The 115,175-nt window shown below is 42.4% G+C and overlaps 1 protein-coding gene and 1 non-coding gene across 5 annotated transcripts; both read right to left on the reverse strand.

Moving 5' to 3' along the window:
• Window positions 1–23,640: 23,640 nt before the first annotated feature.
• Window positions 23,641–102,277, reverse strand: DPY19L3 (dpy-19 like C-mannosyltransferase 3). Of its 4 annotated transcripts, none has more exons than XM_039231915.1 (19): window positions 102,040–102,276; window positions 100,211–100,352; window positions 97,191–97,324; window positions 74,638–74,728; window positions 67,976–68,097; window positions 66,866–67,011; window positions 65,289–65,412; window positions 64,612–64,746; window positions 52,535–52,666; window positions 50,373–50,474; window positions 48,532–48,605; window positions 48,199–48,357; window positions 45,090–45,212; window positions 44,612–44,723; window positions 43,774–43,830; window positions 40,115–40,197; window positions 32,131–32,263; window positions 29,078–29,236; window positions 23,641–27,446 (listed from the first exon to the last, which is right to left on the reverse strand). In XM_039231915.1, the coding sequence occupies exons 2-19, from the start codon at window positions 100,311–100,313 to the stop codon at window positions 27,285–27,287; spliced, it is 2,151 nt and encodes a 716-aa protein (XP_039087846.1). In that variant the 5' UTR covers window positions 100,314–100,352; window positions 102,040–102,276; the 3' UTR covers window positions 23,641–27,284. The 4 variants fall into 4 exon arrangements, with proteins under 4 accessions (XP_039087846.1, XP_039087845.1, XP_039087848.1 ...); XM_039231914.1 differs by having other exon boundaries at window positions 97,191–97,327; XM_039231916.1 differs by lacking the exon at window positions 40,115–40,197 and having other exon boundaries at window positions 27,327–27,446; window positions 97,191–97,327; window positions 102,040–102,277.
• LOC120231742 lies at window positions 31,033–31,139 on the reverse strand. The gene has a single exon (XR_005528400.1). It is a non-coding gene; the product is annotated as a U6 spliceosomal RNA (small nuclear RNA).
• Window positions 102,278–115,175: the final 12,898 nt, after the last annotated feature.

The following is a 115,175-nucleotide window of genomic DNA, read 5'->3' on the forward strand; positions in this document are numbered from 1 at the left end:
GGTTGCTTGGCTATTTCTATATGTAGTAGGGGAGGTGGTTGAGGTGGCACAGGGCTGGGCTTTGCCCCGTGCTCAGTTCAAGATATAGAGCATGAACCTGGTCTAGAAACAGAGGGCACGACAGACAGTGCTCCCACTGAGTCACTCCCAATGACTGGGCACATGGATGTGCATACTCTTGGTTTAATTTTAAGAAGATTTTGTGCCAGTGGCTGATGTCTCCATAGCACTTTAGGCTTTCAGTATGATGGCCTCGTTCAACAGCCAACTTTGCATGTTGCACATCTGATGCAGATAACCTCTCCCTTGGTGGGACGGGCATCCCAAGAAAATGGTGGTCTGGGCTTCCTTGGGATCAGTGATCCAAGAGAATTATTAAATTCACCAGTATCCATATTGTTCCCTCTTTCAAGCTGCGACTCTTGGAAGATTTTACTTCCTCCTTCCTCTCCTGTTAAGGTCATAGGGAACATTAATTTAACTGAGACTTTATGTGTATTAGTATCTTTCTTCACTGATGTGTTCACTAATTTCAGGTGTCTAAAATTTCACTGGTGAATTCTACCAAACACTTAAGGAAGAAATAATACCAATTTTCAACAATCTCTTCCAGAATACAGAAGTAGTGGAAACACTTTGTAACTCGTTCTACAAGGCCAGCATTAACTTAATATCAAAACCAGGTCAGGGGCATCTGGGTGGCTCAGTTGGTTAAGCGTCTGACTTTGGCTCAAGTCATGATCTCGTGGTTCGTGGGTTCGAGCCCCGCATCGGGCTCTGTGCTGACAGCTCAGAGCCTGGAGTCTACTTCAAATTCTGTGTCTCCCTCTCTCTCTGCCTGCTCGCGCTCTGTCTCTGTCTCAAAAATAAACATTAAAAAAAACAAACAAACAGGTCAGCGGAGTCTGGGTGGCTTAGTTGATTAAGTGTCCGACTCTTGATTTTGGCTCAGGTTATGATCTTACAGTCATGAAATCGAGTCCTGAGTTGGGCTTTGCACTAAGCATGGAGCCTGCTTAAGATTCTCTCTTTCCCTCTCCCTCTGCCCCTCCCCCGCTGAGGCTCATTCAAAACAAAACAGAACAAAACAAACCATGTGAGACTTTACAAAACAGGAAAACTGTAGGCCAGTATCTCTCATGTTTATGGACTTAAAAATCCTTAACCAAATATTAGTAAGTCAAATTCAGTGATAAATAAAAAAATATATACAGTAAAACGAAGTGGGGTTTATTCCAGGTTTGCAAGGCTAGTTCCACATTTGAAGTAAATCAGTGTTATTTACCATATCGAGAGTCTAAAGGGAAAAAAAAAATCATGTGACCATATCCACAGGTGCAGAGAAAGCATTTCACAACATCTAACACCCTTTCACGATAAACATTCTCAGCAAACATAGCATAGAGGAAAACTCCCTCAACTCGATGGAAGACATCTACCCCAAATCCTACAGATGACATGGTACTTATGACACTGGAGAAACTAGACACCTGCCCCCTTAAAACGGGGAACAGGGCAAGGGTGCCTCATTCATGACCCCTATCCCACAGCATATTGGAAGTCCTAGCTAGTGCAGTAAGACCCAAACAAAGAAAAGTAATACAGGTCAGAAAGGAAGATACAAGATGATCTTTATTCACACATGATATGATTATCTATGTAGAAAGTCCTACAGAATTTACACAAAACAAAACAAAGCAACATAGACGTACCGTAAGGTCCAGTAATTGTGCTGCGAGGTGTTTCCCCAATGACTCAAGAATGGATGCCCGCACAGAGGCTTACACACTAATGTTTACAGCGGTTGCAATCATAATCACTCAAAACTGGAAGCAACCCCCATGGAATACTTTCTGCAAAAGGGACTGTGATAGCAAGCCGCACAAAGCTGTGGCTGAATGTTAAACACTTACCACTTAATGAGAGAAGACAGCCTTCAAAGACTACACACTGAACGATCGCAATTAAGTGATGTTCCGAAAAAAGCAAAACTATAGAAATGGTGAGCAGATCAGTGGCCGCCAGGGGTTCGAGTGGGGGTTTGGATGGGTGAAGCACAGGGGATTTTTAGGTGTGACCTTCTACCGTGTGACACCGTCATGGCAGTGGGTGGGTACATGGCACTGCATTTATCAAAAGCCACCAGGTAGTTGCTGTCCACTGTAAAGTTTGAAAAGTGCAGGTCACCCTGCCCCACTTTTGCAGCCCCAGGACAGGGGGAGAAGGGTCCTGTCCAACCATCAGCTGTCACATCCCTCTAATCCCTGTCACCCCAATTTGAGTCATTGGCCCATCAAGGACAGGAACCCTTCAGGTGATCTGTCTAAAAGCCAACCAGTGTTTTTTAGAGCTCTCGCTCAGGCGGGGAGCTGGTTTGCGCCTAAGTAGTCCAACTACTCAGAGACCACCGGATGGTGGGAAAGCCCAGATGAGCCACGTGGAGAGAGAAGTGCCCCACCAGCACCTCGCTGCCGTGGCCATCCTGGCCCGGGTGCCAGACACGCGAGTGAAAAAGTCCTCACAAGATGCCAGCCCTAGACATCACCTAAGGCAGCAGCGTAGGGCTGGGGACCAGACAGCTGAGCTCGGTCACCCACAGTCCGTCAGACATAGTAATAAATAGCTGTTCACTGCACTCCAGTACCAGGATCTGTAGGGCCGCAGTGGATAACCAGGCCAGAGCTGGAAGCCTTTGCTGCATTCTGGGGACACCTGCAGAGTTGCTCTGCTGCCCCCAAAGAGAGAAATCCCTGAAATATGCGAGAGCAGTGGGGAACCTCTGCAAGCAGCATTCCCAGGTCACTGGCAGGCCATTGCTGCAGCCCACTCCCCGCCCCCCTCACCCGTTCCCCAGCAGCTGAAGGAATGAACAGCTATTTCATTGTCAGTGGGTCCACAGCTAGTTCTTCACCTCTCTTTCTTTGGGAAGCATGAAAATGGTGCTCAGGTGATCGGGAAAGAAGGGTGATGACGTCACACATTTCTGGGGCTGGCGCAGACACAGCCATCTGTTCAGCGAGGACCGGAAAGGAACCAGCATGGGATGCAGGCATGCATATCAAGAAAATGGGGGTGGAGAGTGCAGATCAAGACTGCACCCTTGAACAGGAATTAGATCACACGACTGAAGAGACATTTAGATAAAACCTCCCCAAACCCTCAAAGAAATTAAGCAAGGCACACACGTCGGTGTAGCAAGAGTTCAAACAAAAAGAGGGAACAATACAAGAGCATCAAATAGCAGAAAAAAGGAAAGCGGATCTTGGAGAATGAGCGGAGGGGGAAAAGCTTATGAAAGGAAAACCGCCTCAGGAGCACCTTGGAATCAAATCTGTGTGGCCACCACTGGGATGTGGGGAAAACTGGGAAGGGCAAGGGGCAAAGGCGGAGCAAGTGTACGGATGGTGGACGGAGAAGCTGATATGATGAGACAATGGCCCTAGGGTTTCCTGGCCAGAGCGGGATGAACGTAGCAAAGCCAGATGTACAGATAAGACAGAAGGAAGGTCCACAGTTTGCACACCAGAAAGGGTTCTCTTCCTGTAATGGGACAAATCAGCATAAAGCCATCGGGCCCGGTGCAAATTCTATAAGCATCAGGGCAGGGTGAGGTCAGCTGGTCATGGGGAATTTCAGGGTGGCTTCAGACTTCTCTGTGGAGCTCAAGATGCCAGAAAAGATCAGAACCGTTGTTTGCAGACCACGGTGGGGGAAGGCCTTCGAGCTAGCAGCTCACAGATGCTCCGTAAACAGCATGCTTGAGTTGATGGAATACACAGTAGAAGATGAATCAAAATAAAGAACTCACAAATTTGGAGAATGAAGTTTGTGGTGAGCCCTGAATAGAAATCAACAAAATTATTAGGTTCACATGACTGGCAGTCGTAGCCATAAACCGGCATCTACTTATGAAAATGCTATCATTTTTACATTATGCAGCTTATTCAAGACACAGAAGAGGTCACAAAATTCCCTTCTGGTGCCAGGAAGCGTAATGGAAGGAGAGAGAAGGGGAAAGAGTCTTAGCCTCTTTGCTTTTTCTATGAGGGGAATGTCTTTGTCTATTTAGGCTGTCAGAGCAGAGTTCCACACACTGGGTAGTTTATAAACAACAGACATTTTTGGGGTTACAGTTCTGGAGACTGGAGATCTGAGGTGAGGGCACCAGCATGGTCAGGTGAAGGCTCCCTGTGTCCCCGCATGGTGGAAGGGGCTGGGGAGCCCTCAGACATCTCTTTGATAAGAGCCCTAATCCCACTCATGGGGGCTCCACTCTCATGATCTAATCACCCCCCAAATTTCCATCTACTAATACCATGATCTTGGGGGACTAGGAGTGCAGCACAGGAATCTGGGAGGAAACAAACATTCATGCTATAGCAGGGAATCCACACTTAGTAGTTGATTTTTAAAGCTAGGAAATATGCTTTGACTTTTTCATATGCACCCCTGACTTTATTTTATTTCAAAAAAATTTTTTTTAAGATTTTATTTTTAAGTAATCTCTGCACCCAACATGGGGCTTGAACTCATGACCCTGAGATCAAGAGTTGCAGGTTCTCCCAACTGAGCCAGCCAGGCGCCCCTCAAACCCTGATTTTAATTTTTTTTTTAATGTTTTATTTATTTCTAGGAGAGAGAGAGAGAGAGACAGCATGAGCAGGGGAGGGTCAGAGAGAGAGGGAGTCACAGATTGAAACAGGCTCCAGGCTCTGAGCTGGCAGTCAGCACAGAGCCCGACGAGGGGCTCGAACCCACAAACCGCGAGATCATGACCTAAGCGAAAGTCGGATACTTAACCGACTAAGCCACCCAGGCGCCCCTCTCAAACCCTGATTTTAGACAGTCACAAACTTTAAGAAATTCCTTCCACATATGTATAAATAATAAAACCACTTCTCTGTCTTCATATGTATTTATGTACTTGGCCTGACTGGTTTTGAGAGAGGTAAATTGTCCCTCTCTGCCGTTTTCCTCAGCCCCCTCTCCGCTCTCCTCGTAGGTTTTCTTCATTCTTTCCAGTGCTATTTGGTGCACGAAGTACATGATGGTGGGGGCGCCCTGGTGGCTCAGTCAGTTAAGCAATCGACTTTGGCCAGGTCATGATCTCACGGTCTGTGAGTGCGGAGCCTGCTTCAGAGTCTCTGTCTTCCTTTCTCTCTGCCCTTTGCCCGATCCTTCTCTCTCTCTCTGTCTCTCTTTCTTTTTCTCTCTCAAAAATAAATAAATACACATTTAAAAAAGTACATGATGGTTATCTTCATTGTGGTCTCTAACCTTTGTTATTATAACGTGTTATTATAACGTGATCCTCTGACTCATTTAATGCTTTTTGCCTTGAGTTATATATTTGATGATATTTTTGCCCCACCCATGCTTTCTTCTGTCTGCATTTGTTGCCCCCCTCCCATGTGTGTGTGTGGGTGTATTTCATGTTTATTTTTGAGAGAGAGGGACAGAGCACAAGTGGGGGGAGGGGCAGCGAAAGGGGGAGATACAGAGTCAGAAGCAGGCTCCAGGCTCTGAGCTGTCAGCACAGAGCCCAACGCAGGGCTAGAACCCATGGCGTGTGAGATCATGGATGCTTAACCGACGGAGCCACCCAGACGCCCCAAAGGCATCAATAACTTTTTAAAAGTAGAGGGCCCGCTGAGTGGCTCAGTCGGTTAGTCATCCAGCTCTTGATATCAGCCCAGATCATGATCTTGTTGTTTCTAAGATCTAGCCCCTCATCAAGCTCACCACTGACCGTATGGAGCCTGCTTGAGATTCTCTTTCTCTCTCTGACCCTTCCCTGCTTGCTCACTTTCTCTCAAAAATAAATAAATAAACATTAAACATTTTTCAAAGTAGAAAGCAATTCTATTTTTAGGATCATGCTCTTGACATATTCAATCATGCTCAAAGAACAAGAAAGTTTTTCAAGCATTATTTGCATTACCAAAAACATTAGAAAAATGGAAAGTAGGAGACTGGTTAACTAAATTGTGGTATAGCTACCGTTTGGATGGCAAGAGAAAGACTTCCAGCTTGAAGGAACTTTAGAAGGAAGGGTTCACCACCCTGCGGGGAGCCCCAGGAAGGACTGGAACCTGGGTCACGAATGCAGCTAGGATTCTCTCACTCCACCTCCTCGGGGCATGCTGGCTCTGCCTTCTCCCCGGCTTCCTTCCCTTGGAGGAGAGTGTGGGCTCACGCCCTTGAAGCCAGCAATGAAGGGCTCCATAGAAGGTCCATCTTGAGAAAGTACTTCCTGGTTTGGATCCAGAAGTGCCATTTCTGTTTCTACGCATGCCAGCGTCTGCGCCTTTGCAGGTGTTTTCCCCTGCGGGCAGCACAGCACCGCAGCCGTGCTCCCTACGTGGAGGCTTTCCGGCAGCGAAGAGCAGGAATGTTCCATCGTGTTCCAGCCTACAGCCAGACTCCTCTGTGAGAGGCCCGAGGGTCCGACATGCGGGGAGAAAAGGGCAGGATGAGTCCTGGGAATGGTCATTCCGAAAACAAATCTGTTCCCTTCCAGGCTGAGATGTTCTTATAACAAACGTCTTCCCGCTTAGAGGTTGCAAGTTGGATTTAGAATTTTTGTCCGTGAACGAATCTCTGAAGATGCAGATGCCCTGTGAGGGCCCTGCGCGCGGAGTAAGGGTTAACAGTGGACTCGAGCCAGGGGACTTGCGTGGGAACCCAGCTCCAGCACGGACTAGCTGCAGGGCCTTGAACAAATGAAGTGGTTGAGTTTTCTCATCTGCAGATGGGATTTATAATAGCACCTTTGTCACAGGGTTGTAGTGAGGATTAAATCAATTAATATATGTACAGTGCTTAGAGGGAACCCTGGCAGATAAATGATGCCATGGGAATGTTAAATGCAGTAAATACAACGGAGAAGAGGAAATAGAGTTAGTGCCTGAGCGCCCTCCATTTTTCTCCTTGCCGGAAGCTGTGTTGATTTCCGTCAGCCTTTGCCTGTTCTATCTTCATATACTGGGAGCGAAGCAGTAACTTTGGGGGTCAGATAGAGAACCTGGTGTCTAGTTCCTAATTCTCTGGATGGAGACAGTGCCTCCTTGGACCCAGTTTAGAAACTCCTGTGCACCAGACATAGGTTCTGAACTTGATTGGATGGAACTTTTGGATTCCACAGCTCCCCCTTTCCAGGCACACTGTAGGGTGCACTTTGGGGCCCCCTGGTGGTTGAGTGGGGCCTTGGCACTATTCTGGCCGATGAGTTGTGCGCAGAAGAAATCTGTATCACTTCCAGGGCAGAGCATTTAATTACTAGTGGAAAGCCCCCTCTCCCTCTACCAAAATGACCAGGCACATCCCCACAGGGCGTTTTCATCAACTGGTCTAGGAGGAGGGACAGCATGATGGAAAGTGGTCAACCTGCTGGGTACGTAGCAAGAACGGGAAATAACCATTCATTGCATCAAGTCACTGAGAGTCACTTTAAGTCACATGGTTGTTTGCTTCTGCAGCAGAATCAGCTCTGTCCTGAAGATATAGATATTGTGAAGGGAAATATTCCCTTGTATAAATATTCACTTGTATAAAATTACCTCGCCCTCCATGTCCCTGTTTTGGGGCCCAAACCCTCACCAGAGTGGAATTTGCACAGTGTGAACACACTGTCGATAGCCAGGAGGTGGTTTATGATTGGTGGACGTCTTATATTTTATGCCTGAGATTTGCTTCCGTTGGACCTATAAGGTCTCCACATAGCTATTATTAGAACATAAATTGGAATAGACTGCTTTGCAGTGACAGGAATATAAAAGTTGGTAACTTAGAGGCACTTCATTTTGAAGCCATTTGGACAGCTCCCATTCAGGTATTACAGCAGAGGAGTTATAAGAAGTGATGGGGAGGAGGGGGTGGAAAGCAGATGTGACGACTTTGAAGGCTGCTCGCATCACCCTGAGGGGACCCCAGCCATCTCAGTATTTACTACATGATGAGTGCTGAAGGAAGGCAGATGCTTTTTAGCACATCAGTGTCCAGTGATGGTTTTCTTGTAGACTAGAGAAGGGGTGGAGTAAGGTCATGGTGTAGTCAATTGTTGGGTGTGGAGCTGGCCAAGTTCAAAATCATAGATTTTTGTAGTGACTCCTCTCAATCGCCCTACAAAATGTTTCTTTGCCTGCTATGCACCATCTTCGTAAAGGCTTCATAGTGTAAAGTCGATGCTCTTAGTGCATGTGGTTTAAAAATGTTTTTAATGCTTCTTTATTTTTGAAGGAAAGAAAGACAAAGCATGATTGAGGGAGGGGCAGAGAGAGAAGGAGACACAGAATCCGAAGCAGGCTCCAGGCTCTGAGCTGTCAGCAGAGTCTGATGTGGGGCTCAAACTCATGAGCCATGAGATCATGACCTGAGGCGAAGTCGGGACACCCTACTGACTGAGCCACCCAGGTGCCCCTGCATGTGGGTTTTAATAAAGACCGTGCTCCTAAGAGCAGTGAAAGGTTGAAGAAGCCGGAGAGGCAGCATGATCAGATTTGCATATAGAAACAACTCTGCAGTGTGGAGGCTGGATGGTGGACCCAGGAGTGGGTGCAGACAGACAGGAGGCTGCTGGAGGATTCCAGGTAAGAGGGGACACTAGTTTGGTCAAGAGGATACTAGGCTGTGGTGAAGAGGGAGAAGTGGACGGACACCAGAGATGCAGAGGAAGGAAAATGACTTATGGGTGCGTTGGATTCTGGGAACAAGGATAGTCCATAGGGTTCCTGGCTTGGACAACAGGAGGGATGAAGGTGCCATTCACAGAGCTGGACGTGGTGGGTCACATGTGGCCTGTGAATGTGACCTTATTTGGACAAAAGGCCTTTGCAGGTGTACTTAAGTTAGGATCTTGAGAGGAGATCCTCCTGGATTTTTCCAGGTCCTTCTAAGAGGAAGGCAGAGGGAGATTTGAGACATGTCAGGAGAAGAGGAGAAAGCCAAGTGACGATGTAAGGAGCGCAGCTACAAGGTGAGTGCCTCGGAGCCACCTGCAGAGGGAGGAGGCAGGGAAGGAGTCTCCTCCCCCCGCCCCCCCCATCTAGTCTGCAGAGGGAGCCTTGGTTTCAGACCTCTGTCGTCTGAAGCCATGAGGGAATAAACTCCTATTGTTTCAAGCCACCAAGTTCGTGGCAGGAGACGAGATGATACCAATTGCTACAAAGAAAAGGGGCATAAGGGATACAGTGAAGGGGTGGGCTTGTGTCCTGGGAGGCCAGGGCAGCCCACAGTGGGATCTGGAAACAGACAAGGGAGCGGTGAACAAGATAAAGTCCTTGCCCTGCTGAAACTGACATTGTAGAAGAGGAGATGGAAAATAGAAGAAGCCAAGTGGACTTGTAGGGGGCTGAGTTGGGGTGAGCAGAGTTGAGCGCAGTGGGGGAAGAGCCATCAAGCGAGAGGGAAGACAATCACAGGTTGAGGGGGTGCAACACACATGGAAACGCTCTTGGTGCATGGAAGGTTCCCGTCGTGGCCAGAGCTCTGGGAAGTCAGATTTGCTTTGCGCTAATGGCACGAAGCGCTTCAGAGTGGTCATGGAGCAGGACCGGGTGGGCAGAAGTGTCTGTGAATGGATGGGTCAGCCAGGTCAGGGGTAAACATTTTACTCTGTAGTGTAAAAAGAATAATCACACAAGCCGGACTGCCTTTTAAGAAGTGTCAAAATTGCGTTAATAACAGCAATAAATATTTATTAGCTGCTTAGTCCGTGCCTGGCACTGTTCTAGGAGCTTTAAATTATTAACTAATTTAATCCTTTCAGAAACCTTATGGGACGAGCCTATTGATTTAATCTACTTACAGTTCAGGAAACTGAGACACAGATAACGTGCCCAAGGTCACACTTCTGGCAGGAGGTGGCGCAGCACGGAGTCCTTCACCGCTGCGTCGCCTTTCTCTAGGTCTCTTGGAGTAATATTAGAAAATATTAGCGAGTAACGTGCATTATAACCTTAATGGAGTGCATTATATACGTGAAGGGAAATCTCATTTCAAATATCTTAATGTAACACGTACTATTAGATTCTTGGTCGTCAGAAGGCAGCTTAGGTTTTCCAGACAACTCAGGACTTGTTTTGTGTTAGAATTCTTAAAACATCACACACCGAGTTTCCATATTAGCCTAAAGGATTAGATTATTAATGGGCTAATGATTTATGTCAAAACCTTAGCCGGTAATGTGCTGAAGCCTTTAAAATATTGCCAATCTGGAAAAACTCAAACTGAGCATGGATGGCAGTAATTCTTCATGTTTTATGGTTTTTGCTGCTCTGTGTCAGGTTCCAGTACTCTGCGTTTTATTCTCTTTGTTAGTTTGGAGCTCAGTCTGTTAATGACTGATTTTCATTGAACTTAAAAAAAACAGACTTCACTTTTTCGAGCAGTTGAAGTTCCTGGTGAAATTGAACAGAAAGTGCAGGGATTTCCCATACGTGCCTCCGCTGGCCACTCCCCCCGCCCCCGACCTCAGCTTCCTCCACCACCATCAGCATCCCCCACCAGAGAGGTGCACTTGTTACACACGGTGAGCCTATACCACACATCACCGCCCAGGGTTCACTCCGAGTCCGTAGTTTACATGAGGGCTCGGTCTTGGTGGTGTGTGTCTGTGAGTTAGGTTAGGACAAATGTGTAATGACAAGTATCCACCATAACGGCGTCATACAGGAGTCTCACTGCCCTAAACATTCTCTGTATTCTGCCTATTCACCCATCCTCTCCACCTACTTTCCTGCAAACTATGATCCTTTTTGCTGTTTCCATAGTATTGCTTTTCCCAGAATGTCATATAGTTGGAATCATACAGTATGTGCATTAAAGTTCCTCCATGGTTTTTATGGCTTGATAGCTCATTTTTTTTCTCATTTCATTGTATTTAATTAGAAGGTTTTTAATGTTTATTTACTTTTGAGAGAGAGAGAGCATGAGAAGGGGAGGGGCAGAGAGAGATGGAGACACAGAATTCAAAGCAGGCTCCAGGCTCTGAGTTGTCAGCACAGAGCCTGACATGGGGCTCAAACCCATGAACCATGAGAGGCGAAGTCGAACGCTTAACTGACTGAGCCACCCAGGTACCCCAATTTTATTTTATTTTGAGAGAGAAACAGAGACAGAGACAGAGAGAGAATCTCAAGCAGGCTCTGCACTGCCAGCATGGAGCTGGATGCGGGGCTCGAACTCATGAACTGTGAGATTATGACCTGAGTCAAAACCAAGTGTCAGATGCTTAACCTACTGAGCCACCCAGGTGCCCCCCCCTTTTTTTAAAGTAGGCTCCCTCCACATACAACGTGGGGCGTGAACTCACCACCCTGAGGTTACAAGTCATGTGCTCTACTGACAGAGCCAGCCAGGCGCCCCAATAGTTCATTTCTTCTTAGCGCTGAATAATCTTCCATTGTCTGGAGGTGCCGCACTTCATGTCAGTTCCTCCCAGGTTTTGGCAGCTGCAAATACCGCTGCTTTAAGTACCCAGGCACAGATTTGTGCGTGGATGTAAGTTGCTGACACGTCTGGGTAAACACTGAGGGGTGTGTGCGCTGGGTCATGCAGACTGTGAGGCAGAGAGAGTGGCCCACTTCTGAGTGACAGCTCTGCTGTAGGAGCGGGACACCGGGGAAGGGGAGAACTTCCAGCCTGCCCTTCCTCTGCCTATACAGGGCCTGGCGTTTTGTGTGCCGTCCTGAGCCTCCACCCTCTTGGCCACGCTTGCCTGGAACTTCGACCCTGCAACCCGTCGCTGGGGCTGCAGGCGAGAAACCCTGGCGAGCTGCCCCTCCTGGAAGGACACGCGGCAGCAAGGGGGCCGGAGGAGAAGGGGCCCTGCGTGCTTGGAGCCACCTGCTCGGAGCGCCTTCCGGCACCCAGAACTTGGAGGGAGGAGGGCGACGGGCTGGGGCTCAAATGCCAAGTTTTAATAGATTTTCTCGAATGAATGTATCTTTGTTTTCCCTATGCCCTTAAGATAATTTCCTTAAGATAAAGGTAAGACTGTAAACAGTTGGCTTTTAAAAAATAATACTCCCAGTTATGCTTGTTTCTCTGAGGAGCAGGTTCGCAGAATTCCTCCTTGCTGCCAATGTGGGATTAGAACCCTCTGGGGAAATTTTTTTTTTTTTAATGTTTTTTATTTCTGAGAGAGAGAGAGACAGTGTGAGCAGGGGAGGGTCAGAGAGAGAGAGGGAGGCACAGAATCTGAAACAGGCTCCAGGCTCTGAGCTGGCTGTCAGCACAGAGCCAGACACAGGGCTCGAACCCACGAACCGTGAAATCATGACCTGAGCCAAAGTCGGATGGTCAACTGACAGAGCCACCCAGGTGTCCCAGGAGACGTTGTTAATAACAAGTTCAATTTTATGAAGACACGAATTCTCAAAGTATGGTAAATAGCTACATCTGCATCCATCCATCTGTCTGACTATTTATCTATCTATCTATCTCTCTATCTATCTATCATCTATCTATCTATCTATCTCTCATTATCATCTATCTATCTATCTATCTATCTATCTATCTATCTATCTATCATCTACCTATCGTCTATCTATTGAGAGGGAGAGAGAAATTGCTCTAAGGTTTACAATATGCATCTTTACACCTTCAAATAATACTGTATCACTTCAGGTGAATTATAAGAGCCTTACAACAGGTGGGGACATGGGTGGGGAAAGAGCAGTAAACCGAGTGTTATGGCAAAGTAGAAAGATTGTCAGCTAAATATTGGAAGAGAGAGAAAAAAGGGAAAAGTAGAATATGATCACTGATTGTTGATCAGATAATGGGTAAGAATCAATATGTATCTTTATTTCTTTATTTTTGTGAGAGAGAGAGAGAGAGAGTGAGCATGAATGGGGTAAAGGGGCAGAGAGAGAGAATCTAAGCAGGCTCCATGCCCAGTGCGGAGTCTGACTCTGGGCTCGATCCCATGACCCTGGGATCATGACGTGAGCCGAGATCAAGAGTCAGACGCTCAACTGACTGAGCCCCCCAGGCGCCCCAACACCAATCTTTAAAACTGAGGTGCCAGATAGTAAAAGTTCAATGAGTTTTTCTCACTTATGCCTAATAAAAAGTACAAAAGGTACAAATACCAAGGTACCCAGCGGACCCAAGCACAAGTTTTCCTAAATAAAGAAAGTAATTTTAGAGAGAAGTTGACACACCACATCACAAAATACAGTAAATATGATACACACAGTAATTATAACAAAACAACATGAGAGCATGTGACAAAACATATCAATAAATGTCAATGAGCTTAATTTTGACTAAACAGCTCTTAAAGAGAATGAGTAAAATCTGAGAAGATATGGGATGATGTCTAGGATATACTGTTAAGCAAAAGAGAAAAGTGCAGAAGAATATATACTCATTTTGTGTAAGGAAAAATGGGAAATAAGGAAACATACATGCATCTACTTATTTTTGCAAAAAGAAACAAAGGACAAACCAGAAACTAATAAAATGGATTATGTACAAGTCGGGCAGAGTGGGATGGAAGCACTTTTCTGAGTATAATGTTTTGATTGTTTTTGATTTTTTGACTAATATTAATGTTCAAATTATTAAATAATTAGATGAAGTGGTGGGAGTAGAATTAATTCAAGTGACATTTAAACATAGTACTTTGACTATATACCCTCACTTCAAAAAAAAAAAAGAAAGAATAAAAGAAATGCAGGGCGCCTGGGTGGCTCAGTTGGTTCAGTGTCCGACTTTAGCTTGCGTCATGATCTCGCAGTTCATGAGTTCGAGCCCCGTGTCAGGCTCTGTGTGGACAGCTCAGAGCCTGGAGCCTGCTTTGGATTCTGTGTCTCCCTCTCCCTCTCTGCCCGCCCCCCCCCACTTGTATGCATGCGCTGTCTCTCTCCCTATCAAAAATAAATAAGTAAACTTACAAAAAAAAAAAAGTTCAAATTAATATTGAACTCTTTTGAGTAGGTGTGGTTTTCAGAGTGATTTATAAGAATAGCAATTCTGAAACTATTTTGTGATTTTTGTCTTTTTAGAAACATTAACAAACATTTTTTTTTCTATTTTAGAGACAGAGAGCATGAGCGGGAGAGGCAGGCAGAGGGAAAGAGAGAGAGAATCTCAAGTGGGCTCCACGCTGCTGAACTCAGAGCCTGATGCCGGGCTTGATCCCATGATCCTGGGATTATGACCTCAGCCAAAATCAAGTCTGACACCCAACTGATTGAGACAGCAGCACCCCCCCTCCGCCACCAAAAAAATTTTAAAGTAATCTCTACATCCAACATGGGGCTCGAACTCATGACCCTGAGATCAAGAGTCATATGCTCTACTGAGCCAGCCAGGCACCCCTATTTTGTGTGATTGTGAATTGATAGTATTGACAGCAAGGGTTCTCGATGTGGACATTGGGAGATATAAATATAAACTATTTCCAAGTTCACATTCTCCCAGATTTGAACAGTAGAAGTCCTTCAAGCTGGCTCTTGTGTCTTTTTTACATCATTTATCTTAGCGTTTCCTCTCTTTCTGGTACAAGACCTCCCATGCTTACTTTGTATATTCCCTTCCCTAGCCCCGTAATCAACCATTTCTCCAGGAAGCCTTGGTCGTTTTAGTGGGAAATAGTATTTCAAAATCAGAATCTGAATGCTAGATGTGCCCCTTGCTATTAAATGTCACAGGCTTTTAGGCGTTTTTGGTGGACGATGTGAGGAAATTGACAGAGACACATGCATGCGAGCACAAGGAGATGTGTATACATATATGTGTCTACATGGATACATGTGTGCACGTACACACACACACACATGCACACCTCTGAGTTTGTGCTAATGTAACCAATTCCAATCCAACTACACAAGGTTCATCCTTGCCTTCTCTAAATAAAAAATCAGCCCATGAGTGCATTAAAATCTAAACGGACTGACTACTCCTATTAAAGGGAAGAAATAATCAGAATGCAGATCCCCTCCAGCTATATGTTTATGACACATATCACAAATACAGGAATACAGAAGACTTCCGAGAAGGGTAGAAATATATATACGACACACAGACTACTGGCATGTCTCTGCTAATGTCAGACAAAGTGGGCGAAGGCAATAAGCGCTCCTTACACATTAAGTGGAGAATTTCACAATGTCAAAGAGATTTGTCCGCCATTAAGTAACAGCAGTTCTAAATCTTAACGTGTCCAATAGCTTTGCTTCAAGACATGTAAAGCAAATTAATAGGACTAAGCCAAGAAATATACAAATCCATAATCACAATGGGAGGTTCTAACGCCATTCTCAACAACTGACTGGAAATGATAAAGAAATAATTATATAAACACATATGAACATATAAAATATCTGAGCAAAATTAAATTTGGCTTAATTAATAAATATTATAGTAGACCCAATAATGACATAATAGATCTCCTACTTAAATGGATATATAGTCTGTCACTGGCAAGTTTGGCTTTTTTCCCTGACTGTTGACTTGAATGCCTGGATATTTTTTTTTTTATGTTTTATTTATTTCTAGGAGAGAGAGAGAGAGAGAGAGACAGCGTGAGCAGGGGAGGGTCAGAGAGAGAGGGAGTCACAGACTGAAACAGGCTCCAGGCTCTGAGCTGGCAGTCAGCACAGAGCCCGACGCGGGGCTCGAACCCACGAACTGCGAGATCATGACCTAAGCGAAAGTCGGACGCTTAACTGACTAAGCCACCCAGGCGCCCCTGCCTGGATAATTTTTGAGTGGAGTTTCCATAGTCGTACGATCCTCTTGGAATGTATAGTGGATCAATTTCTTCAGTTGGTAGCAAGAAAGGAAAGTTGGCTTGCCAGGCATCGTGGTCCATGCTCTCATTCTGTTTCTCTCCCTGGGGGAAGTCGGCTGACTATAGCTCACTGAATATTATTTAATCAGATGGACTTTATGCAACAAACCTTTATGACACACTCATTCTGAGCGTCCATTGGGAACTTGAAGATGGAAAAGAAATAGCTCCTGCCCTCAGGAAGTTCATGGCACAGTTGAGAAGGGTGGAAATGTGTAATCAACCAGAATTCAGGGTGGTAAGTACCATGTGCACTGTGTGGAAAGGGAGTTATGAGAATAAAGAACATTAAAAAAAGATGTCTGCCTCAAGAAAATCAGACTCATGAGATCTCTTTGCCTTCACTAGTAATTCCATCAGGAATCATTTGGTTATAAAGAGTGGACACTCACACTAGCTCAAGTCAAAGAAATAATTTATTGGAAGGGTAAGGGGCACTTCATGGAACCCAAGGACAGTGAGGGAGGCCAGCCTCAGGAGAGGATACAAGTAGGTGCTGGGAGTGTGCGACCTTGCGCTTCTCTTTCCTCTGCCTCGAAGGCTGAGGTGGCGGGGGCGGGGTGGTGGTGGCCACATGGCTTCGCTTCTCACTGCTTCTGTGTCTGCTTCCCGCAGTCAGCAGGCTGGCTTTGCGTTGGCCTGCACACGGCTGCTCCAGTCCTGTGACTATGTAAGTCACACCGCTGCTGGGGAGTGGTCAGGCGTCTAAGTCTCATGCTTTTGGCATTTGCCAAAAGCAGCAGCTGGGAACCCGCTTTGGGTAAGACGGCTGTGGGCAGGGATCATGAGTGTGGTCTCTTGCCTGTTAGGCAGAGGCTGAGGGGCCAAACTCTGAGAGGAGATGTGGGCCATGTAGGGAACACACCTGTTCAGATGGGTAGACCCTGGGTTTTCAGACATCTCTCTACAGAGCTATTATAGCCATGACAGTGGGGAGAAAAAGTACTTATTTTCACAGCTTCTATCTTGAACTTGCCAAGATAAATCTGTGGGTGAGTAAAGGCTACATACGTGACATCTCTGTCAATTTTAGCTGGGATTATCAGTGTTCATAGGGATTCCATGAAGGATGGGATTACCACTGCAGTGGTGCATGCAAAGTGCCAAGGATGGTGCTGGACCTGTAACAGGAACTGGAAAACGGGACGTGCATCTTCCAGCATCAATTCCCGCCTTCTCTCTTCCCAATAATACTCTGCTTTTCCCAGCCATGTGATTTCCATGGGATTGGTCTCACATTCAACTATGGAAGGAGAAATTGGCTAAACTGTTAACATAACTCATCCCCATGGTCTTAGTGATTGATTGTAGGGTGGGCATATGAAGCAGGTCATGTCAGAAAGATTCTCTCTTAGACCTTTGAGTTATCTGGGAAATACTCTCTCTCCCCTCTGAACCTGGACCATGGAGCATATAGACCTTGAGAGCAGCTGGCAGCCATTCTAGAAACAGGAACAGGTCTGTGGGAATGAGTGAGTAGGTTAATACTCACTGAAGTAGAGCAGTGAAGTGGGCAGAGGCACATACACTTTCTGGACACACCACTGATTAAGCATCTCAAAAAAAATTTTTTTTAAAAATTTTTAGAGAGAGAGCAAGCAAGTGAGAAGGGTGGGAGAGAGAGAGAGAGAGAGAGAGAGAGAGAGAGAGAGAATCCCAGGCCGACTCCACACTCAGTGCAGAGTGGGGCTCCATCCCATGAACCTGGGATCATGACTTGAGCTGAAATCAAGAGTCAAAGAAGTAATTTATTGGAAAGGTAACGGGTACTTGATGGAACCAGCCAACTGAGCCCCTACATCTAAATTTAACATGGCAAATCCATAACACTTGATTTCTGTTCCTGTAAATGGCCTGCTCCTCCTCAGTATGTTAGGTCAGGATAAGCAAGGCTGTGGTACAGTAACAAAGAGTCCTGACTCTCAGTGACTTAAAACAATGGAGATTAACTTTTAAGCTGCACGTTGAATGCAAGTCAGCAGGAAGCGCTCTACTCCACATCACCCTCTGCCCACCCAAGTCTAATTTCCACACAGCATGTGGTAGGCTGAATATGGCCCCCTGTCCCTAGTCACCATTTCCTAATCTCCAGAACCTGTGAATACATCATGTTACTTGGGAGACGGGTCTTGGCAGATGTGACAAAGGTTACAAACCTAGAGATGAGGAGGTAGCCCTGTCTTTGTCGGTGGGTCCAATCTAATGCTGCATGCCCTTCAAAGTGGAGAACTTCTCCCAGCTGTAGTTAAAAAGATACAGGAGAGGGGTTAAGTAGAAGAGGTGCAGCAGGTGGGCACCCGACACCTTGTTGCTGGTATGAGAAGTTGGGGGTTGTGTGCAAGGACCCCTGGGGAGGCTTCTAGGAACTAAGGGTGGTCCCCAGCTGAGAGACAGCAAAGAAATGAGAACCTCGGCTCCACAAACACTTAGAACTGAGTTCTGCCAGTAACCTGCATGAGGCTGGGAGCAGACTCAGCCCTCCAGCCCCCAGAGCGGGGCCAGCTTTCCTCCTCATGAGACTCCGGGCAGAGAAACAGCTGAGCCATGCTAACTGCCGGCTCTGCGACAGAGAGACAATATATCTATAATGTCTTAAGCACAGGAGTTTTTGGTATGTGATATGGCAGCAATGGAAAATGAATGAATACAGCATCCATAGCCATGTTTTATGAAACATAAATCAAATTATGCCACTACTGTGCTCAAAACCCTCTAGCATTTTTCTATCACATTTGGAGTAAAATTCAACTGAGTTACTGAGGCACATGTGGTCTGACTTCTGCATGCTTCGACTACTCTTTCCCTTCCCCATATTTTTATTTCTGACCCTTGACTGCACCGAGCTCCTCCCACTTACTTGCAACCCTTCTTCCCTTGGGTGTTAGCATGGCGACCTCCTTCTTGCTGGTCAACTTAGAGCCCAAAGGTCTGAGAAGCCTTTCTGAGCACTTAAAGAACCAGAGTTTCACTGTCACAGCTCCTTATTTTCATCCTCTTCAAACATTTGGCGTTTTCTTACGTGTTTATCTGTTGTCTGTACCCTCCACTAACACATGAGTTCATTGAGACCGTGGACTTTGTCTTGTACACAGCTGTGTTCCCAGTGCCTAGGGTCTCAATAAATATCGAGAGAATGAATTCAGTCAGTGGGACATTAGATTAAGTCTCACCCAAAGGCCTAAAAAAAACAGTGAACCATGCTAATAAATTCTTTTATGATTGCAACCAATTTGAGTTGGGGATTCTGTAACTCCCAACATGGAAATGCCTAATGGGTACATCCTTTGTTTTTCTCTTCGAGGAGTTTTTAGAACTCTGTCAAAACATGTCATCATGACAGTTTTATTCAGTATAACAACAGACACTTTAAAATTCGTGTTTATAGCCAGGGCCTCTCCTACCCTCCGCTCTCACCCTTCTGTAGGGTAGGTGCTCCGTAAGTTCTCCTGTAAGGAATCGCTGGGCTGAATGACAGCGGGAGGGCTGTGTTCCTGATGTTCATAAGCCACCAGGCTCTTACAGATACTCAGATTCTGAAATGTACTGTATTAAAGAAACAAAAATGCCCACAAGGACAGAGTAAAGTACTTGGACAGTAGGTCCCCTCATAATGGTCTTGTCTATTTGTCCTACACCATTAATTATCAATAATCCCAAAGTACTTCTCTAGCCAGAGGGAATCTACTGTGAGATCAGGCGTTGTAAAAAAAAAAAAAAAAAAAAAAAAAAAATTAACAGCAGTGAATGCTAAATGAGCACAACTTATGTAAATAATCTTAATAGCAATGATAAGAGAGATAATTGTTTACAGGTGTCATTTCCTGGGGAAGAAAAATTCACCTTTTCTCACAGGAGGAAATGCTAATAGTTTCATTAAATGTATGAGCCCTAATTAGCACACTGCTGCTCTAATTACTGTGCCAGCCCTGAAATCACATTATTTTACTCCTTGTCCTTTCTAAAGCAGATCCATGCACAATCAGATGCTTCTACTTTCTTTATTTGTGTATATCTTGGCAGGGCTTTGACATTTATCTTGAACATGATAATGTCTCTTCCAAAACCATGCAATCAACAGCCTCTCATACTTAGTCTTTGTCCACTCCCCTCCCCCCCATATACACACATACACACAGACACAGATACATCTCTCCTTGTGATGTAAATACAGCCCTGAAAGATTACTAAGAAGTTAGTTTCCTGACAAACTGCTCTTGTTAATCTTCTAAGCCTGTAAAGAGTTTTGTTTTTTAATCTCTTTTCTACAGCAAGAACAGTTCACATAAAATTACTAAGGGCTCTTTAGTATCTGTCTGACTCATATAAGTTTGTTCTTCAGACATTTTTCCTTGACATTCTAGTTTGGTAATGATGACAATGACGATATGCTATGGCTCCCACCTACTGTACTTACCATGTGCAAAGTATTTAGTCTAGTGTTTTAAATGTTATCTCATTCAATCCATTCACTGACCCCATGTGTAGATTATTATTGCACTTCCATTTACACACAAAGAAACTGAAGCTGAGTCTAAGTGGCTTGCCCAAAGTCATTTAGATCCGTTCTCTTTCCTTCTCTTGTGGGGCTTCAGTTATGCTTCCGAGATACAGTGACAGACTCTGATACATCTCATGCTTTTTCCTTTTTCATCTTTTCCTCCCAGGCTTTGGTCAGGATATTTTCTTCCAATCTATTGTCCGGTTGATCAATTCTCTCTTCAGCTGTGTCTAATTTGCTATTTAATCCATTACTGATTAATTTATTACAATTTTTAAAAGTTTGAGAGAGTGCATGTACACAAGGGTGGGAGGGGCAGAGAGAGGGAGAGAGAGAACCCCAAGCAGGCTCAGCTCTGTCAGTGCAGAGCCCCATGCGGGGCTTGAACTCATGAACCAGATCATGACCTGAGCAGAAGTCAGATGCTTCACTGCTTCACTGACTGAGCCACCCAGGCACCCCAATTTATTATGCTTTTCGGTTTTAGTATTTCTATTTCTTTTTTTTTAGGGTTTTCAATTCACCTCAGTTCTCCATCTTGTCATTTACTCTCTTAAATAAGCATAGTTAGTTTAAAGTCTATGCTTTACCCTCCAGTATCTGATTAGACTGTGACTGTTTCTATTTCAATTCTGTTTCAGTTTTGTTTTTCATTATTCCTGTTTTTTAATATTTTTTTAATGTTTATTTTTGGGGAGAGTGCTAGTGGGGGAGGGACAGAGAGAAAGAGGGACAGAGGACCCAGAGCAGTCTCTGTGTTGACAACAGGGAGCCTGATGTGGGGCTCGAATTCATGAACCATGACATCATGACCCGAGCTGAAATCAGACGGTACTGCAGAGTACATACTCCTGGTTGGCTTTGATTTCGTGCTATATATTATACATTTGGAAACCTAGAGATAACTTGAGGCCATGGATTAAGTTATCACCCTTCAAGGCAGTCTTACATTAGCTTTTGACAGGCAGTTAGGATAACGGCTTCCACTCCTAGGATAAGGTATATAGCCTTTCTGGTGTGTCAGTTCACTGGCTAGAACTCTCCACACTGGTTGGACCACGATTCTTATGTTTCCTCAGCACTGTGAAGCCTCTGAAGTCTCTGTTCAGCTGTCTGCTAAGCCATACGCATACGCAGATTGGGGATTAGCCAAGGACCCAAAGGGAACTTCTCTCTCTTTTTTTTTTTTTTGCAACACCCTCCTCTCTGGTGCCCTGCTCCTCCAGCTCCTCCCAAATCCCGGCCACCTTAGCTATGAACTCCAATCCATTTCTTTCAGTAAGACTGCCATTCTCTGCTTGAGCCCCGCTTCCCTGTGCCATGGTGTGGAAGTCTCTAAGAAGAGAGCAGGGTGAGATCGGCAGTCTCCTGTGTGCGTCCCTTCTCTTAAAGTTTGTCGTCCGGGTTAGGTGCTGTCAAATACTCAGTTTTGGCTAGACCCTAGTTTTCTTTTTAACGTATCTGGTAGGCAGTATCCTAGAATGGCCCCCAACATTCCCACCCCCTGGTGAACATGCTCTATGGAATCTCCTCCCCTTGAGTAGGAGTGGGCCCTGTGAATACAAGGGATGTCATTCTCATGATTATGTTACACTATCTGGCAATGATGAAGGGACTTTCCTGATGATGTAATTCAGGTCCCAAGTCAGTTGATTTTGAGTTAATAAAAATGGGGATTATCCCAGGGGGTCTGATTTAGTCAAGTGAAAGGCTTTAGAGGCAGTCGGCCATGTTGTAAAATGGATGAAGAGGAGTGGCCTCCAGGAGCTAATGGCTTCCTGCAACCACAAGTAATTCAATTCCGCTACCGATTTATTTTTTGCCATAGAATTGTATACATTATTTCATATAATTCTTTAACCAGTTCTGATTCTGGGATTGTATCTTCTTTCACATTTTTTTTTTTTTATGTGTTTTTTGAGAGAGAGGGAGAGGGAGAGAGGGAGAGAGGAAGGGAGGGAGAGAGAGAGCAAGTGAGTGAGCAAGCAGGGAAGGGGCAGAGAGAGAGGGAGAGAGAATCCCAAGCAGGCTCTACACTGTCAGCACAGGGCCTGATGTGGGCTTCGATCTCATGTACCATACAGACCTTGAGATCATGACCTGAGCCAGAGCCCAAGAGTCAGACGCTTAATGGACTGAACCACCCAGGCATCCCTTCTTTCACATTCTTAAATCATGTATTTTTTATCTTTCTTAATCAGGTTTACCAGGTGTTTATTTTATTAGTCTTTTCAGTCTGCAAATATGTGAGTATAGCGTCCAACTTCGGCTCAGATCATGATCTCGCAGTTCATGGGTTCGAGCCCCACATCGGGCTCTGTGCTGACAGCTCGGAGCCTGGAGCCTGCTTCGGATTCTGTGTCTCCCTCTCTCTCTGCCCCTCACTTGCTCACACTTTGTCTCTTTCTCTCTCTCAAAAATAAATAAACATTAAAAAAAATAAAAAAAAACGACTTCACAAAAGAACCTTCCCCTTCTCTCCCTTTCTTTTCTTTCTCTCTCTCAATCTTCTGATGCTGGTTGTGACCCACTAAACTGCTTTCATATTATACTATAGTTCTATTATCTGCACTTGGAAAAACAATCGTATAAAGCAAATTTCTAAGTATTAAGTTAGCTGAAAAGGTTTGAGATGAGTTTCAGATCCCACTCTTGAAAGACGAGACAAGAGAAGCAGCATTTCAACCGCTACATGCCTGGTGTCACAAGCCAAACCATTCACGTCCCGGTCACTCCTATCCTGAGTCTCTCACTTATCTAAGCTGTTGGTTAGGCTTCCGGTGCAGAGACCATTCCCGCGGAGTGCATTCAATAGCTTAAGAGCTTCACAGCTTTCTACAGCTTTCTAAGAGTCAGCACAGAGTCCTGGAGGCCCCACGGCCAGCTTCTTCTATTTAGAAGTGTACCGGTCTATTTCTGCTTCAAATTTTAATATCTGCTTTGGACAGTGTAGCAGTCAAGCACACGTGTTATCTATAAACTCTTACCAAAATAGATACCACCCGTCTTCCCAACTTACTGGGGATTGAGAATTTAATCAAGAAGTGCAAATGACTCAAAAATGAAAACAAATAGCATATATCTCCTGGAGGATAAATCCTGCTGATTACAGCCTTCTAAATCTAAACTAGAACCCTGGGGTTCAAGTAAAACAAGGAAGCAGTGATCAAACCAAATTCCATGAAAAAAAAGAAACTCCTTCAACATTACCAAGTCCAGTTAAGACCTTGCCACACCCCTCTTTAGTGACTGGACGCCATTTAGGACACATTTCATACACTTCAATAAGCTGGCTCTTGGTTTCTGCCCTTCAAAGAAAGGAAACACGTTCACCTTGTGTATTTTAAAAGAGCTTTATTTAGTACATAATCTCCGTACAATTGAGTACAACAAATTATAAAAGCTCTTTGTAAGATTTTACCCTTAGGATGTTAAATACAGAAAATCAATTGCCAATTGCCACAAGACAGCAAGCCACTCTCATCTTAAAAGCTTTTTTCCATCAACAGATAAGCACTCTCTTCTAGGTCAAAAGGTTGCCATATAGAAATCCTATGAGAGAATGCTACGCAACGTACAGGATCTGAGAACGTTTTAATATCTTCCTAATAATCCCAAGGTTTGAAGGAAATTTAAAAAATGTAATATTTCTATGTTAACTCAGGGAGGTTTTGGCCAAAGGTGAGCTAAAACTGGTATGTCTTCAACTAAGTTCGTGTGGAATCAGAATAAACATTTTTAGTTAATCATGAAGTAAAGATGCAGACCGGATGAAATATCTACACATATCCTTGCCATGTGGCGGCACCTGCCCAACACACATACACACCCACACACGCATGCACACGTACACACACGCACACTTGGCGGATCTTACAAAGTTCAAGAAAATCATCTTTAAGTGACAACAAATGGCCTAGGTAAATACCTAAGTACACATCTGGCTAATATATCTGATGAATCCCTATTTTTCAAGTCTGTAATAAAAGTGACTGGAACTTTTCAACTATGGTAGGATCTCTGTTAGCCACTGTGATCAGGGTCAGTCATTTCATCAAGTCATTTAATGAAGTGAGTAGGTTTAGGCAGGATTCATAACTTTAAATGTATAACTGTCCATTCATTTACTAACCTTCTGCTGTGAAGCCAAGGCCCTTCCTTTGCAACAAGGGTTCAGTGATTGCAGTTCTGTTCTTGTGTAAATTACACAAATAATATGATTTGAGTACATCTTAATACCTTCTCATCAGTCTAGACATTTTTAAAGGTGGAATAAGGACTTAAATCGATAAAGCAATCTAAGCTTAGAAATGTTCTGGAATCTTATGTTTTCCCAATATTTTGTAATTTTTCCAACCACACCTAATGTCTTTAAAAGCAATTTTTACTAGCAACTCAACCTTTATCATATCTTACCAAAGCATTCAAGTTAATTTTCCCAGAAATAACCCTTTCTTTCATATACCCTCGTCTTCTCAGTCTGTGTTGAACAGCGTACTCCCAGGAGGAAGCGGAACCTGCAGAGAAGCTGTGCACGGGCACAGCGCTCACAGGATGGAGCATATGCCGCAGGCGGACACTGGGCAGCGGTGGGCAGTCGGCTTCCAGGAGGGACGGGGACCGCCGGGGAGGCCGGTGGGTCACATTAAGTGGAGGATAATTAAGAGCACTTATTGTACGTAGAGGTCCTTCTAAATGCTAACTCTGAAGCAAAATCGAGTGGTTATTCTGTCCACGGAAACCAGCCACAACGTGAGGCCATTACCAAATATTAACAGAGCGGCCGAGACCTGCGGGCGGGGAGCGAGGACTGCCCCAGGGGACGAGCCGTGGCTGGGTAGAGAGCCAGGAGTCCGTCACTCTCCCTCTGTCCTCCCATGGACTCCAACAAGAGGGGCACAGAAGAGATAGCTGACGAGCGCTAGGAATGTCTGACCTGACTTGTTGACAGATTTGGTCATCAGGACATGAACATGTCTACCCTACAGGGTCACAGTGTTTTAGGAAGAGCAAATGTGTGGATTCTGTCCTGCAAGACTATTTTTTTGGCACTTTATATTTTTCACAGAAGACTGAACACTATGTTTTGGCCAGTGGCACCGGGACTCTGAGGAAGATTACGGCGTGCCGCCATGGGGGGGAGGGGAAGCATAAACATTTAAGTACATGTTTCTTGTACTGAGACTCTACGTACCCATGCTGAGATGAAAGCCTACAGAAATACTTAAAATAAAACTGAGATACATCTGGAAGGTAAGAGAGGACTTTAAAAACAAAACTACACAGTTTAACATGTACCTTACATGTGCTTCGTTTCAATTAAGAGTAAGGCACTCGCTGAAGGATGTACTGACCCGTGCTGTCAGCCACGCCGGGCATGCATCATCACTGGCTTAATTAAAGTTTTAGTACTGATTACAGTGTTTTATTATTGTATTATCCTAAACTGCAGTGGTCTCCAACCTTATTAAGGGATACAGGAAAGACATAACTCAGGAGTTTCAGCTGCATAATTTAGTAACCCAGCCAGTGTCATTTTTTTTAATTTAAGTTTTGATTTAAAAAGTCGAGTATCCTGGAGTCCAACGGGACAGTGTAAAATTTCTTTTTGAATACTGTTGAATAAGTAGTAACTGAATAGAAAATCATTTAAACATGTGATAGATCTGTCTCGATGCCTGGGGCAATTTACTTCAATACAACTGCAAGGAGAAACCTTTAAATCATTTCCAACTGGCAAGTACAGGGGAGAAAGCTAATTTCATTAGCCATCTTGATTTAATTAAACATGCAATATGCTTTTATCAGCAACTTTTACATGTCCCCATCGTTAGAAATTAATTATAAAAGCAATTATCAAAAAATTTTTGAACATGTATACACAATCTCTTTGTTTTTTTACAAACAAGCATGACTTACAGGCACTTGGTTACCTTTTAGTAAGAAAAAGAATCCCGCTACTCAGGCCCTCACAGCAAGATTGGAGACCACAAATCAAATCTGGTATGAAAACGCTCTCTGCCAAAAATACTGTATTAGTGAGTTAGTTAAGATACGTTTTAAAAATATTCAGACTTTGCAAGGTTCTAGGCTGTAAAAAATACAAAGGCTAAAAACAAAAAGTTTACAAAATTTTGCAAACCTGGTAAATTTAAATGAGTAAGAAAGGAAGAAAACTGTTCTTACTTGCAGGATAGGTTGAGTAGTATCGATAGGTTTTAAAATAACATGAAACAGTAACAAATTCTGCTTGGCTACATAACAGTTTTGCTCCTTGAAGGACTCACGATAAGGAATTTGTCACACTTTTCTGTATCCGGCACTGAAACATGCACCCGCGTGCGTGTACAGACGCAGACCCACACGCACGGGTAGGAGGCATATGCGGACGTGCGAAACAGCACAGTTCAGACGGGGCGCGACAAAGGGTTTTAGATATATACAAAGGCCTAACATGATTTTTTTAAAAAAATATTAAAAGCATGACAGTTGGAAACCGTTATAAAAGTTTTTAGGTGAAACAGGACGATAAAGGGCTTTTTAAAAAGCCACCAATTGTTCTTCACTAATGAAACAATGTGAGAGAATCGTATTCCGCATCGCCTTGATTCAATGCGACCACAGCGGTCTGAAGCCAGTTAGCTCGGTCAAATCCCAAACGGCCTCTGGGTTTGCAACATGATGTGTGTCTGTCCAGGCTCCTATGGAACACTTCCTGTCCTCCCCACCACCCAAAATTCCAGATCACTCTTAGCAAGCTGAGAACGTTTAGGCTACAGAACGTTAATGAAACAGGACAAAAAAGACTGACGCTTGTGTGAGATACTCTCCAGGACGGTAACGCTTATGTAAACATCCCTACAGCTTACTTATATCACAGCTTTGTGGTACAGGCTACCCTAACGACATATGAAATGTTACCTGTTGAGTTTCATCGGGATGGAGTTTCACGTATCAAAAATAGAGAGTGAACAGAGAGCTTGGTTACTTGTTTCTAGAGAGCTTGTAAACATGGAATGTTTTGTTCTGGAACACTCTAGTGAAGTATGCTGTGTAGGGTGGCAGGTTTCTCTTTATCTCTTCGCAGAAGCGAGGGTGGCCTGCAAGTTTCAAATCGGGATCATTCTCTCCTGGGCCATCCATCATCTAAACCAAAACAAAACCAAATACAACTTGGGAAAAACTATATTTATAGGAGACAAGAGAAGAAGGAACAAGTTGGGCGTGGGCTTCGTTGAGAGTGGTACATTAGCTGCGCGTAAATCATACTATTTCAACGCCAGTGGCTGCTTAACAGTGATCTGGCCCACCTCTCTGCCCTGACAAAGTATAAACCATGGCTGGAGAGTTCAATGTCACTCGCTTATCCCCTTTAAGGGCAAAGCAAGAAGCAAGCGTGGATCCCCTTGTTCTTAGGAATGTAACACGCTGTGGATCTCACAAAAATACTGAGAAGAATGACTAGGACCAGAGGAAACCCTCCAACTCAGCAGGCGGCCTAGTTAGAAAAAGTTACACACAAATCAAAATTTAAACGTGTGTCTTTGGTCTGTACCTCCCAGGAGTTCCAGATGGTTATGGACAGTTACTGTCCTTGGGCACAGATCTGAATCTTGTGTTCTACCCCCTCTCTCCCCACCCCCCAAGACTTACTGAGGCATAACTGACATAAATTGTATATACTTAAGGTATACAACTTGATGATCTGATACACATGGACATGGTGAAATGACTGCCACAATCAAGTTAATTCAAACATCCATGTTACTTAAAGGGACAAACCTGCAGTTATAAGGTGACTGAGTTCCGAGGCTCTGCCGTACAGCTTGGGGACAACAGCTAATAACACTGGACCACATACCTGAGATTTGCTGAGAGAGGAGATCTTAAGTGTTCTGAATCTCAAATTCTGTACAGTCTTTTCAGTCGAGTTTTTTTCTCCCCCACCTGTTTCTTAAATATCTATCACCTTTTATACCAGATAATTATAGCACACAGCACCTCTAAGGGTGAAAAGCTTCTACTTGTGCTAATCTGAGACCTGGCAGGGCCCCGAGAACACTCGCCGCAGAAGGCTGGAGGGAGAAATAGTTTGTTTTTCTGCTCTCGAGTGTAGACTTGGCCACAGAAAGCCATCTTGGTGGCATGGTGCCAGTGGGCAAAGGGGACTGATGGGAGCGGTGCCTGGAAGGGGAGATGGGGGCCCTGCTGTCATGGTCATACTCATGTGCCAGCCAAAATGATGCTCTGGGGCAGTGGAGTTAAGAGGCTGAGGTTCTGCTTTGAACGGCAAAACCTTTTAAAATGAATTTTAGGGGCGCCTGGGTGGCTCAGTCTGTTAAGCATCTGACCGGCTCAGGTCATGATCTCATGATTCGTGGGTTCGAGCCCCATGGTGAGCTCTGTGCTGACAGCTCAGGGCCTGGAGCCTGTCTTTGGATTCTGTTTCTCCCTCTCTCTCTGACCCTCCCCTGCACACTCTCTCTCTCTCATAAATAAATAAAACATTTAAAAAAATTAAAAATGAATTTTATACAGAGCTTTATGATACAAATCAGCTAAAGACAGAGCTGCTCTATTTAACGTGAAGTTGGGGCCTGAAACCCCCTTATCTGTCCCCTCGCTCAGCCTCCACGGCCGTCAGTGAAGTGCCAGAGCCAGGAACTGTGTGGGATGCTGTGAGATGGGTATTTGATTCCCGACATCATTCTCTAATGTACAGAGTCAGACTGCCCCTCCCCCCACAAGTCCCGCACGGGGCGAGAGGACATGCTTACGTGCCCATTGGCGATGTCCAGCAGGTCTCGCAGCCGGCAACCTCGTTGGTGCCTTCGCTCGTAGCAGATGCTGTCCTCCAGGATGACGTAGTCCGCGCCGAAGGACCTCAGGAGGGCGTACACATCCTCTGGGGACCTCTTTGCGTAGATCTGATACACCTGAAAAGCGGGATGAAAGTGGCATAGGGGAAAATACCACTCAACTGCCAGGGAGTCAGTGGAGGAGTAGCTAACAAGGTAACATCCCACAGCGGCTTCCTCTAAGACCCAGGCCCCTAGCTCCCCAACGGAGCTAGGCCGCACTTCCCATGCGGCCCACTTGCTCCTCTGCAGTCCTGGGGCGTGGGGGGGAAATTTCCGAAAGACTACTGTAACCACTCAGCTCTGGGAAGAGGAGAGTGAGCCATGCTGAGTACATCTGGCTTTAGACGCCAAACAGATGTGGATTTAGAATGTGTTACTGGGTGTTATTCATCTGTAGGTGCCCATTCTAAGGATGCTTCCCTGAGGTAGATCAATAGCAGAGTAGACACAATCTCCATGTTTCAAAAGGGTCTTTTCACACAAAAAGGTCCATCGGATATGACAGTATGGTTTGGGGGCCCTTTACTTGTGAGGATCCTCAGCCTCTGACAACGGCAGTTGTGGAAAAGGACCGCCATAGGGTCCTCGGTGCTAGGCTGCCCCCCACTTGACCAGAAGGGGCCCCAGCCTTCTTTCTCGGGCTTCCTGGAGCAGAAGCTCCCGCAGCACCAGTGGCAGTTCAGTGGGGGCACCTCCTTCCAGTTCCCCAACAGCGTCCCGTACCTTAGGTGACAGCACAGAGTGTGTGTGTGTGCGTGTGTGTTGTGGGGGTGGCGGGTGGAGCATGGACAGGGTGCTGACTCCTCCCCTGCACACTGATGTCTAAGGATGTGTTTCTGACCGAAGAGACTAGGCGCCGAGGGCTGGTGTGCCTGTAAGACAGCGAAGCACCAGGGAGGTGGCTCGCTTCTGCGACAAAGCCGGAGGCCATCCTCGCCGTCGCTTCGCAGTGGCCTTGCACTGAAGCCGTTCCCAGGACTTGAAGTCCATGACTGAAGACGGGTGCCAGGATCTTAAGGACACGTTCTGTCAGAGCACAAAACTGTCCCAAACAAGGGCTGGATCTTGGAGAGGGTGGCGCGTGGAGGGGCCCCCTGTGTGCCTGAAGCGTCCCCTCTGCGCCTTCTCCGGAGTCTGAGAGTCCGGGCCACACCAGCCGCCTCCCACCTGCACCCCGGGTCCGTGGCACCGGTGCCCTCCCTGCTTCCTCCAGCTAACATGGGCCCATCTCCAACACTTGCACCAACTGAAAAATGCCCATGCTCACAGGAATCTAGGTTCAGAGGATTCTCATAAAAAACAGGGGACTTAGTAAAAATCATGTGCTTTTAGGCTAGTTAAATCTCATGCCAAAACAAGACTTTTCAGCAACTTTTCAGCTACTAAGATTACGAAATGACTCATTCAAAACACGAAAGTCTGAGCCCACTGCTGGAGGGCTGAGGGACACCGGTACTGCTCTGCACTGCTCGCTGGGATGTATCTGGTATGATCTGTACGGAGGGCAGTTTAGGACTGTCTAGCTCAGTCACAAATGGCCATACTTTCTGCCCTATTTTATTTCATCTATAAGAATCTTTTTTTTTGGGGCGCCTGGGTGGCTTAGTCGGTTAAGCGTCCGACTTTCGCTTAGGTCATGATCTCGCGGTTCGTGGGTTCGAGCCCCGCGTCGGGCTCTGTGCTGACTGCCAGCTCAGAGCCTGGAGTCTGTTTCAGTCTGTGACTCCCTCTCTCTCTGACCCTCCCCTGCTCACGCTGTCTCTCTCCTAGAAATAAATAAAACATTAAAAAAAAATCTTTTTTTTTTAATAGTTCATTGTCAAGTTGGTTTCCATATAACACCCAGTGCTCATCCCCACAAGTGCCCTCCTAAAAATATGGAACACTTCACGAATTTGCATGTCATCCTTGCGCAGGGGCCATGCTAATCTTCTCTGTATCGTTCCAATTTTAATATATGTGCTGCCGAAGCGAGTACCATCTCTAAGAATCTGATGTACAGACACACTTGTATCTGCGCACAGTGATACACATACAAGTCTACCATTTGGAACACTGTGTACATAATCGCAAAAGACAGGGAAACAGCCTAAATGGTTAAATAAAATATGCTATGTCTGCATAACAAAATTTTTGTAGATTTAAAAATACAACGCTGATAATAATGGATATGGGGGGCGCCTGGGGGCTCAGTCAGTTAAGCATCCAACTCTCAATTTCGGCTCAGGTTATGATCTCATGGTCGTGAGATCAAGTCCTGTGCTGGGCTCTGCTCTTATGATTCTCTCTCTCTCCCTCTGCCCCTGTCTCCCGTTCATGCTCACTCTCTAAAAAATAAAATTAAAAAAAAAAAAAACGGAAGGGACTAGTTAAAAAAAAATAACGATATGAAATGAGCTGTGAAGTATATTAAGTGCCAAAGAAACCAAGATTTAGTATGTTACTTCTTTAGTAAAAGAGGGGGAAAGAATATGAATGCAGTGTGTATGCGTGTGTGTGCACGTTTGTACATGCGCGAAATGCCTGTGGAAAGACACACAGCAAAGCACCTGTCTCCTGTGATGGGACCAGTAGCTGGGAGAGGGTGGGATGCAGACTTTTCACTGAGTCCCCTTTTGTTTATTCTGAAATTTGAACTATGTGGCTACGTCACCAACACACACACACACAATGGTCCGTAAAATAAGTGACCTGTGTGCCTCTACTCCTTTTCTTTCCCTAATCCAAAAGCTTGGAGGGTTTTGTTCCTAAGTGTTCTTTTCTGTACACCTCAGCTGTTTTTCTTGTTACTCTAAGCAAGAGGAATAGATATGTTGCCTTTAATGGATGTGGGGCAGGGCAACGCCTGGACTCGGGGCACAGGCCCCGTGCCTCGGGTCCGACCCCAACCCCCCGCCCCCGATGACCCACAGCGGCCGGGAGCCACGCCGGCCCACCAGAAGCGAGGGAAGGTGCAGATGAGCCCTCACCGCCTTGGTCCGCTCTCTCAGGCTGTTGTCTTCGTAGTGCGGGTGGTTGGTTAAGGTCCTCCCCGTGCACAGCTTCACTCCGGCCAGCAACTGCATGCTCCCCGCAAACACGGCCTTTCTTGGGGTGTTGGTGCTAGAAGATTCAGAGTCTGAATTAACTCCACTGCCAAGAGCTCCTCAAAGACAGCAATGATGACAACACGGCGCTCCCAGAATCACCCGGCTGCGTCAGGGAGGGCTGAGACTTCGGGGGAAAACACAGGAGGCTGCTGGACGTCTGCAAATTGTTTTGTGAAACCTCTCCTGTCTGTTCCTGACAATGGTTGGGAAACTTCTAATTAATTCACTTCTCTGATGGGTTTACTCTTATAATGAATGATCTTAGGATGTAGGCATCTCCTGGCTAAATCCCATCATCCCCTCCCACTCTTGCTCCAGAGGGCCAGATTCTGACAAAAAGGAACTTACAAGACTGTCATTCTGTTTTGCATTAAACTTAACTAACAGCCTGCCTAAAGTAAAAGAAATTGTAAAGCCAGAAACTGCAGCTAATCACGAGTCAATTCCAATGGGTTTTATCTGAAACAAGAAAAAAGGTCACAGATATCATGATAATGAGCTTTCCAGAAAAAAAAAGTCAGTAGAAACAAGAGAACACAGAAGATTCTAAAAACGCAAAAACTTATCACTCCGTATGGGGATGTACCCCGCTTCTGATGTGGAAACACCAGTATCTCCCATGCTCCTCTCCTTAGCCCTGATTACAAAAGTCTGAGGAAGCTGAAGGAACACGGGCACTGTGGTGTCATTAAATCATGGTCTTGCTAAGAGCCAACAAGCTGGGGTTCTCTGCCTCTCCAAGGGGCGTGAGGGACAAGGATGGAAGATCAAGGGAAGACCCCCTGCTTACAGTGAGCCTGTTTTTCCTTTTCCCTCTGGAAAAAAAGAATCTTAGTAGTTGATTTTAATTCCCTTCCAGTTTTTGGAGACCTGGGAGCGCCTCGCAAATCAGCGAGGTGTCAGTCTATCGGGAAGAACCCGAGCGCCCTTCTAGAGTCCTCAGTGCAGTGCTTCCTGCAGAGGGCCGCCCGCCCCCCGTGTTGAGAAAAGAGCGGCCCGGCCTTGCTGCGGGGAGGGAGAGGATGCAGAGGGTTTTGAGTAGTCTTGCTGAAATTATTAAAACTCGACATACTCTAGAAAAAGCCAGAGCAGGCCATTCTCCTTGGCGTTTTTGGAGTGATCAGGGCAGAAACCTACCCAGGTGCTAAGTTCCTAAGAGAAGCCACATCACATTCCTGTATCGCACGCGGATGATCGTTTCCTTCAGCGCAATGCTAAGACCAGGTCTCAATGCCATCCAACAAAGGCCTCGTGGTACCTCCTACCGTTCACGCTGCAACGCTCAGAACTTACTTGACGGACTCAGGTTTTCTAACAATGACCCTCTCACTCGGATGTCAATGGGCTTTCTCAAGTGACGAAATGTAGACGGAAAGCCCATGGGCAACAGAAACGACAGGTGACCTGCGTCCTCCCTTACGCACGCCAGAGCCTAGCGTATGGACTAGTACAGAACAGGGTTTTCAGTGAGCCTGACTGTGCTGGGTGGGCGGTTATCGTTCTAACAAGCAGACCCAAGAGCGCAAGAACCAACAGATGTTTGCTCTGCCCTCTTGAACTGGCAATTTACAGGGAGTTCCCGACATCTGTCCCATGTAGTCAGCGGGTCAGGAGAGTTTCAATGACAAAATGTGAAGGTGCAGTCCTCCTCAGCGGGAGATTTTAGTTTAATTCAACTGACACATAAGCACTTAGTCTGGGCCACCCGTCCTGTGCCACCCTCGTCACGGCGCGCCAGGCTTGCAGGAGTCCCCTGTGGAAACAAACCCTAAGAGACTCCTAACAATGGAGAACAGACTGAGGGGTGCTGCAGGGAGGTGGCTGGGGGACAGGCTAGATGGGTGATGGGCATTAAGGAGGGCACTTGTGATGAGCACTGGGTGTTGTGAGTGATCAGTCCCTGAATTCTACTCCTGAAACCAACACCTTGGGTGTGTTAAGGGATTTAAATAAAAATTTAAAAAGAAAAAAAACGGGCACCTGGGTGGCTCAGTGGGTTAAATGTCCGACTCTTGGTTTCGGCTCAGACCATGATCTCACGATTTGTGAGTTCAAGCCCTGCATCGGGCACTGCACTGACAGCACGAAGCCTGCTTGGGATTCTCTCCCTCTCTCTCTCTCTCCCTCTCTCTCAAAATAAATAAACTTAAAAAGAAAAGAAAAAAGAAAATGAAAAAATGGAAAACTTGAAAAAATAATTGCTAAAGAATAAATATGGACAAATATTAATTAAAGTGTCATTGTTTTTTCAGGCCAGTCTTCCTTCCCTTTTGTATACTCTTAACTGGCTTAACGCATTCCACTGCAATAAATAATATAACGATGTCCTGTATTAAATAATGGCCAGAAGTGGCAGCCTTGGGGGCCTCTGAACTGAAGAAGTGCAGTCCGGTCTCCAGGTCTGGCAGAGCACGGGGTAGCAGCGGGAGCTGGCCGCAGGCGGGCTGTCCTGGTTCATAGTCTTACTGCCTGAAGCATGCCAGCCTGGCCTTCCCACACAGGTGACAAATCTGCAGCAGAGCTGGTAACATCCATTCAAATCTTCAGATGCTCTTACCATCACCACTTCGGGCTGGAACAGGAGGCAGCGTCAGGGGGAGGCACAGAGCTGCTTCCAGTGTGTATTTTATAACGGTGGCAGACACAGGTGACTGACCTATGATCTGTTATCTACTCAACGGTTAATGACCCAGGTTTCATATCTCTTTGTAGACTATAATCATACTGCTTCGATGAATGACGTAGTTCACAAAGGTTTAAAATGTCCAAAGTCCTCAACTGGTTGCTGGGAAGCTATAAAGCTATTCTTTATTCAGTCGAAATATATTACTGAGGGCCTACTGTGTGCTGGGCTGGCAAACATGGTATGATGGTAGCCTGGCTTCAATAAGCCTTCTAGCCAATAAGCTAACAGAGCCAGACTCTGTTCCCATTACAGACAGACACTTGGGAATAAACCAGTAATTTGTCTAGTACCTATTTACTAGTGCTTTCTGTGCACCTTGAGCGATCCTGGAAACGAAACACACGGACTCGGCTCACTCCTGGCAATTCCTGCCTCTCCTGCCTCTCCATGCTGGGTGCTCAGAGAGCATGAGAGCGCCTCCACCCCACTCCCCCCAGGGTGCGTGATGCGCCAGACTGTTTAGGGGCGCTGCGAGAAAAATGAAGTAAACCACATTCTTCCGTGATATGTTTTAACTTTGGCCTCTTTAGCAGAGTTAGAAAGCTGTCAAGCTAATGTGCTTTTAACCAAAGTCAAGGAATCTGTCTCAGCCACTGGTGCAAGAATCCTGGCGACCATTAGCAGAGTTTTCCCTTGGCTCCATTTTAAAGCAGCAAATACAAGTACCCCGACCCCTAGAAATGAACTAGAAATAGTACTTCTTTGAAAGCTAGGGACTTCTAAGCATAGCAGAGATGATGTTTATTTGTCTTCTTCTAGTTACTTGGTTTTATAGGCTAGCCCCATGGCAAACCTGGGACGTTTCACAGTTGAAATATTCAAGTTTACCCATAAAGCATGTGCAAAATACAGCAAACAAGCAAAGTGGAACAAAATGAAAAACAATCACACGTTTTCTGAACTTTAAAAACCTGGCTTCGTTGTGGGTCATACGTTCTGTGGTGAACTCAGTAGGCAAAGGGAAAAGGCACCCTTTGTCCTTAACTTCAGCTACGCAGTGGGACAGGTGTGACGCTGGGCGTTCTTCCTGCATAGATGCTTCTGCCGACACAGTCTGTGGTCTGTGTCTAAAACAGCTAATGTGCTTTTAACCATTGAATGACACTTCTCTATTATAGAAAAACAAAGCAATTTTTACCAATGTTTGAACAAATGATGTATAAAATGAAAGGATAATTTGTTTTTATAGCCCTCTGCCAAGCTCTATAGCAGGCTGCCCAACCTGCAAACAATTTATTCTGTAAGAAATGTCACTAAATAATGACAAGGACTCACAGGTCAAACAGATTTACATTACATAATTTAAATGTCATTCCAGGAAGACCTGATGGCATTTTGAACAAATAATCTCATTTACTTTTGAAGCTCTAAGCTTCAACAAGCTAATTACTGTTGAACTAATGGGTAAACTGAGCATTATAATATAATGTGTGAACATTTGCTTTATCTACCCTTCAAAAATTTATAGAATTATGCAAATGCCACAAAATGATTCATTAAATATAAAAGAGGCTTATAGGCATTTAAGGTCTGAACTTAACCTTCATCATATTTAAAATATATAGTAATTCTTTCTGCTTTGATAAAGTGCTAAGGAAGTGTGATCCGTTTTCTTAGTCCCATAGAGAATATATTGCACACACAGGCTTCATCACTGAAAAGGGACTACCATTAGTGAAAAATCTTCTAAAACCCCATAGTTAAAATGTCACATCTCAAAATATCCAAATCTACATGCGTGTCTTAACCGCACAACGTCAAAGAAGAATTTCAGGAGCCAAGAACGAAACACTCAGGGGCACAAAGGAACGGCATCTGAAGCACTGGTGCCATGGAAGTAAACCTCCTTCCTGGTCACACACAGAGCACAAGTACCAGCTGGGTCTTGCTGAAGGAGCTACCAGAAGGTGATATCAACCAACCAACCAACCAATCAATCAACCAGTGGTGTTTCTAATCTCTGTGTGTGGGAGGTCCGCAACCTGCCGGGAAGCGAGCACATGGCACTCAGCACCGTGTGGAGGGCAGGCGGCCGGGGGAGCACAGGGGCCGGTGCTGCGGGAGGAGCGGGGTAAGCGGCCTCCCAGTTCACCTGGGGACGATTCTGGGGCCGATTTCAACAGTGTTCTCACTGATGAACGAGGGATTGCATCTCAAAGTTCTATTAGTTTTATACTTAAATTGAAATCTCTAAGGAAGTAAAGATAGGAAATGTCTATTACTAAAAATCAGAAGTATAAGAAAGTTTTCAATTGAAACTTGATAAGGCTCTAAAAACCCTAAATTGGAGTCAATAATAAGAATATGGAAAAAAGGAATGAAGACAGTAGTGCTGAGACTGGACGCCTGCGCTAGTGGAGAGGTGGTATAGTGGAGGGCCACTCGACACTTACACATTTAACATCACTTTCTATGGATCGCGTGTGCTTAACAAATAACCTGTTAAATTGAATTCATAAGTACACAAGTTCAGATATAACTTTACACATTAAGGTGTTCAACTGTTTCTCAGAAACCGAATCCCTTCGGAACGGCCCCTCTCCTATTAACAAGTGGTATCCTGAAACCATGCCCTTTATCTTCCCTGGAGGCTGCCTGATGAGCCAAAAAAGGGTCACAACCGAGCCCCTCCAACAGAAGAGAAAACAATTCCTGCTGAGGCGATAGAATCTTTCAACTTATCCTCCAAGCCTGAGAAGCCCAAGTGAATACTTGGCCAGCTCTAACCTCCAAATGGAGGCTCAGTGTCCTCGAGCGCAAGGGTGACGCGTAAGGCTGATGTGTGGTCTGCCCAGCATCGAGTATGCAGAGCAGAGACCAGGACGTGGTGCGCACGCTTCTCAACACTTCACATAGGGTGCCTGTGCCATAATGGAGGGTCACTGAAGGTGTCCCCCAGAGCTCCTGTAGGTCACCGTTCCTCATCCTGGCTCGTCCTGGCAGCCATCCTGTGATGGAAGCTACATCCCGTCCCCGTACACGCTGTTGTGACCTCCCTGATGGAAGATGGATGTGATGCTGTCTGAGAACAGCGGCAGAAGACATGAAAAGAAGGGGGCTGAGTCCCCGCCAGAGCTCTGCTGGCTGCCCTCAGACAGTTTCAGACCAACCCTCCGTAGGCCGCAGGCTATTCCCGGCGCAGCTGGGGCCTGCTAGCATCACGGGCACGGGTGACTAGGCAGAGTACTAAAATGAAAGCTGCAGGTCATATGCTATGTTTCAGAAACAGAAGAAATCAAGGCGAGTTCAAAGAATATGAAGTACATTTTCCCTTGTGTTTGGAATTGAAGACTACAGACCAGAGCCGATTTCAATGTTGATTTAAACAAATACATCTTGTGTCTAAATAGACCCAATTTTGGCATATATTCATCATCACTTAAGCTTATTTCACAAACGTGCCCAGCAGCTATTTTTACAAAAACAATCATTTAGATTTGAAGAATTCCAAGGGAAAACAAGCAAGATTAGATCACAATGGGACCAATATTTTGGAACAAGACAAAGCTTTCCAGTGGCTGAGGAATTTTTAAAAAGTAAAAAGAATATGTTTACGTACAGGGAGAGGATCAAGGATCGTGTAAGTAAGAGGATAAAGTAAGGAGTGAAGATCACTTTCCCGAAGGAGAGAAGTAACAGAGTGTCTTCTTTACATTCGGAATATAATCTCTCCTCCGCCATCTCTCGGACCCTGAAACGTCACTATGAACAGTCTTGCCTGAGGACAAGCAAGGAAATACAGGTCCTGCAGCCAGCACACCAGCCTGATCCTGCCAACGACCGCCCGGGCTCAGCCAGGACACACTCTTACCGCCGCTCCGATTCATCCCCTCCGGAGGGACTGGGGAGTGGAGGCGGCAGCTCGCAGGAGTGACCCAGGCAGGCCCGCCAGCTTCAGGGCCCTTCCAGCAGCAGGCGCCCTGAGCTCTTCCCATCAACAGTGTGACTTTGAAACGAGAAGCCACCAGCCTCACCTTCACAAGGTACGTGCCATAAATTTCCGGTTGACTATAGTTAATGCAGATGTAGTTAGCTTTTCTTTCTATGAATAACCCTCTTTTCCCTTACACAATAAATACTGAAGGAATTATTTACTCTATAATTGTCTGCCATGACTTAAAGTTAAATAAAGACAAAGCACTGCTCAGTAATCTCAGCACTGGAAATATACGAAAAATGATACAGCATCCAGTCAAAGCCAGTCTGACAGAGGGACCAAAGGCACATATATATTTTCAACATCAATCTCTATAAAATCCATGGATTGCACTCAAGAGACCTAAGCTATCAAACATTTACCATCTCTTAATATACAAGCAGTGCTAAACTGTACCAGTTAGTAAAGAGTAGTCATGAGCAAGTGCCAATATGGCTACTAAAATCCTAAGTGATGGAGACGATACCGCTGATGCCTTCAGAACATGTCACACAAGATTTGCGACATCTATTTACATGTGAATAATCACACTGCAGCTTTTGGGTTACAAGGTAGGGAAATGCCCGGGACTCTGGGGCCCGGGAATGCTGCCCCAGGTAGCAGAGCTGATTTCTGCTGGTGGGCGGCAGGTGTCATTAACAAAGCTTGCAAACACATGAACCTCATCCTGATGCCGAGCGCTGAGGTGAAGCAACAGAACGCAGGCAACCGTGAGCACAGGCAGAATGCTAACCATGACGGTGTTTAAGAGAGAAAGAGTCTGTATCTTTAGCTCTCTTTAGGCCTAGGCTCGGGCAGTGTGCTCTGTTAAAAAGAAAGGTGCACGCAGCTGGTAGGACTCTGTCGTTTACAGTATACTTTTTCAATGATTAACAAGGAAACAATACTTTCACGTGTCAGCAGAAATAGAAAATCTGGATGGTCTCAAAATGAAAGACATGATGAAGGTAAAACTGGCCTAGACTACGAAGCTTTCTCTCCCCTGCCGCCAGCGGCCTGGGGTACATCCTCCAGCTCTGATTTCCTCAACTTATGAGCATTTTCCCTTTTTCCAGAGATTGTGCTTAGAGAGAATATTTCTTGAATAGGAAGAAACTATTTCCAAATGCAGAGTTTAAAAACTTGGAAATGAATGTATCTTCACAGTTAGATTCAGAAAAAAAGAAAACACCAACTGAGGTCTATGATGACTTTTAAAAGGCACTTTAAATTTTAAAGGTTAAAAAAAAAAATCCTCTTACTTAATCCAGTTCATCAGCTCCACTGTATCTGGATCATAGAATTCTCTCAACTCGGAGAGTTCATCCATCATTCCTGGCCAGAACTGAAATTAAAAACAAAACAAAACAAAAACAAAATCCACCCCCACGCCCACAGCTATCACTACCATTAAAAAGAAAGGGGAGGAACAGCATATAGCTTGTGAACTAAATACATACGCCACCTGAGTGTCTGAACTATTTCCCTGTGACAATGGCCCTTCCCAGCAGAAGTGAGCCAAAGTCTGAGAAAAGTTCCCAGAATTATTTTGAGCCAAAGCTAACCAGGGCTAGAGGGGTTGTCAACTTTTCAAAATGAGCTTTTATTTTACTCTAATAAGAAAATTGTTGTACATGGTGTTACTACCTAGTGAAATGTACATTTGGATAGGGAAGGAATGGCAACTGCGAGAAAGTTCACACGGTGTGTGAGAAAAATAGAACTTACATCATGTGATCTACCCTTCAGTGCAGAAGGTGCCCTTACAAGACAGCAAGCACCACGTCAGAGCTGTGAAACTGCTCTGGGACACGGAATCTCACTTCATCCCCACAATTTTAACCCAGGGAGGAAGTGGACGCAAGAAGGCCCCATGCCTACTGCTATTTACGTTTCGATAATCAACATACGTCCTAAGGTGAACAGCGGAACTCTTATGTTGGAAGAAGGCCAATGACAAAGTGTTTGTGCCTCATTAATGTTGAAAATATAGGACTTTTATTTAAGAACCACTAACTAGAACCAGAGTGGCACCTGACTGCTTGGAGGCTGTGTTTTTAGCCCTGTCACTTTCTTATCATCTCATCTTTGGCCATTTTTTACTGCTCATTCTCATCTCGCGTCGTGGGTGGGTGAATCCAGAAAATTGCTGGTGATGGAAAACCAGGTGTCAGCACTACTGGCTCAAAGTTTTAGAAGAGATATAATCATAGTGATTCAATGATACCTATATGATATTTCAATTTTCCCTATCACTTTGGATAATCCATAGAATACCAACTTTTTAATGATATGTCCAAATTAAATTATTTTGGTATAAAACATATTTTGAAATCTATCAATTCAATGGATAGTAGTTATTTTTCTAGCTTGAAAGTTGCCGTTGTTAATTCTGAAAATGTTAAAATCTAGTAACACTGTCTTGTGGCAGACTTCTTAAACAATGTGAAAATAAGTGCTTAATTAACTAAATGCTGTTTCTAAATGACTAGCAATAATGTGGGAATTCGGCAATGCAGATACATTAATCAACAGGAGGGTAATAATAACTCCTGATTTTACAGTGAAGTGCACGCTTTTCCCTTTTGAACAGGATTATCCTAAAGAGACACATAGCAAAATTGCTACTATGGAACAGAAAATTTGAAATCCTTGTTACAATTGTTCTATGAAACTCAAATCAGGCTTTGAAATACATGAGTTCACTTTACTTATTGGTAAATTTGTTCAATAGTTGGGAAACAGATTCAGTTTCCAGATAATTCTTAATATACATAACACCTTTATTTTCTTTGTGATTTTAAATGTTGAGAGGCTGGAATATCTCAACCGTTTTGTACAGTGAAAGCCGGACACGTTAATGTTTCTCCTGAAGCCCAATACTGAGAGGGGACACTCATGCTAGGCAAGTCTTTGGAAGGATTCTTTAGAGTTACTAACTCTCTCACTCAAAGATATCAACACAGACTTCCTGGAAATGATGGCTTTTTTGGTGCTACCACTGGTTTTTCTAGAGCAATGGTCTCAAGAGGGGAGAGGAGAGGGATTTGCCCCGCTCCCAAGGGGATGTTTTGCAATGTCTGAAGGTTTTTGATTGTCCCAACAGGAGGGAGGTGTTTTTGGCTTCTAGGGGGTAGAAATTAGGGATGCTGCTAAACATCCTACAACACACAGGACAGCCCCCTATGACCAAGAATTTAGCCAAAATGTCAATAGTGCAGGGAAGCCCTGTTCTGTGCATTGGCGCCACCTAGAGGGCCAGGGAAAACACATTTCTGGGCTCCACTCCCGGGGGTTCTGATTCTGTAGGTCTGGTCTGGAGTGGAACCCAAAAATTTCTATTTCTAACAAGTTCCCAAGTGATGCTAATGCTGCTTCTCTGGGACCACACTTTGAGACCCAATGCTGTATAGCGTAGTTTATATCTTCTACAATGTCCTTCCTCAATTTTACCAAGAACAAGAGACTTAAGTCCTCAAATAGCTGTAAAAAATGAACACAATTCCAAATACATAGCTGAGACAAGAAAGAGCTCGGCCTACACACAGAGAGACTGTGGAAAAAGGATTGCTATCATGTGCGTACATCTTTAGCATGAGACAAGAAGCGTGATGAGCTCTTTTCTGGGAGGAAGGGGTGTTATCACCCAGAACCAATGTGTAGAGGGAAAGTTGCCTCATTCCTTTTTAAGCGTACATTCTATTTAATCTTCGGTTGTTGCTTTCCAGTTGTTCTAAAGAAGTTTCATTTATTTACCCAAGGACAATAAAATTCCCAGAGGCAGGGTGGTAGAAATAACCTTTTCTATGTTTTCCAGTGTCTGAGTTAGCACCATGCTCTGTCTGTAACAATAAATGTCTTGATGGATAGAAACATGATAGAGCATACTTTTTTGAAATATTTACAGTAGAATCATCCAGTAGAGTGATTATCAAATATTATTTCTAGCCTAAAACCTCTGGCTTTGAATAAAATCTTCTATGAAAGCATAAGCAAAACCCAAAGCTAAGCTGCTCTCGCTGATCCTCCCCGTGGCTGAGCTCCCTCCTCCCATGAGACCCCCCCTCCCAAACGAGGGGCGATACACAGTAGAATATGAAATCTATTGTTCGTTCTGACATAAAATCAAATTTGAAGGAAAAAAACCTAAACTTAAAAAGAGATGTAAGCTTTTTGAAAGAGAGGGTAAAAGCTCAGCTGGGTGGCGTAGTCTGGGCTCCCTGCCCAGGTACTGATTCCAGCCTCTAAATCTCAAAGATGTGACAAGAGTCACCAAATAGCCTGGCTGGCGACTCCCTGTCTCTTGCGGAGGATTCTCCGAACTGAAGCTATTACAGAAGTTAGTCAACTGAGAATATGAAGAGTTTCATTATTTCCTATTGAACCTGAAGGACAGATAACGAGGCTAGTCTGGGGCTGCATTTATTTACATAAGCCCGGCCTCTTACGAGGTGATTTTAAGCATCTAATGAACTACGTAGGTTAAAGTGAGACGCATTTTAGGATCTCTGACTCTATAAAGCAGGTAACAGGGACTTATTTTTCTACTTAATTTACCTCAATGTAGGTCTGAAAACATCTTTCGGAATTTGCATCAGCTGAATAGTAAGTCAAAATCAAAATTAATTAGAAAAATTAACCTGTAGTCGTTTTTGCCTGTTAAACATAATATTTATAAACATACAAATATAATGTTATAAAAATAATTCTGCTTGTTAAAAATAATGTTTTCACTTGTTAAATACTCTTTGGGAAATACATTGGTTTTCCTATCAATGCCACGTGCCTTTATAAGAAGTGAAGGAGAGGTCTGTACCCTCCGCAAACCATTCTGTTTGCCAGTAACATACAGAATACACTGACTCAGATCAATTATCCTGCTAAACTGATAAATGGCAAGAATGAGGAAAATCGGTCTTACCTTATAGCACAGATACAGCAGTATTAATATCGGTACTGAATATCGCATTATACATATCTATGTAAGAAAGACATTATTTAGATCACAGGTATTTTGAACACTTTGGCCTTACAGTTTTGTTTTGGAAACATATGACTTTTTCTTTTTCAAACAACAGAAACATCATTTAATGGAGCACAAGTCTCCAATATGCCAGACAACTGGGTCCACGTAAGGGTCCCAATCACTCATGAGATACTTGTAGCTTCTACCACATCGCTACCTTGTGAGTTCACAGGGGAAAACAACTCAAAACTGCAATTATGGGCCATTAACCATAGTCATATGCTTATTCATAGTTGCTCTTTTCTATCCCCCCATTATTAGTATTTGTTTTAAGGTATATACTTTATTACAATAATAGTGATAACTGGATAATTAGGTTCTTGGTGATTTTTAATTTTTCCTTGTGTACTTTACAGTATTTCCAGGTTTGGTATAATAAGCATATCTAATCTGGGGTTTGGGAAAAATAAATGATTTAAAAAATAAAATTAAGAATAAGATTATTTTAGAAATAACTCCTTAGAAAATCCTAAGGTCTAGGGTCATACCACCCTGAATGCTCCCGATCTCCTCTAATCTTCGAAGCTAAGCAGGGTCGGGCCCCTTAGGGTCGGGTTACTATTTGGATGGGAGAAAACCATAGGGTGTCAGTCATCTAATTTCTGCTTCAAATTTTAGTATCTGTTTCATTGGACTGATGTCTGGGCAACTACTGAAAACAACAAGAATGGGTGCGAAAGGATTCCCGAAAGTCATAAAAATAAAAGTGAGATGGCAAAGGGACGGCACTGACCCTCTTTGGGTTATAAAGACGGATCGACTTCAGGAGTAACTCCCATATTTCAGGGCTGCATAAGCCAAACGATGCGAATACACACATGTGTGACGTCCACAGGTACTTCATTCTGTAGGAACAGAAACGGGCAGAGGTCGGCGAGGGCGAGCTGTGGAGAGGCCTGTGGTGCGAGACAGCTGTACCGTCTGGGACAGGAAAACCTGACCAAGACTGTGCAGGAAACGCCTGCTAGAGGGTTAGTTAGGACTTTCATTGTCTTTTGAGAGCCATCATATAGGTAAAAAATAGAGGCATCTTGGTAATTAGGGGAAAACTGGTTATTAATAATACTTTGTACTGGAAAAGACAGTAAAGGAGAAAAATTTTATGGCAACCATGATCATCAATGGAGTTTCCAAGTTACATTGCTAAAATATGCCAGGTAAAGAGTGGTCAACTAAAAAAATTAACCAAGCAAACATATAAGACAAAATACCTCATCGTACTCAAGGCCAAGAATCCAAACAGAATGGTATGTATTAAGTTGTAGGCGGTTTCTGGTTTCAAGATGATCGTGCACTTTCCCACTTGACCCATGGATTGTTGATTTGCAGAGTCACTGAACAAAACAGCGCACACACACAATTAAAGCTGGGTACATAATTTTTAAGTTAGGTAAATATTTTTTAAAGATTTATGCCTTCATATATATATAACTGTATTTAAATAGAGACTTATCCCTTCATATGTTTAGAAATGTATTATTGCTCTAAGGTAAAATGAGTCAGCCTTAATCAATTTTGAATTTGTAAGCCTAAAAGTGTTATAATGCACAAATAACTAAAATTCGACCAATTTCATTTTAAGTAAAAATTAGAGTACTTCAACCTTTTATAAAAAATAGAAAAAATAGTCTTTTGGAATCCAAAAGATAAAGATGTCTTTAAAGATATTTCATGGCTTACTAGTATTTTACAAGTTTTCATAAATGAGAAAAAATAAAAATGTGTCCATAAACTTGGCATTCAGTTCCTTTATGAACAAATTATGACATTTTAACATATCAATACCTCATTACAGATGTCTATAATTTTTTTTTTTGCCTGTTTGTTGTCACATTTATTCTTGTTTTTGTTTTTGTTTTTTTTTTTTACAAATAGTTTATTGTCAAATTAGTTTCCACAAGATGTCTATAAATTTTAAATCAAATATGGCTACATTAAAATTACACCGATAATATTAACAATAATTCTTTATCATGTAACACCCAATTCATGTTCTATTTCCCGTTTACTGCCATTGCTTTTCTCAGATGGTTTCTTTGAATCAGGACCCTAAGCTTTCACACTGCATTTCGTCAACATCTCTTTCAATTCTCTCTCAATCAAAACAAGTATCCTCTGCTTTGAGGCCATTTATTGGATGAAGGAAATGTCATGTGTCCTATAACTATTCCCACCGTCTGGATTTGGCTGATTTTCTCCTTGTGGTCGTGTTTAATACATTTCTCTATTCCCAGGCTCCTTATAAACTTGTAATTAGATCTGGAGGTTAATTATTAGAGTCAAGTTCATTTGTTTTGGCAGGAACACCTCATGGGGGACCTGCTGTACTCTAAATTGCATCACACCGGGAGGCACATACGGTCCTCTCTGGTGGTCTCCACTTCAGAGACGCTGAGATGGACGAGTGGGTTCGGATGTCGTCCAATGTGTTGTCAAGGGGATGAGGAAACAACAGGAAGGGCCATCAGTTTAAGATAAAAATGATACCTTTATAAAGGCCCCACTTACCCTTCATGAAACCCAACACTCCTGGGTATGTATGAGGACTCCATGTAACTAGAGAACTAGTCTTTCCTGAAATCCTTCCAACCACCCTAGATTCATATGCAAATTAAATTGGTATTTGAAGGTAATTTTCCCCACTGGTAATAATCTTTACTTAGATGTCATATACAACCCAAGCCCCAGCTTCTATGTTGCTACTAAAAGATTGCTCCTGACAAGGAGAACATATGTTCTCATTTTCCCTTGATACCTGAGAGAATTCTGCAACACCTCTCCCCATCTCCCTGGCCAAGCTGGAAAGCTCTTACTAACACCATGAATACAGAGCCCATGGGTTAATCCCTTTGCAGTCGTATCCTTTACACTAATGCAGTTGGGTTGTGTGAACACAAGAATACCATCCTTCCTAGTATGAAAATGGTAGAGATCCTTTAAATACTTGGCATTGACAAAAATATCCTTCAAATTACTTAGAAGTTAATATTGAGATACCACTATTCTTAAATTACTTTAATTAATGTAGTACTTTTCCTCTAATAAGGTTCTAATACCCCTACCTGGTAGATGAGGATATTCTAAAACCTTTACCTACAATCATACACCAAGTCAGCAGTCAGAGACGGCTCCTAGATTCACAGTGAGCACGGCAGACATTTTCACAAAATACTGCAGGCCAACTCAACTTCCTGCTTTGCATGCAGTCTAGAGTCCTGTCGACACTTGGCGTGTCTGGAATAATATTAAATTACACTGTCTAGAATAATTTCCATCTATTTTCACAGGGCTGGATTTTATCTTGGGCTAGAGATCAGGCTAAGAATACTTCTGAAAGATACTAAAATAGTTTATAGTCAATGAAGTATTTTCATGGTTCAATGTTGCTTCACTCTCTTAATAATCATAAAACATCTCAACTGATCTGGACTCATTTTAATGCCCTTTCCCAGCACAGCTCTCCGGTGGCTGCGAATCACAGCCCCGCAGCACCTTAATTGGCAAGATAACTATGGAGAAAAAGGGTTTCCTTCTGAGCTTCATTAAGTTTTCACAAATGACAGCAGCTTCAATTTCTTACACTTAATTTTCTTTCAATTTAACACGGGCAGTAAATGCAAGAACCTCCATCAGCCTTGTAGGCAGGTATTCCACAAGTTTAAAAAAAAAGTCTTTATACTCCCTAGATCATTCTTTTAGCAAATCAGTAGACATGTTAAGTTTTTAGAAACAGCCAATTATTGCTGAAGACAGTGCTGGGCTCTAACAGTTATGGTCTGCTCCAACCTTACAAGCTCTTTAACAACGTGCAACAAAACAAACAACAGTTAACTCTTGATATTTCATGAGAAATAAGAAAAGGCAGCTAGAGGAAGAAAGGCAGAAAAACAATAGGAAAACTAACAGTGAGAACCAAAGAGAGACTACGAGTCAGTAATAATACCAGAGAATGACAGCTAAAATGTACAGAATGTTCCAGGCATGAGGCACCATTCTAAGCACTATATATTGTTTTAACTCATTTACTTCCTACAAACCCTGTAGAGTGAGTCCTCTGAGGATCCCGCATCTATAGAAAGGGTCATACAGAAAGGGCCCAAAGGGGACAGTCTGTACTGTGTTGCTTGCTTTTTGCTATCTCTTAGCTGGTCCATAGTTAACGACTGAGAGTGGAGTCCACTCTAAACTGGTGATGGTTCCCCTTTCAGCTAAACAATAACGTGTCTGTGTCTGATAGTTTGATTTTCAACTGAGCAATGTTTCTGCAACACAGAGCAAGTTGATTAAAAGCACAGCACAAGTTTCTGAAACACGCCATACCTGAGGTTATGGAAGGCGACCGCCAACGCTGCCATCACTGTGATGGACAGAACAAATATGTAAGCATAAAAAAGCAGAGTATCTGAGAGCCTTCCAAATGTATTAAAAGGTAAGAGGCCAAACGCTTCTTCACACAGGTACAAATTTGCATCAAAATCTCTAGGGAACAAATGAAAAGCAAAGTATTAAATTCAAAACAAGATAGGCAAGCCACACATTTTCCCTCAAAATGAGCCTGGAATTAATAGTTGAAGGCACGATGATAACTGAAGTTTGAAAGTCCCTGCTGATTTAATATAAAAGAGCAAACATAAACTTTAAATTCAGCCATACCTTGTTGCTCCAAAGCCAAATTTTGCCTTCAGAAATTTAAATATGTGTTCGTCTGACTTCAGATTAAGAATTTTCTATCAGGGAAGGAGAAAATGAAAATTACTATTAGTGCCTTATGCATGATTTCCTGCTATTTTCCCAATGAACACATACATTCAGTGTCCAGTTTCATAGGACTGTGTGTGTATGTGTGTTTATAGCAAATGTTCTCAATAGTTGTCAGAGCTGAGGAATTCTAACACAGGGACTTTTACACACCTTCCACCCCCTACCCCTTTTTAAAGCAGAATCATTTTTTCAACCTTATACTTATGTTCAACATGAAAATAGATAAAAGATGAGCTGCTTTGGTCTCAGGGAGAAGGAGATGGCTGAAGCCAGGTGAGTACAATTTTTTTGATCAGAAAACCAGTAATTTGATGATCTGAGACCTCAAGTAGAGATAGAACCCACAGGCCCTCTCTGGTTTTGGGGTCTCTGTCTGGAGACACAATTGATAGAAGACTCATTCACACAATGACACCTGAAGGCTCAGGGGTGACCCTCAGGGTGGACAAATACCAGTGCATATCATCAGGGATTATAATTTTAATTCACACCATTTTGTTTTTAATATATGCCTTACAAAAATCCATAAAACATAAGTGGGTCAAGAAATTCTGTCAAAAGGAAAATGAAGATAGAAAAGAAAGTAAGATGGATCCAGCAGTGAGGTTAGTACATAAAACATATTCACTAGAGATAAGCCACAAATCTGGGCTTACACATTCTACTAGCAAACGCAAAGGGAGACAAAAGCACAGGTCATAAGATTAAAATTAGTTGCTCAAAACAGATCCCAACACTCCTGAAACGGAGACTCAAGAGAAATTTTCCCCACGGGTACAGTGAAAACAGCAGAAACAGCAGGAGTCTCAAAGACGAATTTTCCCCAATTCCTCTCATTGTATGTAGTCGGCAAGACATCAAGTACAATTCAATAGATGTTATTCTTTGGAAAGTCAAGAATCAATGGTCCAGCTCTCTACTGGCTTCACCCAGGCACAGATGACTAAAGATCTAGAGTAGGGGAATGGATGAACTGCGTTATCTTTCAGCCAGGCTTTCAGAAATGCTGATTGCTCAGCTCAAATAAGCTTTTGAGAAGCACTGCACTGTGTGGGGTTTAAGAATACAGTGACAAGAACCTGGAGTGGAAGTGTTTAATGTGACCGAGTGAGTGAGAGTCAACAGACAGGAAGAGGGACTGCCATTCTCTTATGGGAGAGAAAGAGTCTGTCACGTAAATGCAGATGTCTCTGGTCCTGAAACCAGCTTGCTAGGAGGGGCACAATCAATTTCAATAAATCACTGTGGTTCTGACAGTGAAGCTAGTTTACTTATCCCTCTTCCTTTCTTTTGTTTTTAAGTAATATTCTATAACGGGGGGCTTGAATTGATGGCCCCGAGACCAAGAGTTGCACGCTTCACCAACCGAGCCAGCCAGGCTTTATTTATTAACTTAACCCTGCCAGTTTATTTATTAATTTAACCCAATAAAAATCATGTCATCTTTTTCTCTGTACCATCGTGCAAGAAAACGCTCTCTAAAAAGTAGAAGTTTTTAAATTTAGAGAAACATTTGCTTAATGCCTTTAGAGCTTAGCTTTAAAAAAGTTTAATTACTCACAAAGTGAGTTCAAGTTAGAGCACATTAAGAATGAGCAGAAATCAATGACTGAGATCAAGAAAATAACTGACAGAAACAAAGTGAAACTGAGATTGTTAAAAGGAGAAATGACCATTCTTTAGGTAACCTTTAGGTAACATTCAGTAAGTTAAATGTCATTTTATTAACCTACCTTAATAATGTTGTTGAGAAAAAGTGTCAAACATAAAACCGCAAATAAATGTAATAATAGTTTCCCAAGCCTGTTAAGGAAGCTTCCAGTTTTCAGATTTTTCTAGAAATGAAAACAGCTGAGTCTTAACTCTTAAATTACTTTATAAACATTTAAGATTAGATTACTTAAGGATTTAAAACATGAGATCATGCAACATACTGGTAATATATGTGCAAAATATCACCTACTTTTCATGAAGTTGCACGTCTTAATATTTGTAAATTTTGAATATAGTTGTAAATGAATCCCTTAATAATAAGCTTCCTATATCAGAAAACTGTCCTGGTCTTTTTTTCTTTTTCTTTTTTAAGACCTTTGCAGAGTATGGTGTCTGCCAGAAGGTACTCAGAACACAATGAATGAATGAATCTTGTGATCATTTACCCATTAATTCATGTATCACAGACAGAGCAAATTAAAGACCTACCAGCATAAAAAAAGATAAATTGTGCTCTCTGATCTATAATAGTTTTCTTAAAACTGTTAGATTAACTTTACAGATTACCAAATATAATAATATCTAATAATTCTGAAGAATTAAAAATGCATGGTATTTATTTAGAACTAAAGTTAGGAGGATGAATGAGAACTGCTGTTTTAGATCCTGTTTTTAAAAATCTTTGTGACAGCTTGCCCATGACAGGATTTCTTCTTCCTAAAGCAGAAAGTAAAACAGCTTCTTGATTTAAAAGTACTTATGAGAAATGTTTCTCATAATCTCATGCAACTTTAAGAGATTTAAATTAAAAACAAAAGATCAGTTCAATGTTTTCAGACGTGACACTCTAGGAAACGTCCCCTTATTTCTGAATGTATGTATCTGGATTCTTAAAATTCTCAGAGTTAATTTTTTGTTTTTTTTTACAAATAGTTTATTGTCAAATTAGTTTCCACATAACACTCAGTGCTCATCCCCACACGTGCCCTCCTCCATGCCCATCCCCCCTCCCCCCCACATCCATCAGTCCTCAGTTTTTGTCAGCATTCAAGAGTCTCTCATGGTTTGCCTCTCTCCCTTTCCCCCACCATTTCCGCCCTTCTTCTCCCCCTTGTTCCTCCGTCAAGTTCCTCCTAATCCTCCTATACGTGCAAACATATGATATTTGTCCTTCTCTGCCTGACTTATTTCGCTCAGCATAACACCCTCAGGGTCCATCCATGTGGCTACACATGGCCAGATTTCATTGTTTCTCATTGCCATGTAGTATTCCATGGTATAGATAAACCACATCTTCTTGATCCATTCATCTGTTGATGGACACTTAGGCTCTTTCCATGTTTTAGCTATTGTGGAGAGTGCTGCTATGAACATTGGGGTACATGTGCTCCTATGCCTCAGCATTTCTGTATCCCTTGGGTAAATTCCTAGCAGGGCTATTGCTGGGTCATAGGGGAGTTCTATTGTTAGTTTCCTGAGGAACCTCCACACTGTTTTCCAGAGGGGCTGTACCAGTTTACATTCCCACCAACAGTGTAGGAGGGTGCCAGTTTCTCCACATCCTCGCCAGCGTCTAGAGTTCTTCTCAGAGTTAATTTGAATTCACTTAAAAGTCAATACCATGATATGGAACAACGGGGTAGAGAGTAGTACTGCTGTATCACCAATATTAAAGTGTCCTGCAACTTGAGACTCGCTGGGATGAACATATGTCCCAAGAAACAAGTTCTTTTTACTCTTGAATTCACACACACACACACACACACACACACACACACACACACACAGTTAAACATTTTTTTCTTTTTTATTCAACTTTAAATCAATGGCATTCAAGTAAGCATCTCTGGCTAATCCCTGAACTGAGATTCCAATTCTCTAAGAAAAAAATAAATGTCAAAAGAAGGGATGGTGGGTCAGAAAGCCTGAAAACAGAAATGCTATACCATGCATAAAAACAAACAAAAACCCCAAAACCCTCCCCCAAAAAACCAAAAGCCAAAAACCAAAACCAAACCAAAAACCCCTAAATAATGGGTCTAGTGTTTTTCAGTGGGAATCTGGTCATAAATTTTCCTTTGTGTGCAGTATGAAAAATAAGGCCCAACCAGCCATACAATTTAAAAAAGCGTTTGCTTCAAGGACCAAAAAATAAAATAAAATAAAATAAAAAATGTCCTACCTGAAGTTTTCTTGCAATCAATACTGAAAGATTGAAACTGATCAGCAATGATCCAAGAATCATAGAATTAAAAAATTGAAGAATGCACACCAAGAGCAAGCCTGTCATTTGTATGCCATACAGCCATGTCGCCTGCAACAAGCAAAGATGAGACAGTTAAAAATGACTGTATCAGAAGAATACCTCATGCTGACCCGTGGGCAACTAGCCAGCTGGACATGTTTCAAGTTACAAATAAAGCAGAAAGCACACCTAGCTTCAAGTAATTCAATCTAAAAAACCCCAAAATGAAATCATATACATACTGTGTATTTACCTTCTAATATGCAGCATTTTTTAAAACCTTATAAAATTAATTAAAAAGGAAACAAACAGATAATATGAAGTAGAGGAAGCAGACAATGGCATAAGTATATTCTAGACATGGGCAAATGCAGTCTGCAATTTTCTTCTAAGTTCTTTTACAGTTGCTATCTACAATATCTTCTGGTATTCTGTTATTTCTGAATTAACCACACTCCAGAACTGTCCTATATTGCTTCATTTTCTCTGTGTGTGCACCTAATTCCAGTAGGCTGAGAGTCCCTCCTGGAGCAAGGCCTTCGACTTTCCACCTTGGGATGGGTGTGTGTGTGTGTGTGTGTGTGTGTGTGTCTGTCTGTCTAGCAGGTGGCACAGTACAACAGTCGAGAACACGACTGGGGTTGGGGAACCTGGGTGGCTCAGTTGGTTAAGCGTCTGACTTCGGCTCAGGTCATGATCTTGCAGTCAGCAGGTTTGAGCCCTGTGTTGGGCTCTGTGCTGACAGCTCGGAGCCTGGAGCCTGCTTCAGATTCTGTGTCTCCCTCTTTCTCTGCCCCTCCCCTGTTCATGCTGTCTGTCTCTCTCTCAAAAATAAACAAACATTAAAAAAAATTAAAAAACAAAAAGAACACGACTGGGGTCAAGAGCACCAGTGCTAGCGTGCACAGTCTGACATGAACCAGCTGTGTGACCTTAATGTGCTGGAACTGGCTCACCAGCAAAAGAGGGATGTTCATACCTTGCTCAGAGCTGCTGGGAGGCCTGGTGGAAGGACCGGATGTGGTAAAGTTTTAAAACGCCCAGCACATGATAAGCACTCACTAAAGACAGCTCTAGCTGTATAAGAATTGTTGACAGGTGGATATTGAAAGAAGCAAAACTTATCAACTTGAACACAGAAAATATGCCACAAAGAAAAAAAAATGACAGCCTCTAATAACGAGTTGATACTTTCTCTCCTCTTTGGGATTGGACAATTCCATATTCACATCGGCATATGAAAAATTGCACTTTTATTCAGCAGCAAACCAGATTTCCCTCATAGTTTTGTTTTCTTATCTTCAAAGGAAATGAACCTATATCAAGCATTTAGAAGGCAACACCCTGCAATGGTTCAGTGCTTTTGCTCGGTGTTCACACAAATGTGGATTTTAGGATTATAAAGACACGATATTTCATTCTAAAGGATTTAGAAAAGCCAGGAAAACTAAAAAAAAAGAAACAATAATGGATAGAAAAGTGGGTTCTAAAATAGAAATCCAATATTACCTACAGAAGTAATACTGATTTCATAGTGGTGGTAGGATATTTCATGTGGCATTCTCCTTAGTTCACATTATATTGTACCATTTTCTCACATCAATGACTGTTCTGTGAAAACTTAATTTTAAATGGTTACATAACATTCTACCATATGCCATAATTTGTCTGCCAGTGGATCATTTGTTTCCAGCTTTTTCTTTTATTGTTGAAATTAATGTTATTATGAACATCCTTTTGAAAAAATCCTAGATCATTGTATCTGATTACATTCATCCACCTTTAGCTGCGAGGGATCAGCTCCAGGGCCCTGGTGGGCTCTTGCCTACGCATGCCTGAAACCACAAACGCACTGACGGATCTGAACGGATACATGGTGTGTTTCCTCCTGTGCATACATACCTATGATAAAGTGTAACTTCTAAATTAGGCACAGTGAGAGATTAACAACGGTAACCAATAATAAAATAGAGCAATTATAACAATATACTATACAAAATTTATGTGAATATGGTCTCTCGCAAAATACCTTCTTATACTACACTCACCCTTTTTCTTGTATGATATAAAATGCCTACGTGATGAGATGAAGCGAGATGGGTGACGCAGGAGTTGTGACACTGACTTCTGACGTTCTCACTATAGATCAGAGGTGGATTATCTGCTACTCACCGTGGCTGACATATAACTGGAACCACGGATGGGGGGAGGGCTACTGTGGGTCCTTAATTTGTTCATTGTTGCATAGCTGGCATCTAAAACACCCCCACTAGGACAGTGGTGCTCAATAAATACTGGAGGGACAAATGAATGAATGCATTTCCTTAGGACAGATTCTTAAATGTACAATTACTGGATAGCTAAGAAATAGTTTTTCTTTTTTAATAGCTTTATTGAGATATAACTCATATGCCATAAAATTCACCTTTTTAAAGTGTACAGTTCCTGATTTGTAGTATTAATAGTTGTGCAAATATCCCAAAATCTAATTTTAAGATATCCTCCTCATCTCCCCAGTCCCCTCCAAATTCCACAGCCATTAGCTGTAACTCCTTTTTTCTTTTTTTTCCGTCCTCACTTCTTATTTCCTTCCTGTCATTCCTGTCCAACACTAATCTACTTTCTGCCTCTAAGGATTGGCAGAAAATCCAATGTCCTCTAGACATTCCATACAAATGGAACCACACAATGTTTCTTTTTGTGTGGTGGGCTTCATGGCACAGTGTTTTTTTTCAAGGTTCCTTCATGTTGTAGCATGTATCAGATTTCATTCTAAATTTTTATTGCTAAATAATATTCCAAGGTACCACATTTTGGTTACCTATTCATCAAGTGAGGGGCATCTGGTTATTTCCTCTTTCTGGCCATTCTGAATCACACTGCTATAAACATTCATGTACAAAATTTTATGTGGATGTATGTTTTCATTTCTCTTGGGTATGTACCTAGCGGTGGAATGGCTGGATCACATGGTAATTCTATGTTTAACACATGAGCCAATGCTAAATTGTTTTCCAAAGTGGCTGCACCATTCTATAATCCCTCCAGCAATGAGGATTCTAACGTCTTCACATCCTTGCCAACACTTGTTATCATCTGTCTTTCTTCTTGTTGTTTTTAGATTTTAGCCATCTGAATGAGGGTGAAATGGTATCTTATTTTGGTTTTGACTTGTTTCCCTAGTGAGTAATGATACTGAGCATCTTTTCATGTGCTTATTGGACATTTACATATCTTCTCCGGAGAAATCTCTATCCAATCTTTTGCCCATATCTTAGTATTGAAAGAGCTGAAAGAGTTCTTTATATATCCTGGAAGTGCCTTATCAGATATATGATTTGCAAATATTCTCTCTCATTTTATGAGCTGTCTTTTCACTCTGATGGTTTGTTTTGAAGCACAAAAGTTTTTAATTTTGATGAAGTCCAGTTCACCCATTTTTTCTTTAGTCACTTGTGCTTTTGGTGCTGATTCTTGCAAGAAGGCTTGGCCTACTCCAAGGTCATGAAGAATTATTCCTGTCTTCCACGTTTTATAGTTTAGCTCTTAAAGTAGGTCTATGCTGTACTTTGAGTGAATTATTGCGTATGTGGGGTGGTGTGGGGAGGGAGGGATCCAACTTCATTCTTTCACATGTGCATATCCAGTTATTCCAGCACCATTTGCTGAAAAGATCATTCTTTCTCCATAATTATCTTGGCTCCCTTGTTGAAAACCAATTGACTGTTTATTTCTGGTGAAGATTTATTTCTGGTCTCTCAATTTTATTCTACTGAGTTATGTCTATCCTCTACTAGTATCATATTGTCTCAGTTACTGAAGCTTGGAAGTAAGTTCTGAAACTGGAAAGTGTGAGTCTTCCAACTTTATTCCTCTTTATCATGGCTGTTTCAGCTATTCTGGGTTCTTTGAGTTTTCACATGAATTTTAAGATCGGCTTGTCAATTCCTGCAAAAAAAAAAAAAAATCTCCTGGGATTCTGAGAGGACTCGTGTTGAATCTGTACATCAATTTAGGGAGTGCTGCCATCTTAACAATAGTAAGTCTTCCAATCCATAAACATGAGTATCCTTCCAACTTATGTAGGGTCTTTATAACTTTCAGTGTTTTGTAGTTTGCAGCATAGCATAGAAGAAAGTTTGAATTCTTCTGTTCAGTTTATATGAGAGTATTTTATTCTTTTTGATGCTTTTCCTTCTAGGAAGCATTTGTATATTTTGCTCCCTTTCCTTTTGGAGTGTGAATATTTTTCTCGTTATCCTCTTTAAGTATAACAAATCACTCACGAATACAGTTTAAAAAAATAAGACAATTTTTTGTTTGCCTTTTTGAGTTATGGTGTTTTTTAGTGCTGCCAATTTTTGTGTCAAGTAGGCATAGTTCTAGGGGGAAAAAACAGTCTGTGTCACAAGATTGTATAGTTTTATAAATGTGATGTTATTCAAGCTTCATAAGAAACATTGCCAGTGAGCCACAGGAATGTAACATTAAGCAGTACTGCATAGAAGTCCTAAATCATCAGGGGCAGATCTGATGTTTGTTCTCAGATTTTGTTAGTCCAGTAGAGTTTAGAAATGAGGTAGCAGTACATGGAAAGAGCCTAAGTGTCCATCAACAGATGAATGGATCAAGAAGATGTGGTTTATCTATACCACGGAATACTACATGGCAATGAGAAACAATGAAATCTGGCCATGTGTAGCCACATGGATGGACCCTGAGGGTGTTATGCTGAGCGAAATAAGTCAGGCAGAGAAGGACAAATATCATATGTTTGCACGTATAGGAGGATTAGGAGGAACTTGACGGAGGAACAAGGGGGAGAAGAAGGGCGGAAATGGTGGGGGAAAGGGAGAGAGGCAAACCATGAGAGACTCTTGAATGCTGACAAAAACTGAGGACTGATGGATGTGGGGGGGAGGGAGGGATGGGCATGGAGGAGGGCACTTGTGGGGATGAGCACTGAGTGTTATATGGAAACTAGTATGACAATAAACTATTTGTAAAAAAAAAAAAAAAGAAAAGAAAATACAGTACTGGGGCACCTAGGTGGCTCAGTAGGTTAAGCGTCCGACTTCGGCTCAGGTCATGATCACACGGTTCTTCAGTTCGAGCCCCGAGTCGGGCTCTGTGCTGACTGCTAGCTCAGAGCCTACAGTCTGTTTCAGACTCCCTCTCTCTCTCTGAAACTTCCCTGCTCACGCTGTCTCTCTCTCTCTCAGAAAAAAATAAAACATTAAAAAATTTTAAAAGAAAAAAAAAAAGAAATGAGGTAGCAGTAATATATTCTTTCTATGTAGAGTAACTGGAGTTTTCTTCAGTGGATCTTACTCATACTCTCCATAATAATTTTTTAAACATTTTTTTAAAGTTTATTTTTGAGAGAGAGAGAGAGAGAGCAAGCGAGCGAGCATGAGCAGGGGAGGAGCAGAGAGAGAGGTAGACACAGAATCCAAAGCAGCTCCAGGCTCTGAGCTGCTCTGAGCTGTCAGCACACAGCCCAGAGCAGGTCAAAACTCACGAACCACGAGATCATGATCTAAGCTGAAGTTGGACACTTAACTGACTGAGCCACCCAGACGCCCCTCTCCATAATCATTTTTAATTAGCCATGGTTAACATCTGTGTAACATTTATAAAATACCAGGCAGTGTTGTTCTAAATGACTCAAATATATCAACTCACTCAAACCTAGGTGGTCTTATTCCAGAATCTGTGCTTTTAATTAACTACGCTATAATGCTGGCTAGAACAAGGACTCAAACCTTTGGTATCAAAATTAGTTGAGAAGGAGTTTTTAATGCTCCAAGGCTATTATGATGTCTTGCTAGAGGTTTGTTATTTTGCTTTTGAAATAACTAACTTTTAAGGTATTTTTAAAAAATATTTTCTTCATTTAAAATAATCTCTACACCCGACTTGGGGTTTGGACCCACAACCCTGAGATCAAGAGTCACATATTATACCAACTGAGCCAGCCAGGCACCCTAGGAACTAGCTTTTTATTTCACTGATTTTCTCTTGCTTTTATGTTTTCAATTTCATTGATTTTTGCTTTATTTTCTTCCTTTTGCTTGCCATGGTTTATTTTGTTCTTCTTTTTCTAGCTTCTTAAGGTAGGAGCTTAGATTACTGATTTCAGATTTTTCCTCTCTTTTAACGCGATACACTTCTCTCTTAGTGCTGCTTTAGCCATATCCTACAAGGTTTTTGATACATGGTTGCCTTTTCATTGTCATTGAGTTTAGTGTTATCTCAAGGGTTCCTCTTTGACCCATAGATTATTTAGAAGTATGTTGTTTCGTTTCTAAGTATTGGAATTTTTAAAAATCTTTCTGTACTGATTTCTAGTTTGACTTTATTCATTCAATCCCTTGGCTCTTCTGCTGCTGCTGGGTGTGGTGTTCTAGAAATATTCCTTGATGGTGTTAAGTACTATATCCTTAATGATTTTCCGTTTTATCCGTTGTTGAAAGAGGGGTATTGATGTCTTCAACTCTATTTGTGGATTTGTCTACTTCTCCTTTCAGTTGCCAGTTTTTGCTTTACACATTTTGTAGCTCTATCGTTTGGTGTACACATATTTAGGATTGCTATATCTTCTTGGTAGATTAACTTTTTGTCATTATATAATATCCCTTTTTGTCCTGGTAATTTTCTCTGCTCTGATACCTACTTTATCTCATATTAATATAGCTACTACTACTTTCTTTTGATTAATGTCTGCATAATGTTTTCTTTCTCCATCTGTTTTACTTCCAATTTACTTAATGTCGTTTGTTTGAAATAAGTTCTTGTGATGGGGCACCTGGGTGGCTCAGTCGGTTGAGCATCTGACTTCAGCTCAGGTCATGATCTCACGGTTCGTGGGTTCGAGCCCCGCGTCGGGCTCTATGCTGACAGCCAGCTCAGAGCCTGAAGCCTGTTTCAGTCTGTGACTCCCTCTCTCTCTGACCCTCCCCTGCTCACGCTGTCTCTTTCTCTCTCTCCTAGAAATAAATAAAATATTAAAAAAAAAAAAAACCACCTCTTTTAGCCATTTTTTAAGGTAGTTCCATGAGCAATAAACTGTTTTCCTTCATCTGAGAATGTTTTGATTTCCCCCTCTTCCATGAAGGATATTGTGTCGGGCACAGGACTCTGAGTTAACTGTTCTTTTCATTCAGGACCACTGTTTCTGATGAGAAACCTGCTGTCACTCAACTTAGCTTTCCCCTTTGGATAAATATCATTTTTCTCTGCTTTTAAGATTTCTTCTTTATCTTTTTTTTTTTTTTTTTTTTTTAAAGTAGGCTTAATGCCCAGCATGGAACCCAGTACCGGGCTTGAAATAACGACTCTGAGATCACGACCTGAGCTGAGATCAAGAGTTGGATGCTTAAGTGACTTAGCCACCCAAGTGCCCCTCTTCTTTATCTTTAGTCTTCAGAAGCTTGATTGTCATGTGTCTTGGCATGGATTTATTTGGTTTTATCCTGTTTGACATTAGCTCAGCTTCTTGATTCTGTAAGTTTCTATCTTTTGTGAAATTTGGGAAATTTTCAAACACTCTTTCAAAAAATACTTTTTTTCAGTCTCACACTCTCTCCTTTGGGGAATTTGATTATAAGAATATTAGAGTTTTTGTTATAGTCCCACAGGTTACCCGAGGCTGCTCACTTTTTTCTTCCAGTCTATTTTCTCTTGTTCAAATTATGTAATTTCTAAATTGTTCTATTTTCAAGTTCACTGTTTCTTTGTTTTTTTTTAAATTTTTAATGTTTGTTTTTGAGAGACAGGGAGAGACAGAGTGTGAGGTGGGGAGGAGCAGAGAGAGAGGGAGACACAGAATCTGAAGCAGGCTCCAGGCTCTGAGCTATCAACACAGAACCTGACATGGGGCTTGAATCCATGAGCTATGAGATCATGACCTGAGCTAAAGTAAGGTGCTTAACTGACTGAGCCGCCCAGGCGCCTCCCATTGGTTCTTTCCTCTGACCATCCCATCTTGCTGCTGAGTCCGTCTACTGAGTTTTTAATTTTTGTTACTAGAGTTGCTCAGCTCTGAAATTTCCATTTGCTCCTTATTTTTATCTTCTGTATGTTTGTTGCGAGCTTATATTTTTTCATTTGTTTCAAGTGTTTGTATGTGCTCAAGGAAACTTTTTTATAATGTCTGCTTTAAATTTCTTGTGAGATAATCCAACTTCTGTGTGCTGCTGTTGGCATCTGTCGATTGTCTCTTTTCACTCAAGAGAGATTTTCCCAGTTCTTAGTATAAGAAGCAATCTTCAATTGCATTGTATTATGTTACTGGACTCTGGATCTTACTTAAATTCGTGTGTCAGGGGGCCTCCTCTGACACTATACCAATGCCATGCCAGTGGTGGAAGGATGCTCTGTCATTATTTCCAGATGGATAGGATTTTTCACTTGGCCTCTGTTGATTTGGGGAGACAGGGGACAGAAGTGTCTCACTGTTGGGAGGTGGTGAATGCTCAGGCTCCCTACAAGGCTTCTGCTGATACCATCCTGGCTGGGAAGGGAAGGGATGCCTACCTACTGCTCCTCACACAGCCTTCACTGACACTGTTGGGGGTGGGGGGGGCGGTTGGGTGAAGGGAGCCTGTTACTTTTTTTTAATTTTTTAATATTTTCAAGTTTATTTATTTGAGAGAGAGACAGAGAGGGAGCACCTGTGGGGGAGGAATAGAGAGAGGGACAGACAGAGAGAGAGAATCCCAAGCGGGCTTTGCACTATCAGCACTGAGCCTGATGTGGGGCTCAAACTCATAAACTGAGATCATGACCTGAACAGAAATCAAGAGTCAGACACCCAACCAACTGAGCCATCCAGGTGCCCCAAGGCTTGTTGCTTCTGAATGGTGGTTAAAACCCCGGCTTCTCTCTTGGCCTTTCTGACACCATCCTGTCAGGGAGGGGAAGGGATATCTCACTACTACTGGATGAGGGCTGAAGGTTCTCCATGTGGCCTTCACTGGTGCTTCTGGGAGACAGTGAAAGCACTGCCTCCCCAGTAGATTTCTACTGACACAGCCCCAGTAGGCACTGAGGAGTATCTTATTACAGCTGGGTGAGGGTGGAAGTCTAGCTTCCCCACTGAACTTCTGCCAGTGGAGGTGGGAGTGAAGCTGTTGTTTTTTTCTGTGGTGTTTGGCTAAAGTACTACAATTAATGTCTAAAGGTTTTCTATCTTGCTGGAGATATCCTGCCTCCCCCTTTCTGGTCCTTCTGGCTTATCTTGGGACTTTTGATGGAGTCCACTGGGGTTTCCTGGTTGCTGACTTTTCCAGCACCTACTCTGGGATACAGGAGGCAAAAAGGAAATCCAGGGACCTCACTGGCATGTTCTTCCTCCAGTCACCAGGGCTGTAAGCAGCCTGCTTTCTTTTCTTCACCACATAAAATCTTCTCATGTTTGCTTTATATATATTGTCCAGGGTTTTTAGTTGTACTTAGTGGAAGGAATAGGGGGAAGTGCATTTACTCCATCTTGTCTGGAACCATATGGAAAATTTCCTATAAATTTTCTGTAAATTACTGTAAAATTTCCTCTTAGGTAGTGATCATTAATGGGTCTTGTTGTCTTCACAATGGGTTAATAAAACTTTATTAGCCTCCATATTCTTGGACTTTAATACAGTAAAAGCGTATGCTTTATAATACCAGCTGCTGTTTTGCTCTATAGTTTAAAAGCCTATACACATTTCTAAGTGAAACTTGAGCTTTTGATGGTTGCAGATTTTCTTTCCATTGACCATGAAAATATGACACATACTGAAGAGGATACTGCCTCCTGTCACCACATCAGGCTCGGAGTCTGCACTACCTTTTTCTGTACCAACTTTTCTGACTCTCCCATTTGACACGATCAGAGATCAGTGATTCCAATTTATAAAGACACGAAGGGTCCAAGAAGTTAAACCACCTGCCGAAATTCAAAGAGCTAACGATTTTCATACTTGATAACAGCAACTTGGGTTTACAACTCAGGATTCTTCCCTTACTAAGCTGTTCCTCCTTCAATTTTGATACTTACAATGACTACCACTAACATTAACATAGTTTCAACAATAAAAGTTTAACAAAGTGTAGCACTGAATATGACATAAATCAACTGTGTTATTCTTTAGTTTTGTGTGTGTGCGCGCACACGTGTGCCCATGTGCCAAAACTGTATCTTTTATTCTGTTGTCTATTTTAAAAGAATTTAAGAACACCAATCACATAGCTGATTGCTAATACTCTGAGGTATATCTTTCCAGAAACTTTTGTCACTTTCCCTATGTGTTTTACTTTTAAAAAAGAGACAGGGACAATTCTGGTTATGTAATATCTGTTACACTGACAGACCATGTTTATTTAATAATACTCTACTGCTATTGACTTAGGTTGTTTCCAGCTAGGTTTTTCTTATTACAGTACAACTAAAATGAACATGGTTGATTATTTCCTTAGCATAAATCTCTAGAGGTTAACGTGTCAGTGAAAGGGAAAGCACATTTTTAGACTTTTCTGTGAAATCACACTACAGAAGAGTTTTGTGTATTTGTTTTCAAAATACCTCAATGTGTTAACTTTTTATGTGAAAATGTACAGAGTTCTTTCGAAAGTACTTGTTGGAAAGGGAGGAAATGTGCTATTACATACAGAAAGAGAAAGAGAGAGAGAGCGAGCGAGCGAGCGAGCGCTGGCCCAGGAGTGTGGCCCAGAGGAACAGAGGCATTCAGGCTCCCCTTCCCCGAAGCCTACAAGTCACCATGACCAAAGAACAAAAAGTTACAAAACAGGAGAAGCAAATATAAACAGACTCATTTCATTTGTACACGAGGCTGTTCAAGGTGCCTGGAGTGCTAGAATTATTACCTAGTAGCATATGCATGCACTTTTCTCTCTCACACACACACACACACACACACACACACACACACACCACTTTACTTTGCTCTATCGACCTGCTTTCCTTCCTGTATTTTACCTTCATATCCCGCCCCCTCACACTCCATCCAAAGTCTATTCTTCTCATTTGTGGCCCAGCCCTAGCCTCCCATTTCTGTGAAAACTTTCAAGCCTAAAAAGAACCTTATTCTACATTTTAGCACTCCCCACTACTACAAATTAACCTTACAGACAGACATTAGGTTGTTCTAGTGGTCTATATCTTTATCTCCCATGCTGTAACAACCCCCCCTGAGGGTGGGACAATGTTTCATACGGGTGGCGATTCTCTGTTGTGCCTCTCCTATTCTAGCTGCCCAGGAAACGCACAATGGACAACTGCTGGCTGACTTTAATGTTTCCTAATTCAGGTTCAGTCAGTCTCTAACGATTGTTGCATTGCTTCTGACATGGAATAAATGAATGTGACTCTTCTGTATTCAACTCTATTGCTGCCTTAGAATCGGAGACAATACTTTGTTACACTGGGAGAATACTTAGTTACTGTTACTTAGGAACAACGAACAAATTTTAAAACATACACAATACATTAAACCACATCTCTGCACATGAAAAACACCTTGCTATTGAATGCAACAGCCCATACCGCTGTCACACACCGTGAGACACACGATGGCTTCCTTAAACTTGCCATTTCCCATGTGACCTCTGGCCAGGCACCAGGGATTCCCACACTTGTTAAATATAACTGCGAAAATTTTATGAAATACCACAGAAAGGTGTTGTATACCCATTGATTTCCTTGGGGGTAAAGGCAATACATCAGACATTTTACAAGAGCTATCTTCGATTTTAAAATTGAAGTCATCTCTATAAAGGACAATTGATCTAGACATCTAGACTCCATCTTTTAATGTAAAAGAAACAGAATCAAAGTTAAGATGGTCAAATGAGGCTGCACAGATTACTCGATGTCAGCGGGCCACAGCAGATTCATACGGTAGCTAAGAAACGGCTTCAACATCATTGCGAAGCACGCGTATCTCTGGGGCTCGCTCTGTGATACACAGCACTAAACGACAATGGTCTCCCCCGAGAGGAGAAGTGCAGCTCACCTTTGCTGCCGGCAGCATGTCCAAGGAGTCCAGGGTGAAGAGCACTAACGCCTGCATCAGCATCATAAATTGATTAAATTGCCATGTCAGACTAAAGAGAAAAGTTGATACGAAAATGGCAAGAAGTGTCAGCCTCTGTAAAGAGAAAGCCTTTGTATAATTTACATGTCTCTAGTAATAAGAAGCCTTGCAGACAAGTTTTCTCAAAAGCAGCCAATGTCTGTGTAAACCAAATAGAAAAACCATAAACTGTTGCTCTGAAAGCCCTTGCACTTGTTATTTAAGCTCTAACTATCCTAAAGTGACACGGTGCACAGAAATATTCACATAAGGTGCGTGTCCTAAACAGGATTATGGAGGCGATAATGCACCGAATCACATCTCAAAAGCAATGGCTTAAGAATTCTGACAGTTTCGCAGAAACTGTGTGTGGGTTTGCTGCAACTATTTAAGGGCAGATTATGTACAGTATAATTTTAACATCAAAAATGAAAACATTTTCTTTGCAAAGTAAGAGAGGGCTCAGGAGAAGAAAACTTCATTTAACTCGAGTTAAAACATTGGTCACGGAATAAGACTGCTCCCATGCAAGGGGGCACTATGCACGTCACTTTTTTTGAAGTTTCTTAGACAGAACTGGGGAGTTAAAAATATACATAAAGTATTATAAAACTTACCTCAGAAAGAGGCTGTAAGTTTGGTCTCAGGAAATACGTAATTGCTGCTATCTGAATTGCAAAGAATGGAAGAGCCCAATTCTCCCTCAAGGGGATGGTAAACTCAACTCTTGTAGTATCTATTCTGCACAGAGAAAACAAAAATGGCCAAAGTAATCATTTTTACTATAATTACCTGAAAAATTTCCTAAAGTGAAAGATATAGGACATTACAGATATTTAGATTCCGGTTATCAGTTCTCAACAATAATGATTTGTCCTCATCATTATTATCCCTGTAATGCCAACTTGCACTGAGAAAATTTAAGAACCTGTCCTCAGGTATGCAGCTAGCTAAGTGGTAGAACTGGGATCCAACCCAGGGCAGTGTGATTCTGAAACCCAGGAGTACCCATGCCTAACTGCCTTGAGTGTTTATTTCCCGCCAACTTCACGAATGCAAAACTGGCAACGTTTTGTATTCTCCCCATCTGTATTTCTCTAGTGCTTCAGTATGAGTCTTAAGTTTGTCGTTGGTGATACTTTTTGAAAGCTTCTTGTCCCTCTGGAATGTAAACCGCCAGAAGGCAAGTACAGTTGAGTTTTCACCTTTGTATACCAGGTACCAAAAGCATCCACACAAATACCGGACACTCAATCCATGTCTTTTATTTACTTTAATAAAACAACAAATTTGACTTTCATTGATTCATAGCAGGGATGATATGTTAACATGTTATGAGGCAGCATACTCTGGGTGTTTTCATACCCTGCATATGAATTCTGACCGAGACTTAGCTGGGTGTGTGTGTGTGTGTGTGAGACTTTATCAATATATAAATATACATGCCTTAACTTTTTAAGTAATGTGTGTGTGTGTGTGTGAAACTTAATCTTTTAAGCTTTAATTTTCTCATTGTTAAAATGGTGATAATAGTATCTACCCTATAGAGTTGTTAATATATATAAAGCATTTTGTAAAGTGGTTGGCATACAGTAAGCACTCAATAAGGGTATAATAAAAAGTAATTTGCTTAGGATTATAATATAAAATCAATATTAGAGCAAGTATTAAGACTTGTACTGAATACTGGTGTTGCTACTATAGATCAGGCAATAAATCAGTATATCTTGACTATTTTTTAAAATGCTATTTTGTGCTCTTGTATTTAGAATAATACATACTAATTAAGTAACATAAGAACTTCCTTGCATCTGAATAGTCCTTTGTGCTTTGTTAATTATGAGCAACACACAGCCCTATTAAGGTTAATAGTAAAGATATCATTAAACGTCTTTAAGAGATGAGATATGAGGCTGGAGAAATATTGATCACACATCAAACTGTAATAGAACTGGAATTATCATGGTGATTCTCTTGACCTATAATTTAATGTTCTGTTCCTCAGCTGGAAATATACACAAGCAGGACTTTCTACCTTGCTAAGTAAGACAAGTACACACCACTACATAAACCAAAGAGAAAATACTCTCCTATAAACAAATGTGGCAAAACAACTTCCTTTGAACTGGTAATGAAGTAACTTCATCTTAACTTCATCTTTGAAAGGGAGATGAGGAAACAGATTCCAACTCACCTATTTGTGACATACCAGAAAGCTGCCAGCAGTCCTGACAGCCATGTGCCACTAAGGAGCCAGCTGGTTATGTAAAGGGCTGTGACATAGATTGCCTGCAGTCCAAACAAGGTGTAAATATAAAAATAAACCGGCTCTAAATATTTCTGTAGAAAGGAACAATAAAAAATATTTATTACAGAAACCTTAATCCTTCTCACTGTCACTTTTTAAAAAATGACAGTAGAGGGGTGCCTGGCTGGCTCAGTCAGTAGAGCATGTGACTCTGTCTCTCTCTCTCTCTCTCTCTCTCTTTTTTTTAATGTTTATTTGTTTGAGAGAGAGAGAGAGAGAGAGAGAGAGAGAGAGAGGGAGGGAGAAAGAGAGAGAATCCCAAGCAGGCTCCGTGATGTCAGCAATGGAGCTCGATCTCATGAACCATGAGATCATGACCTGAGACAAAATCAAGAGTTGGCTGCTTAACTGCCTGAACCACCCAGGTGCACCAGAGCATGTGGACTCTTAATCACGGTCATGAGTTTAAGCCCCAAATTGGGTGTGGAGCCTACTTAAAAAAAATTTAAAAATCTATGACAGTGGCAATGTAATATTTGGAATCTTGGTGTTAATTACAAGCAATAAACATACATCAGTCCTTTCTGTGCAAAAATGTGTCAGCAGTCTTTCTTCCTCCCAGCAGAGTGGAAGAGGGAAATGAAGCCCTCGAGGCCTCTGGCTTCATTCTTTAGACAAACTTTACATCTACCTTTGCCCAAGACTGCCTTATTCACACAAAGTGGTCACTGTCATTTGCTAATCTCTCATTTTTAAATTTCAAAGATAACTGAGGAGTGATTACATGTTTCTAAATGAAAATATATATCAGCCTCTAGACTGCACACATAGACGATAGGCCAGGAAGCATCTTATGTAAAAAAAATCTTATAAAAACATAAATAAAAAGCAAAGTTCACACATATCTGGAGAACACTGGGATACTGGTGCTTTTTTTTTTTTTTTTTAACCAAGCCAGCTGAAGATCAGAATAACGTATGTGAAAGTTTCAGCTTAAAATAGCAGATTTTGACTTTCATGTGATATTAACAACTCAGTGTCACGAACATAACATACCTGTATGGGTAGAACTCTATATAAAATACTGAGAAAAACTTCTTGGTAAATATTCATTCGTTGAAGAAGGTTGATTGTTCTCATAGACTCAGTTTTGTTATCATATATTAAGCCATGAAAACCTAAGGTTGATATTTGAAAGATCAGGAAAGAATAATTATAATTATGAATTATTCATTCATTTAAAACTATCCATAGATTGTTTAGCATGTGTCAGAGAATGTGCTAGGCACTGGGGATAGAATAATAAGCAAAAAACATAGTCCCACCCTCAAAGAGCTTACTGTATATTAGATGGATATTTACATGTTTACACAAACAGAGGTAAATTGTAATTCTTGTGAGTACAATGAAAAAATAAAAGCCCATATGTTCTTTTATAAAAATTTAGGCAAGAGGATTTTATATCCCCGCTCTGTCTGCCTGCCATGAGACCTACAATACCTCTTTTGGGGGTGTAAGTAGCCTCCCCCACTTCCCTTAGATGGGTTTGGCCATTTGACTTGCTCTGACCAATGGCAGTGTGAGAGGATGTGACATCTTTTAAGAAAAGATGACGCCTGCTTCCACCAGCAGTGTGGCTATTTCCCTCTGTCATGACAACAGCCAGTTCCAAGTAGAGGCTGGGTAATAAAAGCAAGAAATAAGCCACAGAAATTCCATGGCTATGTTGAGGTCATACGGCACTGCAACCAAATTGAGTAATTAACAGAAGGTATGAAGAGATAGTTCATAGAAGAAAATATGCATACAGTCCTTGCACATATAAAAAGATGCTCAACATTGCTTCTACTGTAAGTACAAATTAACACTACATTGAGATACCATTTCTCACCTATCAGCTTGGGGGAAAAAATTAGGTCTGACAACCAGGGCACCTGAGTGGCTAAGTCATTTCAGTGTCTGACGCTTGATCTTGGCTCAGGTCCTGATCTCATGATTAGCGAGATCGAGCCCTGCATTGGGCCCTGCTTGGGATTCTCTCTCTCCTGTTCTCTCTCCCTCTCCCCCACGGTCTCTCTCTCTCTCTTTCTTTCTTTCTCAAAAAAAAAAAAAAAAAAAGCTTAAAAAAAAAGTCTAACAATACACCCTGTTAGTGTGGTTCTAAGGAATTAGGTTCTCTCATACACTACAGTTGGGAAAGCAAATTTAGCACCACTTAGCAAAATTACATGTGCGTTTACCTTTTGATCTGGGCCTAGAAATCAGTACTGAAGACAGACTGGCAAAAAGACAAAATGACACAGGTCACAGGTCATTCCTCCAGTGCTATCTTTAAAAGCAAAAGATCAGAAGCAACCAAATGTCCATCAGTAGGAGGTGTTTTGGACTGCACTGCATCTGTCTAAAATCCTATATTAGGGCCCAAACCCAATATGTACTTGGACAGGGTCTATAAGGAGGTAATGAAGGTGAAGAGGGGTCATAAAGATAGGGCCATAATACGATAGGACTGGTGTCCTCAGAAGAGGAACAGGCAAGAGAGAGCTCTTTGGCCTTCTCTAAGCACACGTACAGAGGAAAGGCCAAGTGAAGGCATGGCAAGGAGGTGGACATCTACAAGCCAGGAAGAGAGGCTGTACCAATAACCAACCCTGGAAGTACCTTGATCTTGGACTTCAGATTTCAGACGTGAGAGAAGAGCAATCTGTGTTGTTTATGCCACCCAGCCTGCTGTGGCAGTCCTGCCAGACTAACACAGGACTGCCACAGACTGTCCATGTCCCCCCAGAATTCCTAAGTTGAAGCCCTAACCCCCAAGTGATGGTATTTGGAGTTGTGGCCTTCAGGAGGAAATTAGGGTTGGACAGGGTTATGACAGTGGGGCCCTCATAATGGGCTTAGTGCCCTTGTGGGAAGAGACACCAGAGAGCCAGCTCTCTGTCTGGCTTCCATGTGAAGGTGCAGAGAGAAGTGGCTAACTGCAAGCCAAGAAGAAGCTCTTCACCAGGACCCGGATTAGAACTCTAACCTCAGACTTCCTGCTTCCAGAACTGTAGGAAATTAATTTGTTTTTTAAGCCACTCAGTCTATGGTATTTTGTTATGGCAGCCTGAGCAGATGAAGACAAGAAAGCTACCTGAATAAACTATGGGTATACACACAAATGGAGTACTATGCAACTGCAAAAGGAATAAAGAGTCTCTTTATTTTATTTAAAAAAATTTTGTTAATGTTTTATTTATTTCTGAGAGAAAGAGAGAGAGACAGCATGAGCAGGGGAGGGCCAGGGAGAACGGGAGATACAGAATCTGAAACAGGCTCCAGGCTCTGAGCTGGCTGTCAGCACAGAGCTCGACGTGGGGCTCGAACCCACGAACTGTGAGATCACGACCTGAGCCAAAGTCGGACGCTTAACCAACTGAGCCACCCAGACGCCCCTAAGGAGTCTCTTTACAGTCTACTGCAGAGTGATCAAGATTTTTGGTAAATGACCAAAAAAAGCAAAAAAAGGAGAACAGCGTATACAGTAATCAAGGGGAATATGTGAATATATAAAGTATTTGTTTATATTAAAAATGCTGAGACTAGGGGAAAAAATACTGACAGTAGAAGAATTAGACAAAACCTAAAAAGAATGGTTACCTAAAGAGTGAGGAAGGAAACAAGATGGAGGGGGCAGGGATGGAAGGACACCTCCCTGAATGTGTCCCTTTTTTACAGTTTGACTCTGGAACCATGTAAATAAACTTTTTTGTAGAAGTATAAAAAAAACAAAAGTTTTTTTTTTACAAAGCAATCCTTAAAAAACCAAAAGCAAAGTAAAATAAACCTATTAAGTTGGTGGCTTGGTCACAGAGAAAGAACTCTTTCCAATGGCTTGAAGATAGAGGAATGCGAAAAAAATAGATATAGATACAGATACAGATAAAGATAGATAGATATAGACACCTACTTGATTTTATCTTAAGGACAAAAAGAACTACAAAGACAGCCTAAATTGTTTTCAGGTAATCATATTAGAAGCAATCTAACTACTGCTTCACTGAATGGTGTGTGTGTGTGTGTGTGTGTGTGTGTGTGCGTGTGTATGCATACTGTGTGTATATGCACAGTTGTACAAAACAGCTAAATGATTATGTCAGTATCATAAGAAACATAAATTTTCAATATAAGGAAAGAGATACAAATATAAAAGCAAAATAGTAAAAACCCTGTTATACTAACTTTGAACTGAAAATAACTATATTCCTATTTTTTCTTTGGAAAAGAAATTCACAGCTCCTACCTCTTCTCACTAAAAAGGACTGGAAACAAGGACCAATCTAGTAGTAAAAAGTACCCCTACCATCATCCAGATTGTGGGCTCTAAATAGCCACTAAAGAGAACTGGCTTCCTTGGAGAAATGGTGGATCCTAGATCAGGGTAGGAAATACACAATGTGGATCAGAAATAGCTTGTCACGCCAAAAAGCAAGGGCATTTTCAATGACTATTAGAATCATGTCAAAAAGCAGCCAATCTGAAGGGCATCCTATTGACCAAAGATTGGACAATTTAAATAAGAAGAATAATGCAGAAGACTGAAACATATCAAAGATGTTAAAAACCCATGTTTATGATGATAAATAACAATCAAACCCTTTAGGGGATGCAAGACTGGCAACTCTCTAAAATACAGGGAAAGGAGCAATCCAACCTTTCCTTTAAGAGCTGAAACTCTGAGGGGCACCTGGGTGGCCCAGTCGGTTGAGTGTCCGACTTCGGCTCAGGTCATGATCTCACAGTTCGTGGGTTTGAGCCCCACGTCGGGCTCTGTGCTGACAGCTCGGAGACTGGAGTGTGCTTTAGATTCTGTGCCTCCCTCTCTCTCTGACCCTCCCCTGCTCTCACACACACACTCTCTCTCTTTCAGAAATAAAAAAGGGGGATACACACACCCCAATGTTTAAAAAAAAAAAAAAAAGGAGCTGAAACTCTGAGTTAGCAAACAGCTGAGGAGAAATCATTGTTCTCTAGACATCAATTCCATCTGATAATCATGGAAGGAATTACAGAATTCAAGTATTACTGCCCTTACCAAGTTAACAGATTTAGGGAATGATCACCAATGGTGCTAACTCATTAGGGGAAAGTCTAAATGAGAACTTAGTAATGGATCAGTTTAACCCTGAAAGAGACAGTGCACTTATGTGCTCTGATGTGGAAGTGTGCACCACCACGTGTCTGACAGAACCTAGACCTGAGCAAGCCTCCAGATCCAACTACCAATCAATAGGAGATGCAGGCAACAGAGACTCATGAAATGACACCACGGGACTCCAGCAATATCCAGAAAGTGAAAAATTATCAGACAAATGAATCTGGGTTTTCCACAAAAAATTACAAGAAAAAAAGATGGAAAGAAACCTATAGATTAAAGGAAACAATGAGACAGAGCAAATGATTGCAATGTGTGGACTTTATTTGGAACTCAAAAACTGTATTAAAAATCTGCAAGACAATCAGGAAAAAGAGAACACTGACTAGATATCTGATAGCAAGACATTTCCTAATTGTGTTTAGCTGTGATAATGGTAACGTGGTAATACTTATGAAAGGGGTGGCCACCCTTTAGAGAAATTTACTGATATATTTATATATATATAATTTACAGATATATATATTTACAAATGCGGAATATGATGTCTTGGGGTTTTTCCAAAATAGTCCTGAAAATGGTGGGTAGAGAGAAGACAAGATTGGTCATGAGTTGGTAACTGTGGTAGCTGGTGACAGACATGTGGAAATCCATCAGAGGATTCTCCCTACACTTTTATATGTTTGGAATTTTCTAGGAGGAAGTTCTTAACAAATGACTTAAATGAAATGAAACAGATGAACCACTGAGTTTGTGATGACAGAAAGACAATACTCATTATTTACCTTTAAGAGCAGAGTTTCTCATTGTTAACACTATTGGTATCGACACTTGGGGCCAGATAATTCTTGTTGTAGGGACATTGTAGGATGTTTAGCAATATCCGTCACACTTCTGTCCATTCTGGTAGCACTATCCTTCCCAACCCACCTGAGCTGTGACAACCAAAAACGTATCTGCATGTTCCAGATGTCTCCTAGGGACACAACTGACCCTCCATAAGAACCACCACGTTAGAGGATGCTAGAGAAGCAAATCACAACTTTGAGAGCTCACTGACTCGTTTTTATCAGTAGTTATCTTCTATATTGCAGTGAAAACTGAACTGGAAATACTGAGCCCTGTAGGGAATACAAGGTTATGTCCTTATGAGCCTCTGGTCATCGACTGATTGACACGTCACCTTGATTTACGTGCTTCTGTTTAAAGACATCTTCTTTAACATATACTAGCAATTCACTACCGTTGAACACGTGGCCAACAGCACTCTAACTCCTAATTGAACAAAGCTTATCTGACAAACATGTTTTCTTGGTGTGCCTTCTTCACAGCCTGCTTGCACTTAGGAACTCCACACAGCACTTTAGCACTATGCTGGGGGCCATTTTAAACTGCAAAATCACCAACAAAAAGCATAAATGCGAAAACTGGGCCTTAGGTGGACTGTGAACAGGACGCCATAGAAGGAGAGCTGAGACAAGATGGCAGTGCATCGCCTTGTCCGACCTCAGCTGGGAACAGGCCAGGCAGGTGATGAAAAGTTTTCACTGCTCTGCATAAGCCTGTGAGTGACTGCAAAAAACACCACAAATACTGATTCTGGGGTCACAAATACATTTTAGTGAGTGACTGAGTTTGGAAATGGACTCCATGAATAACGAAGATCAACTGTAGAAAGAAAATCAACAGTGATTCTGCCTTTGCTGTATAAACCATATCTCAGGGTCACCAGATAGTTGATGAGGAAAAGATTTCTTAAGTAACAGAGTTCCAGCTAACAAACACAAGAGGAATGCAGAATGTCACTTTTGTTGACTACTAAGATAGTGGATACAGGCAATAAGCATCAATGGTGGCTAAAACCATTCAGTGAAAAGCTGATGGGTCATTAGCCTTATTGCATAGGAACCAACTGATTAATATTTATGGCACACAAAGAAAGATAACCTTTCATGTCTCCCACTGTGACAAAATCAGAAATACAAAACATCACCTATGAAGAATACTTGCCAAAAATGTATCTGAATCCAAGTACAACCTAGCAAATGGCTGTCATGCGTGGTCATGGGGAGCCTATCAAACATATTTAAGTAGGAGAGACTCTTTTTGGGGCTTCTCTTAGACGGAGTAAAGGTAAAGGCTGCGGGCTCTAAACCACTTACAACCAGTGAAAATGTGGGAAAATAGCAACTGCAGAGTAAGGGACTGAACACAGGGGACGAGGGCAGCTGTAAGTTTTGTTCGCATTACCAAAATGCCTCCTGTTTTTAGACACTACTCCTTCACCTGCAAAGACTTTTTCCAAAATGATCATGAGGAAAACCAGCAGCAAGACCAGGAAATCACAACCAGATAAATTCAGAGATGGAACAGGGCTGAGGAGAGGAGAGTTACATTAAGTGTTACAGAATTTCTTCCCGAGCCAAATGCTGATGACGTTGGCAGGGAAAAACCACGCAAGTTCACAGGAAAGCTACACAAGTTCTATAAAGCACTTAAAATGCTGCAGTGCAGAAGTATGTTCGGCAGAAATACTGGCTGGGGTGAAGCAGGTCCCACTAACGCCATCAGCTGTGATTACCTTGCATGAGGGTCGGAGCCTGCAGCATTTGCTTGTAGTAGGAGTAATACAGTCCACATTCTGTTCTGAATGAGATCTCTCGCTCCACTTCCTGAAATAAAGTGAGGTCGACTGGGTTTACATGACCTAGTTTGTTTGTTTTTTTAAAAGTCTACTGTCACTGTAGAAACAGGGTCCAGAACTACAACTTAAAAGAAAAAAAAGCCTCTCAAAATACAGTCTTAAGAAATTTCAGCAAACAAAAACAATAGAAGGCTAATAACTGTTGAAGCTGGGTACGTATTACAGTTTTATACAATTCTCTCTGCCTTTGTGGATATTTAAACTTTCCATAACAAACCATTTAAAATGTTTTTTTTTTTTAAATATTTGTTTATTTTTGAGAGACAGAGAGACAGAGCACAAGTGGGGGAGGGGCAGAGAGAGAAGGTGACACAGAATCTGAAGCAGGCTCCAGGCTCTAAGCTGTCAGCAGAGAACCTGACACGAGGCTTGAACCCACAAACTGCAAGATCATGACCTGAGTCAAAGTCAGACACTTAGCCAATGGAGCGACCCAGGCGACCCCATAGCAACCATTTTAAAACATGGAGACAGCTAGTTCCATTTGCACTGATGTTTCAGAATTAATGTTTTCCTTTTATTTCACACAAATTAAAACTTAAGAAAAAACACCACCAATTCTTATATAATATTAGTGAGAATCAAAATAGGGACAGTATAAAAACGTCTCCCAAGTGAAAAGAACTATAATTGCATTAGACACCTACCTAAAAGCTAATAGTATTATATAAGATTAATAATTTTCTTTTTATTCTAAGAACGTAACATACTCTTAGTGAAATGAGGCAGAACTTCACATATGAATTTCAGTTTGACAAATGTAACCTCAGTGGAAAGACACTCTTGTAGGCAAGTGGATACAAGAAATATTCAATTTTATAAAACTGAAAATTTAAAGTGAAACCTATTAGTCAATTTGGTTTTAAGATGCTTTTATGAAATTTAAATTTTAAGTCATTAACAAAATATGGAGGCAATTGGTAAGGAGGATGGGGAAGACATTCTGGAATCATCATATTACTATTCTTAGATACCGTAGTTCATATTATGTAAAAAACAGTGTAAGTGAATGAAAATTATAATTTACATCATTATAGATTCTCTGATGCCGGTGTTCAAAAAGCTAGGTCCTGGAATCTGGCACACTCAGTCTGAAATGTATTTCCATCTATGTTTTCCCTACCACAGCAGATCCCTATTCCACAAATCCAACTTTACTGGGGGAAGATGATAAACACTAAACATGGTATGTTCTAGGGAATAAGCTTCTTCTAACCTACCTCTATTTTTCAAACTGTAATAAACATTTCGTGAAAAGAGCCACTCATGCTATGTATCTTTAGACCTGAAATTATTTAATGTATTCCTTCAATCCTTTAAATAGTTCCCCTATCCTTTAAAAAAATATCATAAATTGATTCATGAATAAAGCATTGAATAAGTACTCAATTATCTGAGAGTATAAATATCCAATTACTGACCTTGAGAAACAAACTTATGCTTTATCATTGTTAACTCTTCCTTAAAAGAACAAGAGGAGGGGTGGAGTAGCAAACCTTATTTAATGAGCTTCCTTCTGTAGAAAACAAAATTATCTTGGGGATATCAAACATGGAAGCAAGGCCCAGGTGACCTCTGAAATGTGCCCTCCTTAGCACACTTGCTTTATAAAATGGACAGTATGCAACAGAGCTCTTTCAGCTTCTGCATTTGCTGCTGATTTGTGACGTATCTTTCATAGCAATAAAGGCGGTTCCTAGCAGTCACGTTAATCCGTTCATCTTGAATTTTTGAGAAAAACTGCTCTATTGCTTTTCATAACATAAAACTAAACTTGTATTGCTTTTTTCTACAACGTTCACACACCTACTTGGTCAAGTAGCCATACAGGCTCTGAAATGATGTTAACCGAGCAAATGTTAGCTTTTGTTCATGCAAATCAGGAAAAAAAAAACCCACAAAGTTTAATTACATTCTGTTTTTTTCTCTCCAGCTGCCTTTCACTGTTCAAAGTATGGCTGTTTTCAATGGAATACTCTAACATCAAACCTACATCCCCAAATCAAACTGGAGAGCCAGATCAATCACTCACATGAAGGGGGCTTCAGATCCAACATGGCTCAGGAATACAAGAAGACGGACTTCATAAAGATGGAAAAACCGAAAAATCCTACCACTCCAGGTACAAAGGTAGAAAGCTTTTGTGCCCCACCCCTCTCTTTAATATACCCAGAATGCGCACAGAACAGAGGGGGTCCTAATTAGTAAAAAAGCATTCACACATGATTAATTGGTAATCTTGGCACCAGCTGTACGGAACCAAATGCTATACTTCATGAGACAGACACTTGCAAGCTTTACATCTGCTTCATGCTAAGAGAACATCTGCTTTACTCATTCAAACACTTTTCCAGTTTTGCAGCAATTTACACTTTGCCTGGTGGATTGTGCCAATGAAAATGTACACCAATAGAAGTTACCCTCTAAAGAATGCAACATGAACAAATACTTCATATTTTCATTTGCAGCAGTTCCACAGGGAAAGTGATGCCGGGAGAATGAAAACATTTCTTCTGGAGATAATGACAGAAGGAAACAGACAAAAGCAGTGTTATTTTTAAGGAGCTGTACACCTAAAACTGTTTAATAGCGGTTTATATAGTAATTTAACAAAAATACTTAAAGGAAAAAGCATCAAAATAATGACTGCTCACAGTTAGTGACTTGGATCCCCTAGAAACACACAAAATGTAACAACCCCTTTTAGACAAACGACACGGCATCTGCCAAAGGAACCCTCGCGTTAGTTTTTAAGACTCTCGTGTAAATAACTTTTGTTTACAAAAACTGTGTTCAAACAGAGTCGGCTGCTGGTGGTGGGGAAGCCACAGAAAAGATTAATTTTGCAAACACAGTCTATTTCAGAAATAGGTAACAAATCATCTCACCAAGAAACAGGAGCTCACGAACCGACAGCTGTTCTTGAAGTCTTGTACTGGGAACCGAGCCCTTAGCAGACATTCTTATGGCACGTGCATGGTTTATTGGCTGGTGAGCCCCCTGTCCATCTGCTAGAACGGAATGATCTTCCCCTAGGGCTGATGAGCGCCGGGGGTGAGTGATAGCTGTGTGTGCGAGCAGCCTGGGAGCAGGCTGGGCTACTGCTGACAGCGCACCCCCCACACTCACAGTGCCCACTGGGCTCGCACAGAAGCATCCACCACTCTTGGTACCACTGGACTTAACCACTTGGCTGGTTAACCCTATGTATTCTAGAGAATCCTTGCTGAGCAAGAGTATTTGGTGGGAAGATATGCAAATTCTGTAATATCAAACGAACAGGAGAATAACAGTGGAAAATATTAACATAAGAAAAGACCATAAAAAAACGGGTAAAAATTGAGTGACATGAGTGGTTTTTTAGCTAAATGAGAATTATATTTCCTTATGACTGAACATTTCTTTGCTGGGAAAACAAAGGTATAAAACTTTCGTCCTCAATCCCAAGGGGTTTATGTTTCAATGAGAAAGAATAATGTTTTTTTTTTTTTAAAGGAAAATGACTATTGGAGGAAAGGTATCAATTAGAAGGATGAAGAGCCTTCTGCCTGAACTGTTTTTATAATGTTTATTTTAAGAGGGAGAGAAGGGGAGAGAGAGAGAGAGACAGAGAGAGAGAGAGAGAGGAGTGAGCAAGTGCACGAGGGAGAGAGGCAGAGAAAGAGGGAGGGAGAGAATCCCAAGCAATCTCTGTGCTGTAAGTGCAGAGCCCGATATGGGGGTTCCTTCTCACGAACAAAGAGATCATGACCTGAGCCAAAATCAAGAGTCAAACACCCAACTGACAGAGCCACCCAGGTACCCCTGCCTGAACTATTAAACCAGCTCCCACTGGATTCTGTCCTTTTTTCCTAATTGGTCTCTTTTTCCTCTATCTTCCTCATTCATTCATTCAGCAAACAGCTGCTGACCAAACAGTGACAAGCATTCTCTTGCTGGGAGATTCACCAGGGGACAAAAGAGACACAAATCTTTGTCTTCACCGAATTTATAATCTAGAACAGAGGGAGAATGAATAAACGTGTAAAATACAAAACGCAGAGAAGGCGGATGGTGCGGTGTGGGTGCTGGGATCCTGCAAGTTGGTGGGGAAGGCTGCACCGATGAAGTCCCTACGGAACAGAGATCTGAAGAGGCGGGGAGCAAGCCGTGTGGAGCGAGCCTGCGGGCCACCCGGGACAGCCCAAGTACACCTTGAAGAACAATGCGGAAGGCAGCGCGGTCTGGGGTGGAGGGAGCAAGGAAGGCCGGGGGCGGAGGGCAGGTGGTGCGAGGTAGCGTGGGGCAGGACAGCCAGTGCTGCTAGCTAACCAGGACCCGGGGCATGTGCTCTGAGCGAGCTGTGTGTGTGGGGAGGTGAGGGCGGTCAGGAGTGTGGTTTCAGACCTGCTGACCTGGACTGCGAAGGGCTCTGAGCCGCTGTAATAGTCCCGGTGGGGGTCTGGGTTGTGAGAGGTGATCACATCCTGCACGCTGTTAAAGGAAAACGGACAGGGCTTCACCTGAGAGAACCAGGAGTGTGCAAGGGCAGGAGCCACTGGAGGACCCAGCTGCAATTTACAGAGACGGAGAGATCAGGAGAAACGCCTGGCCGCTGGTGGGGGACCTGTTACGTTCGAAATGCCCACTGGTTATCCCAGCTCAGGTGCTGGATCCAGCAGGCGGCTGTGGACAAGTCTGGAGTTCAGGGCAAAGGTCTGAGCAGGGGACAGATATTTGGGGGCCATGAACGTAGAGACGGTATTTACAGCTGTAGATAAGATTGTTCTTAGAAATGACAGTGGACAGGGGTGCTGGGTGGCTCAGTCGGTTAAGCGTCTGACTTCGGCTCAGGTCATGATCTCATGGTTTGTGGGTTCGAGCCCCATGTCGGGCTCTGTGCTGACAGCTCAGAGCCTGGAGCCTGCTTCAGATTCTGTGTCTCCCTCTCTCTCTGACCCTCCCCTGCTCACGCTGCCTCTTTCTCTCTCTCAGAAATAAATTTAAAAAATTTTTTTAAGTAAAAAAAAAAAGAAATGACAGTGGACAGGAAAATACAGAACGCAGAGTACTAACCACTATACGATCACGGCAGGTGGACAGAAAAATACAGAGCCGAGTCCTGGATTCTCTGCCAACAAGAGGGCAGAAGGCTGAGGAGTAGCCTGTGAAGGAGCCAAAGAACCACCCAGAGAGGGAGGAGAAAATCCAGGGGAACACGTGTCCTGGAGTCCGGGAAAACGAGGACTGGACACGACCACTGAATTGAACAACCCCAACTTTTCGAGAGCAGTGCCACGGCTGAAGCCTGCCTAGGGTGGGCTCAAGAGACAGAACGCGAAGAGAGGAACAGGGACTACAGGACCACACACTTTCTGGGGGAGTTTGGGTGTTAGGGTGAGCACAGCAATGGGACAGTAGCTGGAAGAGAAGGTGGGGACAGAAGGGCCTCCCCGACCCCAGGACGGGAGAAGGCAGGAGAGACTCAACTGCTGGTGTAATGTGACTCAGTGGAAGGCAGGGGAGAAGACGCCACACACATGGGGTGACAAGTCGGCGTACATGGGCACAGGTCCAGGCAGATGTTGGGCTGAAGCATGAGGAAGGTCTCTTCCGCTTACTTCTCCTTTCTCAGTCGCCAGGGTTCCGAATACGCTACCTCCCAATACGGCACCTTGACATACTGAGTGTCTTAAGCTGCAGGAATGAGAGTAATGGCAGGTGCAGGAAGGGCTCTCCGACCTCTCCCTTGTCCCCTGAAGCAGGTCACAAGACTTCTTGTGAAAGGCGCATTCCCTCTACCCGGAGGAAAAGAAATCCTTATCTCTGAAGATGAAGGGGCACGGAGAGGGATCTGAACAAACAGGCCTTGCTAAGTTCACCCCCTTTTCTTCCTGCTACATTTACTACTTTCTATTCTTCATCAAATCTAGTATTAAAATGCTCAGGTCATCCATTTCTTCAGGTCTTCATTTCCTAATGAAGGTTCTAGGGTGTCGTAAAACTTAAGTACATTTGTATGCTTTTCTCTTGTTAATCTATCTTTTGCCAGTTCAGCGGACAGGACCCCAGCCCTCTACAGTGCAAGAGCTGACAGTCAAGACTGGGGAAGGTCTAGGGGGAAAAAGGAGGAAGAAAAGGTCAGGACGGTCGTCCAGGAGAGTTTGGGGGTAAATGGACAAAGGACATATGACAGGATTGTCAGGCATCGCTTTAAAAAAAAAAAAGGCACAGTTCAAAATTCGACAAAGTTTAAAATAAAATATTTTGGTTTCTGTGTACTTAATTTTGTATTTAGTCCCTGCTACTAAGTCTTCTTATTGCCTGTGATAATTTTCCAGATTGTTCTGTGGTTTTTGGGTAGATGATGACATGATCTGCAAGTAATTTTACCTCCCCCTTTCCAATTTTTATACTTTTTACTTCTCCTGTTTATATTGCTGGTACCTCCAAAGCAATGTTAAACAGGAGTACTAACAGACAGCTTTGGCTTGGGATATGCCTCTAGCCACATGTGCCGACTTAAAATTTAATTAAAATTAAAAATTGAGCTTCTCAGTTTTTGAACACAATTGGCTATTGGCTAGAGTATTAACACAGCATAAAGAACTTTTTATCATCATAGAAAGTTCTACCAGATAGACAGCACTGTCCTAGGGTTTCCCTAACGGGAAAGGTCTTAGCATTTGGTCTGAAATGTATTCACGCCATATTAACAAAAAGGATGCATCTATCTTTTTAAGTTTTACGAAGACAGAATTCACATACCATACAATTCACCCGTTTCAAGTGTACAATTCAATGGCTTTTACTGTATTCACAAAGTTATGCATGCATCCACTAGAATCAATTTTAGACCATTTCATTACCCCTAAAAAGAAACACCACCCCGAGTCATCACCCTACAAATCCCCTATGCTTTCTAGCCCTGGGCAACACTAATCCACTTTCTATCTCTTTAGATTTCAATTTCTCCACACCCTCGTCAACACTTATTATTACATGTCTTATTATAGCCTTGCTAGTGGATGTTAAGTGTTATCTCACTGTGGGTCTGATTAGAACTTCCCTGACAGGCTAATGATGTTGAGCATCTTTTTTGCATGTACTTTTTAGCCATTTATAGATCATCTTTGGAAAAACATCTATTCAAGACCTTTTTTCATAAAGAAAATTAAGCTGTATTTTTATAATTGAATTGTTACAGTTCTCTGTATAGTCCAGATTCAAATCCCTTATCAGGCATATGATCTGTAAATATTTTCTTCCTGAGTGGTGTCTTTTCTTGATCGTATCCTTTGGAGCACAAAACTTTCTAATGTTGAAGAAGTCCAATTTAAGTATTCTTCCTTTCCTTTCCCCTTTCCTTTACTTTGTGCTTTTGGTGTATCTAGGATGACCTAGCCTAAGCCTAAGCCATGATGATTTATTCATGTTTTCTTTTTATTTTAATATAATGTATTGTCAAACTGGCTAACATACAGCGTGTACAGTGTACTCTTAGAAACTTCAGAGTTGCATTTAGGTCTCTGACTCACTTTGAGTTAATCTGTGTATATGTATGAGGAAGGGGTCCAGTTGCCCTATTTTGCACATGAATATCCAGTTGTCTCCAGATCATTTGTTGCAAAGACTATTCTTTCTTCATTTAAAATCAATTGGTCACAAATATAAGGGTTTATTTCCGGACTCTCAATGCTATTTCATCTGTCTTATGCCAGGACCACACTGTCCTGATTATTGTTGTGAGTTTTCTAATTTTGTTCTTCTTTTTCAAAACTGCTTTGGTTATTCTGGGTCTTTTCAGTTTCCATATAAATTTTAGGGTCAGCTTATCAATTTCTGCAAAAACATCCACCAAGGATTTTGAGAGGGATAATGTCAAAACTACACCAACTTGGGGAGCACTGCTATCTTAACAATACTGTCTTCAATTCATGGACATGGTTTAAGTTTTATACTTCTTTTGTTCAATTTATTCCTGAGTATCTTATTCTTTTGTTGCTACTGTATAAGAAACTCTTCTTAATTTCATTTTTGGTTTGCTCATTGCTACTGTATAAAAATACAATTGGTTTCTGTATATTGATCTTGTATCCTGCAACCTTGAAACTCATTTATTAGTTCTAATAGTTTTTGTTAGTGAGCTCTATATAGAAGATCATGTTAACTACAGGGACAGTTTTACTTCTTCCTTTCCAATTTGGAGGTCTTTTGTTTCATTTTCTTGACTAACTTCCCTAATTAGGACTTCTAGTATAATGCTGAATAGAAACAGCTAGAGCAGACATTCTTGTCTTGTTCCTAATCTTAGGCAGGAAACTCAATTTGTCACCATTAAATGTGATGTTAGTTGTTGCATTTTTGACAGATGCCTTTTCTGAAGCTAAAGATCCCTTCTATTTCTAGTCTGTTGAGTGTTTTTTTATTATGAAGTCTTGGTGAGGGGCGCCTGGGTGGCTTGGTTGGTTGAGCATTCAACTTTGGCTCAGGTCATGATCTTGCGGTTCATGGGCTTGAGCCTTGTGCTGGGCTTTGACCGGGGCAAGACCAACATGGATACACTGCCATGATTAATTCTATATCAATTCTTTCTATTCAGATATGTTTTCCCCTTGTCTCATTCGTATCCCTCCCCTCTGCTGGACTGGGCACTCTGGTCATTGGTTTGCTTAAACAGTCACATTTAATCCATTCTCTAGATGTATATTCTCCACCGCTACTTTTCTCTCTCTCTCTCTCTCTCTCTCTCTCTCTGAAGTAATCGGACTATATAGTTTCTCTGAGTAGCATTATCTTTCTTTCTTTCACCTTGCCTCCTACCATATTCTCTTTCTCTGAATTAAGCCTCTTAGTCTCTCTGCCTGGTCAGTATCCAATTTTGCTTTCTCCCAGCCCTCACATTTCTCTCTGTGTATATGCTCTTCCATCAGCACTGCATACACCTGCTCTTTATTTGTAGCTGGGAATTCTGGTTTTATGCTTTTAGACTGTCTTTTGTCTTTTGTTTGTTTGTTCTTTTTTCCCTTCTTTTATTCTCTTTTTCTTTTTCCCTTTCGGTTTGCTCATTTGTTGGATTTGTCTGTTTGCGTGCCTTTGTTCTCTGTGTGTTTGTCTGTTTTCTTTTCCAGGGCTACCTCAAGAAACAAGCCAAAGTACACATGGTGGAGAGTCCCAAATACCACCAGGAGTAGGGAAATAAAATAACCAAACAACAAGAGAGACCAAGAGACAACATTAAAAGAACACTTCCTGAACGGACAGGCCCTAGACAGTCAATGAGCCTTCTCTAACATAGCAGTACTCACAGGTGCAAAGCACATAACAAGCTTTTAAAACTAACAAAAGACGGAAAGCTAGCCAAAATGACGAAAAAGGGGAACTCTCCTCTAAAGGAATTCCAGGAAGAAATGACAGCTAAAGAGCTGCTTAACACATAGCTGCTTAAAACATAACCGAACAAGAATTTAGAACAATAGTCATAAAATTAATCACTGGGCTTGAAAAAAGCATGGAAGACATCAGAGAAGCTATTGCTAAAAGACTATGGAGCTTAAAAATAGTTCTGATGAATTAAAAAATGCTATAAATGAGGTGCATAATAAAATGGAGGCGTCCAATGCACGGATTGAAGAGGCAGAGAGGAGAATTAAGTGAATCAGAAGACACAATTATAGAAAAAGAGGAAGCCGAGAAAAAGAGAGACAAACTGATCCAGGAGCACGAAAAGAGAGTTTGAGAACTGAGTGATGCAATCAAACAGAACAATATCTGTATCATAGGAATCCCAGAAGAGGAAAAGAGAGGGAAAAGCGCTGAGGAGTTCTTGAATATAGCTGAGAACTTCCCCAATTTGGGAAAGGAAACAGACATTGTACTGGGCTTTGAGCTGACAGTGTGGAGCCTGCTTCGGATTCTCTATCTCCCTATCTGTCCCTTCCTCTCTCACACTCTCTCTTTCAAATGCAAACATTAAAATAAATAAATAAATAGAGTTGCTGAGTTCTGTTAAATATTTTTTGAGGGTCTTTTAAGATAATCACATGGGTTTTGTCTTTTATTCCATTGATGTAGTGGGCTCATCTGGTCTATCCTTAATTTAAGTTACATATGTTACAAGAAAATGATATTAGATTTGTTCAAATGTCTTTTCTTGTGTCTTCTGAAGTAGTAACTGAGCAAACAAGTATATTACTAAATTTCCCAACAATTTCCTCTAGTTTCCTGGTATAAAAAAGGACTCTTTCCTTTTTCATTTCATTTTAGTGGTGCATTTTGCTTTTAATGTGCAACTAGATTCTCTTCATTAGTATTAATTAGAATTTTTAGTTCAATATATATGTGGGATTAGTCTCTGAGCTTTTTTATATTACCTACATCATTTATGGTTGATTCCCATTATTCATAGATTTCTGACTTGCGAATCTGCCTACTAACCAAAATCTGTCACAACAAAACTGACAAAATGTACTTTCTGTGCTTCTGCAGTCATGTGCAGAGCAGTGACATTTTGAGCTGCCTCCTATGCACAGTTCCCAGCTGTGCCCTGCCTCTCACTCCAGCTCTCACACAGAAGCCATCAGAAGACACTGCAGTGAGGGGCAGTGCAGCCCAGGGCCACAAGCCCAGCGCCAGAAACTCTCAGCCCAGGCGGATGGGATTGCAGTCCAACTCTGGTACCTGTTAGTGGGACGGCCTTAGGCAAGTCACTTAACAATTCTGAACCTCACCTTCCTCTTTTATAAAATGAAGAAAATGGAATCTACCAGGAGTTCTTAGAATTTAAGACCTATATGTGACACATATGTGTGCCTGCATGCAGACATGCACGTGCACACCTGCACACATGCAATTTCCCCAGGAGCAACAATTCAGTATTCTAATTCAGTGTTTTCGGGGACTTTTAGAATATAATGCTGGGAATAAGAAAAATTAACTGTAGTTATATTCTGGTCCTCAGTTTTGGTGTGTTATGCCTGATTCATAAAAATAATTTGGAAGTTTTCTTTTTCTTTAGTGTTCTAGAATGGCTGAAATAGTACTGGAATATTTTGGTTCTTTAAGAAGTTTGGTAAAATTCCTCCATAAAATCAACAGGGTCTGCTGTTTTGGGGAGTGCAGGATGGGTAAGTCTTTACTAAGTTTTCTCTATTACATCTGCAAAAATAATTATACATTCTGGGGCCAGTTTTGGCAAATTTATACCCTAGGAAAGCATCCATTTCATCCATTCATCTAATTTGCACTGAATCAAACAAAATAGACCATGGGGCTCTTTCCTGTTTCATGGTCTCTAGAGTTATTTCTGTTACCACATTTCATCATCTCTGCAATTATTTCTTATTTTGGATATTTGACTCCTGATCCTATCTTTACTAACCTTCTTATTTTTTACTCCCCAAATAACCATTCATTTATTAATCATTTTCCTACTTTCTAAGTGATCAATTTCTCCTTTTACCTTTATCCTTCCTTCTGTTGCTAGATTTGAATACTTTCCAACTTCATATATGGAATAATGAATTCATTTGTTTATTCATAATTTCATAACATTTAACACTACAAATTCTTCTGAATACTAGTTTAGCTGTGTTCCATAATCCTGAAACATGGTTTCCATCATTTTTTAGATTTTATAATTTCTATAAGTTGAGTTTTAATGTCCTGTGAACAAAGTTATTTATGAAATACTTTTTCAGATTTCCAGAAAGTGGACTTTTTATTTTTAATTAGTTATCTCCAGGTTTTATTTAAATGAAGGAATAAATTGGGGTGCCTGGGTGGCTTAGTAGGTTAAGCGTCCGACTTTCGCTTAGGTCATGATCTCGTGGTTCGTGGGTTCGAGCCCCGCGTCAGGCTCTGTGCTGACTGCCAGCTCGGAGCCTGGAGCCTGTTTCAGTCTGTGACTCCCTCTCTCTGACCCTCCCCTGCTCACGCTGTCTCTCTCTCTCCTAGAAATAAATAAAACATAAAAAAAAATAAATAAATGAAGGAATAAATTAAGAGAGCATTCTGTGAGTCTATGACCATTATCCCCAAATCAAGAACAAGCCAACTAAGTAGGCACTATCACACTGTGATTAGGAAATACTGCATTTCTGGGTCTGAGATTTTTTTCTAGGGCTTAACACACCCATGTTTTAGTTTAGATCTTATGATTTTCTCTAGGTCTTCTATATTCTCGTTTTTGACCACTTTTTTTTTTATGAACTAAGAATTAAAACTCAATAGTAATGGATTTCTCTATTACTTTCTGTATTTCTTGTAGTTTTTGCTTTATAAATTTTGTTAAGTTATCTGACACACAGTCCTTATCTGTGATCAGCATCTTTCTCACTGAAAAACTGCCCTTCTTTGCCTCATTTTTCTGTCTGAGACTTTCTTTCCCCTTGTTGCATTACTTCGTAAGTCCTTATCTATACCTTAGATCTAATCCTAAGAAACTCTGTTCTGGGAGAATCTTATGCATATAGTATGTGATTTGATTTTGCTTTGTGACACAGAGTTTTCATCAGGTGAGTAAAGCAGACATATCTTTATTTATTCAAAAATATTTTGACATTTTTCTCTAACACATTTTGTGTCACAGCTTTTGTTAATTTTTAGAACAAATCCTCTACTATATTGTCTGTGTCTGCGTGTGTGTGTGTGTGTGTGTGTGTGTGTTTTAATTTCTAAGGTTTATGTTTTTACTGTAGGAGTTACCTTTATAACTATAACTTTGAAGGATGACTTAATTCTTTATTTCTATGGATAATATCTACTGAGTTCCTATAACAACTAATGACAATCTTAAGGAATTTGTATTTCTTCCCTGCCCAAATTTACTTGATATTCTTTTTCTTGGAATTTTTTTATATACATGTTTATCATTTTTAAATGGAACTTGACTTCGAGCTATAAAAAAATAAAGAAATGGATACCTCCACCATTTTCTACCTTCTCTTTACCTTCCGCTTTTTATTACATTGTTATTCTGTTACTATTTCATAGCTATAACATTGTTAGGTGTTACTACATTGTTTACATCATATATATTTTATCTATAAATATTTAGTGCTAGTCCTACAGTTAAATATGTTTGTACTTCACTGATAGCCTTCTGCCATTGTTTTGCCTTTGATCTCTTGGCTGGATAAAGTTTTCCCTCTTACAATTTCTTCAGGTGTCAAAAAAATATATTTCTCAGAATCAAAACAATTTGTAGGGCGTTTTACACAAGATGGGATGACTACATTAAAATGTGTAAATCACATTCTCCTGTGTGAGTCTTCTGTAGACATCATTCATGATTTAAGCATTAAATGTCACCATGGAGAAGTTGGAAGCCAGATTGACTGTCCCCTCGTTTAGGTAAGATGATCTTTTGTTTGGACGTCCAGGGGTTTCTTACTACTGAAGCCCAGCAATTTCATAGAACTATACCCCACCAATGATTCTTCCAGGCCAAGTTTTCCTGAGGCCCATTGTGCCCCTCAACTTGTTGATTCAAGTCATCTTTCATTTTTCAAACATTTTCTTGAATCTTTAAACATGATTCTCCCTTGTTTCATTGTTTTGGTTCTTTTCTTTTGGGACACAAATTATGTGGGTTTGCTGCTGTCTTCCTCAGTCATCAGCTTCTCTCTGCTACTTTAACTGTACTAATTTTATTCCATGTTGTTTACTTTTTTCAGTCCAATATTTCTCTTTCTTTGCCTTCTACAGATTCTAGTCTTCTGTGTGTTGCTCCTAACACCTTTGTGACTGTTATGGTTTTATCTTTTAATTCTACTCCTTGCCTAAGTTCTGCCAGCTCATGTTTTAGTTCTGTTGTCTTCCTGCATTCTGACATCCCTGCTTTGAATTCATCTTCTATAGTGACAAATACTTATTATTTTTATTTATTCATTTTTGAGAGAGAAAGAGAAGGAGGGAAGGAGAGAGACGGCATAAGCAGGGGAGAGGCAGGGAGACAGGAAGAGACAGAGAATCCCAAGCAGGCTCTGCACTGACAGAGGGGCTCCATCTCCCAAAGGTGAGATCACGTCATCAACTAAAACCAAGAGTCAGAAGCTTAACCGACAGAACTACCCAGATGCCCTGTATTGTGTTTGTTTTTTAATGTGACATGTTTGGTCACAATTTTCATGTCTCTGCTATAAATTTTTCGGGGGGATGGTTCTTCATCAACACTTGATTCCTGGTTTTTCTCTTCTAGTTTCCCTGTACAGAGCCTGTGCTGGTTCCCTTCTGTGTGTGGCAAGTTCTTACCAAAGCAGCTACTTGCAGAAAGTTCATGGAAGGGGGAGGCCAGGGCCACAAGTCAGGCCAGCAAGCATTTTCCCTGTGATACAATGTGGTTGACAACAATGAGCTCTTCAGTCTTTTCCTCATTTTTGCCAACCAAGATTGGCCGCCTCAGAGCTGTTTTCTCTCTTTACCCTGGTCTTCTTAAATTCCACTTTTACAAAACTGGCCTGTGTCTCTGATTACTCCTTTCGGCCTGCCTAGCTTACTTCTCTCTCACACCCCAGAGGTCTCCAGGAAAGCTTCCGTCACTGCTGCTCACACCTGGCACATGTTTCCCCACAGAGGACTTCGGTCTCACCCCCCAGGATATGCCGACAACCTTGGAGAACCCAGCTGCAGAGGTTTCCTCTAAAACGGGCAGCTCTGAGTCCTCCCTCCGCACCCTCCATGCTCCTCCGAGGTTCACTGGGTTAGGCGGCCCTTCCTCATACACTGTGGTTCCAGGTCAGAGGCCTCTCTTCGTTCCATCAAAGCTGGAAAATAACCATCCCTATTTCATTTTCCTTAATTGCTTTGGGGTAATTCTACAGAAAGGAAGGAACTGACATCTTTACACTCCCACTTTAAAACAAGAAGTTGAGTAAGAAGCAATTTTAGTGGTTTACCCACACAGTTAAGAACAATCTAACTACCCCACAGTTGGGGAGCTAAGAAACAGTGAACTAACTAAGAGAATAAATTTTCTTTTAAATGTTGAGTTATATAAAAATAATCGGTTCCATAATTGTGAAAGTTTGTATAACTATGTAACTACATATAGAAAAAGCATACGATGTAACATCAGAGGAGTCTGATTTTGATTTTGAAAACTACACTGGAGTCATAAATAAGTAAAATATATAAACATGCAGGATGCAGAATGGAAGGGAAAACTGAAAACTGGCTTTTGTTAAGGGTCATGAGAACTGAGTAATGTTTTTTACTTAAAAGTTTTTTGTTGTTGTCACAATATAGTTTGAGAAGTAAGTGACACAACACATGTTTAGAAAGTAACAAGAATCAATGGTATGTGTATTTTTGGCATCTGCTAAACATAAATCATGACAAATGCGCCGACAGGCTCTGCATCTGTCGGTACCACTATATCCTCTGCCTGAAGGCGGCTTCGGAAGCTGCGTCCCCCCATCCAGTGTCAGCCCAGACCTTTTACAGCAGCCCTTGTCCCTGCCCCCCCCGCCTATACTGCTTCCCTCGCCTACAGAGGGTAACTCTACTCCAAACAGACCACTATTACTCAGCACTGATGTGCTGGGCACCATACAGGTAGCATAGCACATAAGGCATGGCCTTTGAACCCTTTTGGTTTGTTTTGTTTATAATAAAGGGCAGCAAAAAAGCAGGCTGCATTTAAAGGACAATTTAGAGGGGTGCCTGGGTGGCTCAATCGGTCAAGCGTCCAACTTCGGCTCCGGTCACGATCTCATGGTCCATGAGTTTGAGCCCTGTGTTGGGCTCTGTGCTGACAGCTGAGTCTGGAGCCTGCTTTGGATTCTATGTCTCTTTCTCTCTCTCCCCCTTCCCCACTCACACTCTCTCTCCAAAATAAATAAACATTACCAAAAATATTTTAAAAAATAAAGGACAATTTAGAGTTACAGTGTTTGGGCCTTGGAGACAGCGGGATTAAATATGTTAAAAATGCACCTAAAACAGTGCTAAGGACATAGTAGACATTCAATAAAAGACATTTTTGAAAACCTTATACTTTCAATTTCCCAGGAAGGGAAATAGAACACATTTGTTAACACAGTAGGAGAAGAACTTTTTAATTTAAAAAATATGCTAAAAAAAATCAAAACTACAACAAGTTGTCACCTCACACTTGTCAGAACGGCTAAAGTCAAGAACACAAGAAACAACATGCTCTGGCGAGGAGAAAGAGAACCCTGTGCACTGTTGGTGGGAATGTAAACTGGTGCAGCTGTTCTGGAAAACAGTATGGACATTCCTCAGAAAGTTAAGAACAGAACTACCCTACGATCCAGCAATTGCACTCTTAGGGATTTACCCAAATAATACATAAATCCTAATTCAAAGGGATACATGCACTCCATTGTTTATAGCAGCACTATTGACAATAGCCAAATTATGGAAAGAGCCCAAATGTCCATCAACTAGAGTGAATAAAGAAGATGTGGTACATACATACGATGGAGTATCACTCAACCATAAAAAAGAACGAAAACTTACCATTTCCAATGACATGAATGGAGCTAGAGGGTATTATGCTAAGTGAAATAAGGCAGTCACAGAAAGACAAATACCCTATAATTCCAGTCATATGTGGAATTTAAAAACAAAACAAATGATCATAGGGGTAAAAAAGAGAGGCAAACCAAGAAACAGACTCAAGTACAGAGAAGACGCTGACGGTTACCAGAGGGGAGGGCTGGGGAGGGCAGGGGATGGATGAAATAGGTGAAGGGGATTAAGGAGCACATTTGTTGTGATGAGCACCAGGTGTTGGTATGGAAGTGTTGAATCACTATGTTGTACACCTGAAACTAATATTACACTGTAGGTTAACTGGAATTTAAATAAAAACGAAAAACAATTTAAAAATATGCCAAGAAAGGATAGTATATATATTTTTTCTGACCACTTAAATCCAACATCTCCTCCATCAATTTTCAAGTCGCTCTGGTCCAGAATTCCCACGTTCAATTATTAACATTGTTATGATCAGCAACTAATATTTAAAATATCATTCTGGGGGCACCTGGGTGGCTGAGTCGGTTAAGCATCCGACTTTGGCTCAGGTCATGATTTCATGATTTGTGGGTTCAAGCCCCGCATCAGGCTCCACACGGACCGTGAAAAGCCTGCTTGGGATTCTCATTCTCTCCCTCTCTCTCTGACCGTCTCCCATTGTACTTTCTCCCTCTCTCTCAAAATAAACAAATAAACTTAAAAAAAATATTATTCTGAACACATAAACTCTATGATTTGTCTATTTCAATATATTTTTTAATGTTTACTTATTTGGGGGGGGGGGGAGAATGGCTCCATGCTCGCTTAGTGCAGAGCCTGACATAGGGCTCGATCTCACAACTGAGATCATGACCTGAGCCTAAATCAAGAGCCAGTTGCTTACCTGACTGAGCCACCCATGTGCCCCTATTTTATAAGCAATGTTTTTACTCTCTGAATAATTACGATTCAAAGTATTCAGAGATCAAAGTATCTTCATAAAAAATAGCCTAGCCAGGGCACCTGGGTGGCTCAGTCGGTTAAGCATTCAACTTTTGATTTCAGCTCAGGTTATGATCTTGCAGTTGTTTTGTGGGTTCGAGCCACCCGTCAGACTCTGCGCTGACACTTCTGAGCCTGCTTGGGATTCTTGCTTTCTCAATATAAGTAAATAAACTTAAAAAAAAAATAGCCTAGCTATTTTAAATTATAACCCACAAGTACAAAAGGAAAACAGATTTATACTTCTCAAATATTCCCATAATCTCACAATATGAAAATGGTGTAAATTACAGGAGTAAATTTATGAAGGCATATATAAACTCTGAAAATGAGCTTTTCCTTTGCCTAAGTAATGTCTTTGATCATTAATGGCTGTCATCTGCATGGTCTGTTCACAGAAAATGTTCACAGATTTTAAAATTAAGTAAAATGTAGAACTTAGTTCCTCAGTTGCAAAGCCACATATCAAGTGTTTAGCAGCTACTGTACTGACCAGTGCAGAAACAGAGCATTTCCTTCACTGCACAGAGTTCCACGGGACAGCACTGGGTCTACGTACTCTAAGATGAAAAATAAACCAAATGCCCACACAGAGGTATCATCAGGTTTGAGAAATAGTTGAAACATCTGAGGATTCCTCTTGTGATACAGAGGGGAAAAAAGTCTATGCTATAAGCTACTGCTTGAATAAAGAGAAGAGGATGCATCAAGACTGAGCTCAACTGTACATTTCAGGGGATGGAAGTGTTGGTGGAAAGAAACTTGTTAGATTTGAGCATGTTCCTGTTTTATAGCTTCTTCCAGATGGCAGCTGAGGCAGAGACAGAAACTAGCCCAGGGTCTCTTTCTCACTCTGCACACTCCTCAAACAATCTTGCCCACACATCTACACGCTGGTAATATGAAGATGTCCATTTCTATCACAGACGGAACTCCTGCCTCCAGACCTGGGAATCCAGCTCCTTTGCTCCATCACTTTCCTTGGACTGTTTCGAAAGTGATTCATAACGTCTCCAAACATGGATTATCATTTGCTGTCTCACCGTCCCCTGTAAAGAATTTGGCTGGCCTTTGTCCTCGGTTCCTGGGAGGCAGCCAGCAAGTCCTCGAATTTCCCAAGTGGTAACAGCGCTTTGTTGTTCCTCAGGACCACCTCTCACAGTGTGTTCTACGGAGGGGACTCAGGACGGGGACTGGTCAAGCCAGAAAGACCAGGGATGTGTGATTAGCGGGTCGGGGCCTGGAGCCAGCTGACACTGGCCCAACCTCTGGGGAGGAGAGGGAGCTGGAGATTGAATTCAACACTATGGCCAAGGATTTGATCAACCACACCTACATAATAAAACTCCAGTAAAAACTCTGGACACTGGAGCCCAGGTGAGCTTTCTTGGTTGACAACAGGCAACACACGGTCATACACTGATGTGACAGGAGAACAACATACCCTAACTCCACAAGGAAAGGACGATAGAAAGTCTGCGTTTGGGACGCCCCCCCCATACTTCCAATGAGTCTCTGCCTTAGGCTCTGATTTGTATCTCGTTGTTATATTAAAGCTGTCATCATACATGTAATGCTTTCCTGAGTTCTGTGAGTCATTCCAGTGAACTACGGAACCTGAGGGGATAGTGGGTATCCCAAAATTTATAGCCTGCTTGTGGTCAGAAGCCAGGTAGCCTGAGGATCCCCAAGCTTGTGACTGATATCTGAGGTGAGGGCGGTTTTGTCTCAGGCTGTGCCCTTAGCCTGTCAAGTCTGGCTTAACTCTGGGTGGCTGGTGTCAGAAGTTACTCCACGGTCCAGACCTGTTCCTCCCACAGGGTTCATCATCACAGCGAATGGCACGTCCGTCCAATTATTCAGCTACTAATGGGAAAAACCAGATCATCCCTGACAATTCTTCCCTCTCCATCACCATCCACACAAATGATGAATCGATATAGCCTTCTAAACCCACCTTCTAATAAGCTCTGAGTCCATCCACTTCTCTCTTTGGTCTTTTCCTCTCTGACCCTGTTCTCCTTGTGCCCCTGGCCACACGTGCCTTCTCTCCAATACTCGCCTGGATGAGTTTTGTCCTACCTTATGGCTTTTTCGGTTGTAGTTCCTTCTGCTTAGGAGGTTTTCACAGATCTTAGCTTAGCTGTTCTTAGGATTTAAATGTTGATGTATGTCTGGTCTTCAAAATGGTCTGCTTTCCTTGCCAATCTCAAGTAACCTCCCAATAACTATGTCACCTCCCTGCTTGGTTTCCACCACAGGACTTATTATTTCTTGTTCCTGTTTTTCCGTCCTCCTCAGAACTTAGTTCCGGATCATATTCAAAAGCTGTTTTCTCAGGGCCTAGATCTGTGTCTGATGCACAGACGACATGCATTTACTGATATTCACGTACGACTGAACCCACTGAACTGGATCTTCTTGGTGGCTGGCTCCTCCCACAGTGCTGTCCTCCTCAGGTCCACTCCCCACGCTGCAGCTGAGCCATCTTTCTAATGTGCCAACACCAGGACACTGCTGTTCCTTCATGACCTGGCCTTGGTTTACCGTCCCCGTACATTCCCTGTCCCCATCTGTTCTCCAGCCAGGCTGACTACCGCCAACACCTTCATTGCTCTCGACACTCTCGCCTCTTGGAGTTCCTGCATGTGTCCCTTCCCTGTGATGTTCACGTCTCCTCCCCAATTTGTCTGGTTAACCCTTCTCATCCTTCAGGCCTCCTTAACCACCACTTCCTCCAGAAAACCTTCCCTGAGCTTCCAAAATTGGGTTAGGCTCCCCGTCCTCTGTGCTCCAGCAATGCTCGAGCTCTCCCCAGCAAGGTGCTGATTTTGGATGGGCTGTAACTGTCTGCCAACTTGCCTGTACCCTCAAGGGTGTAAACTCCCTGAAGGCAGGGGCCTTAGTTGGAGGTATTGCTACAGCTGAGCACAGTCCCTGCTGGTATACTATAGGAGCTTAATATACGTTTACTGGATCAATTTATTATACTGGAAAATTCACTAGTCTCTGTTATTCTTTCCAAGTTCCCAACGGTGTTTAAATCAATGCCACCCACAGAAGAGGTGCCCAATAAATACTAGGTAAAAGCATAATGACTTCTTTAACCTCGTGAGATTCAAAAGAAAAATCAAGGGTGCTCAGGTTTCTTGATGATGGGGTGTATTTATTTAAGGCTACTAGCAAGGCCACTTAAACACTTTAAAGAACTAAAATTAAAATTTAAAATGAAGTTACATGATCTCTTTTAGCATCTTCTCCTTACTACAGAGATACTAACATTTAATTTTAGCTACATGCCCTCACAGGGATATTTCAGTCTTTATTCAAAATGTTGGTGTTGACAAATAAGTATTAGATTGTTTAGTTATAGGGAATCTGTTTATAAGCACTCCATTTTAAAGAGATATACGTGAAGGGTGCCTGGGTAGCTCAGTCAGTTAAGAGTCTGACTCTTGATTTTGGCTCAGGCTTTGCGCTGAGCACTGAGCATGCTTGCGATTCTGTCTCTCCCTCTGCCTCTCCCTGGCTAGCGCATGCTCTCTCTCTTAAAATAAATAAACATTAAAATGAATGTATGAATGAATAAATAAATAAAGAGATATAGGTGATTGAGATTTTTCTTGACAAGAAAAACTACCCATTGTCCCCGAAAGATAAGAATTATTCTTTGTATCATGATATTTTGTATGAAAATATATACACAGATACATGCTACACCTATAGAGTAAGGGGCCAGGTTCTTAAAATAAACATACTATAAGTTACCCATATAAATTAAATTTGTCATTCAAAGTAGTCTCATTTGGAGACTCATTCCAATAATAGAACCAAAGTTCAAAATATTTTGGAAAACTCTCTTTGAGAACCATTTTTTAATTATTATTTTTTTAATGTTTGTTTATTTATTTTGAGAGAAATGTATATGAATGGGGGAGGGGTAGAGAGAGAGAACCCTAAGTAGGCTTTGTGCTGTCAGTGCAAAGCCTGAGACAGAGCTCGATCTCATGAACCATGAGATCATGACCTGAGCTGAAATCAAGAGTTGGATGCTTAACTGACTGAGTCTCCCAGGTGCCCCCAGAAGTGTTTTAGATTCTGCATGGATTCTTTTGAATATTCACCTGGATGATAAATATTTGACCTCTGAAAGTGAATTTTACCTTTATAAGCAACGAGTCATTAGAAGTCACAGACCTGAACAGGGTCAAAGATGATGACATTTTGGATAAAAAACAAAGTATATTTGGAAGAAGAACACTGGTGATGTAGAAGTTTCCTTGTTTAAATGATCTGCTTATTTTGAAAACAATGGCAACTTAGAAGACATCTAGAAATGTTTAAGAAGAGAAAAAGAGAGAACAAGGAAACTGGTGTTTAAGAAGTCAAAGACCCTCCTGAGAACGTGATGAAAATTATGTCTCCTCCCCCTGCCCTCTAACCATGGCACATATAATCAGAAAGGCAGGAACACACTGAGGTTGTCTATGGAGCCAGATGAAGGCTCCATGGTTTAGAGCACTGGCTCTTGATTTCTTTTTTACTGTGCCCAACAGAAAAAAAAAAATTTATACTGTGACCCAGTTTGTGCATACATACATATAATTAACAGCTACACAAATAATTCTCAACCCTAGTGTATGGGATAATTTCCTCTCGTATCTTATTTTAACTACGAAACATGTTACTCATCATTTTACTGCAACAATTTCGCAACGTACCGTTTGGAAACTACTGGTTTAGAGTTACTGTCCTTTAACTAGAGGAAGTTCATGAAATGAGAAAACTCACTGATTACACAAATTCTGATGTTATTTTGAATCACAAAGTCTTTCGATGCTATAGGCAAACCTTTTCAGAGGTTAGATTCTTTACAGCAAAGCTGCGTTATCTTGGTCATTCATGCACACAGTTAGCTACCGGACATACCGATGAGTAAATCGTGCAACAGTCACAGGACGCCGTACCTTAATATTAGAAAACCATAAGTCGTTTTCATGTAAAGTGGCCAGGTACACAGATGTAAGAAGCCCGATGCAAAGGGCAACCGTTCCACCAACCATAAACGACAGGAGCTTCCATAATCTTCTACTGGTACAACCTTCTGGAAAAAAACAACTAAGTCAGTAAAGAGCGCAGACTTTAGTATTTTTTTTTTAAATATTTTTATTTATTTCTAGGAGAGAGAGAGAGAGAAAGAGAGACAGCGTAAGCAGGGGAGGGTCAGAGAGAGAGGGAGTCACAGACTGAAACAGGCTCCAGGCTCTGAGCTGGCAGTCAGCACAGAGCCCGACGCGGGGCTCGAACCCACGAACCGCGAGATCATGACCTAAGTGAAAGTCGGACGCTTAACCGACTAAGCCACCCAGGTGCCCCAAGAATGCAGACTTCATTAGTTCTACTTCAGACTGTCAAGTCCGCTAAGTTCCAACTGCCTGTCATTGGTGAAGCTTGCCCTATTCTCAGCAGTTAGGACCTCTTTTCTGTGACTCTGGAGAGCTGTTTTCATACTTCATTACAGTTTTTACCTGACAGGATCTAACTGCTCACATATCCGTTTTGCCAGAAGTTGTGCGCTTATTCATTACCTTATTTATCTTAATAGCTAGGGTCTGTGTTTGACATAGTTTAATAACTGTAGTTTAACTATGAAGTTTGTTAAGTGGAGGAGTAAGTGGGTTGCATATCTGGTATAGAAAGTCTTTTAGATCATCTACATGTAATTTGTGATGCACTCATTAAAAGCTACCAGAAAGCTTTACTACTTAAAATTCAAAAACCCATTGGGGGGAAAATCCATCATAATTCATGTTAAAGGACACATAAACTAGGAAAAAAATATTTAAGGCACATATAAGAAAGTTTAAGTATCCTTAATACAGGATGAATACTTTCAGGATTAAAGAACATAAATATATCAGCTAGAAACAGATTACAGAGACAAACAGGTAATGCAAACCAAAGAAAGGGCCAACAGACAAAAATATTCACACTCATTAGTATTAAAGAAATGCAAATTGAAACGAGCTGTAGTTTTTTACATACTGATCAATTTGATAGCTTAAAAATGCTAACGCTGTTTTAATAAGGGTACAAAGTATGAGTATTTCACTTTTTTCTTCTTTTTTTAAAATATGAGTATTTTTCAAACACCGCGGTAGAAGAATAACGTGGCAGCTCTCTGGAACGCAACACGGCAGGAAGTAGGAAAAGCTACCAGAGAGCATACCATTTGACCAGTAATTCCAAATCTCGGCATATACCCCAAATTAAAGTTTTAAACAAACATTTGGCCACAGGGACATTTATCCTAGTTCTGTCTGTAAAGGTGAAAGGTGTAAAACCACCTATTCAACCAGGAATTAAATCAGTTATGCTATAGCCACACAGTGACCACATCAGTAACATTTTTAAAATACATTGACTGACTTGTGATATGATAATAACATAATAAAAGAAATGTAGCAAGTTGCAAAATAGCTAGGATCCCAAGTTGTTGCTGGCAGGTATGTCCAGGCAAGACCATGATTTCAACAGCAAGATCAAGTTTCACGGGTAACAGTCCTGGGATGGGTTTGTTTGTGGGAGTATCTCCCCCCTCCCCTCCCTTTTTTTTTTTTTTGCTTTTCTTTAGGTTTTTTTCTGACATGAATAAATACTGCCTCAGTAAAATGAAGAATCCTCAAAGTTAAGTTTTAATTTTAAAAAAGGCAAATTTGGAGGCATCTGGCTGGCTCAGTCGGTTCAGTGTCTGACTCCTGATTTCAGTTCAGGTCCATGAGCTCATGGTTCGTGGGATCGAGCCCCATGTTGGGCTCTATGCTGGTGCAGAGCCTGCTTGAGATTCTCTCTCTCTCTCTCTCTCTCTCTCTCTCTCTTTCAAAATAAATAAATAAACTGGGGCGCCTGGGTGGCTTAGTCGGTTAAGCGTCCGACTTTCGCTTAGGTCATGATCTCGCGGTTCGTGGGTTCGAGCCCCGCGTCGGGCTCTGTGCTGACTGCCAGCTCAGAGCCTGGAGCCTGTTTCAGTCTGTGACTCCCTCTCTCGCTGACCCTCCCCTGCTCACGCTGTCTCTCTCTCTCTACTAGAAATAAATAAAAACATAAAAAAAAAAAAATTAAAAAAAAAAATAAATAAATAAACTTATAAAAATAAATAAAGCAAACTTGAAGTTATACTGTGTAAGTCTTCAGGACGTATTCTATCTTGTCCACAACTACTAGTAGTTGGGTTGGACAGAATGACTTCTCAGCACAGATTAATTTTATTTTATAAAACTGCTCCCCCCAGATTACTAGCTCTCGCTGATAAGAATTAACATGGCTGCAATTAATGCAAATTCTGTCAGATATCCAAAATGGTTGATAGACAAGGAATTTTTCATGCTTAGTTTTAAAAATCCTTGACCATGCTTAGTTACAAAAGCAACTCTGGAGTTGGGAAATTCATACTAAAGGTCACCTGATGTACACTTAGCAAGAATTGTCAGCATTATGTAAACAACTTACCAAATTCTGAACACCACCATCCCACAAACCAAAGGAGAAAATTTTAGGAATTCAAATAAAGAATGAAAAAAATGTTTGATTCATCTCTCAGTACCTTAATGAAATGAGAAAGTCACCCAAGCTAAGACTGTCTAGAGTGAACAGCATACACAAACAAGAAAAATTAGAAACGGACTAAAATCTGAACCATGGGGTAAGCATTACTTTAGAAAGTCAAAGTGGCAAAACCAGAACCCACTGCACAGATAGCTGAGAAACAAGGGGTTCTAATCACAGCTCTTTGACCTTTTATCTGGTCACAATGGTAAAATGAGTTTCAAACTGCAATCAAATCATCTGTCAAACTGAAACGTCAGGGTATTAGAACAAATTTCCTCAAATATTAGGGCTCACCCAATTTTTATCCTATCTGAGAGTGATCTTTTAATATGCAGAAATAAAAGCAATCCAAAATGCTGCTTTAATTTAAGTCACCTACCAGATGGCAATTTACTTTCCAACTTCACATTTGCTTCTTGTGCTGCATAATCATCAGGAACTTCTGTGGTTTTTATTCCTTTTCTTTGTCTGATGGATATCATGGTGTCAAAGACTTACGTGCATCGTTCTTCCAACCACTCCTACAAACAACATCAAAGTAAACTGACCATCCATATGCCAGGACCCTTTCCCCAATACACCCCCTGCTCCTCTGTGACTTGAAGCCTTGTCCCTGGCTTCGCACGCCCTCCCCCTTGCCCGTCAAATCTTAACCAGCCTTCAAAGCTACTGTCCAGGCACAACACAAATATTTACTTAATACCTATTAGTAAGAGTTAAGAATGCAGGTAAGCATCCCAGACAAGCCCTGCCCTTCCTCCACGAAACCTTCCTCTCTTGGTAGTGCCAGCTGCTGCTAATCTTTCTCCTTCCTAAGCCACTGCAGTTACCATGCAATTGGTCACATAATTATGCAGTTTTATATTATGTTCCACAGTTCCATACCACGTGAGAGGTATTCAGTAGTAAATCTGTTGATAGCCTGATTCCCAAGAAGTGAAATCCTGTTTTGTCTTAGGCATCTGAATTTTAATACCAACGTTCTTTAAAACAATTCACACTGGAAGCTTTACGAATGTGCCTGAGTGGTGATGGCAGCGGGGGTGTGCCAATCAGGGCAGCTGCTATCCCAGGGAGCGACAGTGGGAGTACAGGCAAGGTGCAGGAGCCTGGTTTGGAAGCAGCGAGTGGGAGGCGAGGGAGTGGTGGCAGTGAGTAAGCTGGCTCCGGTCCTCCGGAACATCTTGCTTCACTCCTCTGAATAATGAACAGCGTTCTACTAATTACTATTAAATATGACCAGTTACCGGACACGATTGTTTGGACAGTTTATTAATAACTAAACAACTTGCTCTATAGAAGGAACAATCCAACCAACATTATACAATGTATTCATTCATACCGAAAAAAAAATGTGAGACGCAAAACAGTAAAGTACAAGCAGTGAAAATGAATCTGGAGCAGCGAGGCAGGAGAAAGGAGCGTTAGGCAAAGCCGTACTGCATTAGATGGGCTAATCCCCCAGTTGTCTTCTCCTAGAATCAGGTCCTTCCTAAGGGCTCGGGAGGAGTTGTAAATATCCCACAGCAGATACACTCTAACAAGTCAGGACAGAAGGGCAACAAATATTTCCGTGCCAACTGTATCTCAGGCGTTGTGCTAATCGCACCAACCGGGAAACAAAAGTTTCCCTATAATGAAAGGGAATGCCATGTTCAACGTTTGCAAAGGGAAACGAGAGCGATGCTTGGCCTCTACTCGGAAGGACCACCACGCACGGAGCGACCCGGCACCGCAGGGCACGACACGGCTTCCCGCCGCACCCCAGCCTCACGGCGCCGAGTGTTCCCCGCGGACCCCGAGGGGCCGGCTGCGGCCGCCCAACTTCAGACACTTGCTCCAGCTCGGCAGAGCCGCGCGGCCGCACAGGCCAGCACCAACCAGGCCCTCCCTCCGCCCGCGCGGCCGGAGCGAGAAGTGGCCCGCGAGCGCCGGCCCGCCCTCGGCAAACTTCCTCACTCCCGCCCCGCCACCCCCCCGCCCCGCAGTCCGCGCGGACCGGCGTCCCCCACCCCGGCGCCCCAAGACACCGCGGGGCCCGGGCCGCGCCCCCCGACTGCGCGACGCGGCGGGGCGACCCGCGGGCTCCCGGTGGTCGCGGCTGATTTGGTGGAGCACCGCAAGGCAGGGCGCAGCCCGACCAGCCGCCGAAGCCTCGCAGCCGCGCGTCCGCTCGCGCCGCCCGCGGCCCGACACGCAGCCACAGACCTGCGGCCTCAGCCGTCCTGGCGCGCGGCTCCGGGCGGGGAACGAGGCCGGCCGGCCGGGGGGCGCCGAGGGCCGCGGGGGCGGGGCCGCACCGCTGCCCGCGATGCAGCGCGAGGACAGCGAGGATCAGGCAGCGGCCACCAAGCAGCGGCGGAGCCTTGCGCGACACCCGAGAAATGGGGGACTGGGGGGCGTCCGCGGCCCCGAGGAAGGGGCGCGCCAGGGAGGCCGGGCCGCCGCGGGAGCGCCCATTGGTCCCGGGAGCCGTCCGTCAGCGCAAGTCTCCGCCCTTTCCAGGGGCGCCCCGCCCCGTCTCGTGCGGCGCCGGCCGGAAGGAAGAAGTACACTTCCGCTCGCCGCGCCAGCCCCGCCCACCCACGGCTGCGAGCACAGAGCACAGAGACCCCTGACCCGCGCGTTGCAGACGGCCCGCCCCAGGCTGCACTTCTCGGCCGCGCGGATTCCCGCCAGCCCCAGGCCAGAGCGAGAGGTGGCCGCTCGGGGGAGGAGGGGCCTGGCCCGGAGGAAGGGTCGCCTGGGTGTGGTGGCAAGAGACCGCGAAAACCTTTTGCTTGCTCCCGTAGCTTCCTGCTCCCCGCGTGCTGGTGGATGCGGGGCGGCTCAGGGAGGGCCTGGCGGGCCGAAGCAGGTGACCCCTCGGGGCTCTCCCCGCCTCCCGCTTCGCAGGCCTGTCGCACCCTTTTTCCGGGTCTTGGCAGCCCCCCAGGCCCCAGTGGCCGCTGCCGTGTGCTTGGAAGGCGCCTCCACTGCGGTACAGAGCACCAGCAGAGACACTTGGCCTCTCGGGAGACTCCCCGGCCCCTAGCGTTGGGGTGGGAGGCGGCGCGCCACTTTCTTAATCTTGCCTTCAAGGATATGCTTCTCTTGGTCTCCAAGACTAGAGTGAAGCCTGTGTTTGAGGGCAGGTACTGTGCTTTTACCTGGGTATCTTTTATTTTCCTTCCTTCCTTCCTTCCTTCCTTCCTTCCTTCCTTCCTTCCTCCCACCCTCCCTCCCTTCCTTTTCTCATTCATTCATTCATTCATTTATTTATAGCATGAGTAGGGGAGGGGCAGAGAGATAGAGAGAGAGAATCCCAAGCAGGCCCGCAGTGTCAGCTTAGAGCCTGATGCGGGGCTCGAACTCACAAACGATGAGATCTTGCCCTGAGCCGACGTGGGACCTTTAACCAGGATCTGTAATAGACTGAGCCACCCAGGGGCCCCTACCTGGCTAGCTTTCTTAATGACACCGCAAAGAAGTGTAGATGAAGCCTTCTGTCAGCAGCTGGTTAAGCGACACGTTCAGTTGATTTTTGTTGAATGGTCCTCTGGGTCCTCCACCTGTGAAGACTGTCCTTCCCCCCCCCCCCGTCTAATTCCAACAGGAAGTTCATCCAGGAAGCCTTTCTCTGTCACCCATGTTGGGTACTTTCTCCTCTGTGTGTCTGTTACTATTAATAACAAGCACGTGTTTTGTGGAATGGATTGAGGTATTGGGCGCTTTAAGAAAAATAAATGTCAGCTGTTTCTTCAGATGGCATTTGTCATGTTTTAGCTTTATTGTTGGTGTCGTTGATGTAGCCGACTTGAGAGCAGAGCTTATGTTTGCGATCCATCTTTTTCGCGTTTAGATGCCTTGCATAAAATACTTTTGGGTGCTTAATAAATACATAGGTGACTTGATTCTGCCTTAAATAGAATTTTCCCCCCTCTTAATTGTATACAGGGTCTTTTCAAAAATTGTGTCACTCTGGGGAAGAATATGTCTGTGGTGCAGTGTACAGCCCTTGAGTGAAGGAAACAGTACTCAGTAACAGCTCTTTGTTTTAATATTAATGGAATGGTTTTTCTAGCAAGATAAAACTTTGAGACTCCTTTTTTAAAAAGTATCTACTGCTGAGAGTTAAGTCTTCAGAATGAGGCCTGGGGCGCCTGAGTGGCTTAGTTGGTTAAGCGTCCGACTTCAGCTCACGTCGTGATCTCAAAGTTTATGAGTTGGAGTCCAACATTGGGCCCTCTGTTGACAGTTTGGAGCCTGCTTTGGATCCTCTGTCTCCCTCTCTCTACCCCTCCCCTGCTTATGCACGGCTGTGTGCCATGAAAAATAAACATTAAAAAAAAATATAAATATATAAAAGAATGAGTACTTAGCTTTGATACAGTAACCATGGGGGTGATGGATAAAAAGGCCCTGCCCTCAATGAGCCCTGGTCATGGACTGACCGCAGTTGTGTACAGGAATCCTTGTTTGCCTTATGTTTTGAAGTCCAAACGGATTTCTCTCTGTTGTGGCCACCAGTAGTGAAGCTGTGGTCTTCTAGAAGGGTGCAATTCAAACTGTGGTCTTTCTTGGGGACCTGTGGCATCGCTGTCACCATCTCCAGGGTGGTTGTTGGGAATGCAGATGATCAGATCCTGCCCCAGACCCACTGAATCCGCATCTGTACGGGTGGGGTCTAATAATCTGTTTTAAAATGTTCTCCGTGTGAGTCCAGGCAGAAAAGTTTGAAAGCCGCAGCAAACCTTGCTATTCAAAATGTCTGTGGGCTAGAAGTATCAGTATCGCTTGGAACTTTCTTAGGAACACAGGCTCTCAGGCCTTCCCCAAGACCTACTGAGCCAGCATCTGCATTTTAATATAATGCCCAGGTTATTTGTATGTACGTCGCACTTGGAGAAGCACCACGCCAGAAGTCCTCACTGCTAGTGACATCCTTCCTATAAAAGTACTTGCCTCGGGACCCAGGGAGAGCTCTCTTTTTCCTATCTGGTACACAGTGTTCTGTTTTAAATTGCTTGGCTTAGCAGTGTGACCACTCTTGACCACTGCACTATCTTCTGTGACAATGGACTCCCCGGTGTCCTTCCTATTAACCTTTCTGCCATTCCTTTTCAGTCTCCTGTAAACTCTTCCTTCTAAAAGCAATGGCTCTCTGGCTCATGGCTCCGCTTTCCACTGATACCCTGATGGCACATACATTCTTACGTCCAGGCATATTTCCTGACCTCCAGGTCCCACGTGGACGGTGTCTATTCAACATTTCCATGTGTGCAAGCATCTCAAACCCATTAAAAAAATAACCCTTTTCTAATCCCCAACGTGCTCGTCATCCCATGTGCCCTGTTCACCTAACTCCTCAAGTCAAAACCCCAGGAGCCAAACGTGGGCCCTTCCTGTCATGTAATCCATGCATCTAAACATGGAGTCTTACCAGCCTCTTCCTGAAATATCTCAGAACTTGCCCAATTTTTCTCCTCCTCTATTGCCACCACCCTAATCCAAGTTACCATTCCTTGTCAGGATCATTTTTTAAAATTTTTTGTTTGTTTTATTTATTTTTGAGACAGAGAGAGACAGAGCACCAGTGGGGGAGGGGCAGACAGAGAGGGAGACACAGAATCCAAAACAGGCTCCAGGCTCTGAGCTGTGAGCACAGAGCCCGACGCGGGGCATGAACCCACGAACTGTGAGATCATGACCTGAGCCAAAGTCGGATGCTTAACCGACTGAGCCACCCAGGCACCCCTGTCAGGATCATTTTAATGACCTCCTAACTGATGGCCTGACTCCATCCCTGCCTCCTGTTCTTGTCCACTCATCCCACCCTCCTTGTAATAACCAGGGTGATCCTACTGTTTTTATATAAAAATCAAGCTCCATAACACAGCTTGGGATTAGTGCCATGAATCAGTCTCCATTTACCTCTCCAGCCTCATCTCTACTTAACTATTCGTGAATATCTAAGTTTTTGCAAGTGTCTACTTGCACTCTCTTTGACCTGACTTACATGCTATTTGGTCTTTAAATTTCAACTTAGTCCTTGCTGCCTGGTGTTGATACCCTCCTAGATTCCTCTCATACCGAATCGTAGCTGTTCTGTGTGATTGATAGGATACCGTGGAAATGACATTGTGGGGCTCAGAAGACATCCCAGTTTCAGCCTTAGCCTCTCTTGGATTGGTCATTTAGGGGACCCCAGCCACCATGTCGTGAGGATATTCAAACAGTCAGTGGAGAAGGCCACTTGGGCAGCAAGTGGCCTCTGGCCAAGAAGTAGCATCCCTTTGCCAGCCATGTGAGTGAGCCACCTTAGGGGAAGGGTCTGCCAGCTCCAGGTCAGCCTTCAGATAGCTGCCACCTCTTGAGGGCTCCCGAGCCAGAAACACCCATCTGCCACTCCCAGACATCTGACATGGAAATAATGGGATAATAAATGTTTCCTGTTTTCAGCCATTCAGTTTTGGGGTAATTTTGTTACACAATGATAGGTAATCCAGCAATATTCTTCTGTGCAGGGGGTGCCTGGGAGGCCCAGTTGCTTAAATATCCAACTCGATTTCAGCTCAGGTCATGATCTCATGGGCATAGGATCAAGCCCCAAGTTGGGTTCCATGCTGACAGTGTGGAACCTGCTTCGGATTATTCTCTCTTTCCCTCTGCCCCTCCCCTGCTGTGCATACTCGTGCACTCTAAATAAACAAACAAATAAACTAACTAAAAACATTTTTCTCTGTATGGATGTAACATAATTTTATTTAACTATTCTCCTCTGGACATTTGTTTTTAGTTTTATCCTATTACAAGCAATGCTGTTGAGAATATTCTTATACTTATATAATTCTTTAGGACATATTTCTGGAAATAGAATTGCTAGAATTCATATTTTAAATTATGATATGGCACCTGGGTAGCTTAGTTAAGCATCCGACTTTGGCTCAGGTAATGATCTCATGACCTGTTTGTGAGTTTGAGACCCACGCCAGGCTCATTGCTGTCAGCGCAGAGCCCGCTTCAGATCCTCTGTTCCTCTACTCTCTTCCCCTCCCCTGCTTGTGTTCATTCTCTCTCAAAAAGAAATCAACATTAAAAAAAATTATGATAAACATTGGCAAACTACTTTCCAAAAAGGTTAATTGTTCTATTACTCTACACTTCCACCAATGGGTGTTCCACTGCTGATTTCTTTGTGCCTTTGCAACAATCCAACAATGGATATTTTTAGTCTGCCAATCTGACAAGTGAGATATCAAATGACAAGTGAGACATCACTTTATTATTATTATTAATACTAAGTAGGCTTCACACCCATCTCAGAGCCCAACATGGGGCTCAAAGTCACGACTCTGAGATCAAGACTGAGCTGAGGTCAAGAGCTGAACACTTAACTGACTGAGCCACCCTGTATCATATCAGGTGCCCCAAGATATCATTTAAATGCTAGTTGTGAGATGGAGATAGTTGTATCGGGGGTTTATTGGCTGTTTGTATTTCTTTTTCTATGACTTGTCTTTTTGTCTTCTTTGACCAGTCATGGATTTAATCTTTTTTTAAAAATGTTTTATTTTTATTTTTAATTTTTGACAGAGAGAGAGAGGCAGCATGAGCCGGGGAGGGGCAGAGAGAGGGGGAGACACGGAATCTGAAGCAGGCTCCAAGCTCTGAGCTGTCAGCCCAGAGCTTGGTGCTGGGTTCAAACCCATGAACCATGAGACCATGACCTGAGCCAAAAGTCAGACGCTTAACTGACTGAGCCACCCAGGCGCCCCAGTCATGGATTTAATCTTGATGTGACAGGATTATTTACAGATTAGAGAAATGGACTTTTTGCCATATACCCTGCAGAGGTTTCCTCTTTATTGTATGCCTCGTCAGGTGTCTTTTGCTATGTAGCAATTTTCCATTTTTTATACTGTCAAATCTATCACCTTTCTCTTTATAGCTTCTGGGTTTTTCCATCATGCTTAGGAAAACCTTTCTCACTGCAAGACTGTAAAATTTTAAAAATACTTTCTTCTAGTTTTTAAAAATATGACATCTTTAAAAAAATAAAAATATGGCATCTTTTTAATATGGGGTGAGATGGGGATCTGATATGCCTTCTTTCTAGCCGGTTGGTCAGCTATCTCCCCATTATTCTTTGAATTACCTGTATCACATACGAATTCCTGTATATAAATGGCCTGTTTGTTAACTATTATGTTTAAGTGATTTTAAAAAGGAACTCTATGCAACAGTTCCACATATGTGTAACTACTGTTTCTTTATAGAAAGCTTTCATCCTTGTGAGAGCAAGTGCCCCCTTTATTATGTTTCTTTTAAACACATGTCAGGGCTCCTGGGCAGCTCAGTTGGTTAAGCATCCAGATCTTGCTTTTGGCTCAGGTCATGATCTCACGGTTCATGGGTTTGAGCCCTGCATCGGTCTCTGTGCTGTCAGCCCAGAGCCTGCTGAGGATTCAATCTCTCCCTCTCTCTCTCTGCCTCTCCTCTGCTCTCTTTCTCTCTCTCTCTCTCTCTCTCTCAAAAATAAACATTTTTTAAAAAACCCAAAACGGCTTGGCAAGCTTTACATATTTATTGGCTCAGATGAACTCTGTAACCATTTATCAGTTTTCAACAAAGAATCCATGGAGGATTTTACTAGCATCGTATAAAATTTATAGGAACGTTTGGGCGAAGTGAAATCTTCCTAACACTGGGTATTCTATCATAGGAACACCTGTTCGGTTGAAGACAGTTTGGCCACCCACATATGTTTTTCTAACAGTGCTTTCATCCACTCCATGTCTTTCCCTCTTGTCTGCAAGCGTTGGCTTTCCATGTGTCTTGATAAAGGGGCAGACTTTTTGACTGCAAACCTTTATCAGATAAAAAGCCTGTCCTCAACAGCTCAGTGTATACACAAGCATATATTTAGCTGAAGTCAATACAAAGGGAGGTCCTAGTGTGTTCTGCCTGCCTTCCACTGGATTGTTCTACACACCCCTTGTGTAAGAGCCTCACCAGGGGCTGCAGACAGGCTGTGTCTGCAGCGTCCTTCGGAGGCTGGCTCGGTGTGCTTAGCCTTCTGGAACTCCTGTGCCAAGTCAGGGGCCCACTTCCTCAGTGCGTATTCATCATCACAGACCTGCACGGGAATTGAGGTTACACTGGAGTCCTTCCCTCCTTTAAGGTCTTTGTCAATGTATGGCCCCTTCCCTGCGAGATTCTTAAAAAAAGAAAGGCATTATGAGATACTGTTAGCATTGATTTTTTTTTCCTTTGATCAACTTTGTATTAATTAGATTTGTAGTGGTTTACATAGTGGAATTCAGGGGTGCTTGGCTGGCTCAGTTGGTAAAGTATGTAACTCTTGATCTCAGGGTCATGAGTTCAAACTCTGCATTGGGTGTGGAGCTTAATTAGATGAAATTAAAAGTAGTGAAATTCATAGGCAGATTAGCTAGGTGCATAATTATCTGACTCTTAAAGTTAAGTTTTTAAAAAATGTTTATTTTTGAGAGAGAGAGAAAGAGAGAGGGAGAGGGAGAGAGAATGAGTGGGGAAGAGGCAGAGAGTGAGAGGGAGACACAGAATCTGAAGCAGGCTCCAGGCTCTGAGCTGTCAGCAACAGAGGGCAATGCGGGGCTCAAACGCACTGAGCTGTGAGATAATGACCTGAGCCAGAGTTGGATGTTTAACCGACTAAGCCACCCAAGCGTCCCTAAAGTTAACAGTATTTAAGCATTGCCAGTTTGGTTTCATTTGCCTTAATACCCACTGCTCTAAGCTCTACTTGTCTGTTATTCCCACCTACACCTTTTTAAAAAAGTTTATTTTGAGAGAGCGAGCAAGCATGGCGCAAGCAGGGAGAAAGGTAGAGAGAGACGGAGAGAGAGAATTCAAAGCAGGTTCCAAGCTGTCAGTGCAGAAACTGACATGGGGCTCAATCCCATGAACCATGAGATCATGGTCTGAGCTGAAATCCAGAGTTAGATGCTTAACCGACAGAGCCACACAAGGCCCCCATCCCCTTACACCTTCTTTTCTAATTTCCATGGTTAGGATAATGTTGTACTTGTAGATTTCAAATGAGGACATGAATAGTCAAGTTATTCAATTAAAGCAGATGGTGATGCTTTATCGCATAAGCTTCTTGCCAAATGTGATGATTCCTCGATGTTGGCTGTTCTAGTCCACAAACCAGTGGCCTTGGCTGGTCTTCCTAGTTTGTTCCTTTGGACTGTTCTAATGTCATCCCCTGCAACAGGCGGAACACAACAGGTGTCTAAAACTCCTAGAAGTACATATTTCCTACCAGCGGTTGCCAAAGCGTGTTGTCTGGCTTGGGGAGTTTTGGGTTTTTCTGTAGGAAGAAGTAGGAGTCGGAGCCAGAAATGTATATGTTTCTAACACTCTCAAAACTAAGATATTTTGTCCTGCCTTAAATGATGGCTAATCTAGCACTGGGTTGGATTTTCACAAAGTGTTCCTCTGCTACTGTCCTGGGTCCCCCTGCCCCCCACGAATATTGGTAAGTTGGCTCGAAGGACTCCTTATGCATAAGAATCCACAGGTGTGCCTGTCAGCCAGGACTCACTGGACCCCCAGCAGTGGTGTAGACTGTACTGGTATGACTCTCATCGAATTACCATTGCTGGATGTACCTTCTCTCTGAGCTCTGGTTTGCCTTTCTTCACTGTGGCCATCACCATGCTCCCCCTTGATCCCCCATCACAGAGATGACACGTGGATTTTTGGCTCCTGTGTTGTCAGCACAGTTGATATTGCCTCCTACTGGAAGACCCTGGGAAGCTCGGAATTTCCCGCCAGACCACCCACCACGTCCTTGCTTTGACGTCTTGAACCCTGGACTATCTTTTAGATGTGATGTGAACTGTCTACAATATCCTAGGGACTGAAAAATAGGTTTGACTTTTTTGGTATCTTTGAAGGGATAGGAGGTTTTGTTCTGAGTGTTCTTCCTCAAAACACAAACCAGCATGGCTCTTAGGTTCCTTTCCAAGGTTGTAACAAGAACCTTTGATACCATATTTTATAAGGGCAATTTCCACCCCACTCACAGAGCACATCAACTGAAGCAACCACGGTTGAGCCCCCAGATGGCCAGGCCCTCCTATACGTACATGGTTATGAACTTTCCCAACAACCCTACGGGGCTTACATATTCCCATCTGTTCTGCTGAAGAAACTGAGTCTCAAAAATGGTTGAAAGCCTTATTCAAGGTCACGTGGCTTGGAACCGAGTATAGTCCAGAACTGTATCAGGACTTGACTAAGTATTTTATAGACAATCTCATTTGATCCGCATAACCCTAAGAGGTAGGTATTTACTGTCAGCTTTACATGTCAGAAAAAAAAGAATAACTGAATTTCTAAGACACTCCAAAGGGTAAAGCCGGACTCTATTCCAAACCACCTGAGGCAGCAGTACCCACTCCACATGCAGCTCTGGGGCGCTGTGCCCTTGACATTCCTCCACTTATTTCAGATGTGGTGACTGCTTTCCCATTAGGAAGATTCATTTTCTCTTCCTGCTGTTACAAAGATCAGCTTTAAAAATTGTCAGGCAGTACACTGGAGCCTCTTAATCAGCCTTTGCACACTGAGCACAAGGTGGGCACAGATTCTAAAGAGCCTTATTTTAGATTTCTTGACCTCTACGGTGATACTCTGCATGGACTCCAATATCGTCATTGTAGCAAGATACTACCTCACCAACTGTGTTCTCTCTCATGCCTCACAGTGGGGAAGGGGTGAAAAACTGAAGGTAACCTTCAAACCACTGGTTTACTTAATTATCCCATCATAACTTTTTTTGTACATTAGCTGCAGAAGATCAGAAATAAATACAGCTTAAGATTTGAACCACGTCCTGCTGTACTTTTTCTCATAAGCCTGAAATAGAATTTTCTAACACCTTTTGTGGTTGGAAATACTGAATTTAAATACGGCTGCAGATATAAACAGAAAGAGCAAGATGTGGATCGATGTGCTTATTTCAGTAAGATGCAGCCACGTTATTTCTGAAATACAGATACTAGAACTGATAAAATGACAAGTAGAAAATACAAAAATCTGGAGATGTGCACTGTAGTGACAATGAGCCTTTAAATAACATGATTCGGTACTAATAAAAGACCTGAAAAACGAACAACTTTATTTTGTTGAGGGTCTCTTTTGGTCACAATTTTTAAGATTAATTATTAAAAAAACATTTCATTATTACTGATACCAATGGTATTGACATAGATAGGTATCCTTTTTATTTTTCTGAACAAAAGATAAAGATGAGAAACCAGAAACATGGAATGGTTGAGTCTGAGCTCAAGGTCAAGGATTCATTATTTTCTGATTTATGTATATCAAACTCTAGCTACCTAACATATGTAATGTCCTTCCCAAACAAAGGCCCCACGTACCTCAGTATTACCCTAGAAGCTTCTGTCTTACATTCAGTTTTGCAAACTTACAGAATGGTGCCTTTACTATCTGCATTCAGTGACAACTGGTGTAAACGTGGTTGGGTCAGGGAGCAAAAAGACACCAACATTTGTTACTTTTGTCATATAAATCTAAGAATTTATAGATGCCTAAAATTAAACTCTTTAATTCCAGAGATCTACTATGATCTACTTTTATAAGGCACACAAAGGAAAGTGATTACCCATTACTGGAAGAAATAACTAAGTAGATGAGAAAACCAAATCTATCATAATCTCACAAATACTTTATGATTCATTGAGCAAACCTGCCACAGTATCTTAATGTGCCACCACAAAAATGGGGTCTAGTCCCCCAACACAACAAAGAAGTGGGTTTCGCTGCACAGGTAGGACTTTGGCAGTGACTCAAGCACCTTACTGTCATTTGGATTCTGAGATATAAACCAGAACACATGACCTAAGAAAGCCTATCCTATGACCCAGTTAAAAACTTTTCAAAGAATTTATGGAACTGAAAATGTTCATTTTATGTCTTTGCTGACTGATCTGGAAGACATCTAGGTAGGAAAGTGCTGTGACTGTCTCTTCACTCGGCCAGTTTAGTCAACAGATCTACACTAAAGCCAACTACCACCCCCATGCATTTGGCTTTTATCCATTACAAAGCGGTGCATCAAAGACTCTTTTCTGTGCATCCGGGATTACTGAAGTCCGCTGTCCCCCCAGTCGGGTGGATCAGCTGCCATGGTTGCCGTGCACTGCAGTGAGACACGTCCGTGGCGCTGCCCCACCGTCAGCGATGGCGCCCACGGCCCTCAAAGGGTGAGGCAAGGAGGGCACCAGCAACACCACAAGGTTGACAGGAGGAAAACAAGACAGTACTTTTTATAGCAGTGTTATTTAATCGTGCACTGTTATTTTAAACAAATTGTGTTTGGCTTTAAATAGCAGAGATGATGAAACAGTCAGGTTCAAATCATAAATTATGGATAAGGGCTGTGGAAGAACAGGAAGACTTTATAAAAATTACAGGGGGGAGACATAATACAACTTCACTAGAAAACAGTTGCTATAAAAAAACATTCTTTATAAAAAGGTTTTTTCTTTTCTGCTAGCTTTAAAGCACAGATCGCACCATTGTTCCTCCAGGTCTGAGGTCAGCAGACAGAAATTTTCTATGGAACTATTTACTATCGAACAAATATTAATTTGGGCTTTGTGGGCCTTACAGTGCGTCACAACTACTCAATGCTCCTGTTGTACCTTGAAGATAACCATAGGCAACATGTAAACCAATGAGCACAGCTGTATTCCAATAAAACTTTATTAGTATTTATTAAAATGTCTACTTAGTTTTGATAGAGAGAGAGAGAGAGAGTATGAGCAGGAGAGGGGCAGAAAGAGAGGGAGACAGAATCTGAAGCAGCCTCCAGGCTCTGAATTGTCAGCACAGAGACCAATGTGGAGCTCAAACCCACTGACCGCGAAATCATGACCTGAGCGAAAGTCAGACACTTTAACGGACTGAGCCACCCAGGTGCCCCCCAGTAAAACTTTATTTACAAAAACAAGGGGCAGGCTTGGATTGAAGCAAGGGCTGTAGTTTACTAGTCCCTCTTCTAGACTAGCACTGTCCAACAGAAATATTACACTAGCTACGTGCGTAATTAAAATTTTTCTAGTAGCTACATTGGGAAAAAATTAATTTTAGTGATATATTTTATTTAACCCAAAATATCATTTCAACATGTAATATAAAACTATTAATAAGACACTTTACTTTTTGTACTAAGTCCTCAAAACTGTGCATTGTACACTCATTGCATACTAGTTGGATTTCAAGGGCTCAACATCCACATGTGGCTAGTGGTTAGCGAATTGCAGCATATGTTCTAGAACTTCCATGATGGGATTTCTACAACGAATCTGGAGTTTAGTGACAAAGTGTTGGCATTTGGTTCTTAAAAGATAGGGGATATAATTATGTTGCCTCCAGGGAGATAGGACAAGGGACTACAGCTGGTGGCCTCTACTCCTGGCTGAGGTGGCCCAGGAGAACTAGACCAATGACTCAGGCGATGTCAGCTTCACCTGTCAATGCAGCCGGCAAATCTACTTTACTTGGAGAAAATACCTGATACAGACCACAAAACGATCAAGGTTTGAACACATTATTGTAATTTTGGGCTTTCAGTAAAGAATGCTAATTGTCATCAATACAGCCAGTCTTCAGCACGGTCACTGTAGTAGAGCTGAAAGCATAGAAACATGTGATTTGGTAGATAAAATGAAGAACCGAGTAGTAAGGGAAAAAAAGCTTCACAACCAGACTGAATGTTTACAATATATTAAAACAGTCTAAATGGTTTTTCAATTATCTTTGTGTAAGAGTTTCATGCTAGCCAGCAAGAGCAGAACCAGTTACCAAAGGGTAATCAGAAGCCGTCATCGTAAGTTCAACCCTGAGAGGTTCTTCAGTTTTTAAACCCCACTTTCCAAGTGATCAAATCAACGTTTCCAAGATAAAAATGATAGAAACATCTGGTAATAAAACTTAAGAGGCGAGTGTTTTTAACAAAAAATTTATTACCAAAATACAATATTAAAGTCAATACATGACAAACTCCTGTAAAGCAAAATAAATTATTCTAACATTGTACAGTATTTCCAAAGGTAGTTAAAGAAGCACTATCGACCTCGCTTCACTGTTTGTTGAACAGATAAACTGCTCTACCATGAACACGATCCTCGAGTTTTAGACTTTAAGGCATGCAGCTCGTTGTGCAGGATAATTTTACAAAATGCAAATCATCCTATTTTAATAAGATACAGTGTCAGAATTAACTGTAGTCTTTACATGTCAGTGTTCCAGAAATTTTTAGACTTTGGCTATAGAAGCAATGCCAT

Source organism: Hyaena hyaena, unplaced genomic scaffold (assembly GCF_003009895.1).
Source record: "Hyaena hyaena isolate Hyena2069 unplaced genomic scaffold, ASM300989v1 scaffold_61, whole genome shotgun sequence".
NCBI classification, from domain to species: domain Eukaryota; kingdom Metazoa; phylum Chordata; class Mammalia; order Carnivora; family Hyaenidae; genus Hyaena; species Hyaena hyaena.

What these genes read in the sequence shown, in the direction of transcription:
- DPY19L3 (XM_039231914.1), bottom strand. Translation starts at nt 100,313, where the DNA reads ATGATATCCATCAGACAAAGAAAAGGAATAAAAACCACAGAAGTTCCT. An exon ending in ACTTACAGCCTCTTTCTGAG is followed by an intron (nt 64,747 to 65,288) that starts GTAAGTTTTATA and finishes TTCTCTTTACAG; the next exon opens with AGGCTGACACTTCTTGCCAT. An exon ending in TGAGAGAGCGGACCAAGGCG is followed by an intron (nt 29,237 to 32,130) that starts GTGAGGGCTCAT and finishes CCCGCTTTTCAG; the next exon opens with GTGTATCAGATCTACGCAAA.